Here is a 144,179-nt window from a genome sequence, read left to right as displayed (position 1 = left end):
TTCAATTCAGAAAAGATACTCTGGATAGTTAAATCTTTTTCTTTTTATGAAAGCTGACTTTTTAAAAAATAGGAGCTTTTTATATTTTAGGTTATGTGACATAACCTAAAGAATACTTAGAAAATCCTGTGATCAAATTTTAAAGTGAAGTGTTTTGAGAGGTAAAAAAGAATATGATGTGAGAAATCTTTTGACAGAAAGATGACAGGCAGGTAGACAGAACTTCTGCATGCGAGTTGAAGAAAAAAAAAAAAACTACCCCCAAAATGATACATCACATAACAATGGACTGAAATGAGTCATTTTCTTTTTATTTCTTAGGTAAAATATACTTAATGATTTTAACATTTATCCATTATTTTTTTCTGTTTAAAGTGTAATTCAAAACGTTATATCAATTCCCACCAGGTTAAGACAGGTATTTATTTTGAAATGAAAAAGGCTTACAGATTTGCAGCCATATAAGCCATAATACAGACGAGATGTACAGTTGGAGACTTTCTGGGAAATGTTTTCTGTGCCATTACTCCTCTTGATGAAGGCTTGGAATGATGATAAACCTCTGTTCCTACCAGGGAAGGTGAGCATTTCAGAACAAAGGTAGACATTTTCTTTCAGGTAAAAGCAACCAGTTCTGTAATTTAATTCTATTCTAAGCCAATGTCTGGAATTTCAGGGGCAAGGTGAAAAAAAATCCATGGTGTTCAGAAAATTGGTTTCAGAATTTTTCCTAGGGAGGAGGGGTGAAAGGCGCTTTCCCTTAAGAGGAAAGATTTAAATCTAAACCTTTCTTGCCACCAACTTGCTTGAGTTTGTGACCGTAGAGAATGGCATAAGAAAAATGGTGAGGTGGCGTCAACTGTTCATTGACTGTTATGGTGTCAAGATTGCATATTAGGAAAAATTCTTCATAAAGGAAAAGTGTATTTATCTGTCATGATGTTTTTTTTTATCAAATTATATTACATTATTCAAACATCTATTTTTGCAAAAATACCTAGGCTCTTTCCATGATCGCAGAGGATGTGCAAGTTCAATGGCCATTCAAAATGTTATGTGCTGACAAGGAAATTAGGACTCAGGGACTTTGATTTCACAATATGCACCAGACTATATCACTTTTTTTCTGATTGTAGGATTAGAGCCTTACAATGGGTATGAATAACGGAGTTTGTAATTAAAATATGCACTGAGGTCTCAATATTAGGGGGATTAAATGTCCCATTTATTATGTGGTAATAGTTTGGTATCTTGAGAGCTAAAAGTTATTCCAAAACTGCCTGGCCTGCATGCCTCAGTCAGTGGTTGAATATTGACCTATGAACCAGGAGGTCACAGTTGGATTCCCAGTCAGGGCACAAGCACGGGTTTCCAGCTTGATCCCCAGCGTGGGAAATGCAGGAAGCAGCCGATCAATGATTCTCTCTCATCATTGATGTTTCTCTCTCTCTCTCCCTTTTCCTACCTCTCTGAAATCAATAAAGAAAATATAAAAATAAATAAAAGTTATTCCAAAACAATAAAACTGATTGGACTCAGTTTCTTTCAGAATGATCACCCTGTTATACTAGTCAGTTACCAATTACTAGGCATTCTGATAGGCTCAATTTCCTTGTGGTATCTAGAAATGCGAAAACAGATTTTTAGGAATTTGCCCAAAATCATGCCGTTGAGTCAGGATTAAACCCAGGTCTAGAGTTTTTCAAAATCTCATGATGTTTCACTGCATCACACTGCCTTCTAAAGTCAGAAAAAAGCTAATAGTTGTTTAGCTCTTCCCATATAGTACAAATATTAGTAATTAAAGATAATTTTACTGTTTTTGTCAGAGTCCAGATTTACATGCCAAGATCTGTATGGCAGCTCCATGGTTTTGGGTACTCATGCTCTTCTTATCAAGTTGCTCTGCCATCACTAGGGTATCTTGTCCTTGTCCCTGTGATTCAAGAGGACTTATGACCTTGTCTATCTTTAGCTCATGAAAAGGAGGCAGGGGAATGTAGGATGGAAGAGAGGACATGGTGTTTCCCTTAAGAGCATAATCACTATTACTCATATGTCACTGACTTGAACTTACTCATATGGTCATGCCTAGTTGCAAAAGAAGATGGAATAACCATGAGACTAGATAAAACTAGGAGGTTCTATTATTATGGGAGAGGGAAGAACAGTTATTGGAAAAAAATTAGGGACCATCATAGGGACTTTTCATATGTTGGAGTTGACCTGTTTTATCTTAGTGACGATTCTAAGTTCTGGAGAGACTATGTAAATTAACTGAGATTATACACAAGTTGGTGGCATAACAAGTCTAGAAACCAGTTTTCTTGACCTTCAGACCTGTGCATTTTCTACCACATCAGATTAGCTCTACATCTTTACTGCTGCTGCTTAAAAAAAACAACAACCCTGACCAAATTGGACCATTGGTGTATGAGTTATGTTCATTAATACATAAAACATTTCCAAAGAATTGAAAGATGCTTTTCCTCTTCCATGAGTTAATTTGAAAATACACAAATATTTGTATATGTTTATATTTCTTTGAAGATTTTTTAAAAAGTTTTTTGTTTGTTGTTGTTAATCCTCACCTGAAGATACTTTTTCCATTGATTTTTAGGGAGAGTTGAAAGGAGGGGTGAGATAGAGAGAAACAGGGATGTGAGAAAGACACATCAATTGGTTGCCTCCTGCATGTGCACCACCCAGGGATTGAGCCTGCAACTGAGGTACAAACCCTTGACCTAATTGAACCCAAGACCTTCAGTCTGCGGGTGGCTGACGCTCTAACCACTTAGCAATCAGCTAATGCTAAAAAGGTTTTTTATTTTTATTTTTTGAAAATTCTTTATTCTTTAAAGTATTACATGAGTCTCCTTACCTCCCCCGCCACTGACCACTCCCCAGCCATTCCCACCCCTCAGCACATGCCCTCACCCCCCTACTGTCTGTGTCCATGGGTTATGCTTATATGCATGCATGTAAGTCCTTTGGTTGATCTCTTACCCACCTCCCCTCCCCTAATTTTAAAAAGCATTTCTGCATAGCTATAGAAATGTAGTATGAAGTAATTTAGTGCCATTTCCTAATGGGTAGAGAAAGTGATTAAGTTCTGAAATTTATTATACTGAGCATTCCACTTAGATTGCCTGACAGATCATTGGAATTTAATTTTAATTAAAAAATACGGTACATCATAGTCTAATAATCTATAGCAGCTATTTTCAACCTTTTTCATATCATAAACTAATTACTAAAATTCCGTGGCACACCAAAAAATATATTTTTTGCTGAACTGACAAAAAAGTAGGTATAATTCTGAGTCATTCACAACAGACAGCTTTGTTGTGTTGGCTGTTGTCATTTTCTAATTTGACAATCTAAGGGAAAAGAGGTCAGTGCCCCTGACTAAGTAATCAGGTATTGCATGTTTTAAAAATTCTTGTGGCATGCTGGTTGCAAATCACTGATCTATAGTCTCACACTGCTGTGCATTTTTTTAAAAAAGCATTTTGGAAAGCAAAGTCGGAAGAATTTTTTAGTATTAAAATAATTATGTGTTCATCCCATAGACCAATTTACAATTTAATTCTGATGCTTTGTGAGCACATTGGTTAAGAAAAAATTGAATTTATTGTGACATAACAGCAGCTAAGTGCAAAGCTGCCTCCCACCCCTAAAGGAGCGGTTGAATAGAGAACAGATTGTGCAGACATAGTGAGCAAAAACAACAGCCAAAGTGGGACAGAGGACTGAACGTTCCAGCCACTGCAATCAGCTCTCCACTCTCAGATGCTTTTATGCACCGAAGCATCCCTTGTTTGATCTTGCCTGAATGTCTTGTGTAAAGGTTCATCAATACCAATAGCAATATTTCCTGTGTATACTGTGTTTTATGCTTAAAGTGCTTTCCTTTCTGAGATGGCATTTCATCTAAAAAAACAATCCAGTGATATAGATGAAGGCAAAGTAATGTCTCCTATTTGTACAGATAAGGAAATCTGTCCTAAGAGAAGTCATTATGAGATATGTTGCTTGTCGCAAAAGCAACAAAAGGGAGAGTTATGCTTGATTTTGAGTTTAATGTTTGTCTTTGAGACAGGGTGGTTTGTGTATATAAATGTGTTTCTGGGATGGAGGGCAGGTAGCAAAGTTGGAGCCATCCTGTGACTATGTCTATGGAAATGAAAACAGGATCCATTCTCGTAGTTGAATGTTTCATGTAGATAGACTTTTGGTTCTGATTGTGAGTTCTATTTTTTTAACATATGAGAATTTTTGACAGTTTTCATCCTAGGAGGTTGAAGTATCCATGTTATGTTTTACTTTTTTACACTTTCTTTCTGTCAGCATCTTTTACCATGCCCAGAGCTCTTGCTGTCCTGTTGTTTCTTGTAGTACTTTATCTCTGCACTCTTCACCACTGCTCCATTTTCTGTTCAGCTTAAGAACCCTACATTGTCATCCTGTCTGCTCTTTGAAAGATTGCCCATGATCAGGATATATAGATGTAACTATAGATATAGACAGATGTAGACACAGACAAATATTTGGAGACTTTTCATTGGAAGGTCACAGTCTGTGTGGTAGTGTGTCCAATACAAGATTTTCCCTTTATGATATGGTAAAGAAAGAGGAAATTTTCCATTTTCTTTATACCCATCTTTTTTTGACCTCTCAAGAGGTCAAACTTAACCATATCAATGGCACTGACTAAATTCTATTTCAAACACTCTGAGAATGAATTTGCTAGTACTTTGGCTACTCAGTGACCAGTACTGACCCTATTCTAACTTTTTTGTCCCCAACATTTTTGTAAGCTGAATGCTTACATAGATTATGCCTTCACTTTGGATCATCTAAGTCCTCTTTGGCATGATATCTCAAGACTCTCTAAGTTTGGTTTGATACCAGACTCTAAGGCTAAAGAAGTAAGACTGTTTATTAAATTTTAGTTGTAGCCTTGGACAAAATTACTAGCTTTCTATCCACCATTTTCTCCATGCTCATTGCAGTTCAAAGATTAGAGGACAAAAATCATTGTTTCATCTCTGTATGCCAAAATCTTCCATGGTACAGTATACACTAGGTCCTACCCTCACTTTGGAGTTGTTTGCTGGCTGGAATTCAGCCTTCATAAGCGTCTTCAGTGTCCTCAAACTCTCAGGATCTAAGTGGTCATGCCTCTACTTCCCCAGTTAAGATCTTAGTGCCCTGAAACTACCATTGATTTGCTGGTGATTTTACTCACTAATCTTTGGGGAGAGTGGTCTGTGTCCCACTCTGCTTTTTGAGAGGAGGTACTTGAGGACCTGAGCTTGGCTCATAAAGGAAGCTTTCCAGGTCACAGCTGAGCTTTGAAATTGGCATTCTGGTAAGACTTTCATGCCGGAAGGATTAAAATCCATTGTATAAACATAGAAGAAAGTCTCAGGGTGGTTGAAAACTTTTGCTGTCTTCTTCAAGTGACCCAGTGAGACTGGCATGGGCTTAAGTCATAGACTAGGAAAGAGAGTAGTATTTTAGAGTTATACTGTTTATTTTTTGTATGTGTAATAAACTACATCTGGATATTTTAGACATTTTTTGGGGGGGTGAGTATTCAATTTGCTGGTTTTGTTCTGAATCTTCCAGAGAAGGAGCATCTCTGTTACTCCAGTAAAAGTAATTTGTTGATAATCTATAATAATAAAAGCGTAATATGCAAATCGACCCAACGACCAAACAGCAGGAGGACCATCAGGAAGACCTTCCTGACAACCACACTATGACACACACTGGCACCGGGCCGGCCAAGGCGGGTGCGATGGGATTGGTTGGGGGCCCCGCCATTGTCCCATGATCGCCCTGCAGAGGGAGGCCCAGGCCACCCTGTGCTGCAATCAATCACGGAGCCCCAGCCGGGGTGGGGGTGGGGGCAGTGGGGCCTCCCTCTGCTGGATGATCAATCACGAAGCCTTGTGATCAAAGAGGGAGGCCCAGGATACCTGGCTGGTGGCACTGCAGCGGGTTGGGGGGCCTCCCTCTGTGCAGCAATCGATGGTGGAGCCCCACGATTGATCGCCCCGCAGAGGGAGGCCCAGGCTAGCCAAGCGATTGTACCCCACGCCTGTCACCCACAGCGGGAGGCAACCGATGTCAGGGAGGGGGGCAGCGCTGCACAGATGGCAAGCAGTGGTAGTGGCAGGGGCCAGGCCGACTGCCGGCAGCAGGGGGAAGGAAAGCCCCAATAGGCCCTGATCGCCAGCCAGGCCTAAGGACTCTACCTGAGGGGTCCCAGATTGCAAGAGGGTGCAGGCTTGGCTGCACCCGCCCCCCCCCCCCCCCCCGCCGTGCACAATATTCGTGCACCGGGCCTCTAGTTTATAAAATAAGAAGAGATTATTATTTGGAAGTTTCTTTTCCCCCCATATATTGCATTTCATATATTTATATGAAATATTCAGAGTAAATCCATAAAGACTGAATGAAGATTGGGGGCTGGGGAAAGGGAGAATGGAAGTTTCTTTCTTAATAGTCAATTATTTTAAATATTTCTTTCTATACTGTGAAGGATTTTAATAAATTTAGAAAGGTAAAAGCTAATGTTTCATCATTAATGGCGAGTCTGAGTAAAAAGTATAACCTGAACAATGGCACACTTTAAGGATTACTTGTAGTGGGCTCTTCCTTAAGAATAAAAATCAAAAACTGTAACAAATATAAGCAAGAATTTTTATGCACTGTTATTAGAGCAAAGAAAACCCTGAAATAACTTGTGTTGTCTCCATATTGCACCATAAAAATCATAAATATAGGGCTTTGTAATAAAAGGCGACATATTTCTATCTTTCATTGTCTTAGTAAATTTATGGGTAGAGAGTGAAAACTCTTATAGAATTATTGCACATCTTTTGAAATTTAGTTCAATGATTTTTTTCCTCTTTATTTCTGAGGACGTGTCCTATATGATCAGCTGCTCTATTGCACATCTCTCCAGACACTTTGTAAAGTGCAATCTAACAGTGGTGTGCTATTTACATCTAATGATTCTAATTAAGCTTGACAAAAAGCCAAGATTGAGAACTAGGAAACTTGCCTTCAAATCTGATTATGAGAAATCAATTTATCTCAGCTTTTGTTTCCTCACTTATAAAATCAGGGGCTTGAATATCAATGCAGTAAGCCAATTCTTTCCCTATAAGTGTGGACAGGGAAAGCGGCATTGGAAATGTGATGCATGCCTTACCACCTGCACTAAAAGGAACAGGGTGTATAGAGAAACCATGGCTTTGAGGCCCTGGAACAATAGTTCTGACACTTTAGTGTGCCCATGAATCTATTCTTGGGGAACATATTAAAAATGACATACTCCTGGCACCCACTACAGAGATTTTGATTTGTGAGGTCTGGAGAGGTTTAGGAATCTACATATTCAGCAAATATCCAGGTGGGTCTGATACAGAATATCAGGCACTGTCCTTTGGGAGTCACTGACTTAAAGACTATATGGCTATGGCGGGAACAGGTAAGCACTCACAAGCTATCAGTCGATAAGATGCTTTCCCACAAGTTCTGGAGCTCAGCAGATTTTGAGCTTAGTCATTGGTTACATTTCTGCTGGGTGTGCTTTTGGATGAAGTTTAGCTCCCGGTGGAGAATACAGCTCCAGGGGCTATGTTGTATCATCTAGTTCTCCTTAAGGGCAAGTGCTCTTGTGATTTCCTTCGAGGGGAAGGTTGGCTGTCACTTCTTAGGATGTGATTCTTCCCATGAAAATCCTTTTCATATCTGTAAAATGGGGGTAGTATAATACATTTTCCATAGTGACATTACATAAGAACACATAAGAAATGCATAGAAAGCAATGAGCAGCGTGCCTGGGATGTAGTAATGCTGAATAAATATTACTATTGTTAAAGGCAACAGATCACTTTGGCTTAGTAATCAATGTTTAGTACAATTTACCCTTAAATTTGTAATTCATTGTTCAAGTATCTATTACTTATTGACTTGCCATGAACATAGCACTCTGATGCAGTGGGGTTGTGTTATATGTAAAGAGGAGGCAAATAGGAAGGTGACCTCAAACGGATGTGCAGACTAGCTTTGGTATGCTGACCTCAACTAGGCTAAGGGCCTGGGAATTCCGGGAAGAGGAGGGAGGAATTCAGCTTGGCTTGAATCTAGAAGTGTCTGGCCTCAGTTCCAAACTTACGCTGACGATGAATCTCAGGTCTGAATCAGCCCTAGTCCAGGTTATAAGGAGGGGCTGCCAGGGAGCTTTCAGGAGTTCACTCATAAATTTCCAAGTAGTAATACGTATCATAATGCTATGATTTTCCCTGTCAAACGCCGGTGGTTAATCAACAAAATGTTTTTAAAATAAAATAAAATTGAAGAATGATCTTTCTCTTTCCATTTATTTAAGACATTTATTAACCCAATTTTGAATAATCAGTGGGAATAAAGAAGCAACACAACCCTCCTCCTCCTCCTCCTCCTCCTCCTCCTCCTCCTCCTCCTCCTCCTCCTCCTCCTCCTCCTCCTCCTCCTCCTCCTCCTCCTCCTCCTCCTCCTCCTTCTTCTTCTTCTTCTTCTTCTTCTTCTTCTTCTTCTTCTTCTTCTTCTTCTTCTTCTTCTTCTTCTTCTTCTTCTTCTTCTTCTTCTCATTCTTAGCAAGGGTAGGCAGTATTATCTATTTTCCTGACTGGGATTAAGGATTTCTTTGAATTTACTAGTACGATGCTTTCTGAGCTCTTGCTGGCAGGTCTTCCTAATGAAAGAACACTTCCTCTGACAGACTGCTTGATACCTTTGCAAAACATACAGGAATTACTACCTGGGTTAATGACATAGACCACATAGAAAATTCTTCCTGAAAAAATAATCTTTTCTCTATGTCTTTCAGAAGTCGCTGGTGGAAGGGGAAAGACATTAAAATAAGGTTAACTATATCTGAGTTTTATGATACCTGCAAAAATCTGCAACCCAGAGATAAGGCATTCACATTTTGTTGTAAAAAGACACAACATTGGCTAAAGAGTAGACACAATTACTTCAGTTAGAAACAGGTGTCCTCAGAGAGAAAGAAAGGGAATCAGAATAGTCACTATTTCCTGGCCACAGCTTCGGCCTGCTTCATTAGCAATGGGCAGCATACCACTTCTAATTAAGAAGTCATTTAAAATAATTTGCAAAGAGCAGGGACATGTCAAGTGTGAAAAGTTCCTCATAGAGGAGCACTTCAGGGCTGCTGCTGCTGAGACTGACAGCAGTTTGGGACTGCGGAATCTTACTCTGGCAGCTTGAAAAGGCACCCAATGAGCACCTGTGGTTCTCTTAAAAGTCAAATAAAGGAACCAATAGATGGTCATAGACCAGGTAATTATGTGTGGCAAAAAGCCTTCACATGTTCCAGGAATCCTGCCATTCTAAGTAAACTAATCAATAACAAGGGCGAGTTCTGTTTACAGAGAAATGAATAACTCAATTGAAATTGCAAAGAGAAATAGCTCTAAAAGCAAAGGAAGTGGCCAGATTTTCATATAGTCGTGTAAGCCAATAGCAGGGATACTCCAAGATCAATGTGGATTTCTCTATTTTGGCTTGCTAAAGAATTTACACTGGTGCATATATTGTACTGTTTATTATGGCTAAGCAAGGTCACAGTGGCCAAGCACTTCAGTGTAGTCTCATTGGAAGGACTTGTGAGTCAGAGTGAACATTTTTAATTTGCCACTCACTAAGTGAATGGTATTGACTCTTTTTGAAAACTTATCTAAGCCTCATATTCCTCATCTGTTTGATGAAAATATTAATGCTAATTTCACATAGCTACTGGGAACATTGGTTATGATATATGGTAGGTACTAAAAATTGTAGCCATTATTATTTATGTTTTCTAACCTTGGGGACTCATTCACTCAACAAATATTTCTTGAGTGCTTATTATATGCTAGTCTCTGGGTAGGTTCTGGATGGTTTTGTCATAAATATCTGTATTATAGTGCTTTATCCTCTAGGTGAGCGGTTCTCAACCTGTGGGCCACGACCCCTTTGGGGGGTCGAATGATCCTTTCACAGGGGTCGCCTAAGACCATCGGAAAACGCTTATATAATTACATATAGTTTTTGTGATTAATCACTATGCTTTAATTATGTTCAATTTGTAACAATGAAAATACATCCTGCATATTAGATATTTACATTACGATTCATAACAGTAGCAGAATTACAGTTATAAAGTAGTAACGAAAATAATATTATGGTTGGGGGTCACCACAACATGAAGAACTGTATTAAAGGGCCGCTGCATTAGGAAGGTTGAGAACCACTGCTCTAGGTGATAATCAATGAACAAATGTGTAAATGAGGATGGCTGCTAAGTTTAATAGTCCAAGAAGATATAGTTTTATGGAACCTGTGGAATTGGTGAAATTTTTCAAAATATGGCAAATATCACCATATTTGGATGTTCCTAGCACTCATGATCCCAAATGAGTCTTGGAAGAGTAGAAAATGATTTTCATCATCAAAGAATAAACCGTTATTAACCCCAAGGATATTGACATGCATGTGCCATGTATTATGAAGGAGTTCTCCAAAATGAGTTCTCAAATTAGGCCAGCCATGATCCTCTCATTGAAATATAGTCTTCTGCTTGTTATTTTGAGCAAACAGTTTTTATAACCTGTGTTAGATTTCCATATTCTGCGTTTGTTTACTTAAAACTCAGACTCAAAACGCACCTCACACTATCAGTGTAATTATGGGCAGAGACTCTACTCTGATTTTTATCTAAGTAGGAGGACTTGAGAAGCAGATGACTGCGTACTAAATACGAACATGATGATTGATAGCTCATTAGGACTTTTGCTAATTTTCCTGGCAAGCAAGACTTGGTTATGTTCTGCTTTAATTTCTTCATTGACAATTGGGAAATGATTATCTTGTACATACTAGGATTCCTGTTACCTTTGTTTTAATCGTACAAAAATAATACTCAGCGGTGGTTCTCAAACTTTAGCTGCATGAGAATCCCCAGAGGACTTATTCACACACCAATTTGGGGGCCCCACCCTCAAGAGTTTTTGACTCACTAAGTCTGGGTGGGGCCCGAGAATGTGCATTTTAACCAGGCAATGCTGCTGGTTTGAGACCACACTGTGGGGACCACTGGATAAGAGTAATCTAGTCTAGTTTTGTCAGGTGCTACAATTACACTGGGCCAGCTGGTACTTGGATAATACCTGACAGCAACATGCTTTCCCTCTCATTTTATCCTCCGAGTAACCCTGGGATGAGGCATTGTTAGATCTGATTTATAGATGAGAACTGTACTGTAACCATTTCCTAATAGGCTGTGAGTTCTTTGAGGCCAGATTTCATATCATATTCAGTTTTGTATCCTCAACAGATAGCAGGGGTCTGGCAATAAATGTTTGTAGAATGAATAGAGTGATTGGCTTTGAGTCCACAGGGAGTTTGTGGAAGAGCCCAGTTTTGAACTTGGACTCCTTAAATTTCAGTCTAGTGCTTTTATACTCTTAGGTATAACAATCAAAAAGCAAATTTGCTCTGATACTTGAGAAAAGGTAGTAGTTTTTCTGTTTTATCCTAAAATCCTGGGCTTAAAAACTAGCTAGCCAAGGTTATTACATCTGTTTTGAACTCTACTGTTAACCACTGAAATACAATAGACTAGTCATGTCTTACACATTTATTCTCTTTTCTTTTATCATGACTTCTTTACCAAATACAGGCTGTCTTACTCTGTACAGTAGTTCAGAACAGCACAAGTATTTATGCAAGCTAAACCCATAAAAGGTGATTTTAATAATCTATGGGGAAAGTTACATGTATTTTTTTTGGTTATAATATTAAAGATTCTCTTACTGTTGGTTATAAATGTATAGGAAAATGGAAAAAAAAGACTAGTATTCATTGAATACATTGCAACTTAGAACATTAGAAGTATTGATAATTAGTTAATTGCGAATTGTTTTATTTCTTTGTAATTGTTTATCAAGCAAAGTTTGAATGGTACTTGCTTTCTTATCATATAACTTATGATATGAAATGAGCATCTTTTCTAATGCCTTGGAAAACCATCAGATCATAATTCTTTCTCAGTTTGGGTCAGTTTCCAACATTTTATCCTTTGCAACACTGTAAAATATCTCTGAGATTTCTTTTAATGTGAAGTCTTTTGCTGATGTCACTTCCTCTGGGACATTGTCATTCTTTTCATCTTAACTTTCCTCATTTATATTGACACACTAGAGGTCCGGTGCACAAAATTGTGCAAGGGGGTCCCTCAGCCTGGCCTGTGCCCTCTTGCAATCCAGGACCCCTCGGGGATGCCTGACTGCCTGTTTAGGCCTGATCCCTGAAGTTGGACATCCCTCTCGTAATCCGGGTCCCCTCGGGGGATGTCTGACTTCTGGTTTAGGCCCGATCACTATAGTTGGACATCCCTCTTGCAATCTGGGACCCCTCAGGGGCCTAAACCAGCAATCGGACACACCTCTCACAATCTGCGTCCACTCGCTCCTAACCACTCGCTGCCTGCCTGCTTGCCCCTAACCACTCACTTGCCTGCCTGCTCAGCCCTAACTGCTCACCTGCCTGCCTGCTTGCTCACCCCTAACTGCTCACCTGCCTGCCTAACCACTCACCTGCCTGCCTGCTCAGTGCATGTCATAGCAACTGGTCATTCTGGTCATTCTGCCATAACAGTCACTTAGGCTTTTATATATAGAGATAGATTCTCCTTCATTAAGTTTCTCTGGCTGCATAGCCAGAGTCTCTTGAATGGTGACAGTGTCAACATTTTGGAGTCAGCTATTTATACTATCTCACCTTTGAACCTGGGTGTAAATTTCACAAAGGCATCTTTATTTGAGCTAAAGCTTCACCAGATATCTTAACACTAATCAATTCATGCCAGCTTATGAAGCAATGAAACCAGTCTTTATTGACAGTTAAAGATTCTTCAGTCTCCTAGTAATCATAGTTTTCATTCAATGTGGCAACTAATTTCATTGCTTTGGTAGTCAAACTGACTGAGATTTGTTTTTTATTACAGTCTTCAAGGAGAAGTAGAAGTAAGCACGTCATTTCAAGTATAAGTAGCGTTCGTTTTTTATATTTATTGATTTTTTCAATATGGGTTATACTGCACCTTCTTATAGGCCTAGATCTTGCTCTATCTTTATCAATATTTTCTAATAACATACAATTTTGCTTTTCTTTTTTTTGCTGCACTTTTATCTTTGTCAGCCAATCCTTTCTTTTGATTATCCATTTTTATATCATGTGGGTTTATTACTTGTCAACAAGGAGGCAACAAAACCACATGCTTTACTGACTATTTGTGAGCTGAATAATGAATGTGATGACAAATAACTGACAGACTCTGAAAGAAGTGATGTAGTCAGTTATTGATTGTGTTACTCATTGGATTCCATGCAGTGGTCTGTGGATTAAACAGCCAGCAGAGAAGTTTGTACTTTCTGCTATAACTATACTCAGAGTTAATATTCTGTGTTTAAGATGTAAATGGGAGATTAATATTATTTAACTAAACCATGGTAAACAAATTTTGTGCATTTTGGAACTATGCAATGTGAGAACTGCCTAAAATAAAATATTTTTTCTGTATATTAGATAAAAATATTTGTATAATTTCAGAGCCATCACTGTAAAATAGTTCTACCCCCAAATATTTCTAACTTGTTTAAAGAAACAACTTTCTTTTGTCTCTGGATGGACTGATTAAGAAATGCATGCATATTTCTAATATAGTTTAAGTATATCATGTATTTAAGTGGGAGTAAAAAAGAGAGATCTATAAACTGTTTTTTGACAATTCAACATAACAATAGAAATTCAATGCATTCGTAGAGGTAATTTAAAATGTGGATGGAATATAGGAAGACTATGTTAAGATTTGATATTTATGTTTTGTGCTACTCTAACCTTCTTCCCATGATGTTTCTTCCCTATGATTATTTCAGTGGTATGAATAAAATGGACAGAGTTCTCAGCCAGACTAGGTGGGCTAGGCTCTTTGAAGGACGAGGAATTTGGACTCTAAAAGATCATTTGTCTAAATCACTGAGTTTCCTTTTTTTTTTTTTTTCTGTGCAAGGATTTTATTTACTGGGCTGTGCTCTTTTGTGATGGAAGAGCTGGAAAGGATTTTAGGCATTCATTCATTCACTGCCTACAACAGCACTTGGCACATAGTTGTTATTCTATAAACACATATTTTAGTGAGCCCATACTGGGCCCTGGGAATGCAAAGGTAATTCAGACATTATCCTTGTGGGCACAGAATAGAGCTCTCTGTACCACGATTTTCTGCTGAATCACCAGTATTGTGTGATGATAATACTAATGGAATTTCTAATTTATGCAATGTCTGCAGTGTACTGGCAACTCTATTAGACCTTTGCTGACATCCTTGCTGTAGTTATCTGAAGCCAAAATTGGAGATGGAGAGTCTACTTTCAAGGTGGTTCACTACATGTCTGGCAAGTTTTGCTAGCTATTAGATAAGGGCCTCTGTTTCAATATGTGGGGTGCCTCTCCATGGGGTTACTTGAGTGGCCTTACAATGTGGCCACTCAATCACCCCCAGAAAGGGTGATCCAAGAGGTCAAGACAGAAGCTGCAATATTTGTTATGCCTAGCACTAAAAATCATACATTGTCACTCCCTCAGTATCCCATTGGTCACACAGGGCACTACACAAGGGTATCCATACCAGGAGGGATTTATATCTATAATATATAAATTATTATCATCCTACTTTACAGATGGATAGACTGTGACACAACTAGTAAATGGGAGAATGAAGATTTGAATGCAGTTTTTTTTTTTTGTTCCAAAGTTCATATTCTTAACCATCAAGCTGTCTTATAAATTATACTTTTATATTGGCTATCATTATTAGAGACTAGAGGCCCAGTGCACAAAAATTTGTGCACTCAGAGGGAAGGAGGAGTCCCTCAGCCCGGCCTGTGCCCTCTCGCAGTCTGGGACCCCTCGGGAGATAACGACCTGCTGGCTTAGGCCTGCTCCCGGGTGGCAGAGGGCAGGCCCAATCCCTAGGTGCAACCCCTGGTCAGGCTCAGAGCAGGGCCGATTGGGGGAGTTGGGGCACCGCCCCCTGTCATGCACAGAGCAGGGCGGATCTGGAGGTTTCAATGACACCCCTAGTCACGCTCAGGGTAGGGCCGATTGGGGGGTTGGGGCACCGCCCCCTGTCACACTCAAGGCAGGGTCGATAGGGAAGTTGCAGCGCCACCTCCTGTCATACACAGAGCAGGGCGGATCAGGGGGTTGGGGCGCTGCCCCCTGTCATGCACAGAGCAGGGCCCATCAGGGGGGTTGGGTCTCCGTACCCTGTCAGACATAGAGCAGGGTTGATCAGGGGGTTGGGGAGCTTCCCCTGTCACGCACAGAGCAGGACCGATCAGGGGGTTGAGGAGCTCCCCCCTGTCACGCACAGAGTAGGGCCAATAGGGGAGTTGGGGCACCACCCTCTGTCACACACAGAGCAGGGCGGATCAGGGGGTTGAGGCGCTGCCCCCTGTCATGCACAGAGCAGGGCCCATCAGGGGAGTTGGGGCACCGCCTCCCGTCACACACAGAGCAGGGCGGATCAGGGGGTTGGGGCGCCACCCTCTATCACCCACAGAGCAGGGCCGATCAGGGGGTTGGGGTGCTGCACCCTGTCACACACAGAGCAGGGCCGATCAGGGGTAAGGGCGCTGCACCCTGTCACACACAGAGCAGGGCCGATCAGGGGTTAGGGCGCTGCCCCCTGTCACACACAGAGCAGGGCCGATCAGGGGTTAGGGCGCTGCACCCTGTCACACACAGAGCAGGGCCGATCAGGGGTTAGGGCGCTGCCCCCTGTCACACACAGAGCAGGGCCGATCAGGGGTTAGGGCGCTGCACCCTGTCACACACAGAGCAGGGCCGATCAGGGGGTTTGGGCACTGCCCCCTGTCACACACAGAGCAGGGCCGATCAGGGGTTAGGGCGCTGCACCCTGTCACACACAGAGCAGGGCCGATCAGGGGGTTTGGGCGCTGCCCCCTGTCATGCTCATCCCCGTGCCGGGAGGCATATTACCCTTTTACTATATAGAATAGAGGCCTGGTGCATGGGTGGGGGCTGGCTGGTTTGCCCTGAAGGGTGTCCTGGATCAGGTTGGGAGTCCCCACTGGTGTGCCTAGCCAGCCTGGGTGAGGGGATGATGGCTGTTTGCAGCTGGTCACACCCCCTTCAGGGTGGGGGTCCCCACTGGGGTGCCTGGCCAGTCTGGCTGAGGGGCTGAGGGCCGTTTTCAGGCTGACGGGTGACTGAAGCTCCCAACCACTCCTTTTTTTCTTTCTTTTTTTTTTTTTTTTTATTCTGGGCCAGCTTTAGCTCTGAGGCCTCGGCTGCTGAAAACAGGTTTCTGGCCTTTGTTTACCGTCTGTATTTGATACAATGTTGCGGTCCGGCTGGCTGAAGCCTGGCTGACTAAAGCAGGTTTCTGGGCTTTTTTTAGCTTCTATATTTGCAACATAGTTGCTTAGAGTTGCAGCTGAGAGGCCGGCAAGTCAGGCTGGGAACGCAAGTCAGGTGGGGAACGTTGGAGTCCTCCGTCACTGAAGCAAGCAAGCCTCATGTTAGTTTCAAGTTGCCTGGCTGCCGGCCGCCATCTTGGCTGGCAGTTAATTTGCATATCTCCCTGATTAGTCAATGGGAAGGGTAGCGGTCGTACGCTAATTACCATCTTTCTCTTTTATTAGATAGGATTGTTGCCATATTTGCTGGGTATTTTTGAGCTCTTTATTCTCTTTTTTTGTTCTATGTTTCATCCCCAATGCAGCAGTACCACATTGTTTTTATTACTGTAGCTTTATAACTTTATATCTGGGCTGATTCCTTCACTTTACCCATCTTTATGAGACCTATAGCTATTCTGGATCACTGTACTTCTATATACATTTTAGAATGGTCTGGAATATTCCATGAAGAAGTGTGTTGGTGCTTTGATTGGATTGCAGTGAATCTATAGATCAATTAGGAAGAAATGATGTCTTTAAGATACTTTGTCTTCCTGTCCTCAAACACTAGATTCTTTTTTTCCCCCAAATATATTTTATTGATTTTTTTTTACAGAGAGGAGGGGAGAGGGATAGAGAGCCAGAAACATTGATGAGAACATTGATCAGCTGCCTCCTGCACACCTCCCACTGGGGATGTGCCCACAACCAAGGTACATGCCCTTGACTGGAATCGAACCCGGGACCTTCCAGTCCTCAGGCCAACGCTCCATCCACTGAGCCAAACCAGTCAGGGCTCAAACACTGGATTCTTGAATATGGTATACTAGTATATGTCCATTGCCTACCCTATCTTTCCACAGATGTGGTGTCTTATTTTCTGTGAATTCCTCCAGGACAGTATGTGGCTAGTTTAGTTTTGTTATTGCAGCAGTCACTTCATCTTGGAAGAAATTTTTGCCACTTTATACTTTTGCTTGTCCTAGTTTCCCAAGTTAGAAAGAAGTGTTGCCCCATTTGTATTTTGCTTCATGGTAGCCTGTGGTTCTTGGAAAATTCCCGTCATCCTTACTTTTCTATTTTTTACAGCCTTTTGCATACTGAAAATACTCTGAGATCACTTCAATTTTTTGCTTATTATATCTCCCAAGCCTAAGGCTCCTTCTTACCTTTCCAGATTATTGGGTGTTTTAAATATGTTTTGTCAGATTTGCCTAGAGGTAGAGTGAGTAGAGAGTAGGGGAAGGAAGAGGGATGTTGAGAAGGTTCAGATATGATGAGGGAAGAGGTAACAAAAGCTGTTTGGTTGAAGGGCTCTAAGCCAGTGACTTCTGCCAGGAAGGTTCATTTGGGTGTACAGCCTGAGTGTCTTTTATCCTTGGAATTCATACTTATCAGACACCCCACTCATCTCACATCTTTCAGTCTCCTAGTGTGCATGGAAAAACAAGGACAATGACCATATATGCATTTTGCAATATGTGTTTCGGTTTCACTTTATGTAAATGACCTAACATTTTTCCTTAATTTGTTGACAAAATATGATAGGTACAATTTCTTTTTTTGGGGGGGTACAATTTCTTATGTATTATAAGATTTAATAAATAAGAAACCCAGCTTTGGAGGAGGGTTGCTAACTCCTTAAGTGACATTAATGCTGTAAACTCTTAGGGATCATATTGGTTTCAGTAGGGGGTTAATTAGTATGCTAGAGACCTGGTGCATGAAATTTGTGCATGGGGTGTATGTCCCTCAGTCCAGCTTGCACCCTCTTCAATCTGGGACCCCTCAAGGAATGTCTGACTGCCCGTTTAGGACATTCCTCTCACAATTCAGGACTGCTGGCTCCCAACTGCTCACCTGCCAGCCTGATCGCCCCCTAACCACTCCCCTGCCAGCCTGATCGATGCCTAACTGCTCCCATGTCAGCCCGATTGCCCCTAACTGCCCTTCCCTGCCTGCCTGATCCCCCCCAACTGCCCTCCCCTGCAGGCCTGGGTCCCCCCCAACTGTCCTCTTCTGCTGGCCCAGTCAACCCTAACTGCCCTCCCTAGCAGGCCTGATCACCCCCAACTGCCCTCCCTTGCAGGCCTGGTCACCCCTACTGCCCTCCCTTGCTGGCTTGACCACCCACAACTGCCTTCCCCTGCTGGCCATCTTGTGTCCACATGGGGGCGGCCACCTTATGTGTTGGAATGATGGTCAATTTGCATATTACCTCTTTATTAGATAGGATAACACCTCACTGGACTGAAAGAAGCTATTTAGATTAAGCTTTCTGAACTCTTAAATCTTTCTCATTTATCATATATAAGAAGTCCCCAATGAAAGGAGTCTCTATACACACAAGGCTAGGGTATTTTAATCTTAATTTTGCAAGGGCTCTAATATTAACAAGGGTATTTAAAACTACATATTGGTAATGAAATCCAAATAACTTAGGGAGAGTCCTATGGAGTTCTAGCAGCGTAGTCATTGTGGGCAAATCTTCTGCTGAAACTTATACCTGGAAAGGCACTGAACACTGTGCCAACTGAAGTGGAAAGTTCTCACTATGTAAATTTACCCATCGCTGTTCAATATTTAGAAGCACTTGGGAACAAATATTTTCTTGTATGTGTTAAGCCTCATTTAGGGCCAAACCATTCTTCAAATACCCCATTCATAATCAAATGGTAGGTGTAAATGTAGCAATTCCTTAAAAGGGCAAATTCTGTGGATATTTAGGAGTATTTGCTGAGTTTCAATGTGTTTTTTTTTTTTTCCAAGAGCATTTTTTTTTTTTTACTTCCTCAGTCCCCCTTTCCCTGTTTAGTTTGTATCCTTAGGTATATCTCTGAGACAGAAAAGAGAGCTAACCGATCCCAATTTCATACTTTTGGTTGAATAATTAGCATAAAAAAGAACTGAAATGTTCATGTAGTGTTTTAAGCATGGCTTTCATAAATTTGTGTGATTGGGATCAGAGCTGAAAGTTCATTCAATGCAAATTGTATCTCTTCTGCTTTTCACTTTTGGGACATGGCCATTGGGTAGATAGTGTGCTGGGGATTACCTTCAGTTTCAAAATGTTTACTTGCATTTTACTTGAAACTCTTTTCAAGTAAACTCTTTTCCCCTCATTGTATCTAGAGATTTTTCTTTTGAGAATCCTAGTGAGATGAGTGAGGTACCCCATGCTTCAAAACTATAGCCCCTAAATGTTTTGCAGACAGAAATGGGGCCTAGCTCTGCCTACTCGTTCATGCATATGCACCAGGGACCACCCTGGGAAACAAATAACTGATCACTTTAAGTGAACCCCTTTGTGGGACATTAAGAACGGGGAGGTGGTTAGCTTCTGTTCACTCCAGAAACTCATTCTCATTTTTTCTTGTGTCCTTTAGGTAAGAGATTCCATGATTCAGACCTAGGATGTATTTCATGGGCCACAGTCAGCTTCTTCCCTCCCTTCCTTACTTCCAAAGGAAGCAGAAAGAGAGACAGAAAAAGAAACCCAAGGGTAAAAGGGCCAAGTGTGTGATAGCCAGACTGGTGGAAAGAATGTGGGGGAAGGCAGGCAACAGATTTTGTGGGCAGTGAAAGATATGCTTTCGGGTAATGCTGGACAAGTCAGCTAACCCTTGGCCTCACTGTCCTCATAAACAGATTTAGGGTTTTAAATTCTGGTCCTTCCTAGTCTAAAAGTGTATGACATCTGCCTAGGCCTCTCTCAATTGTCTTTTACAGCCTTACCACGTCCAATGTCATGTGTGGACCTGCAGAATGGGCAGCGCCCTGGAGCTGGTCAGAAAGCGAGATAGAACTGCTCCATGTGTGCAGAAGCCGAATCTCCATCTCACCAAGTTTGTGGCTGATCCCTGTGCTTATTGCAGTTTCAGAAGTTGCTCTGTAGAAAGTCGGTGGTTCCCTTGTTGTAGGTTAAAAACAAAGCAACAAACACCAACTAATCAATCAAACAAAAGACCTTAGAGATTCACCTTTCTGAGATTTCCTTTGTATCGTGGGATCTTCAGACAGTGGGAAAATATGTTTGAGTGCTTATAAATATTCAGTATGCCCCAGTACTGTTTGTGTTGGGTTTAATATTTATCTGCCACCTTAGTGAAAGCATGTGAAGACTGGTCTCTGATTACTTGGTTCCTTTGACCTCCTCAAAACAGCACCAAGTACATAGTGTCTCATCATGTCTTCCTTTTATGGCACGTCACATTAATGAAGCTTTTATGGCTTCTGTTTTTCACTGGAGCCCAGAGCAGGAGACAGGCAGGTACTGCTACTCCTAGGCCTAGAGCTAAGATCAAGGTCTCTGAAGGTCAGGGCAGCTGAATCAATGACTAGAGGTCCTATTCTCCACCTCCAAGTCCTGGACTCCTCCCACCTCGAGGTTGCTGTAGCATTTACTGAGACCTCAGACTCCATGAGGGCTTCATTTTCCTTTCAAGGGCTTGTAAAACCCTTTTCCTTAAGAGACAAGCAGGCTTCATGCCTACTGTATAAGATCTGAGACACAGAGACTATGAAGACAAGCATTAAAACATAGGCTCCTGAAAACCCCAGGTCCCTGGGTAGCTGGGCTGGACCACAAGATCATTCTGTCTTGTTAATAAGCACCAGATTATTTTTTTTGGGGGGGTGTGGGTGGAGGGTAGACCACTCAGCTTATGCTCCCTGGGGCTCCCCACCCAGCTCAGCTAACCTGCCAGCCTTGGAACTGGTGGTGAGGAAGTTGCTGTTTTTTCCCCCCTCAACTTGTTTTTCTTTTATCCTCTTTCATATTATGAGATATAATTCCGTCTCACATATGGTTCTTTCCCAGCTCCACATATTTTACTTGTTTTAAGAAGCTAGAATCAGTATTTTGCTTCCCACTTGTCAGGCTGTGAACACATTTTTATTTCCAGTTCTTCCTTTTAGGATTCTTTAGGGGGAGGGCTCTAAATATATATACATTTTTTATTTTTTGCACCAAGAGGAGGAGCAATCGGCAGTGACCTATGTCTGCAGAACTGTGGCTGCGATTCAGTCCTGCTCCTCAGGATGGAGGGGTTTGCTGGGCAGAGCAGCTGGAAACTGGCCAATTAAAGTGTCATGTTGGCTAGATGGTGAACCGTGAATCATCAGCAGGTTTGCTGATCTTTTGACCCACATCCCCTCTAAATGCTGATTAGAGAGCTATTTTTGGTCTGCTTTGCCTTTGTTAAGGCATACCTTTCATGCCTCCTAAATTATGACAATTTGGCATGTGCAGCTAATGTATCTGTCAACATGTTGAAGCAGAGTTGAAGTAGGAAGGTTATGCCAAATTTTTGTGGATGTAAAAAGCAATAGCAAGCTTCCCTTTGAGCCAGTGCGAGAGCCAGTAGAGGCTATGAGGGGTCTTCTCAAAGGAAATCTCATGAAATTCCTGCCACATCTGAAGGTCTACTGCAATCAGACCCACCAAACGGTCCCAGTGACTTGATTTTGTGGTGAGATATTTGTTGTGCTTATTAACAAGACAGAATGATCTTGTGGATAAGGAATGGACACTCTATGGCAATTCAGTCTGATTTCCCCTTAAGACAGGTACAGGCAAAGGCAGGAAAATTCTGTTGGTACTCCCTTTGCATGTGTGGCCTTGAGTTTTAGCAATCTGTGGGTAATATTGTTTACTTACTTGCCTTGAAAAGATAAATTGAGTGATCTGTACACAGTGGGAATTCTGGAAATGTTGCCTAATGATGTAGTTTGTTTCTAGGGCCAACTTTGGAGAGGACTTTTGTTAGCAGGGATATGCTATCTAAAAATTATTGCAGGTGTTAATAAAAATGCCAGGAAGCTAAGCCACTTTGGGACATTATATGAAGAAGTTGGTAGAAAAAAGTTGTCTTTCAGAGAATCCATAGATGGACTAGTTTTAAATAGGTACTAGCAGGATGTTGGTATAGAATGAACCAGTAAAACAGTGGGGTCTCCCTATCTATTCCCAAGGTCAAGAACTGGTATATAGGGTGAGGGGAAGCATATTCTTTGGCAGTATTTTCTTTCAGAGTTTTTAATCCTCCCCCCAACCCCCTTTGTCTCCTTTGCAATTCAGGTAAATCCAAATTCTGTAATGTAGCCCGGTATGATCTGGTGTCTTCTTACTTTGCAACCTCCTTTTATACATCCTTGTCTGCTCACTTACTCCTTTCAGTATTGGCCTTATTTTCACTCCTTGAATGGCCGCAGAGTCATTGAACCTGCTTTATTTGTCTTACTTTGGGATGAGTTACAAAGACATGTGTGCTTGTGGTGATATTGCTCACAGGGAAATCACTCTTGGGAAGTGTGGGAATGCATATTAGGGCACTGGGGCACAAGAGGGCAGTAGGCAAGTGGTACTGCTTGCTACATTGACTTGCTTTCCTAATTCAACTCATAGCCAGCCTGGTGTAAAATAGGGCCAGTGTTAACTATCTCACAGGTTATTGTAGGAATATAATTAGATTAGATGCATCAAGCATGGTACTTAGTTGGTATCCAACCAAGTCACAATTTCCTTCAGTGGGTTGGTATGGCAAATTCCTTCAAAAAGCCATTTCTTGAAAGAGTAAGGCAATAAAATACTTCCATTTAGGTGTAAATGTGAACCTTGTGGGTGAAAATGTTACATCGCACTGCTTTTATGGATAGCAATTTGGTAATATACCCTAGGATGCTCAAAAAGTTTCATACCATTAGTTCCTGTGATTGTAACTCTGAGGATCCATTTTAATTTAAGATGTAGGAAATTTTTATATTTGATTATATTATCACATTTTACAGTTATAAATTTAAAAAAATTAAATGTCCATCAGTAAAGAAATTATAAAATGTGAAGTGTGTTTGCAGAGAGGAATATTATTCAGCCTTCACACATAATACTTTCAAGGAATATTTATATATATTAATTAGTAACATAGGAAAATGATAATGTTAAAAAGAGAAAATTATAAAATTATGAATGACCCCCATTTTATACTAAAAATGAAAGGTATCATGCTAACTATGAATAAGAATCTCTAGGCGTTTGTGAAAGACTTACTATTTGCTGTACTGTGCTAAGAGATTTTACACACACAGCCCCCAAACAGGTACTATCACCATTCACCCATACATGTGAGGAACTCATAGTTTAGCTTTATTAGTGATTTTCCCATAGATTCTTAATAACTAGAATTGGAGCTGGAATATGGACTACTAATTGATCTTTCTACATTCAAACATAACACCTCCTTGCCCATCCATTCACTCTCTGTCCATACCACAGCAGAAAAATCACGTTGAAATATAAATCTGGTTAATTTGATTTCCCTGTGCTTTTAGGATAAAGACCAAAATTATTGTCTAACTATAAAGCCTAAGCTCTTAACTATAACTGCTCATTGTTTCTCCAGATAATATGTTGTTTTCTTTGTTTCCCTAGTGGGGAATTTACAGATGGTTTTTATTTTCTTCTTTGTATTTATCAAATCAATGAATGTATATTGTGTTTGTAATGGGAGACAGGATGTGTATAAAGATAATGGTGGTGATGGTTTCTAATAAATTATTTTTATTTTTTGAAGACAGAAAACTCTGAGTAACACTACTGTGACTTAGAGGGCCTGGGAAGGTGGTGTTGAATCATCTATCAAGGGGTGGGTGTAGAAGGGGTCCTCTGGGTACTACAGCTAATAGAAGCTACAAATATTTCACTATAGCTATAGCTATAGCTTCACCTGTAAGTAAAAACAAACAAACAAACAAACAAATAACATCTAAGAATTGGGCCATTCCCATTGCTGACAAGACCAGCAGCTTCAGGGAGGCCTCTGCAAGAATACCCTCTAGAAACCATGTATGGAAAGCATCCTGAAGAGAGCAAAAATGGTGTCAGGTTAAGGATACTGCATTGTTGAACACTTTCTCTCTCTCTCTCTCTCTCTCTCTCTCTCTCTCTCTCTCTCTCTCTCTCTCTCTCTCTCTCTCTCTCTCTCTCTCTGCCTCTCTCCCTGAAAGGGTATCCAGATCCATCAAAGCTTAACTAACACCTGATAGTGTTGTATGGCCCCGATATGTGGAAATTTTAGAAATCATCCTAAAGTGCTCTTTCTTTTGCAACCCTTTACTCATTCAACAAATACTTATTGAGTGAGTTCAAACCTGTCACCAATGTCTAGATATTTACTTTTTAAATGTCTCTTGCATTAGTCTATTACTCTCCATTTCATGGTAGCCATTCCAGCCCAAATCACCATCTACTGGATACTTCAGTATTCTCCTAATTGACCTCCCCATATCCAAGTATGCCACCTCTTTGCCCATCTATTCCTTCTCTGTCCCTGCAGTAGCAGAGAGATCATCTTGAAGCATAAATTTGATTATTTGATTATAGTTTTCCAATGCTCCTGGGATCAGGAATAACATTCTTGGTTCTACAAGACCTCTTTCAGGATCTGGTCTCTGCCATCTCTCTGTCCTCTGCTCATCACGTGCTCCTGCTTGCTTTCTCTGCTCTGTTTGCGCTGGCCTCATTCTCAGAACATGTGTGCTATCATCTTGCCCACCCCACGGACATTTGCCTGCAGTTTTCTGCCTGGAACACACTTCCTCATTCTTCAGAACTTAGCTCAATGGCTATTTCATTAGGAAACGCTGCTTGCTCTCCCCCACCTTTCTCCTAAAATATTTTCTCTTTATTCTATTTCATTGTCCTCTATTGTATACCCTGAACACTCCTCATCATAGTAGTCATGATTGTCGATTTTTTTAAGTTTTTTTTTTAAATTTCTATTGATTAAGTTATTACATATGTGTCCTTATCCCCCCATTATTCTCCATCCCCCCCACTCATGATCTCACCCCTCTGTTGTCTGTGTCCATTGGTTAGGCCTATACGCTTGCATATAAGTCCTTTGGTTAATCTCTCCCCCTTACCCTCACCCTCCTCTACCTTCCCTCTGAGGTTTGATGGTCTGATCGATGCTTCTCTGTCTCTGGATCTGTTTTTGTTCATCAGTTTATGTTCTTCATTATATTCCATAAATGAGTGAGATCATATGATATTTATCTTTCTCTGATTGGCTTATTTCACTTAGCATAATGCTCTCCAGTTCCATTCATGCTGTTGCAAATGGTAAGAACTCCCTTTTTACAGCAGCATAGTATTCTACTGTGTAGATGTACCACAGTTTTTTAATCCACTCATTAACTGATGGGCACTTAGGCTGTTTCCAAATTTTAGCTATGGTGAATTGTGCTGCTATGAACATAGGGGTGCATATATCCTTTCTAACCACTGTTGAATTTTGACATTGGCTCATTTTGCTGTGATTATTTGTTTGAGTATGAAGCATGAAAAGGTATTCCCACAAGGGTGACAAGCCCAGCACAGGCTGTGAGGACTCTTTATCTCGTGGTGAGGAAATATTTCAGGCCCACTCAAGGGCCATTGTCTTGTGATGCATGGAGGTTATATGACCGCACAGAAAAGACCGCTTTCCCCAACAGAATGATGTCACCATCCCACACTGATCTATTAAATCATTATTTTTAAGCATGTTGTTATTGATTTTAGAGAGAGAAGAAGGGAGAGGGATAGAGAGACAGACATATTGATAAAAGAGATATCAATTGACTGCCTCCTGCAGGTCCCCTACTGGGGATAGAGCCCCAAACCCCAGCATGTACCCTAACCAGAAATTGAATCCTGTGACCTCTTGGTTGATGGGTGGCTGCTCAACCACTGAGCTACACTGGCCAGGCTATTAAGTCATTCTTGAGAAGAATTCACTATCTTTCCAGGAAAACCATTTTTTCAAAGACCAAAAATATCTGAGAAGAACTTGAACTTTAATTTAGCTGATTTCTGATTATTAGAAAAGGGTCTTTAGGTATTTAATCTGTATAATTGAAGTTTAATTTTTATTCAAAAGTACATGTTGGATGCCCTGACCGGTTTGGCTCAGTGGATAGAGCGTCGGCCTGCAGACTGAAAGGTCCTAGGTTCGATTCCAGTCAAGGGCATGTACCTTGGTTGCGGGCACATCCCCAATAGGGGGTGTGCAGGAGGCAGCTGATCGATGTTGCTCTCTCATCGATGTTTCTAACTCTCTATCCCTCTCCCTTCCTCTCTGTAAAAAAAATCAATAAAATATATAAAAAAAAGTACATGTTGGTATCCAAATAAACAAACATATCACTCTCATAATTAATTACCCTCTCAAAATTGCAAGTAATTGGAAAATGAATCAATCTCTATACATTAAGTTTGGTCTGGGTATAACTGCAGCAAGCTGTATCTACCATCTGCAGTCTTTAATGATATCAGCTTTGATGTCATGTACAATTTCAAATAAACCAGTTTTTCCTGTATTGGTATCAGAATATCAGAGAACTTGACTCCTCCAACTGTGCAGTGATTAAAAGCATAGACTCTAAAGCCCTAGCTCCAAGATTCAAAGCCTGGCTCCCCTATTTAAAGGCAACACGAGCTTAGGCAAGTTATTTAACCTCTTTGTACCTCAGTTTTCATTACAGCGGGAATAGTAATATCACCATTTAAGGCTGTTATGAAGTAAGCTAATATATGTAGGTTTCTTACCACAAACAGTGCTCCAAATAAGCTTTATAAACATTTAAGTAAACAAAAACTTTTGTCAAATGTTAAAGGTCGTGGGCATTCCCACAATCACAAGTTAAAGGCTAGAATAAGTGTCAGTTATATTTGTAATATTTGCATGGATTTCAGGTTAGCCAGTCCGCTAAAAAGAATGATTGAGAAAACTCATAAGATTGAATTCCAGTGTCTCAAGGTTAATGGATTGGGTGGAGACTGGGTGAGTGCTGGCAGAATAGCAACTCTTCTTGGAAAAGGCTGAAGAAGCATGGAGATACATGAACTGGTCTCATGTACGGATTGGTCAGAATTGCAGTTCCAAAGCATGTGCTGCCTGCCTTTGCATCCCAGCATAATCTGTGCATGCTGTGTACCAACAGTGTGCCCATCGCTGGACACTTGAGATGATTAAGGAGTGGTACCTTTATTTTGTGGGGGGAACTTTAACTTTTCCACAAATAAAAATTCTAAACCACATGCATACATTGAAAATATGTTTTTATTGATTTGAGAAAGAAGGGTGGGGAGAGAGAGAGAGAGAGAGAGAGAGAGAGAGAGAGAGAGAGAGAGAGAGAAACATCCATTAGCTGCTTCCCACATACACTGAGGGGGCAGGGAATTGAACCCACAACCTGGGTACAGTTATGTGTCCTGACTGGGAATCAAACCTGCCACCACTTGATGTACTAGACGACGTTCTAACCAACTGAGCCACAACAGCCTGGGCATAGATTGTGTTACATTGTGCTAAGCTATAGTTAAAAGCAATTTGCTAATGAGATTAATTCTAAGGTGCAGGATGTGAGAAAGCTCTTTGAAAACCCATCACTTGGGCTCACTTTGACTTGGGTGAAGGAAGAAGATTTCAGTAGGTACTGTCATGACAGGGGGACATTATTAATAGAGGGAACAGCTGAGACGAAGGCCTGGTTGGTGTCAGGGACTTGAACAAATCAGGGAACACAGGGTAGATCAAGCAACAAAACTGTAGGGGTGAATAAAGTTACAATCGTTTGTAGATGAGGAGAGTCAGGGATCTTGGTGTATGGCTATTTATTCCTGGCACAGGAGTGCAAATCTCACTTGCATAATGAAATCTTGACTCATATATCTCTTTCTTCTTATCAACCACCCCATTCTGTTTGTCCTTTCTCTCCCTTCAAGTTTATGCTTCCCTGGCATACAAATGGATTGTAATTCTTTCCTAATAGGAGACAACTGGGAACTGGCAAGGAGGGGCTAAATGATTGTGAAATCAAAGCAATAAAAAGGTTCATTTGAATGGGTGTGTAGCTCAGAATTCCCAAAGTGTGCTCTTCCCAAATACAGAATGATGCGTGGCTCCTCTGATGTGTGGGGCGACGTCCATTATCCTGTCTGACTTCTATCACTCAAGTTTACTCCATAGGTAACTAGTATTTTTAATCCATCTTTCTTTACTAGGACCCTTTTCTTTCTAACAGGGACAAAGGAATCTAAGCTTTCTTTACTGGGGACAAAGGCATCTAGGCTTTTAGCTTCCTGTGAACAGCATGAAAAGCTTTTAAGTTACACAGCCTTGATGGATTTTCACCCCCTCCTCTAAATACAATGCATATGCTATCCCTGGGGTTCACTTAAGGCTTCCTGACTGATGATAAAACTGCTGCTTGGCACAGACGAGGGCCCAGCTCCCTGCGTCACTGCTCTCTTGTTCACACTGCAGTCTAACCAGTGAAGCCGAAATGGACATTTTAAGCCCCCGATGCTGGTGGCACACAGCATATTAAGTGCTGTTCTCGTTAATATTTCTCCTCTTGAATGGCAAGTACATTGCTGCTGCCTCCAGATCCCAGTGTCCTAAGTGCTTGGGTGACTCTGAATTGTGTACCACAGACAAGCTGCAGAGGGCTCAGGGGAGAGGCTTTGAAAGAAAGAAAGAAAAAGATGCGAATGCTGCAATGTTCCACCTATGGGAGAGTCCTTAACAAGAGAGCCTGGCCTCCTTGAGCTAGAAGGCATTCTTTGGCCTGCCCATTTATGAAAATTATCCTAGCAGCCAGTCTGCGGTTCATGTGCTGGTTGCCTGTAAAACTGTATGTATGAGAAATTGGACAGGAAATGCTATTAAATGAACATAAGGACCTTGAGCTGGATTGCGGAGAGCTGAGAAAAGAAAACAAAACAGACGGAGAAAAGTAAAATGTATTGTGCCACAGGCTATTCTGGTACCTGCCTGGACCCCTTCCAGTGGTGTTTTTCACATCCCACAGGACTGTGATTTACAATTTGGAAAACGCTTTCACCCACTTTACCTTGTAGAAATCTTGCAAACAGGTCAAGGAGAGAAGCCAGGCAGAAATATCATTTTCATGGGACTAGTGGGGAAACTGAGGCACAGAAACACATGCGTGGTCTAAAATTACATAAAGAGGCAACATTATACCTAAAACTTAGACCTTCTTCTTTAAGTCCTAGATCCATTGATCACACTCCCTCCCAGTTAAAACAATATGCCCCATAGGAACATTGTGGAGATAAAAAACCCTTCCCAAGTCTTCTGAGAAATCCTCCCTGCCCACAGTAAGCTCCATGTCTGGCCCCCATATTCATATGTGAACCACCAAACTTGGCAAATGCTGTAAATTCACGTATTTCCTATTTTAAAATAATTTTTGGTGTTGACTTATTTGAAAACTAGAGGCCCAATGCATGAAATTTGTGCAAGGGGCTCATCCCTCACATCCCTGGCGTCATCCGGAAGGTCATCTGGAAGGTCATTTGGCTGTCCCGTCTAATTAGCATATTATGCTTTTATTATTATAAACTAGAGGCCCAATGCACTAATTTGTGCATGGGTGGGGTCCCTCTGGGTGGCCTGCAGGGATCCGGCCGAAACCCGCAGTCTAGCACGGCCTGCAGCTCCTACTTGCCACTCCCGCTCATCCCAGCCCCACTGTACCTGCAGTGGGCTCACGCCCAATCAGTCCTGATCAGGAGAAGCTCACGCTACTGCAGCAGCACTTGCCAGCCATGAGCCCTGCATCTGGCACCCTCCCAAGGGGAGTAGCCTGCAGGATTGGGCTGAAACTGGCTCTCTGACACCCCCCTAAGGCAGCGGTTCTCAACCTGTGGGTCGCGACCCCTTTGGGGGTCAAACGACCCTTTCACAGGGGTTGCCTAAGACCATTGAAACACACATATATAATTACATATTGTTTTTGTGATTAATCACTATGCTTTAATTATGTTCAATTTGTAACAATGAAATTGGGGGTCACCACAACATGAGGAACTGTATTAAAGTGTTGCGGCATTAGGAAGGTTGAGAACCACTGCCCTAAGGGATTCCAGATTGCGGGAGGGCTCAGGCCAGGCTGAGGGATTCCACCACTGCATGATTGGAACTGGGAGGGACTGTGGGAGGGCTCCAGGGCATGTCCGGCCCATCTAACTCAGTCCCAATCAGCCAGACCCCAGCAGTAAGCTAACCTACCGGTCAGAGCATCTGCTCCCTGGTGGTCAGTGCACGTCATAGCAACTGGTCAACCAATTGACTGTCTGTCCCCTGATGGTCAGTGAACATCATAGCGAGTGGTTGAGCAGCCTTAGCATATCATTAGCATATTACACTTTGATTGGTTGTTCAGTTGTTCTGCCGTTTGGTCTATTTGCATATTACCCTTTTATTATACAGGAGAAGCTTCCCAAGAGCAGGTATGACATTGTTGGACACATAGCAAGCATCTAATGGACACTTATGAACTTCTTATATGTTTTTGTCATTATAGTGAAAACTGTGTTTGCGTACATAAAGAATGTAACTTTACATTGAGTAAAGTCATGTATTAAAGTGAATTTTTTTTACACATCCTCCCATCTCTTTCATTCTCTTTACTATCTTCAACATAATGGAATACATGTCCTCATACATCCAAAGTAAAAAGAGAAATACAATTTGGATAGTTGCTTGTGCTCTTTTTTGGGCTTTGAGCAACTCTGAACATCTAGTGAAAATTGTTTTTGTGTGCCAGGATGGAGACAAAAAGAGATCAGTGGAAGCCCTTTATGGACCATAACTAGGAACTCCTATATGAGAAAAGAATCATATTGCTATGTAGCCTGACAGTGGTCACTTCAAAGCATAACCCAACTGCAACAACATGAAATACAAACACCTCACCTTCCCTGAGATTCCCTTTGCAGTTCAGGCAGATAGACATTCTACCGCTGCTTTCCTTTATATAACTTGCCCAGTCCCCTCTACCCTGTTTTTGGTAAGAGATAATAACATTCACCTAAAAATTCTTCGTTGGACAGTGCTTTATTATGTATCTTCCTTATGCCAAACACTGTGGTGGCCACAAAAAGAGACACAAGTCTCTTGAGACAGGTGCCTTGTCTTCAAGAGGTCTAGTCTAGAATGTGCATAAAGAAACTGTAAATTCTGCTTAGGGGAAAAGGATGAGACTTCCTGGTAATCTTAGACTTGGGGGATAAAGTAAGTGGCATCCTCCAGGTGGAGAAGGGAACCACTTGCTGCCACAGGGAAGTGAGGTGTTTCTATTTTTTGTTGTTGCAGTTGGGTTATGCTTGGAAGTGACCACTGTCAGGCAACATAGCAATATGATTCTTTTCTCATATAGGAGTCCCTAGTTATGGCCCAAAAAGGGCTTCCACTGATCTCTTTTTGTCTCCATCCTGGATTGGCACACAAACACAATTTTCACTAGATGTTCAGAGCTGTTCAAAAGGAATTATTGGCTCTAGTCATAACCCAGAGGCTGCAAACACAGCCACCTGAACAAAAAGACCTGCCTGTCCATTGCTGGATAGATGAGCTATAAAAGCTCTTCAGTGCAATAAGAACATTTTCTTAGATTCTGAGGATGTTAGCACAGCTGTTTATAAACACTGTCACTCCGCAAGTAGCAGAGGGGGGAAGCCACCGAGTAATTTATCTGGCTGCCTGAGCATTTTGAGAAACAAAAACTGGTGACATGGTAGATGGACACTCCTGCTGATAATTTACATGGCATCCAGAATGTCCTTGCAGCTGAATGGGCATATAGACTCTGTCTCTGATTACTTATGATTGTATGGCTGTGCTGAAACCTTGCCATTGCCTGTTTAATTCAGTGAATGTGGTGGAACTATATTCTTTCCATTCACTTATTTATTCTCCAACATTGGTGGCAGGTCCAAAAGCCAATGCCTGCATATCAAAGTATGGTGGGTAAATGGGCCTCACTTCCCCCGAATCATGTCACCAGTGCTTCTCTCTATAACTAGCTCCAGCATCAAGTTGCTACACATATTCAGGGAATGAGTTTTGTTCCCTCACCAATTAACTGCCTTAGAATTTGGGGCATGTGAGCTACCACTGTAGCTTCTTAGATTTGAGGACACAAGATTATTAAATTGATTTACAATATCTTTCTGGAGACTATCAAACATGTCCTGGGAACCTCGCCTCTCTACCAGCTGATTCTGGGGTTAATAGAGTTCTTTCTGGTGAGAAAAAAATATGGTGATATGAGATTAGTGATTTGGCTTCTTTAGGAAAGATTAAGAGGAAATCTCAAGTGCTCTGTGTGGTGGATCCCAAACTCAGAGGTCATAATAAGTAGAGAGCTGCTCTACATTATGTGTGGGGTGAGTCTCTGCAGCCAAGATGTCACAGATGGCAGAGTAGGCAGTGGCCATAACCCAGGCCAAAATGCCAGATGCTTGTTCTATTTAAATTAGCCCTACATTTAGTCTACAGGTGTCAGGGCTGGATTCAGTATCAGGGTGCAGTATCAGGAGGCATTTTGTCCCAGATATCATTCCTTTTTTAAATTTAAGTTTTTTATTATTTAAAGTATCTCAGATATCCCTTCTTGATCTGTTTGTCAAACTTGTGCAATATCATAAGACTTAGAGAAACCTCAAAAATATTGTCTATTTTTTATCCTATCACCTCTTTTTAAAAATCATATTGAAGCCATATTAAATAAATTGGATGCTATTCTCTTCTGTAACTCAACAGAAAAGGGTCTACCTTGGCAACTCATTCTAAATCTCCCCAGCCCATGAAATTTATGTTTCCTCAGATAGTTTGTGAAAGCCCCACTTGATGTACCCCCTCACCAATATGTTGTTAAAGTTGTCCAAAGCCAAATTACTTTTAATTTTCCTCTCTGGTTTTGTTTTCATTTTTGGATTTATTAGAATTTAGCATTTACTAAGTATTTATTAAATACTCTGCCTGTGGTAAATACTTTAATATGCGTGATCTTTTCTACTCTATCAATAAGTAGATACTCCTTTCCCCTCCTCCTCCCCCCTCCCATTTTCAGTATGAAGTCACTGAGGCTTAAAGAAGTTGAATAACTTGTTCAGAGTAACATAACCAATGATTGGTGGAGCCTAAACTTAAATTCAGATCTGTTGCATTGCAGACCCTGAATTCTAATCCTTACTCTCTATTACCCTTCAGCCATGTGGTTATTCACCAAGTATTATTGTACATGTTTTGCTAATACTTTGCAAATTTTTTAAAAGTAGTTTTTTTTCAAATCATGATTTCTAGCTCATTAGTGATTATGACCAGTATTTTTAAGGGAAATAGCCCAGAACAGAATATTAAAAAAATAGAAGATACCAGAAAACATTGAGGGTAGTGATGATAGATATATTTTTGTGAACCATTTGCTTTAGGCATGCATAAAAGTATATAGGTTTATATGTGTAATTGAATTGCAATGTAAAATGTACATATTTTTGTGAGTCATGATAAATTTAGAGACATAAGGCTATGCCAGATATAAAAGCAGTCTGAGTTCTTTGCTGTCAAAATACCTATATCTCACAGGAAAGGAAAACTGTGTATGTAGTAATGTCAGCAAAATACACAGAAGTAGATTATTAAAAGCTAAAGCATACATCTATAGATAATATTAAAGTCATAATCCTCTTCTGATACCATCTGCTGAGTTACTATTTTTAAGAATGTGTGTAAGAAGGACCTGCCTTATTGTTTCCATTGCTCAGTGCCTTGAGCAGAGAGGGTATTTCATGAGTGATTATCAAGTGGATGAAAGGAGAAATAAGAACAACTAGCCTCCTGTGTAAAGAGCATGATTTAAAAATAGCACTTCCTCACCTTGGCTTGGTAGCTCAGTTGGTTATAGTGTCATCCCAATATGCCAAGATGGGGGTTTGACTCCCAGTCAGGGTACATACAAGAATCAATGGGTGCATGAATAAGTGGAACAACAAATTGATCTCTCTCTCATAAATTTTAAAAGTCTATATAAAAATACCACATCTGGAGTTTGTGAAACTTATAAGCAGCTCTCTTGCTTCATGCCTGTTTCTTCCTTTTACAAATGAATCACTTTCTATTATATGTGAAAGAAGCTGAATAAGCCACAAAAAATTTCCTGAGGAAGCACATAAGATAGGAATTGTCATAGTGGCTCTTTGTCTGTCTTGACTCAGTTGGAGGCCTCTTTCATTACCTTCTCCAAGAATACGATAAAAATGTGATTATAAATAAATTGGGTCAAATTTACCAAAAAGAAAACATGCTGGACAGATGCCCTGAAGTGCCTTAATTATTTAACCCTACAGCTTTGTGTCAACCAAATCACTGGTATTAAATAAAAGCAAAGCTAACACTTTTTGAGTCACAAGACTTTGCAAAAAATGTCTGCTTCTGTCCTCTTTAACAGAGTGAAATTCAGTTCCTTTAAAGTTCTCATGATCTTCCCAGAAATGATCTCATACAGTTTTTGCCTTAATATTTGCTATTTATATTTGTGTCAAGGGAATGATTCAATCAAAGCTGCATAAATAAATCTTAAATTTTAGTCTTCTTTTTGGGCCAAAGGTTGCCTTTTAAAAACTAGTATAAAAATAAGCAGGAAGGAGAAGTGAGGTATGACTCAGGGGCCACAGTACCTGGAAATACTGAAGAATAACATTTTGAAATTTGATTTTAGATTATTTAATTTATATCTTGCTATCTAAAAAATTATCTTAAGTGACTTTATTTTTTCAAATTGAACATATTTTCTGAACAAATTCTTCTTATTTGCCTGATGTATACCATACATCAGGCTATGGTAGATGCTGATGGGTAAATGCTAAACAAGATGCCCACTCGCCCTCGTGGTGCTGGGAGGAAGCGGACAGGTGAAGTGCAGGTCAGGTCTAGTACAGTGGGTGTCATATCAGCAGTGAGACAGCTTCAGGAGTGGAGTGCTCATGGGGACACTCCCTCTGACAGCAGTGTGTGTTGCTGCCTCTCAGAGGACGTGAGATTTAGGTTGAGAATTACAGAAGGAGTAGGGGAGTTCACTGAGACCAAAAAGGGGCAACTTAAGCTGCAAGGATGAGAGAGGGAGGGATTAAGAAGAGAGAGAAAGAGAATGTGAGGTGAGAGAGTGGAAAGATGTGGCTAGAAGAGAAGGGTGGGGATAATGCATTTTCTAAACCATGTTCTGGGGTTTTTACTAAATATGAGGTGAATGAGGAAGCTTTGAAGGGTTTTCATTAGAGGAGTGAGATGGCAATTAATTCAGGTAGAAAGTGACAGTGCTTTGCCCCAGACCTGGAACCACCTCCCCTCTTCCACTCTGTGGGAGAGGACAGAGCAGCAGAGCCTTTCCCTCGACCTCCTTCTGCAGCTGCTTCCCCCTGAAAGGCTGCAGGAAAGGATCAGGCATCACACCTGCTAGACCTGGAGACTCTGCTGCTGTAGGCAGAACAACCACGCTTCCAGTTAAATCTCTTAGCATTCTGTCGAACTCTCTGACTTCCTAGAGAAAATTGTTTTTCTTTCTCACTCTTACAGAACATGAAAAATGATAAGCGAGCAAGAATATGTACAGTCCTGCATGACAGATGGGGAGCAGTAAGCCCAATGGCCTTTCCTTAAAAACTCGTTCTGTGATTATCAAATATTATCTCCACCTTCACTGAAGGTAGGATAAAAAACAGTGAGCTTATATGGCAAGCTCGCTCTTTGTTCTACACACCTGCCTAGTGTTTCTGCTTATTTCTGCTTTTAGGTTCTGTGTTAGTCACCATAGACTTTTGCCCCAAGGAGAAACATAAAATTAGACTCAGGTACAAGCTTTTTCAACTCCTGGCATCTCTGATGTGGCCTCCTGTTTTCTTTATTCTGCTTCATCTGCTGCTTTGGATCATGTCTTCTTTATTTTCATAGGCCTTTGCATTCCTGCCTTTATCCATCATTCTTTAAGCATCTTAGAACCTTTCAAAAATTATGTTCAGGTGTATTTTGAGGATGCTTAAAAATCATTAGAAGCTAACAGTCTTTAAAATGCTTTTTGCTACCCAGCCCGTGTGGCTCAGTGGGTTGAGCATTGACCTATGAACCAGAGGTCATGGGTCAATTCCCAGTCCGGGCGTGTGCTGGGTTGCAGGCTTAAACCCCCATAGGAGGTGTGCAGGAGGCAGCTGATCAATGATTCTCTCTTATCATTGATGTTTCTATTCTCTCTCCCTTTCCCGTCCTCTCTGAAATAGTAATAAAAAAAAAGCCCTTTCCCTTCTCCTATCTCCGTGCACATGTTTTTCTGAATCTGTTTGAAATCTCAGACACATACAGATCACTATGTGTAGGTCAATGAATGTTACTTGAATAACAAGACAAAGACACAGTTCTCAACACTTGTTAAGGCAAAACTACAGCAATACATTATCACTCTGGGGAACAAGAAAAGGTCTAGGTACATCGTTCTGGCAGAGATTATCACATACACACAAATATAGTATCTTCCTTAAGAAAAAAAGCTTATGTTAAGTGACTAATTTCTAAAAATTTCTGGCTTATATGATCACTCAATATCTGACCAGCTACTTGTCATGTATCCTGCTACTTCTGCTTGTCCTAACATCAGCTGTCCACTCGCTTTAGACCTTTTGACTTATAGAGAAGAAGCTACCTATTACCCATAGAAGACCCTGAGATTATCAGATTCTGGTCCTTGTCTTAGGTCTGCTCTGTGCTTGGGCTACGTGGATGGTCTTCACCTTCAACTCTCCATGATTTCACTCCTAGCCCTCTGTCAAAGGTTTACCAGTACCCATGGTTCTGGTGTTAATGTAGTAGCTGAGTCTTACTAAGGGCCTGAAGAGGGATTTTCTAGGCTCTTTCTGGCATGCTATTAATGCGCTTTCTTTTTCATTCCCACATATTCATAAGGCTAACTCCTTCCCCTCATTCAGACCTCATGTCCTAAATGTCCTCAATGCCATCTCCTGTGATCTCCTTGTTGTTTCTGTCTCGAGCCTTCATCACTTAGTTTGGGGAAGCTAAGCTGCTATTTAAAAACGGACCCATGATGATGTTTACTTATATTTCGCATAACAAAACTGATATATTTGCTCCAGGTTATGGGAAACTCCATGAGGTTGTTCATGTGTCCAGGATCCTCCCATCATATTCTGTTATGCCCATAGTATTGCCATCATCTGAATAATAAAAGCTAGGCTGTTGCTATATTCAGTTTCTAGCCAATGGGAAAGGGAGAGAGAGCATGGAGGAGTCATGCTCGGTATCTTTTTTTTTTTTTTTTTTTTTTTTTTTTTTTTTTAATTCATGCTCGGTATCTTAAGGCCCAGAACCAAAAGTGGCACACACCATTTTCTTTCTTATTTCACTGATGAGGTCATGGTCACATGGCCATGCTTGCTGCAAGGGAGGCTGAGAAATAAAGTTAGCTACTTGGATTTAACAGTTGTTAATATTTTGCCATATTTTGTTCATCTATGTACCTATCTCTATCCTGTACCTACATCTATGTTTATATCTATGTCTATCTACATATACATCTGCAAACGACTTCAAAATAGGCTGTAGATATTATGACACTTGCCTCTAAATATTTTAGAAGGCAGCTCTGAAAATAGACAGTATTCTGCATCACCATAATACCATTCTTGTATATGAGAAAATGGCAATAATTCACTAATGTAATACCTAATTTGTATTCAAATTTACTCAATGTTCCCCAAAATATCATTTATGCATTTAAGATTGCCAACATGTAATGGCCAGGTAGACTAGCAGGATTTATGAGAAGGGATAGAGAAGTAAGGGTCTCAATAAAAGGTAAGGCAGGAAAGCCTGGTTGCAGGGAGGCCCAAAGAGAAGTGGTTTCAAGAATGCAAAATCTGTAAATACTAATGGCCCTCTGCAGCTGGCTCTTCGCCTTAGAAAAGCAGGGTCTAGGGCTCTTTGAAAGAGGTTCAACAGCAGGATGTATTGATATCCCTTCAGACTAATGATTTATGATAAAGTATGGGTGCTCATATTCCAACTGGTTTGGTAAAGAATTAAAGATGAGATGAGATAAAATTCAATGTTATCTGGAGAAGGATTGTAAGTTGAATCTTGCCTATTGACTTATATTTTATCATTCCATTTGGTATTTTTATAACGCTTTTCTTCTGGGAACTGACTCAATTTCAGTGATTTCTCTCCTCTTTAAAATTTTTACTCCCTGCATGTCTAAGTAAAGATGCCATTAATTTAATGTTATTTATAATCCCCGTTTTTTACTACTCTCACCAATTAGAAAACGATTTAATTTATCTTTCATGCTTTATCTATGCTTTTTAAAGTAAAAGGGGCATCATTAACAGTGACACAGAGCTACAGGATAAAGTGGACTGTTTCAGGCAAACCAGTTTGCATGATCGCCCTACCTGTGAGTAAATCCCTTTTCCCCATTATTTTTCCTTTCTCTCTCACTCCTTCCTTTATAATGGGGGCCTCTTAGCATATCAAGAATGGAAACCCTCCAGGATACCATTTATGAGAAAGCAGACTAGTGTTCAAGAAGTCATAGAATAAAATGCACATAACCACAACCTTTCACAATTTTAAGCACTTTTAAGTGGTTTCTAGTAACCCCATACTTTTTCTAATATTCTGATTTCCAAGGGTTTCCTCCCTTATACATTTTTATTTAGCACCTCATTTATCGAATTGCTTTATAATTGTTTTACTTTACGAGAGTCTCTACTAAGCCCTTCACTAAAGAGTATAAAATTAATGCATATTTTAAATATCTATTACCTGATTTCATATAACTGAAGAGATTATACCCTTTTAGTAAAAGAGGAAGTTGATGTAATGGATGCACGACTGTCAAATGTATTTGAAAATACCTTGCATCTGGTAAGCTACTGCTAGCTATTTATTTAATGAACAAATAAATGAGTGAGCCAAATTATAGTGTTTTAGTTTGTTCTTAAATTGTTAGAATAGTAGGCTCAAGTCTTTCCTTTTATTATAAGTATGAAAAGGTAAAGTTGAACACAAAGGAAATTTAATTTTTCCTTAATCCTTTCTGCCATGATCACTCTTTAATTTGAATCAAAATAAGTATATGGTAAGTATGTACTATGAATGTCTAAAGCAGTGGATTTTTATTTTGGTTTTCCCTAAAACAGGATTTAAATGAATTATAATATTACATTCTATTTTGAAACATGATTTTGGTAGGTCAATGTAACTTGATTTTTTTATTTTGTAGCTTTTAGTTTCTTTTTTTTCCTTTCTCTCTCTTTCAAAGACTTTATTTTTTTAAGAGCAGTTTTAGTTTTACAAGAAAATTGAGAGGAAGGTACAGAGATTTCCCATATACCCCCTGCCTGTACACATGCATAGCCTCCCCCATTACCAACCTCACTTAACAGAATGGTCTTTCTTTCTTACGGAAGTCTCAGAGACTAACATGCTTCTGAGTTTCTCCAAAAGGGGCATAAGCTCCACAGATTCTCTCAGGTATTTGGAGAACTCCCTTTTTCACAATTTTGTGAAATTACATTCTGCAAGACTTGTTTTAGAATTGGTATAGACCAAAAGATTGAGATGGAAGAAGTGACTTTTGGGTTGATTTTTTTTTTTTGTTTGGATTGATTTTCTTTTGTTAAGGGTATCTTTTCCATTGCTTTGCTGAGAGAGAGTAGAAGGGAAGGACGGAAGAGAGAGAGAGAGAGAGAGAGAGAGAGAGAGAGAGAGAGAGAGAGAGAGAAAGAAAGAGAGAGAGAAACATTGATGTGAGAAGGAGAGAGATACATTGATTGGTTGCCTCCCACACGCAACTGAGGTCAGGGAGCAAACCTACAACTCAGGTAGGTGCCCTTGACTGGGAAATGAACCTGTGACCCTTCAGTGCAGTGCACAGGCCCACACTCTAACCATTGAACAACACCAGCCAGGACTGGGTTGATTTTTTAAAACATTGCAAAATAATAGAGATAAACTAATATGCTTCTCATCTCCTTTTTACCATTTGAATGATAAGATGTGATAACTCATACACATTCCTCACAAGTAGCTATGGCAAACAGCGCACCTCTCTGAGCCTCACTAGTTTCTAAATCAAATTCCCAGTGACTTCTTGCTCCCTTCATTTCTTAGTAGAGTCAGTGTGGGGAAGAAACCAATCTGTCACAACATTGGACTTGGTTAACATCAGGAGAGCCTTTTTTTCTGGTCTACCAATCAGGAGGTGGAATATAGAATACAGGGGTCTTTAGGGAATGAAGACTTCCCTAAACAAACCGTACACTAATTAAGCATCTATAAGTGTATAGTGCAATGTAAGTGTTGTGTGAAGTGGGTAAAAGTGTGGATGGCAAGCTCTCTTTGTTTAAATCACCTTCTTTAGATGAGCCCTAGTGTTCTCTAAGGACATTCTGATTACATTTTCAATTACTAGGATAATTTCCCTAACCATAAATCTCAATTCCTCACTAGTATTCTCTTTGTGTTAGTTAGTTAATTAATTAATTATAAACTAATTCAATAAATATGTATTACATGCCTGAGAGGTGTTGTTTACTGTGATGGGAAATGCTGAAAAAGAAGCAGGCATAGGGATGCAGAAGAACAAAAACTTCTGTTCTAAACAGATCAAGCATGAGATTCTTTATTAGATATTTAAGTGGCGATGTTAAGTAGGCATTGGGCATAAAAGTCTAGAGTTGAGGTACAATTTGGGTCTGGTTATATACATTTGAGAACCATCAGCATAAAGATAATGTTTAAAGCATGGGGTGGAGGACATAATCTAGATATGTAGTATGGATAGAAAAGAGAAGAGGTTCAAGGACCAACCTCACAGAGCAAACCTGCATTCAGAGATCAGAATGAGAAAGAGGTTGCAGCAAAAGAGGCAAAGAGAAGTGGCCAGGATCTTGGGAGGAAGAATTAAGTGTATGCTGTGTTCTGTCAGGTAAATTGAGATGGTATTTCAGGAAGGAGAGGAAAGTCATGTCAAATGCTCTGGAGTTGAGTAAGATGAGGCCTAAGAATTTTCCATTGGATTTGGCAATGTTGGGGTTTATTGGGGATTCTGAGGAAAGTAGTTCCTATCTATAAAGGAGGCGTCCTCTGTATATTGCAGCAGTGGATGATATTATATAAATTGCTTTTCAAAGGGTGGTAGCCATACTGGCTTCAGCCAAAGTTTGGCCCCTTGTTCATATAATTGCCTTTGGATCAAAGCTACTCATGTAGTTCATATAAACAATTTGTTCTTTCCTTGGTGACTGCATGTAGATGGACTAGAGATGAAATGAGTTTGTTTTTGTGGCTAGGATTATTTTTCTTTAATCTTTTGATTTAAATTTGGTCCATGGACCCAGAGGCTATGGTGCATATATCATGAAAATCTGTAAACATTTGAAATGAAACATGATACTGAGCTTTTTAAAACTGTTTTTTTTTCTTCATTTTAATGTGGCTTTTCTTTGGCACAACAGTACCAGTATTTCTTGGTGGCTATTTGCTAGTTAACATTGTGCTCACACAGTAGACTTAATTTTATATGATTGTTGTGTATCAAGATGGCTTTATATTTTTCCCATTTTTTATTCTGGAATTTGATTTAAAAAGTCACAAGAAGACTAGGGTAATATGGATATTATCATGCCCATTCCTTAGTCTCTAGACAGACCATAATTAAGGAATTAGAGTGAGTTAATTATACATCCTAATATTAAATATCTCCAGGAAAGCAGATTAGAAATGTTCTAGAGAATTGTAATAGCTTTTCCTGAAACATTCAAGCTTTTTCTAATAAATATTGTAATTTCAATTTGAAATGAACTGAGGTCACACTGAGCAGTCAAAAATAGTTATTACCATTTGTGTATTTTACATTTTTCTAGTTCCTATTTTAGTCTGTGTGTCAAAATGGAGAAAATGAGTAAGGTTGTTTCTCCCTTTCTCCTTTCTCTCTCTCATTATTTTTCTTTGAAAATAAACAGCCTGACAATGAAGTAAGCTTTTCAACATCAGCATGCTAGGTGCCTGTTTCTTTATTTGCAAAACACACTAAGAGTTTCCTCTTTGCTATGTCACCTGGATGTTAGGCAGTCTGATTAGATTACTAGACACGTTAAGTAAATTCCATATCAGTTGTCTTCTTGTACTAGGAGAAATACTTTTTTCCTATTTGATATTTGAAACCTATTAAAAACTATTTGCTGTATTTGTTATTTGAATTCTGTGAGGAAATTTACGTAAATACCTTGGCTAACTTCAAGAGAATTTGGTATTAGGTGCAAAGCTTGATCCTTAATGTAACCAGCTAAAAACCTCACACTGATATTTGCTTTTTTTTTTTTCAGCTCCTTAACACTAATCATGGTACAACTTTTGAGTAAACCCCTAACGCAGTTACCAAAGATAAAAGAAGCTGTGACAAAGTTGACCTAATGCATTCTTTTAAATTATTTATTTATTTTTTGTGAACTGTGAGATTATGAGATAAATTTGCAAAATAGCAGTGCCTGGTAGTATAATCAAAAAGGACTGATTTTAGACACACACATTTTCAACCTCCTTGATTTCTAGTGTTGATTGCAGACATATTTTTAAAGGAGTGGTGGAACTTTTTCACTTCACATCCTGTAGATGGCAATGTTGCACTTGAAAAATAAACAGATACGTGTCTAAAGAAAGTCTATGCTTCCCAGATGCAGCTTCCCTTAAAAACCAGTGAATAGCAGCAGCTTTAATGCCAATTCAAGGCATACTCAGAACATATATTTCAAATGTAGAGTATGGATGGAGTAGGTAGATATCTATAAGTGTCAGCATTTACATTTAAAACCAAGGGTGGTTTTAAAGAATTTTTTGTTTAACTGTCCTCTTTCCTCTGAGTGGTCTCATTTTTCCTTTAAAGAATGTCTTATTTTAGGTCTCATACTTAGAGTTGCTTTCACCTTGCTTAAAATAAAGAAAAATTGTCCTTGCTGAAACCTACGGATTTTAAAAATTTGCACCACTCAGTGATTACCCTCGAATCAGGAAGACAAAGAACCCGGGGATGGACACCGTGGCCTTCTCCTTGCTGTTCAAGGGCATTACTGCTCTCTCCGACAACAGGGCTTGAGGCCGGAGGGCAGTACTTCTGTAAGCACCAACCTCTGTTGTTCTTATTCAGTGAATGTGATTTCAAAAGCAGCCGAGAGAGCCACATGAGGAAGTTTGAAAATATAAACCCTCAAGAAGGCAGATATCCGAAATCACTTGCTTTTAAATTGAGATGAAAAATTCAAATGTATGTAAAGGCATACTGCAAACTTTCTGCATAAAAATGTAAACCGAGAATCAACTTTATCATGCCATTTTAGGCCTAAAGGCATCATTTTCCATGAACTGAAACTCAAGGCACATGAAGAAATGGAATCGTGGTCTTGTTCTGGCCCATTTTCCTCCTTAACCATGAAATCCCTGACAATATTATTATTGCTCGGAAGGAAAAAAAAAGCTCTTGCTCTTTGGAAAGCATGGGAGAACAAAAATGGATGGAAATCGTGGGAAGAATTTTAAAAAGCAATGTAAAAATATTGGTACAGTTTCAGATAAAAAAGAAAGAACTCTTACCATTTGCAACAGCATAGATGGACCTGGAGAGCATTATGCTGAGTGAAATAAGCCACTCAGAGAAAGATAAGTATCACATGATCTTACTCATATGTGAAATCTAATGAACCAAATAAACAGATGCTCAAAAACAGACCCAGAGTCATAGAAGCACGAACAGACTGTTGAACCTCAGAGGGAAGGTTGGGGAGGGTGGGTGGGAAGAGAGCAACCAATGAACTTGTATGCATATATGCATAACCCGTGGACACAGACAATGGGGTGGTGTGGTCCTGGGGGTGGGGATGGGAGTGGGCTGGAAGAGGTTAATGAGGGAAAAAGGAGGACCTATGTAACATTTTCAACAATAAAGACTTTAAAAAGAGAATAGTCCTACTTAGGGATAGGACATAAGCTAGTTTTATTTTTCTCCCTAAAACATGCCTTAGTTTCTGAATATTATTTTGAGCTGTTAGAAACCTCCAGTCATATTCCACATTATTGTGTATTTATGTTCTGGGTTCCCTTGTTTTATAAGTTCATTGACAGCCCCAGAGGAGGCACCCTGTTGAGCACAGTGTCAAGGGTGGACAGCCCTGCAGTAACATGTGGCTGTGCCCACCTCAGCCTGGTAACTTGGTGAAAGTCACTTGATTGTAATGGACTCCAGTTTTACTTGCTACAACAGTAGGAATATCTGTACCCATCTTTTATGTATTTTGGCTCATAGTAAGTATTCAATAAAGGATGGCTTTTATAGCTTTTTTTCCCTCTGAGAAATGAGCTTTTCTCTAATCATTTTTCTCCTCTTGGCAAAAGAAAAATTACATAGTAACTATTCAATAAATATTTGTTAAAGTGAATAGCTGAAAGTGAATTAATATATTATTGAAGAAAGTTTGTTCAGTGACACATATCAGAAAATTTTCTTCCACGTCTCTCTCTAGACTTAAGCCTAAGAAAGAGAGTAACCATGTCTCCAAGGTCTGTGATTAAAAAGAGAGAAAGGAAAGCAAAAAGAAAGTCAATATATTTAAAATTTTATTATGGCATGTCAGGCAGAATCATAGAATTTTTTCCATTGAAGAGAATTTCTAGTGAAGTTCATATTGGACTTTGCACTCTTTGTTTCATGAGTGGGAGCCAATTCTAGCTTTTGCATTATGACTAGGAAAATAAACAAGACCTCAAGGTCAATGTCAAAAGAAAGGTTAATAATCTGCTTGTTTGCTTATTGTATGTATGTGTATGTTTTCACTTTAAAGCAAATAAACTGCTGGGGTTCTGTTTTCTGTTTTATATAGTAACTTTGCAGAGCTTTACAGGACACAGAGAAAATACTACTAAAGTATCCCAAAGCTAAATGTGTAATAAGATTTCAGAGGATGCAAATCTTTGTAAATTAGTTTTTTACTATGAAGTGAATGTTTCAGCTAATGATCACAAGTAAATCTAATTCTATAAAACTTGTGGCCCAGCTGAGAAGTGTGTGATTAAAAATTCGATTCCAGATATAAACTCCTCTTCTTTTCCTTGGTTGAATGTATTTTATGAAACCGTCTGCCAATAAAATATAATGCATTTGGATCACTTGCTTTTAAGGCAAAAACTGAAGGCAGACCTGCTAACTTATTTTTTTAGGCCTGTTAACTTAAAAAAAAAATCTTTATTGTTGAAAGCATTACATATGTGCCTTTTTTTCTCTCACTGACCTCTTCTTACCCTCCCCCACCCCCACAGCCCAGTCCTTCACCACCCTATTGACTGTGTCCATGGGTTATGCATACTAGTATATGCATACAAGTTTTTTGGTTGTTCTCTTCCCAACCTCCCACCCCCATCTTCCCTCATGCTTCTATGTCTATTTTGTTCATTAGATTCCACATATGAGTGAGATCTTGTGATACTTTTCTTTCTCTGACTGGTTTATTTTGTTTAGCATAATACTCTCCAGGTGCTTTCATGCTATCTCAAAGGTTAAGAGATCCTTCTTTTGTTAACTTTTGATACAAAACACTTTCTCGTGTACATGCCTAATGTTTATAATTCATTAATTCCTATCAACAAAAAGCATCGAAGGTTTCTAGCATTGAGAAAACACTTACCAGATATCTGATATTATGTTAAACAACTTGCATCATTGATCTTTCAATGGTTATCTTACTATTATTATTAGCCTTGTTTTAAAGAGGAATATAGTGCTGGAGAGATTAAATAACTAGCCTACTCTTCCCCGCCAGGAAGTGATAAGCTTGGGTGGTAAACCGAGGCTGACCACAGTCATAGTAGAGACTGGACTCTTAAACACTAGTCATCTGTAGCTACCTTTCTAGAAAACACCTTTCTGTGGAACTCATGTCAAAACTCTAGCTGAGAGAGACTCTCCAACAGAAGTAGCATGAATCTATGTTTCTTAGTTTGGGGTATGTTTGTTTCTCTGATTATGTTTCTTGTATCTCTCTGGTTCCATGTTCTCTAGTCTGAGACATATCATGCATCTCCAGAGGTTAGGTTATGACATAAAAATAAATATGACATGCCTCCTGAATGAGTCATTTTACTTTTACTAGTAATATGAAACATTATTATTATTGCATGTTTGTAATATGAAATTATTTCCAATGAAAGCAGTTGAAAAACACTTATAATTAGAAAAGTTCTCATCCCCTATTTTAATATAGTTTGAAGACTAAAAAGTAACATAGATTTACTATATTCCTCTGGTACTCTTTTGAATTTTATTATTGAACTCTATTTAAATATGGTATTCTCATACCTCATAGATGGTCTGATATACTAGGAGACATTTCTGTGCCATTAAAGAAAAAACAACTGCTATTGAGGTTTTCATTATCTTGTTCAAAGCTTCTTGTAAAAAAATCCTTGTGAAGGAGTCCTCCAAGAACTTAAAACTTTACTATTGGGTTCATATTCTACTTGATAATGAGAGATAGGTCATTCCTTGTATTGTCCTTTGATATACATTGCTAGAACCTAGAGCGAAGGGTTGAAATCACTTGTAATGGTTTTCCCCAGTCAAGATTTCATATATTTTTTCTCTTTAGTTTTACTCCTACTATTTTAAAAAAGTATTTTATTATGAGTTAATAGTCTTGAGTTTACTTATGTGCTTTTATTCTAAATTGGCCCAAATCCTTTATGGAAATGAAAGGGTACAAAAGGGATAGCAAGAAATATACATAGGAAGAAACATTGTAAGGTATATATTTATTTTCTCAATACACATAGGTAGAATTTTCTTCAATAGAGTGAAGGATGTACTAAAATTTCAATGTTTGCTTGGCACCTTCTTGTTTGCTATATTTATTTTTGGTGCATGACTATTATGGCTATGAAATGACCTTCCACAAACCAGATTTTAAAATAAAAACATTTTTAAGGTATATTAAGATTTTGAAAGCTGTTTGTAGGTGATATTGAATAGTGGGACAGAATCAGCATGAACTAGACATATTAATTCTAAAAATATTCTAAAATTATGAAAAAAGGGAAGAGAGATTATTTTGTATTCTTTATTGATCGTGAAAACCATATCTCATTCTAGTAAGTGCTTTTTTTAAAGAAAGTATCCATAACTTAAGGGTGTGACCTAGTTTCTACACCATTTCCTAAAGTAAAATCTGATTTTTTTTTCACTCAAGTTATGGAAGATATGACATTTTTATAATGTTGAGCAGATTCTTGCTTTCACAACTATCAATGAGATAAAACTTTTGCCTTTTAAACCAACTTGCATTCTGAACTCCTCATGATTCAGTTATTTCCCAATTATTATTTATATGCATATTTATTTAATTATAATTAAATTCTACTTTTTTCCAAAGTCTTAAAGATAGTGATTTTCCACTTGTTACTCAAATTGCATAAGTGTACATTCTTTAGAAAAAGTTGTAAAAATGCAAAATAAGGTAATTTCAAAATGTGCAACAGATAACAGTTCTAAAAGTATCATGACATTGGGGATGTTTGAGATAAGTTGGTATTTATCTGTGTCATCAATGCTTCCTGAAACTAGTAGAAATATCTATCCAGAAAGTCAATAAAGAGTGCTGAGAGCATTTGTGAAATGCCATTGACTTTTTCAATTGCAAAAAATCCATCTCCCTAAACATGAATTGCACTATGCCTGCATGTCTTCCAATAAACATCTCCCCGTCAAATAATTTCAATGTCAGTAAATAGAATGAAATTTAAAAATCCCTTCTATCTCTTCTTTCTTTCAGAACAAGAACTCTGACCTTGCTACAACTATTAAAAAGTTAATATACATGAAAAAAATCAATACAGCTCTTTTGGTGAGAACTGTAGCTTTCGTTTACACTTTGGAAACTATTGCAAAGGTAATTTGACATCTGATTTAAAAATCACATTATATTAATAATTTTGGAGACACGTGAATGAAGTAATCCTTTCCAATCAAATCCTTGTGCTTTCATGGAATGCTTCTTTTTTCTTATTTTGTCTTTAATGAATTGTAACCACTTATCTCTTCCTGGAGAGGATATTATGCTTTTGTTAGATTGTGATTTGCTGGGGTACAACCCCAGCAGGTCCAGGGGTCCCCAAAGGTGTGGACGGAGTTGGCGAAGAAGGAATGACACGGAGATAGCGTTCAGTTGATCAGCAGCCTAGCCAGGATCTCTAGCCAGGATCTCCAGCCAAGTTCTGGTCTGGATCTCCAGCAAAGTTCTGTTTCAGATCTCCAGCCAGGTTCTGTATCCATGTTCTCTTGCTAGGTTCTCCAGGTTCTCCAGCCAGGTTCTGTAGCCATGTTCCCTCGCTAGGTTCTCCAGCCAGGTTCTGTCCAGGTTCTCCAGCCAGGTTCAGTCACCAGGTTCTAGTCAGGTTCTCTTGCCAATTTCTGTAGTCAGGTTCAGTCCAGGATCTTTTGCCATGTTCTCTTGCTAGGTTCTGTCTCTAGGTTCTGAGGCCAGTTTCTGTCCAGGATCTTTTGCCATGTTCTGTCTCTAGGTTCTGTGTAGGTTCTGGTCTAGGTTCTGTGCCTCTTGGTTCTGTCTTCTAAGTTCTGTGTTGTTACATCTGTATTTATACCAGTTGATTCCAATCCTATCAATCTCTATTCCAAAGGTTAGGGCGTTTCTTATCTCCATTCCAGGGAGTAAAGATTATGTAGCTTAAGCATGATTGTTCGTAGTTAAAGTGATTAATTACCCACCTGGCACTTAGTTAAGAGGTTTTATTCCCTCCCTAACTTCAGGGGAAAATCCCTACCTGGGGAAACAACCTTTCTCAGAGAGGAGACCTTGGTTAAAACACATAGTGCCAAGAAGGTGAGCAAACATATTAAGAATAGTATGCCATATATGCCATGTCCCTTGAAACAGCAAGGATGGACCGGCTCCCGGCAGTGATTTTGCCCCCTTGGTTGTTTCTTCCTTTTCTAAGGGACAGAAATGTCGTAAAAAGAGAAAACAGAACACATTGATTCCTTTTTCTCAGACTATATTGTCTAGAGCAGTGGTTCTCAACCTTTCTAATGCCGTGACCCTTTAATACAGTTCCTCATGTTGTGGTGACCCCCAACCATAAAATTATTTTCGTTGCTACTTCATAACTGTAATTTTTCTACTGTTATAAATCATAATGTAAATATCTGATATGCAGGATGTATTTAGGTGACCCCTGTGAAAGGGTCGTTCGACCCCCGAAGGGGTCACGACCCACTGGTTGAGAACCGCTGGTCTAGAGCATCTTTGTCATATGATTTTTGTTATTATCTTTACTTAGGATATTATTCTTTTATCTTTATTATGTGTTTATTCCTCTCAGTACCTTTGGAAATTGGGAATGTTCGTTTCTTTATTTTGTGGGGAGAGGACATGAAGTTACAGAAAAAAGTATTTAGAATTGTCTCCTATTACCTTAAAGTATAATTGCAGAAAATATGGGTGAAAGGGTCATTGTAAAAGAGATTTTGGACTTGGTTATCTTGGAATTTTCAGGTCCTGGGAGAATGTAGTAAAGAGAATTCAAGTATCAGATTGGAGGTATTGAATATTCTACTCATATGTCTAGAAGACCCCTTCACTAATTCATGATCCTTCACAGATCAGCTTGAATTTCACCCACATTAGTTTACATGGACGTTTACTTGGACTGTCTCCTCCCCCTCCCATCTCTGTGCTCCAATGGAACCATGTATTCCTCTGTATCAAAACACATGCTACTTTCTATTGATTGTTGGACTCATATTTGTGACTAGTCTTTAGTGACTTGAATGTAGGGATCATGATTTATTTGATTTTCTATCTCTAATATCCAGCACACTTTCTAACAATAGTAAAGTTGAATGAATTAATGAAAAATTTTGGACTCAAATATGTGATTTGAAAGGATATTTGAAGAAAATCTATCTGTAGTGTTTTAGAATCTCTGGTTTCATTTTTTTATATTTTTAATTTTGTTTTATTGCTTAAAGTATTACAAAGAGTAGTACATATGTCTCCTTTTTTCCCCCTTGACCTTCCCCCGGCCTCCCCTACCCCCAGTGTCTTGTGTCCATTGGTTATGCTTATATGCATGCATAAAAGTCCTTCAGTTGATCTCTTACCCACCCCACAACTCTCCCTGGCCTTCCCACTGTAGTTTGACAGTCTGTTTGATGCTTCTCTGCCTCTGTATCTATTTTTGTTCATCAGTTTATAATGGTCTTTATTATCCATAAATGAGTGGGATCATGTGGTATTTTTCTTTCATTAACTGGCTTATTTCACTTAGCATAATGCTCTCCAGTTCCGTCCATGCCATGGCAAATGGTAAGAATTTCTTCTTTTTTACAGCAACATAGTATTCCACTGTGTAGATGTACCACAGTTTTTTAATCCACTCATTAACTGATGGGCACTTAAGCTGTTTCCAAATCTTAATTATGGTGAATTGTGCTGCTATGAACTTAGGGGTGCATATATCTTTTCTGATTGGTGTTTCTGGTTTCTTAGGATATATTCCTAGAAGTGGGATCACTGGGGGTTCCATTTTTAACTTTTTGAGGAAACTCCATACTGTCTTCCATAATAACTGCACCAATCTTCATTCCCACCAGCAGTGCAGGAGGGTTCCTTTTTCTCCACATCCTCTCCACACTTGTCATTTTGATTTGTTGGTGATAGCCATTCTGACAGGTGTGAGATGGTACCTCATTGTTGTTCTGGTTTCATTTTTATACCTCTACAAATCATACACAGCATCCTGTGACACAGAGTAACATATGTGTACAGTTAGTCTAAAAGCCAATTTATTTGATAATCCCTTAATTGATTATGGATGTATCTCTTAGGATCGCAGAAAAGGTACTTTGCAAGTTTATTGTTGTTATTATTGAAATTTATTTGATGTCCATTTTTATGTCCATTTTATTTCTTATAGTGCCAAATATTTGAGTGGTAGTAATATATTTTTTTGCTTCACTGTTTCCATTGAGGTTTTAGATAAGATCTTGACAATTCATTGAGGTAAACTGAAAAAGACAGAAAATGCCAAGTGTTATTGAGGATGTGGAATAAATGAAACACGCAGGCACTGTTGGTAGAAGTATAAATTGCTATAAGATATTTTGGAAACCTGTTTACTAGTATCTCTAAAGCTAAATATATGCATGGCCTATGACCTAGCAATGCTACTGTTAGGTGTATGACACATTGGAAAAATTCATCAAAATATATAGATAAGAATGTTTATAGCAGTCCTATTTGTCATAGCTCTAAATTGGAAATAAGTGAAACATCCTCAACAGTAGGAGAGATGATTATTGTGTATAAATTAGTGCAATGCCTATACAACAATTAAAATAAATGAAGTGCAGCTACATGCAATGTCATGGATGAATTCCCCCAACAACAATAATATTGAATGAAAGTATTCAGAACAGAGAGAGTAAATATTGTATTTTCCACTTATATAAATTTCAAACACCGAAAAAACAAATCTATGGTGGTAGAAGCTAGGAAAACTTAGGGATTGGAAAATGATAATATAGGAAGGGGGACATGAAAGAGAATGTTGCCAATGTTTTATTTCATAACCTGGGTGGTGGCTATCTAGTTGTGTTAAAATACATTTTGAATTACGTAATTATGATCTGTGCAATTTTTCTGTACGTTTATTAAAACTCACTAAAAGTTTAAAAATAAAGTTAGAATAAAAAATCAAAATTATGATTTAGCAATTGGTAGGTACTTCCCAGTGGATATTTTCTGTTTTGAATACAACTTTCATGATTATACCATTCTTTTAATAAAAGTGTAGAATTTGGCTATTGCCGGGGTCCAGCCCCAGCGGGTCCAGGGGTCCCCAAAGGTGTGGACGGAGTCGGCGAAGAAGGAAGGACACGGAGGCAGCGTTCAGTCGATCAGCATGGTTGGGTTCTCTTGCCTGGTTCTATTGCCAGGTTCTGTAGGTTCTCCAGCCAGGTTCTGTCCAGGCTCTCCAGTCAGGTTCAATGTCCAGGTTCCAGTCAGGTTCTCCTGCCAATCTCTGTAGTCAGGTTCAGTCCAGGATCCCTGCCATGCTCTCTCGCCAGGCTCCGCCTCCAGGCTCCAAGGCCAGTCCCTGTCCAGGATCCTCCTGCATGCTCTCGCCAGCGAAGTTCTTCTGTCTCTAGAGAACGTTCTGTGTAGGTTCTGTGCCTAGGCTCTGTCTCTCTTGGTCCTGTCTTCCAAGCCCTGTGTCCTTAGTTCTGTGTTCTGAGTTCTGAGTGTTTCTGTCTTGTTACAACTGTATTTATACCAGTTGATTCAATCCTATCAATCTCTATTACAAAGGTTAGGGCATTTCTTATCTCCATTCCAGGGAGAAAAGATTATGTAGTTTAAGCATGATTGTTCATAGTTAAAGGGATTAATTACCCGCCTGGCACTTAGTTGAGGGGTTTTATTCCCTCCCTAACTTCAGGGGAAAATCCCTACCTGGGGATTCAACCTTTCTCGGAGAGGTGACCTTGGTTAAAACACAGCGCCAAGAAGGTGAGCAAACATATTAAGAACCGTATGCCATATATGCCAGGTCCCTTGAAACAGCAAGGATGGACCGGCTCCCGGCAGGCTATGTTAATGTAGTCAAGGTTTCCTGAACCTTTAGACTTTGGGTGTTGCCATTCCACTTACTGACAAACATGAACGTGTGAACCCCTTGGATAGTAGTGTTAAGTACAAGACAACAGGCCCAAACTGTAGTTGCTTATGCTAAGCTTCATGTCACCAAACTGAGACTTTACTTACTTAAAGTTTTGGCTGTCCCAGAAGGGAAATTTTAAACCCATCAATCAGGAATCGCCTAATCAGCAATAGTGAGGTAATCTGCCTGTAGACCCCTTACATTCCATAAAGGAAAGTGACCTGGCGATAATCACCTGCTTTTCTGCCTGGTATAACTTCCCATTGCCCACCCCCTTCTCCCTACAAAAGTCTTTCAGTTTATACAGCTCCTTGGAGCTCCTTTCTGCTAGATTGGATACTGCTTGATTCATGAATCATTGAAAGAAGCCAATAAGATCTTTAAAATATACTCAGTTGAATTTAGTTTTTTAACAGTAGTGCTAAATTTCCCCCTCCTTGCCACCAAAAAATAATAAATAAAAAAGGGTAGACAAGTATCTTACGGAGTATCAAGTAATTTCTGATCTTTTGGACTTATCACTTCTTCAAAAAGTCTTCAACCTGTTACACAAGTGACCTACTGTTCATGTTATGTTATTAATATGGTCTAATTAGTGATGCACTTTAACATAAAAAAACCATTGAACTTTGTGTACATTGTAAATTGATTTGTGGGTTTTTTTTGAGAATGTGCATATTACTTATAGGTTTCCCTTTTTTTGTTGTTAATCCTCACCTGAGGATATTTTTTTCCATTGAATTTTTTTTTTTTAAGAGAGAGTGGAAGGGATGGGGAGAGACACAGAGAGAGAAGCATTGAGGTGAGAGAGATACATGATTGGTTGTCTCCCGCATGTGCCCCCACCCACTGGAGATCGAGCCTGCAACTGAGGTATCTGACCTCGATCAGAATGGAACCCATGACCCTTCAGTCCACAGGCTGACACTCTAACCTCTGAGAAAAACCAGCTAGGGATATTGGATTCCTTTTAAAAAAGTAAGAACTTATTCCTAGTTAAATAGAGCACACACATGCTATTTTCCCCCAAAGTCAAATTTCTGTGTTTATATTTTATGGACAGGTAGCAACTAAGAAAACAAAGTTGTAAAGACTGATCACCAATAAAGAAATTTATAACATTTGTCCTTTTAACTACAAGAAGAGGAAAGGGTAATAAATCTGTTACTTCCTTGTTTATCAGGGTCCAAGGAAGGAAGGGTTTTCATTAGCTTATGTGTCAGGCAGATGGTAAATGAGGTGGAAAATACAGAGAACAACAGGAACAATCGGGACGATCAAGTTTAGACAGAGCTTAGCTGGCTTCAGTGTGAAGGTTAGAACTGCAACTTCTGACAAAGGAAAAGTTAGGGGAAATTATGAAAGTGGTAATGTGAAAAATAACGATACAATCTTTGCAATTTAGCGCGGCCTTTGAGATGTGCCATATTGCATGATTTAGTTTTGAAAGGTCATTTAAGCAGAGTTAATTGCTTCTATTTAATTAGATAGTCAACAAGGTTTGTGCAAATGCTTGGTGCACTTTGGGCCTCAGAAGTAAAACAAAGAATTTAGTCCTTCTTAGAACTGTCCTGATAGGCAGGAGTCATAAATGCTTTCAAGTGTTACAACACCACACTGTTAAGAATAAACATTTAACAACATAACCTGGTAAAATTAGCAAGGGATGTGAGTTAAAAAATAACTAGCATTATGGTAGTTTTGTAAAGAAAGAAAGAGAAAAAAATACAATTATGGATTCAAACTTCTACACAAAATACTATGTTAGATGCACATTGTATGATGTTTGTATTTCCTAAGGAAATTCTCTGTTCAATTTAAGTTAAAATGTTGGGACAATTATGTTGAGGACCATATTTTCAACTACATGACCCTTGACTGCAAGGCATATGCTCAATTCTGTTATTGGTTAGCAACACAACAATTTATATGTTTGCCTATATCAGGAACAATTAGTATGCCTAATATATATTAAATACATTAAATGTATTCATAAAAGTCCTGAGTGATGGCAATTTAAAAAATTAGTTTTAGGAAAATGTGTGTCGAATAGAGACTACTTTCTATTATCTGTAATAATGAGGATTTGGTATCATATAAAAATAAAATCCATGTTTTAGCCTATGGTTTCAGCCTCTTTACTAATAAATTTTTACTATAGGCACAGACAAGTGACAGATTGTGTTTGACTCATCTCCTTCCTCTTTTCACTCTAATGAGCAATTAAATAACCTGAAGCAGAACAATCAAAAGGTTTAAAAAATCCACACACCAGGTAATCTGTTTTTGAATAATTGAAAGTTAGTGGTACTTGGTTCCATTGTTTTTGAAGAATTTCCCAAGTGTCTTTCTCACTTGGAACACCCCATAATAGCATAGTTTTCAATAGAGGTACCATAAACCCAGTCTCTAATTTACCAGTATCTTTTGAAAAATGTTTTAAATGAAAGTATGTTAAGGCACGCAGTCATAAATGCTGTGCTATTTGAGAAGACCCGGTGAAATTCTGATATTCTAAACCAGCTTTCCTATTCAAGCATTATGGCCCTTCAGTATTAGTGGATTCTTTCTTTGGGTAGTAATTCTCTTTAGCATTTTCTTCCTTCCTCTCACTTGTCCTTCCCTCCTTTCCCTCTTCCCATTTTCCTTTTACTCCCCCCCTTCTTCTCCACACATTTATTGAGTGCTTGTTATGTGTCATACACTGCTGGCCATAGAGATATGATAAATTAAGACAAACATTTGATATAATACTCAGTTGGAAATTAAAATATGAGAGGATAAAAAAGCTGTGGTACATTTACACAATGGGATACTCCTTGGCTGTAAATAGGAAGGAAATCTTACTCTTTACAACAGCATAGATGGACCTGGAGAGCATTATGATAAGCAAAATAAGCCAGTCAGTGAAAGACAAGTACCCTATGATTTTATCATATGTGGAATCTAATGAGAAAACTGACATAACAAGCAAATTAGAGACAGATTCATAGAGAACAGACTGCCAGCTGCCAGAGGGGAGGGGTATTGCAAGGTTGGGTGGAAAAAGTAAAGGGACTAAGAAAAGCAACCACTGCCCCCCCGCCCCCCCAAAAAAAAAACCTCAGACACAGACAACAGCATGCTAATTACCACAGGGAAAGGAGGGTGGGGGGAGGCAGAAGAGTATTGAGGGGGGATAAATGGTGATGGAAGGGGACTTGACTTGGGGTGATGAACACACAATACAATATACAGATGATGCATTATAGAGTTGTACACCTAAAATCTATGTAATTTTATTAACCCCTAGTAGCCCTGCACACGAATCCGTACGTGAGTAGCTCGCTGTCCCGCCCTCCTGTAGCTCTCTGCCGCTTGTAGATTGGTCGTGACATTATGGCATCATGGATAATTTGCATATTCCTCTATTATTATATTAGATTGTCACCCCAATAAATTCAATTTAAAAAAAGCAAAAAATATTGAATAAGAAAAAAATAGTATAGTTACAAAGTATCATGGCTAATTGAGAGATAGATGCCTGGTACTTGGAGGGGCGTACAGGAATGGCAGGTGATGGAAGATCCTTCCAGGCAAAGAAGATGGCAAGAGCAAGAACAGTCACCTGAGAAATAGCAGAGTCTACAAGTGAACAATAGAGGGCCCAATATTTTTGTAGTGTTGAGTGCAGGTAAGGGTGTGGCGAGGAATAAGTCGGGAAAGAAGGCAAGAGACTTATAATTCATACCAGAGGCCCAGTGCATGAGATTCATGCACTCTGGGGAGGGTCCCTCAGCCCTGGCCTGTGCCCTCTCTCAGTACAGGAGCCCTTGAGGAGCAGGTTTAAGCTGTCAATAAGACATCCTTAGTGCTGCTGAGGAGGCGGGAGAGGCTCCTGCCATTGCTGCTGCTCTCACCAGCCATAGCCCAGCTTCTGGCTGAGTGGTGCTCCCCATGTGGGAGCATACTGACCGCCAGGAGGCAGCTCCTGCATTGAGTGTCTGCCCCCTGGTGGTCAGTGTGCATCATAACGACAGGTCGTTCTGCTGTTTGGTTGATTTGCATATTAGCCTTTCATTATATAGGATTAGTGAAATTAGAATTTTTCTTATAGATTTCAGGAACTCACAGAAGGATTTTAAGTAAGGGGCTGGAGAGTGGGAATAGAATCACCTGTGCATTTCAGATTGGCATTGTGGCCATATTGGTAGAGACCACGACCAGGACAAGAATGATGGCTGGACTGTGATTAAGAAGCTGATACTGTAGTGTAGGTTCTGACATAAGACTGACCCAAGAACTTGAGCATCTGTGGATTTTGGTATCTTCAGTTATTCCTGGAACCAATCCCTGGATACCAAGGGATGACTGTATACATTATTTGGAATTCTTCTGCACAGTAGTTGACTAATTAGTTTATTTATTAATTATAATTGACTTGCATCAGTGTGAATTCATAGATATAGTTTTGTATTTTGGGTTATAATTCAATACCACTTTATTGCTCTAATTGTTTCAGGTTTGGCCATTAGAGCTCCCTCAGTTGGTGCCTGTGTTCCTTTGACATATTCTATCATTGTGCTTTTGTTTCTTTGAGCATTTTCTTACTTTCTGGTAATGCAAGATGCTTTAGGCTTATCTTGTATATTTCCTGCTCTAATCTTAGACTGAACCATATCTCTAAGGAGCCCTAGTTCCCTTTATTTAAGAATGGTATTATAAATCAAGATTTAGGTGTTAGTTTTACCCTTTGCTACTGGGTGTCATTGTTTCTGGGCCCTTTCATCTAACAGAACAAGAACTGTGCATGTATACTAATGCCTGTGTATCTTTAAACATTTCTATATGTACCCATCTTTATGTTAAACTAATCATTAGTTCATACTGGTGTCTCTAATTCATTACCATAAGGATCATTCCAGCCTCCTCCCGTTGCTTACCTGTAACCTCCCATTCCATCATCCACCTGGCTCCCCACCATCCTGAATCCATCTACAGAATTCTTCAATCCCAGTTTACTTGTACTAGAGAACAGGTCTAACCAAAGTTCCTTTTGCCTTTATTATTTCTAAAGTTAGAACAGCATTTATTTCTCCACCCTCTTCAGTGAGGTTGATTCCATCTTGTGATCCTTGACTACCTAAATGATTTTTAAAAAGCAGGAGCAGACAGGGGGCCGGAGGCTACAGTGGGAGGGGCTGGACAGGGTCACCGAGGATGGGTCGAGACCTGCCCCTGTGCCCACCACAGCCTTGCAACCCACAGTCCTTTTCAAGGTGCATGAATTTGTGCACTGGACACCTAGATTTAATTATATAAGAAATTACAAAACTGTCTTCCAAAGCAGTTGCAAAATTTTAAATTGCTACCAGCAATGAATGAGAGTTTCTACTGCACCACAACCTCACCAGCAAATGGCATTGCGAGTTGTTCAGATTTTAGTCATTCTAACAGGTATATAGTAATATCTCATTTTTTTTGTTTTAATTTACCATTACTTAATGAAAAATTATCTTTTCTTAAGCTTATTTGCTATCTGTATATGTTATTTGGTGAGGTTTTTGTTTAGATCTTATGCCCATTTTTAATTGAGTAGTTTGCTTTCTTATTATTAAGAGTGCTTTGTATGTTTTGAATACAAGTCATATCAGACATGAGTTTTGCAAATTATTTCTCCAAGTCAGTAGCTTCTATTTTCATTGGCTTGACAGTGCCTTTCACAGAGAAATTTTTTAATTTTAATAAACTCCACAATTTACCAATTTTTCCTTTCATGGATTATGCTAGTTGTGTTTTTATTTAACATCTCAACACCAACTTCAAGGTCATATAGAGTTTTCTGCTATTTTTTTTTTTTCAAAGAAATTTTATATTTTATAGCTTTGACTTTCACATTTAAGTTCATGGTCCACTTTGAGTTAATTTTTGTGAGAGGTTTGAGGTCTGTGCCTGTATTCATTTTCTGGCATGTGAATGTTCAGTTGTTCCAGCTCCATTTTTTATTTTTTAAAAAAGCAAATCCTTATTTGTTAAATTGTCTTTACTCCTTTTTTTAAAAAAATCAGTTGAATTATATTTGTGTGAGTCTATTTCTAGGCTCCCTATTCTGCTTCATTGAACTATCTGTCTATTCCTTTGCCAATACCACACTGTCTTTATTACTGTAGCCTTATGGAAGTCTTAAAACTTGATAGTGTGAGTACTCTAGGTTTATTCTTTTTTTTTCAGTATTATATTGGCTATTCTAGGTCTTTTGCTTTTCAATATAAACTTTAGGATCTGTTTGTTGGTTTCCATAAAAAATTTTTGATTGGGATTGTATTGTACCTACAGATCACGTTGAAATGGATTGACATCTTTCTAATATTGGATCTTCTAATCCATAAACAGGGAATATCTTTTCAAAGGGTAAAAGGAGGTTAAATATATGTGACAGAAGAAGATTTGACTTTGGCAGGTGGGCACACAATGCAATAGACAGATGATGTATCATAAAATTATACACTTGAAACCTATATAATTTTATTAACGAATCTCGCTCCAATAAATTTAATTAGAAAGAAAGGAAACTGGATTGTCTGGATGGGTCCAATGTAATCATTAAGATCCTTTGACTCATTTGTTATTTAAAAATATGCTGTTTAATTTCCATGTATTTTGAAATTTCCATCTATTTGTTACTGATTTATAGTTTAATTCTATTGTGGTCCAAGAGTAGACATCGTATGATTTATTTTCTTTTAAATTTGTTAAGGTGTACTTTATGGCCCAGAAGGTAGTTTGTCTTGGTCAATGTTTTATGTGAGCTTGAGAAAAATGTGTATTCTGCTGTTGGGTAAGTAGTCTATAGATGTCCATTCTATCCAGTTGATTGATGGTATTGTTGAGTTTAACTATGTCCTTACTGATTTACTGTCTGCTGGATTTACTTCTGATAGAGGGGTGTTGAACTCTCCAACTATAATAGTAGGTTCATTTATTTCTCCTTTCAGTTCTATCAGCAGTTCTCTGTTGTTAAGTGTATACCAGCTAAGGACTGTAATGTCTTCTTATAGAATTAACCATTTTACCATTATGTAATGCCCTTCTTTATACCTAATAACTTTCCTTGTTTGAAGTTTGCTCTGTCTGAAATTAATATAGTTATATTTGCTTTTCTTTAATTAATGTTAGCATGGTATATTTTTCTCCATCTATTTATTTTTAATCTATATGTCTTAATATTTAAGTGAGTTTCTTATAGACAATATGTGGTTGAGCTTTGTTTTTTGATCCACTCTGACAATTTCTGTCTTTTTATTGATCCATCTAGAAATCTCTGCCCTTGAAGTTTGAACTGAAGTATACTGGAGAGGAAAAAAATGGTCAAATCAAAATTTTAGTATACATGTACTAGAAATTCAAGTGTTAAGATCCAGGGGTTATGTGGATTTGAGGATATATATATATAAAATATTTACAGTTTTGCCAGTAATTACAATATTGTTTATGCTCAAAACTTTGAACACTACACTCATTAGTAGACTTACCACTTGATCTTATTATTTCTTGTATTAATGAAAAAACACATATGTAATCATATCACACACTTGTTTGAATTTTTTTGCTAACTATATTTAGATATAATTGGTTTCTTTTTTAACTCAATTTTTATCTTATAAAACAAAAATTATTCTGAGGTGATATGGTAAGCAGAATAATGGCACCAAAACAACCTAACTCCTTATACTTGTGAATTTGTTACCTTACATGGCAAAAGGGTCTTTGGAGATATGATTAAGGTAAGGACCTTGAGATGGGGAGACTATTCCAGGTTATCCAGATAGACTCAATCTAATCATAAAACTCCTTAAAAGTGGAAGAAAAAGGAAGAATATTGGGTGAGAGAGATGTTGACATGAGAAGGACTAGACCTATTGTTGCTGGCATTGAAAATGGAGGAAGGCAACCATGAATCAAAGAAGGTAGTGGGGAAACTATAGACAGCAAGAAAATGGGGATCTGATTTTACAACTTCAACGAACTAAAATCTTCCAATAAGCCAAAATGAGTAGAAAACAGATGATCTCCAGAAATGGGTGCAGCCTGCCCACATCTTGATTTGAGTTTGGTGAGACCTTTACTGGACTTCTGAGCTACAAAACTATAATTAAATATATGTGTTTTTTTTAAACCACTCAGTTTGTGATAATTTGTTACAGACACACTGGGGGATCTCCATGTTTCATTAAAATTCCAGTGGCATCCATGACTCAAAAAAAAAAGGTTAAGAAATATGCTGTTGTTTAACTCAATATTACAGTCCCCAAATCTTTTGAAGGTTAAAATCATGGAATAAAATAACTGATGGTCATGAAGATACTCCAGATTTGGGCACTGAAAATAATAATTCTCTCTCTGCGAATAAAGGCAAAACAATTATACTAATCTTCTCCCTTCCAATTTAGTTCCTTTGTTTCCTAACTCCAGGTCTATGGCTGATTACAACTATTCAACTCCCCCTCCACCCCCGATATTATGTTGTATATGTAAACTTAGGCATCTAACCAAAAGACAGCTTTTAAGAAATTGATTGTCACAAGCAATCAGTTGAATATAAACTTATATCATTGAAAAATGCATGTGGGTGGGAAGATTGTGCCAGCAAAATCTAATGAAGAAATTGATGTATTAGAAAAGTAGAAGAGTAATAACTTGTTCTGAGTATGCTTCTCAGGTTGGAATAAATGATGTCTTGTTATAATCTCAGTATCCGTTGGTAAGAGTGACTACGTAGGGCCAAAGCAGCATCACTGTGTGTTCTTTATGAGAATGGATTTTTTAAAAGCAATAATCAGAGGACCACAAAATGCTTTATATACCCATTAAAATTAAAGCAGTAGAAACTTAATTTATAAGGCTTCTGGAATATTGCAATATTTTTACCAGGTAATAGAGAGTCTATAGGCAGTTATGTGAGGAGACAGTACTTAAAAAAACAGATCTTGGACTTTTTATTGGAATATACTTTTAATTAGTTTTTCTATAGCACCTTTTTTTCTTATAAAGTTTGATAAAATGTACTGTATCTTTTATTCATAGCTTTTAGTCCCTAGGACTGTTCAAGTCAGCTTCTTAAAAACCCCAACAATATTGCCTTTCTAAGTAAGCATTTGCTTCTAGAATTGGCAAGTTTAGGTGAGAAAAGATGCCATGCCATTAAAAGTGACATCTTTTCACCTTTCAGTGTTCATCTCAAGGTACATTTCCACTCGCTCTACCCTATCCAAATAAAGGCTTACTTCTTTAAAATGTCTTGCAGCTTCATCCCTCTGTGGTTTGCTTTATTCTCAGATGTGAAAATCTCAAAATGTTTGGCATCTTGTAAATGTTAACTTGAGTCTCATTCATTCAACTCTATCTCCCCTCCATTCATTCAACCTTATGTGCATACCTGCTGTGTGCTAGGCTCAGAGCTAAATTCTGCAGATACAATGGTAAATGGGATTCTGACCACATCCTCAATCCTATGTAAAAACAGATAATTAAAGTAAGCTATGATAGCATTGTAATACAACCTGTAAGATTCTATAAAACAGATATTCCCACTCTAGCTATTACTTAAGTCCCTAAAGCAACATTGTCACTCAGTATTTACCACACTAATCTGCATCCTGTTTTTTTAAAAATATATTTTATTGATTTTTTACAGAGAGGAAGGGAGAGGGATAGAGAGAAACATCAATGAGAGAGAAACATCGATCAGCTGCCTCCTGCACACTCCCTACTGGGGATGTGCCTGCAACCAAGGTACATGCCTTTGACCAGAATTGAACCTGGGATCCTTGAGTCCGCAGGCTGACGACGCTCTATCCCCTGAGCCAAACCAGTTAGGGCTGCATCCTGTTTTTAGTTAAGTTTTCTTTAAAAAAATATTGTTTCTCTTTTCTGTTCTTTTCTTTTCTTTTCTTTTCTTTTCTTTTCTTTTCTTTTCTTTTCTTTTCTTTTCTTTTCTTTTCTTTTCTTTTCTTTCCTTTCCTTTCCTTTCCTTTCCTTTCCTTTCCTTTCCTTTCCTTCTTTCCTTTCCTTTCTTTTCCTTTCCTTTCCTTTCCTTTCCTTTCTTTCCTTTCCTTTCCTTTCCTTTCCTTTCCTTTCCTTTCCTTTCCTTTCCTTTCCTTTCCTTTCCTTTCCTTTCCTTTCCTTTCCTTTCCTTTCCTTTCCTTTTCTTTTCTTTTCTTTTCTTTTCTTTTCTTTTCTTTTCTTTTCTTTTCTTTTCTTTTCTTTTCTTTTCTTTTCTTTTCTTTTCTTTTCTTTTCTTTTTCGGCTCCTTACTGTGCCAAGGGAAAAGGCATTTATTCTTCATCAGCCTAGTACTATTATTTTGAGTTGGTAGAAGTGGTGGCAAAAAATACAGGCTTTGGAGTCATATTAATTGTATTTGAATTCTGACCTGGACATTGGATAGCCTTTTAAAACTAGATAAGTTATGTAAATTCTCAGTGCCCACATTTTCTCATCCACAGAATGGGGATAATATAGAACCCATCCCAAGAGACAATATATGTATTAGAGGCCTGGTGCACAGATTTGTGCACTGGTGGGGTCCCTTGGACTGGCCTGGGGAGATCAGGCTGAAACTGGCTCTCCAACATCCCCTGAGGGGTCCTGGATTGCAAGAGGGTGCAGACCAGGCCAAGGGACCCCATCAGTGCATGATCGGGGCTGGGGAGGGACCATGGAAGAGTTCCAGGGTATGTCCAGCCTGTCTCGCCCAGTCTCGATCTGTTGGACCCCACCAGCAAGCTAACCTACCAGTTGGAGCGTCTGCCCCCTGGTGGTCAGTGTGCATCATAATGACTGGTCAAACAGTCATTATGCATATTAGGCTTTTATTATATATATAAATATATTAAGCTGATGTATAGTAAGTACTGCATGAATAGTATGTCAGCCACTAATATCCTGCATTACAACAAACAAGCACATAGACACAGACAATTTTATGGTAGTTACCAGAGGAGAAGAGATCAAAGACGGTAAAGGGGATCAAATATATGGTGATGGAAGGAGACTAGACTTTGGGTGGTGAGCACACAATAGAATACACAGATGATGAAATATAAAATTGTACACCTGAAACTTATACAATGTTATTAACCAACTGGAGGCCCGGTGCACGGCTTTATGCATTAGTGGTGTCCCTTGGCCTGGCCTGTGGGATTGGGCTGAAACTTGCTCTCCTACATCTCCCGAGGGGTTCCAGATTGTGAGAGGATGCAGGCCAGGCCCAGGGACCCCACCGGTGCACGATCAGGGCTGGAGAGGGACGTGAGAGGTTGGCTAGCCTGGGAGGGACCTTGGGAGGGCTTCAGGATATGTCCAGCCCATCTCGCTCAATCCTGATCAGCCGGACCCCAACAGCAAGCTAACCTACCAATCAGAGTGTCTTCCCCCTGGTAGTCAGTGCACATCATAGCAACTGGTCGACCGGTCGACTGTCTGCCCCCCAGTGGTCAGTGCACATCATAGTGAGTGGTTGAGCGGCCTTAGCATATCATTAGCATATTACACTTTGATTGGTTGAATGGACGACCAGATGACTGGACACTTAGCATATTACGCTTTTATTATATAGGATGTTACCCTAATAAACTTAAGTTAAAAAAAAGAAAAAAATTGTCAAAAAATTATATCATGCTGATATTCCATATTTATTCTAAAGAAGTATCAAATAGGTTTGATTTTTTCTCTCAGTGTTATTGTACCACATTTTCTGAAATTCAAATATGATATTACAGTTTTTAAAATGCATGCCATTTAGCACTTATATCAATGGAATCCTGTTGATGTTAAGAATCATGCATAGGGATGTCAAGATAAGGCAGAATTCTGCACAGTGGCCTTCTTACACTGGTCTTCACCAAAAGGCTTTGGTTGTTGGCAGGGACTCTTCCCAACAGTCTCACCTTCCTGCATGCCCACAGCCTTGACTTTGAAGGCTGCAGGAGAGTCAGGCTCCCAGGTAGCACAAATTTAGGGAAAATCAGACAACCAGTGATATGGGATATAGTTCTGTATTTAAAGATGTGATCGGGTTTTCTTTTCATTATTTTAATCGCTCAGAGGGATTTGAAAATGAATTGAATGCTGGTTTGTTATTTTTCCCTTATGGTTCTTTGTATGTCTTTTTAATGAGCACAATGGCTTTAGAAATCCTGTTTCCAGTGATGTTTATTCCTTTTCTATTTGGGAAGCATTCTAAGTCTCACAGTGGTACCTGTGGCACCCCATCACCGCTCCCTACACCACATCCTCCCCTCCACCCCGATGTAAAAAGAAAGAAAAGAAAAAGCACCTGTGTGCTCAGAAGCTTTGTCAAGACACTTTAACACAATTTAGTGTCTGCGAATGGTGTTCAGAAGGACACAAAAGGGCATTTGTCAAATCCGGAGAACGCTATTCAACCGAGACTCTCATTTCCAGCTCTCCGCTGTGGAGGTTCCTAGAGAATGATTATGAGTGAGCACTATTTGGATTATATGGGGGCCTGGCCAGAGGAAGAAGATTCTGCGAACAAACAGCAGCTAAGTAGCACAAGAGCCAGCTGTCTGTTTAAATAATGCTTTGTAAATGTCTACAAGTAGCCTGACTAAACTCTGGGATTTTAATTTCTTCATGGCTGCTAACCACCTCTCTGTACCACTGAACTGTGGAGAACAGAAGCCTTGGTTGTTTTGTTTTTTCTTTACACAGCTTCTCCTTCCTCCCCAGCAACAGTTACCACCACAGTGTTTTTTTAAAAAATCATTTTCTCTTTCAACATTTGTTGTGTGATTAGTTTTCTTTCATTATTTGCTAGTACAAATGAATCTGGAACATATTTAATTATTCGAAGTGTGCATACATTTTATAGTTATTCAAAGTGTACATATATTTTTTGGGACAACCTGTATTATAAATCTACTAGAGGCCCCATGCATGAAAATTCATGCATGGATTGGGGGATCTCTCAGCCTGGCCTGCCCCTCTCACAGTCTGGGAGCCCTCAGAGGCAGGAGGTGACCTGGCGATCAGGGGAAGGTGACACCCCCATCACACCTTTGCTGCTGCCATTGCTGGCAGCACAAGCCTTGGCTGGCCCTAGTTACCTGAGCCTCGGGCAGCCCTGGGTGGCTGGGCAGCTACCATTCGAGGCTTGCCTGAACCTCGGGCCGGCCCTGGGCAGCTGGGCAGCCACCATCTGAGACTTGCCTGTGCCTCAGGCTGGTCCTGTGTGGCTGGGGTACTGAGGGGAGTGGGGGACTCTGGAGGCAGGTGCATGGCCTTGCTGTGTGCCTGCCGCCCTGGCGGGGCTGAAGGGACTGGGTGCCACCATCTTTGAGAGCGTGGCAGTCAATTAGCATATTCTCCCCTTATTGGCTGTGGGTGCCGCCATATTTGCAGTGGTGTGAGGGTCAATTAGCATATTCTCACTTTATTAGATAGGATAGCAATACATTAGGTTTGTTTTATTTTGTTTTAATCCTCACCTGAGGATATTTTTTCCACTGCTTTTTTTTTTTTAAAGAGATTGGAAGGAATAGACACACACACACACACACACACACATACACACACACACACACAGAGGGAGAGAAACTTTGATGTGAGAGAGACACATTGATTAGTTACTGGGGATCACCCAGGCACCTGCCTTTGATGGGGAATTGAACCCAAGATCCTTTGGTGCTTGGGCCAATGCTCTAAACTCTGAGTACACTGGCCAGGGCTAGGTTTGTGTTATAGACAAATCTCTTACTTTTAAATCCAAATGACTCTAGCTAGAGTCTCAGTCTTCACGTATCTGGAGACGAAGGAGTTGTAAAGACCACAGTAGAGATGTTTCACTTGGGTTGTGTGCTGTTAAAGGCTAAATGTTGAAAGACGATATAATCATGACTCGCATACAGATACAAAATGAATTCATGTCAAACATTTTATTCAACTCAATAAAGGAACTGGAAAAGATGTTAAAACTAATCAGTACAAAGTAGAATCTAAAGAGTCGCCTAACATATAAACTCATCAGAAAGGCAAATTTAAATGTGCTTAGTAGAAGCAAAATTGGCTTCTTCAACAGTGGCAGCAGGAAAGTTAGTTGAAGCTCCACTGGACAGAATTTATTTACACACCTGTAACCAAGGATTATTTGGATTATTACCAGTTTTCTGCAAGTCAATGCCTATTTGTACAGGATTACAAAATAGCTAAGGAAAATGAAGGGCACAAAGTTCACATGACTGAACCCTGAGTGTGTTCTAAACAATGCGTTGTCTTTCATTAAAGGTGCCCTTTAATCTTTTGGTCCACTTAACTAGCGGTCATAATTTCCCTGCAGAGTGCCTTCTTTTGACTTTAATTCTTTTAATGGTTTTGAAGGAGATAACACTCCTATTTATATTTCAGTATGATTTTTATTATCTCTGCCTAACTCCACCATGATCCTTTTCCCAAAGGAATTTGTCTTTGATGAGAGAATTTCAGGCAAGAAAGCTGATTGACAGGAGAACAGTTTAGGTTAGTCCCAAATCATGCCATATAGGCAAATTTCTCCTTTTGTCAACATGTGGATAATATTATCTCTAGTAAGATCTCCACACACATCATTCTTGACGTTATCAAGATAAGGACATTTGAGGTTGCTGAGATATAAAATACTGGCTTCAGTCACTGCTCTTCAGGATTTCCCAGTGACCTTTTACCATGTTTCTGAGTCTGATCTAAGGCACTTTCTGTATAACAACACCCTGAGAAGAACCACAAAAGCATTGTGTGCCAGGATCTAGGCTAAGTACTTTGTAATTGTCATCTCATTTTATCTTTAAATTAATCAGCAAAATAAATTGAATTGGTTGTTATCTTATTTAATCCTATGGAGTAGGTGAGACAATTATGACTGTAATTATACAGGTAATGGTTAAAGAGTTAAGACAGGAATTGAAGTCTGTCTGAATGCACAGGTTGTATTCTTTGCCACTAAACTGTGTGGCCTTCAAATTTAGAACTAATATGATGAGAATAAGTCGGAGTCAATGAGTGTCTGTGTGTGTGTGTGCATCAAGGTGAGGTTTTCCCTATATCATTGCACAATCAAGACAAAATGCACATTATCTATTTTTGCTGAGCTTTAGACTTCTCACCATCCAGGCTTCTGTTCAATGAAAAATCGCATAGTAACTCTAACAATTGAATCAATACTTCTATTAACTGCAACAAGCAATTTGAAGGTTCAGAAGGTGATTGGATTATGTTTGGTAGATTTATTATCCTCCACTGGTGGATTCTGTGTTGCTGTAGAGGGACCAAGGAGTTTTTGAAATGTGTCCTGACTGCAGGGAGGTCATGAAGTCATCCACACAGTGGCACCTTGGCCCTTTCACCCACCCCAGCCCCAAGAGTGCAGAAACAGGTGCTGTCTGAATGGTCAAGCCTTCAAGCCTTTCTATTAGCAGGACAGCCTGGTATTTTTCTTTTCCTTGATTTCAAAATTTTTAATACCTTAACATTTGATTTGTTCCCCTCAGAATTTTTCCTCCTAAAATGTCTACAGTTCTATTTTCTTTAGTTTTGCTTTGAATTTTGAACTCAGTATGCTCTTTTAAAAATCATTTCCCTCCTTCTAATTAACCTCACTCTATTATACACACAATCCCTGTTCTTAGCTTCATTGTATCATCTACATAAATTACTCAAGTTCTTTCAGCTTTATCTCAGACCCCCTTTAACATCCACTCCTCAGAGTTCTCGGTTTCTTACCATTATCCTTGATTAGTCTAACATCTCTCCTTTTTTTCTAGTAATGTCCTGGCAAGAAAATAATGTAGGTGTTTCTTTCACTTAATTTAATTCTTTTTACAGATGGGCCAGTACCCTTAGATCAGTGTCACTGTGAATTCTTTTGATTATATCTTTTAATATCCCACTAATTGTGAACTAAAAGTTTTTTAAAATTGAATATGTAGGAAACTAGAATAAATGCTAAAAATTTATATATCCTATATAATAAAGAGCTAATATGCAAATGGTTGCCACATCCTCGTGCCCTTGCACCCTCATGCCTGGGCTGGGGGGACCTGAGGCGGGGCCGGAGGACCTGAGGCTGCACCCCTGCCCCAGCACTGGGACCTGAGGCCACAGCCCCTGCCCCAGCACCAGGTCAGGGGACCTGCGGCTGTGTCCCCTGCCTTGCAGGGCTTTACGGGAGTGGGGCCAGCTGGGTCTGGGTCTCATGTGATTTCGAGGCATGCGCGGGTGGGCGAGGACTTGACTCTGGGTCCTGCGGTGTGCCCCAGACTCTGACAGGAGGGAGATTTTCATATACATTTTACTAATTTTCTTTTGTCTCTGACACTTCTATTATAGAGAAAGGGCAAATAGCAATATTAAAATATTTCCTCTAATTAATTCCCTTTTAATGTGCATGGATTTCATGCACTGGGGCACTAGGATTATATACAATTCTATGTAACCTGTAAGATATATATTATTCTAATTATTTACACTTTTTATAGATAAGAAAACGAGATTGATGAGGTTGAGACAGTTTCAATGTCACTCATCTAGTAAGTGGCAGAATAGGAAAATAAACCCAGTTCTACCTTTTCACTATGCTATGCTACTTCACAAGATTAGGAATTGGCTTCTAACTCAAAGCTTTGTAACTGAGTTAATTTTGGCTATGATCATTTAATAATTAGTTACATTTTTTCCCTGATATATTTTTCTAGATCTAGTACACCTCATTTGTTTCCAGTTACCCAATCACACTGCCTGGGGTTTCTTTTCTCCCTGCCAGCTGGACTCAGTCCTGACCTGAGCCACTAGGCTCCCCACCACCTTCATGATCCCTGTACATCTGGCAGGAGCTGTGCTCTATCTTCCTCAGTTGCCTGGCTTGGCTTCAGCATCCCACCTTAAACTTCATTCTGTTAACCCTTTGGCTGACCTAATTACCTCTGTAAATTTGACAAAAGTTTCTTCTTGGCTTTATCCAGAACTATGCCCTCTTGGGGTGGATATTTATTTTTATAGGTAAAATGAAAATACTCTGAGCAGGGAAATTTATATAGAGGGAATTTTTATTTCCTCAGTTTGGCAATTTTTAGTTGGTTTCCATTTCAGTGAGAAGATAGGGAATTGACAGATGGAAGGAAGAAAATAGAAAACAGAATAGACTTCAGTGGGAAAACAATATTTTTATCATTTATCTGTGTTTCCTTACCTCTGTAATTTATAGCTTTATTTTTTATTTATTTACATATTTTATGGAGGAATTGTTTGTAATGAGTAACACTGAATGTAAACTGTAATTGAAAAAATAATAATAGCTAACACATAGGAATTGCTGTGTCGTGTCAGGCACTATTATTACAGCTTTAAATATATTAACTCGTTTAATTTCAATAAATGCTACAAAGGCAATTGATTAATTTTTAAAAAAAGAGCATGAATAAAATAATGTTAGTGAAGAAACAAAAAAAATACAGAGAAAACATAAAACAAAAGTATAAAGTTAAGTCAAGAGGAAAAAAAACATGCATATGCAAGTAATAAGGATTTATCAGGTTGTAAATTCCCTTTAAATTGAACTCTCAGTTTCTTAGAAGTAAATTTGGGAAGATACAGTCAGTGACACAATTCTTGTTATCAGACAAATGTTACGTATCCCTCTCTTAGGGAAAGTCAGGCTTCTCTCAACAATAAGTCAGAAAATATGTTTCTCAATTGGCCAATTGGAGGACAGTGTCCAAAACAATAAAATATTCAACATATTTTAATAAAAATAAGTTAGATGAAATAAAATATTAATCACTTACAAAGATAAATGTTAGCCTCACGAGATTACAAAGTAACCAAATAAAGATGACTTAGTGAATGATTAAGGCAATAAATATGTTAAAATCTGTGGTCATCTCATGTCTATGATTTAAACATAGCAATCAACATATGCCAGAATGACAATACATTTTACCTCTTTTAAAAAATATAACTTTAACCAAATTATCAAGGACATGGATAATTTTGGATTGTTATATTATCCAATGAGGCCTTGGAATGATTATATTTGGAGTTATTTGTTGAGGGTGCACAGATTTTAAGAAGCTGTTGAGTAGCTGCCATCTCTAGATCAAACTGAAGAACTTAACTAGAGTACATTTTCTTTTTTTTCTGGGAAAAGGATGATATGGACACAAGCCCAGTAAACTGCTAACAATGCCTCCACTGATAAGAGACATTGGGGAAGGGGAGGAAAGATTGTAATTTCATTTTATAGTTTTGTCTACTACTTGAATTTTCTTTATGGCTGTCTACATGGTGGGATCATGTTCACTTCTATTTTCTTCTTTGATTTTATATAGTTAAAAACCTAGCAAATGTTAAAATGAATGAATTAATCTAAATAAAATAGGTTAAATCAAATAATGAGGATACTGAAGACACTTATCTGGCTGGAGACACTTCCCATTCGCACAGTAGTCATGTTATCCTAGGCATTACCTGGGTGGGGAAAACAATACTAGAACATAGCATTTATAAAACTGTTTCACCCTAAAAAAGGCATCATCAATGTGCCATATAAACAATTATACTTTGAAAGCATTGTCTCTAAAGAAAGCTCATTTCAGTTTGCCACAGTGAGTGCATGTTTACTAGGCACTGGGACACAAGAGAAAAGATCAGATTCCATATGAAAATTTTTCATAGGACTTGCATCATCAGTCTAACAGAGTAGGAGAAGGCCCGCCATTCATGCCCCAGAGTACACCACCTACAAGATCTCAATGTCCCAAGACCTCACATGGCTTCCTGGGTCTCATCAATCAGCTGTCTTGCGCCCTAACCTAAGCTGAAGGCATCTGCTCCATGGTGTTCTCTCCTATTACAATTTTCCCTCACTGCTGCCTGTGCTCTGCACTGTCCACATGGTCTCTAGAACCTCTGAACATTGCTTTTTACATTTGCCTTAATGAAACCAATTCCCTCAAAGATAAGGTGCTCTCTCATTTGGCCCCTTAATGATTTTTCTTCTCTCTTGGAAAAAAATTATAATATTTCTAGTAATTATTGTTTTTAATAAGCTACAGCAATATTTGTGTGCAGCTTACCCTAAAAGATACGTTTTACATGATTGCAAACGGAATGGAATGTTTTCACTGGTGTGTCATGTTTATTTATTTCAATTCAAATTGAATGTAATGTTTATTGAATGGAATATGTTTTCAAAGTTCCTGCAAGTACTTTCTTTCCCCAAATTGTTCCAGCTGGCTGTTTAATGTGGTACCTGACCAGTAAACCCACGTCAAATGACGTAGGAAATTGTGACTCTACTCACCACCCTCAACAACTTATGCCCTGGGAGATGTAAGGGCATGAGCAGCCCTTAACGCTGGAGGCACCTGTCCTCAGTGCCACTTTCCAAAGGGTATTGGGTGGGGAAAGGTCTGGATCTGCTTATAGTTGAAAAAAAAAGTAGGAAAAAAATCTAACAAGTAGAATGCTAAAATCAACATGAGAAAATAATAAAAGGTGTGCAACTTGTGAATGCAATTAGCTCCAAATCCAAATCCAAGATTTTCTAATATCTACCTAAAAGACCTACATTAGTAGGCATTTATTCTCATAAAAAATATCCAATGTTGGTGAATTTTTCTGCTATCGGTTCGGTCGCTCAATTATCCTCAGAGACCAGGATGCTCTTCCTCTTCTGCTCTGTCATCTGACTGTGTTGATTTTCCTTCTCTGTTTGCTATCTCTTGACCACAAGATAGCTGCTCTGTGCCAAATTTAATGTTCACCTTGACAGAAGCAGAGGAAGAGCAGCCAATCACATTTATCTCTTCTCACCAGGAAAACAGATAGTCACCAATTTCCTCAAGGCAACTTTCATTTCTGCCTCTTTGGCTTGAGCTGTATTCTGCGGGCACCTCTAAATGTAAGAGAAGCTGGGAGATTAGGGAGTTGCAACTGGGCACATGGCCACATGAAACAGGGGTCTAGTAGATGGGGCCAAGTAAGAGGTGCGGGTGCAGACGGAGTTAGAGGTAGGCAATCAGGATTGATGGCAGAATAACTGTCTGGCTGGTCTCTAAGCCTCTTGGAATCTAGAATGTCCCTGCTTGTTTTAAAACCCCCTAAATTAGGCTCAGACTAGAACATGGAGTCACCATTGTGCCTAAGATTACTTGACCATGAGGGTTTTAGAGATGTGTAGAAAGCAAATTCTTTATTCAAACAAATGCTCCTTTGTTAAGCTGTGGGTCTCCTTTTGCCAAGAGCTGTGGAGAAAATTGATTTGAGGTGTTAGAGCTTATTTCTTTCTGATTCTGGCCTGCTCAATCCAAATGCCTTTCTCCTATTGCCATGGGAGGGTGGTGGAAAAAGTAACTCACTCATGTTATCAATGATAACTATAAACTTTGTTTTAATGTATGTGAGTTAAATTTTCTGTTTTTACCTGACATTCTGAAGAAAAATCTGTGACCTTGACGTTCTTTACCTCATGCAAACATAAAGAAAGAAGCTAATTTAGTTAAAAATTGTGTCGATAGAGATCAAACTTAAAAAGAGTTATGTGGAAAAGGCTACTCCTACACAGATAATTTAAAACACTTAATTAATAATATTTAAGATCTAAGATTGAAACATAAAATTCTCTTTTAAAGATTTTGATTGAAAGATGAATGGGTGCTAGCCCCGGAAAAGATGAATAAATCTTTGTGAAAGGTTAGAAAGCTGAGATCTTTATCATTTCCAAGATGCATTCCCACTCAGTGGATTAAAAGGCTATCATGAATCCCATCTTCAGCATCAGAATATGTTTAAGGAAACCTGCCAACACCAGAGGAACTATCCTTTTTTTTTTTTTTTGCCATTATCTAATTAATAAATTGGGTGTTTTGGAAAGCAGCAAGACATACATTCAGGTCTCTAAGAGAAATCAGTTAGAAGAGATAGAGATTTGTTTTTATAATTACTTCCATAAATTAGAACCATTTTGGAAGCTCTAACTCATGGAAGTAATTATATTCTGCCTTAAAATCTAGATGATTGACAGTGAATACATCCATTGATAACTGTTCTTATTTGGAGCAATGAGATTGTGGGAGCTTTTTATGAAATACTTTAAGTAGCAAGCACAAATATTTTTTTCCTGAGATCAAAAATATATAAAACTTTTTCAGAATATTATACAACTTCTGAAGTTGAATAATTAAGTCTTATGATAAAAGAGGGCCTTGTGTAGTTCCAGATGTCAGAAACATCTTTTCAAGGCCAACTGAGCATTTCTAAGTTAGGGAGCTGGTTTGCTAATCTTTATTGAACATTACTGTGCACACCATTACTCCTCCACCCAAGTAAAATACTTTTGCCCTGCAAGGCTCATGCCTCTGGTCATACTCTCTAGTTTCTGTATTATTGTCATCCATGAATACCCAGATGCTATTCAGTAAAGTCTTAAGCACTAGAATCACAGTTAACATCTCCATTCTATGTCCTCTCATCACCCTGGCTCCATCTCACTGGCCAGGCAGTCCTAGAATGTCAATGACTTTTTGTCTCTGCCTTATTTCTGTCAGAATTGGGCCTACACTTAGTCCACATATATTTTACACCTCATTCAGGTTTGTTAGACTTTCTTTATTCTAGAATCTACTCTCACCATATTCATCTCTCTCTTTCTCTTTGGCATCTATGGCACTGTCTGGTTTTCTCCTGTCCTCTGCATGCCTCCCCTTGGTTTCTTTTTAAAGCGCCTAATTTCCCCCACTTCCTTTGAATATTTTTCTTTAGCCCATCATATTCTACATCCTTCCTTGGACCATCACCTGTATGTCTTCAGTAGCATCTAGATACTGTTGAGGACAAAATCTACAGCACTAGTTCATAGCTCTATGAAACTGCATACTACCTTTCTCAATTTGGAAGTCTAAGACAGGTCTCAAACTCAATGTGTTCCTCCTGCACTCATTTCCTCCCACAATGCTGTTTCCAGATTGCCATTTCATCGTCCTGGTGGTACTTGATGTTCTTGTTGATTTTCCTATCTCAGTATTGACATCTGATTGCTCAAGCCATAAACCTGGAATCTACCTGTACTCTTTCCTTTCCTTCTCATTCCTTCTATATAAAAATCAATCAAGCCCTAGCTGGTTTGGCTCAGTAGATAGAGCATTGGCTTGTGGACTGAAGGGTCTCAAGTTCGATTCTGGTCAAGGGCATGTACCTTGGTTGTGGGCACATCCCCAGTAGGGGCTGTGCAGGAGGAAGCTGATGGATGTTTCTCTCTCATCGATGTTTCTAACTCTCTCTATCCCTCTCCCTTCCTCTCTGTAAAAAAATCAATAAAATATATTTTTAAAAAATCAATCAAGTCCTATTGATTCTCGCTCCTAAATATCCCTATTACCTTTCTTCAGTGTGCATATTTTTTCCTGTCTCTTCTACTATTACCCATTTTTAGTCCACTACTATTACTAAACAATGCTAGTGCAATAGGTTTTGCTGTTCCAACCTCCATGTTATCTAAGCCACTCTATCCCTCAAAGCCATTACAATATAATTATGTCACTCTCTTTCAACAGTGTCCCATTTTTCTTAGCCTAAATTCCCAATAACCTAATTCATTTACAGCATCCTTTGTGACCTGACCCTTGCTTACTGGTTTTATTTTCTGCTGTTCCTTTCCTTGGCAATGCTAAGTCTCAGCCCAGGTCATTCTGTCTGCTTAGAAAATTCTTCCATTATTTTCTCCTCCATGCCACTACTAGCTGTGCCTTTAAGTGGTTGACTTCTAGTTACCTTTCACTTATTTATTAGACATTATTTCTTTTAGGAAACATCTCTCACCCACTTTCTGTTTTCATAATATTTGGACCCATGCATTTCATGTAATCCCCAGATTATAGCACTTAGTACTCAGTAACTGCCTGCTCATTTGTTTTTTTCTTATACCCATTACATTATAAGTGCAAGTTCTTTTTCCACTTTGCTCATCATTACTTTCTCACTGCTCATAAAAGTGATTGGAATGTGGTAGGAATTCATTAAAAACAAAGAATTAACTATGTGTTGGAATTCCTTCTCCACTCTAATTAGTTCTGTGACATTTGAAACACTTATTAATTCATTACATGTATATATAGTGCATTTCCTCTTGTCATCAACCACCCTCATGGAATGGCCATGCTAATGGGGAGATAGATCATAAATGAATAAATAAATATACCCAATGATAACATGTTAAGAAAGTGCTATGAAGAAAATGGGATGGAGTGTAACCATGTGGGGCAAGGGCTATGAGTGAAAGTTTTGTGAATAGGTGATGTTTAAACTGAGACTAGAAGAGGAGAAGGAGCCAGCCATGTGAGGACTAGGGAAAGAGTTTCCAGGAGGAAGGCATAGCAAGTGAGAGTTCCTCAGAACTTTGTGATTATCCCCCCTCATCTGTGAATTAGGACAGAAATAGTAACTATCATATGAGATGACTTTAAAGTTGGAATCAGATTGATCATATAAAACATCTATCCCATTGTTTGGCTGATAGTAAGCACTAAAGAAAGGTTTGTTTGCAGTATTATTGAGTATAAAGTTGTCCTTTCCTAAAGGGAGACATAAGTTATGGGTATTTTACTGTACACTGACCCAAATGTACTTATATTATCAAATTAATTCAAACAAATTATTACTGAGCACCTACTATGTGAAAAACAGTTGCTATATGCTATGGGAAGCTAAAGGAATGTTAAGAAACTGAGATTCCACTTTTATATTCTACACTAGAGCCCAGTGCATGAAATTTGTCCCTTAGCTTGGCCTGCACCCTCTCGTAGTCTGGGACCCCTCACTCCTTACTATCTGCCTACTCTCTGCTCCTTACCACTTGGCTCGCTGCTCCTTAGGACTTTCGCGGAGGCAGGAGAGGCTCCCGCCACCACCCTTGCACTGGCCAGCCATGAGCCCAGCTTCTAGCCCGGCAGTACTCTCCCTGTGGGAGTGCACTGACCACCAGGGGGCAGCTCCTGTGTTGAGCGTTTGCACCCTCATGGTCAGTGCACATCATAGTGACCAGTCATTCTGGTTGTTCTGCCATAACGGTAGCTTAGGCTTTTATTATATAGATTTCTCTTCTGTTATTTATTACTGCTTTGTCTCACTATCTATTCTAGAAGCTACGTTTCCAAGTGTCTGTGTGGGAGTGTATGCATACTTGCTCTCTCTCTCTCTCTCTCTCTCTCTCTCTCTCTCTCTCTCTCTCACACACACACACACACACACACACACACACACACACACACACACACAACCACCCCTCGCCTTATATATTTTTTCTGTTTGGCTACTTGGAAATTCAGTATACGTAGTTTTTTTGAGTGATGACCTTATAAATCATTTGAATCACAGTTGGTATTTTGAGCATTTGAAATGCTCATGGCAAGGAAGCCTTCACATTTCTGAAAAAAAGGCTGCCACGAATACTGAACTTTATTGAAAAAGGAGCCAGATGCTAATGGAAAACAAAAATGTTATCCAAAAAAGTTTTGCATTTGTATATTAAGAATATTTTTGTACCTAATAGCTACATGTGGCTGCATTTCTTTTCTTCATGTAGGTGTCCAGTTTCAAGAAAATGATGACTGAAATGTTAGAAATGCAAAATTAATTAACACCTTGTATAGCTCATTTGGCTCCTGCAGATTCAGTAATAGCTTTATTTGTATATAACTGTGTCAGTTGCTTATTTTTGACAAGTTTGGACAAAATATCTGCTCTACACAATTTCTGGGTTTCTGATGCTGCTGAGAGTAAGTGCAAGAATAAGAAGTACTGAGAGGAGAATGAAAGGGTGTCAAATGTTACTGTGAGGGGTTATACTTTTATTTTCATTCATTATGTGCCAATTCTGGTTTTTTATTAAAAGTGAGAGGATATTTTAAGACCAATGGTTTCTTTTACAGCAATAAAGTTAAAGAAAATGACTTACTTTAATTACAGTTTTCCAAAAACATAAAGATTACACTTTTAAAATTGTTTATTCAACTTTATTGTTAAAGATAATGTCCTTCAAACATGAAAAACTGATCTAAATATGACATCTGAACAAAGGGACATAAAAGCTTTCAGTTACTATATCTATTATTAAATTATTCTTTTTATCTCAATTAATTCTTTCTCTTTAGACAAATATCCCAATCGGGAGGAACCTGTTCTTTAAACTTAAGTTTTGCTTGACAAAATGCCTGTATGATATAAAATATAAGAACATTTTTGCTAAGTAGTTGTAGGGCAGATGCAAAACAAATTCATCAAGTTTATAGCTTGGTGATGCCACATTAAGACATTTCTCTGATATGAGAATGACTTCCTTTTATATGTACATATATATGCGTGTGCATAAATATAAGTGTTTGTATATTTGTGTACATAAATATATATGTTAATGTGTTGTATTTATGTGCATTTAAACCTTGAGAAGCCTATTGCTTGTTTGTAGGATTTCTAAATTATTTTTAAGTGGCATTAATATTAGATTTCAAAAGTTGTAAGTTGGAAATATTTGAGAAACAAGTTGGTTGATGACGTATTATAATTTAATGTTCAATTTGAGTGAATTACTGTGGGTAATTGTTTTTAGAAATGCAATGTGTTAATAAATCTGTTGATTGATCCTGAGAGCATTATAAGAACTTGGGGGAACAACTAGTGTTTATCAATTCAATATTTATTTGGCACCTATCAAGTGCCAAATACTGTGCTAAATTGTAGTTGCTCTGGTTTTCAGCTGCCTGTCACAGGATCATACTCCCTCTTTCTCTCAGTATCAGCATGCTCTCTCTTTGCACAATTTCCCTCTCTCATCTTTTGTTCCTGGTGGACCGATGGTCATAAAGCCAATATTCTCTGTGCCCACAGTGATAGGTATCCAACTTAGATTGAGCTAATCATAGTGCTTGGCATAGTGATATATTAATAGATGAGGCTATGACGCATACAAGGATTAATCTGTGGATGTTTGAGAAGAAAGCTTTGATTTACTTTGAAGTCCCTAATCTGAGATCACATAACCTAGGATCCATCAGTGAGTGAAGCACAGTTTCCCAGTAGTTGCTCTATTAGAACTGGATTTCTATCTCTCGTAGTCAAAAGTCTGGATTAATAAAATTGTGGATATAGAGACATATCTATTCCAGCTTTCAGTAATTCCATTCTGATTAGATGAATTTATGAAGCAATAGTTCCAAATAATATGAAGAGAATTGTTTGTGGTATGTACACAGTATAATGAAACCAGAGAGGAGAAAGAAACTTGGCTTAAGAAGGCTGGTGAAGATTTCAGAGAATGATGTCTGGGCCAGATGTAAATTATTACTGGATAGTCACAAAGACCAAATGAAGGAGAAGTGCTTACTAAAATCAAAGAACTATCATGTCAAAGCATAGAAGTCAGAAAATACATAGTATGTTCAGGTATTGTAAGAAGTTCTATATTTCTGCTGTTCATAAACTATGAAAAGTGGAAGGCAGATGAAGTTAAAGTCTAGTGATAGGGTAGGTGGGCTTTAATAGAATTTGAAAGGTAGAAAAATCTGCCCAGTCCCAGATATAACAACAATAATATTGGGAATTAAAAAAATGTTGATGTAATGAAGATTTTTATAATAGCTAATATTTGATTTTTAAAAGTTTCCCACCACTTCTTAACCTTCTGTATATGTCAGCCAGGCTCTCAGACTTTGCTTATACTGATCAGAGTATTGAGTGAAGCAGAAAACTAGTAAAGGCAAAATAGGATGAATTATAAATGATAAAGAGATAACTAAGGAGCAAAGACTATGTCTTAGTCAATTCAAACTGCTGTAACAAAAATACCAGAGATTGTGTGGTTTATAAACAATAGAATATATTTCTCATAGTTCTGAAGGCTGCCAAGTCCAAGATCAAAACACCAACGAATTTGGTGTCTGGTGAGAGATTGCTTTTTGGGTCATGAATGGCTCTCTTCTGGTGTGACACCACATGGTGCAAGAGGAGAACTCTGGTCTCTTCACCTTTTACAACAATATTAATCCCAATTCATGGCTCTCATGGCCTAATTAGCTCCCAAAGACTTCACCTCCTACCACCATCACATTGGAACTGAGGATTTCAACATATGGATTTTGAGTAGACAAAATATGTAGTCCATAACAGATTACCTCTGGAAAGTAAAAGAATGGATAGAAAAAGAAGGGGGAGAGAGAGAGAGACAGAGAGAGAGAGAGAGAGAAGAGAGAGAAGAAAAAAAGTGAAAACTGAGTTTTGAGAGCTTTTAAGGCTTATAAATACATGTGCCTAGAGAAGCTGGAGACCAGAGACTGAGGTTAGCTATGATATTGTTAGTTAGTGAAAAAATATTGGGAGAGTGTATTTAAGCCCAGTAGGTGTTGCTCAGTGTTGAATGTCGACCCATGAACCAGGAGGTCACTGGTTCTAAGGGCACATGCCCAAGGCTGTGGACTTGATTCCTGGTAGGGGACATGCAAGAGGCAGCCAATTGATATTTCTCTCTCATTGGTGTTTCTATCTTTTTATTCCTCTCCTTTCAATAAAAACAAAACAAAAACAAACATTGCTGTGTATTTCAAATGTAGTTTCCATTTACTGCCTCTTCTAGAGATACCTGTATTAATATTTTTAAACTAGAGGCTCAGTGCATGAAAATTCATGCAGTAGAGTGTGGGTCCCTCAGCCTGGCCGGCCCCCTCTCACAGTCTGGGAGCCCTCAGAAGTGGGAGGTAACCCCATCATACCTCTGCTGCTGCCACTGCTGGCAGTGCAAGCCTCAGCCAGCTCTGGGCGGCTGGGAAGCCAACATCCGAGGCTTGCCTGCACCTCAGGCCAGCCCTGGGCAGCTAGGGGGCTGAGGGTGGATCTGGCTACACCGTGCGCCTGCTGCCTACTCAGCTGGGCTTAAAGGACTGGGGGACTCTGCCGGGGCTGAGGGGACTGGGCGCCGTCACCTTGTGACAATGGGTGCTGCCATCTTTGTGAGAGCGTGGTGGTCAATTTGCATACTCCCTCTTTATTAGATAGGATTATTCCTTTCATTGTTATTACATTGTTTCTTTTGGATGGGATACCTAATAGGGCTGTCCAATTTTTACTAGCTTATATAAATATAAGGAACTTTTCTATATATCTTCAGTTTTGAAAAAGTTCAGTTTATATTTTAAGTCTTTAGGTTAGTGGGGCTAATTATATAGAAGTATGTGATGGTTCATTGTATGTGTCAACCTGGATAGGAAATGGTACCTAGATGTGCTGTGAAGGTATGTTTTTAGATGAGATTAACATTAGAAGCAGTGGACTTTGAATAAAGCAGATTGCCACAATGTGGTTGGACTTCATCTAATAAATTTAAGAGAAAAAAAAGACTGAGATCCCCAGAGGACTTTTGAATTTTCTCCAATGCTTATACCCTAAGCTCAGTCCCTTTGATTTTATCACTCTGATAGGAAGAACAATCAAGATGAATATTCTAAGGGAAATCTCTGTAAGGGAACCTGGGAATGTTTTCCCCCAAGGGCCTTAGTAGCTGGTCTAAGCACTTTCTGAAGGGGTAGGACTCTCCTGAGAATAAAGTAGACCCAGGCCCACTTAAACAAACTGAGAAGAGAGAATCAATAAGATGAGCCCAAAATGAGGGTAAACCCCAGGGAATAGGCTATCTAAATTTAAATGATTCAAATACCTTCTCCCCTAACAAGAAAAATGAACCATAGGAAATATAGTAATAATATTATAATAACTATGTATGGTACCAGCTGGGAACTGGAACTCTCTGAAGAAACATTTTGTGAAGTATATGATTGTCTAACCACTGTGCTGTACAATGGAAACTAATGCAAAATAATATAGAATCTAAACTGTAATTTAAAAAAAAGGTAAGGGTAAATCCTTAGTCCAATAAGGTGGGTTCAGGAGTGTGTGAGAAGGAAGGTTTTGTATCCCTTCCAGCTTTCACGGTAAAATTTAGATACTTGGAAACTCAGTGTGTATCATCTGCTTTTCTAAAAATTCCATGCTTTTGTAATGCTCTAACAATTTCTTTTGATCCATAACAAATTTTTCTTTATTGCCTATTATTATAATTCTCCTTAACAACTTGGCAAATAGAATGGGTCAGAAAGAACAAAATTTTGGCACAGAAAGAAGTATTGAGCATACTTCCTGAATTCACAGAACAGTTTAAAGTATTTTTAGGCTATGTCTCAGGTCTTCTAAGAAACTCGAATCAATAAGCTAACATCACCAAATGTCTTTGAGATAGTTGCAGAGGTGCACCTAAGGCTATTTGTAGACATACTAGAGACCCGATGCAAGAGTAGGCCTTCCTTCCCCTGGCTGCTGGCACCGCCTTACCTCTGGCACCCAGGACCCACTTCCCTTGCAGCCCTGGCTTCATCTGGCCTAATTAGCATACTATGCGTTTATTATTATAGACTTAAAGCACAAATATAAAGCAAAATGTAAGCTGTGTGTAATTTGTGACAATCAAGCTGGATCCAGTATTGAACAAGGAGTAGAAACAGACAGGAAAAGAGAGCCAGCCTTCCAGATTTGCATTATTCATCCTTATATCTACCAGTGCACTTAATACAAGCTTATGCCCATATAGGTACTCAGGTATTTTGAATGCAACTTCAAAATAAAATAGTTCATGATTTCAAGATGATGCTGATGGTCATTATACTGATAAGGAGAGCTATCTTCTGATAGCACTGTGTACACACTCAGAATTTTACAGTATGCTTTTAATTGAAGTAAAAGAACATTTTCTGTACTCTTTAATGATGTCGGGAATTGGTGCATAGACCACCCACTCTCTGACAAGCTGGAGTGAGTGGCTTTATTTAGGAAAGTTCCTGAAGCAATGCTGACCCTTTATGACTTCTTTGAAAGTGAGGAACAGCAAATCTCTCTGGTTTTATTATTAGGAAAGATTACTGGTGAGGCAACGGAGCAGACTTTCTTTTCAATGAAAAAATATACTCATAATTGGAAAAATGTTTTGGGTGTTGCTGACCCTACAAAAGATTGAAATTAAATTCTGAGGTAAAAAGGACTCAAATGAGACAATACTTTACAACATTTTGTTTTCCCCATTTGCAATCAATGTTCTCATAGACCTACTATAAATGCTACAATATAATTATGTAAGTGATAATAACTTCACTTAAATATATAACAACCAAAGTAGATATAATAATCTCTGTCATTTATGAGTATAGACTGTGTGTAGGAAAGTGTTAGGTCCTTTAAATATATCATCTAATTTATTTCCCTGAACAGTTATATAAAGTAAATTTTATTATCCACATTAAAATATTAGAAAACTAAGGCATAGTAAGGTTAAGTAACATACGTAGAGCTGTATAGCTAGTAAGTTTATAGGACAGGGAATTTGAACCAGGTCTGTGACTCCAAAGGCTATTCTCTTTAGTCAGTAGACATTTATCATCCCCACCACGCTTGACATGCAAACCAAACAAATGAACAAATTAATAGGTAAAGCAAAACAAAACCTATATTTAACATGATATTCATTTGTGTTTATCTAACAAGAAAGAGTACGCGTTGTTTTTTAAATAAGTTTACTGGAAGTTCCAATGTATAAAACAAAAACATAAAGCTACATAGGTAAACTTAAGTCTTTTACTTTGGGTACACTGCTGGGGACTTCAGTTCTGTGAACTGACACAAAATAAAAGAGATCTGCAAACCTTACTTTTTGAAATCAGAAAACATTGGATACTAGTATTCAGATAACTTTTGGCAACTTCCCTTCCCCCCATTTTTAGTTGATTCGTTTATCTTCTGAGCCAAAAAAGGGAGTGTTTCTCCAGAAATATGGGAGTCTACTGTATTAATCCATGCTTGTCTTCTAAGTGGGATCAGATTTTATATGCTGCTACTGTATTTAAAATTCCTGCTAAAATTCACTTCAAGCTAAGTAGTTGGAACTATGTATAGTTGGGCAAGCTATATGACAACACTAATGGGTATTATATATAGACTTCCCTTCATCAAAGAATATTTTAAATTCCACAGCAAATAGAAGTCATACCATGGCAAGAGGGTGCTGTTGAATATCTCAGGCTTGCAGAGGTTATGGCTCATTAATTTATTCTCATTCATTTAATAAATATTTATTTAGTATCTACTAGGTAGTAGGCATTGTCATAGGCACTAGGTTACAATTATGAACAAAATATACTGAAGTCTCTACTTTGTGAAATGTTCCTTCTGCTAATAAAATGTCTTAAACATGCCAAACTCCTGTTTAACATGTGCCTAGACCAGGGGTCAGAAAATTTTTTTCTTTAAAGGACCAGTAATAAATATTTTAAGCTTTATTTGGCATACAGTTTCTGTTACAACCACTCATTGCAATGTGAAAGGGGCCACAGGCAATATGTAAACAAATGTGGCTATGTTCTAATAAAACTTTATTTACCAAAACAGGCAGTGGACCTAGACTATATATGATCTTGTCTAGGCCTCTGACTATGAAAACTAGGAAAAAGCAGACACACAAAGATATATAATGGGAATAATCACATTAGGCGTTAATTCTGTAAATGCCTTTATTTGATAGATGAGTTAAATGAAATCCTGAGAGGTTGAGTGATTAGCTTAAAGTATCAAAATAAACTAGTGGCAAAACCCATACTCAGACTGGTACTTTCTAATGTACTTTCTTTTTACTTTACTGTAGTGCCTGTACTGTGCTGGAAGTAATAGGACTTATTATAATACTAGAGGCCAAGTGCACAAATTCATGCACAGGTGAGGTCCCTCGGCCTGGCTGGCGATTGGGGCCAATCAGGGGCAATCAGGGACAGGAGTAGTTGGCCGGCGGTGGGGAGGAGCCATGAGAGGTTGGCTGGCTGCGGGGAGAGGCAACAGGAGGTTGGCTGTGGGAGCGCGCTGACCACCAGGGAGTAGCTTCTGCATTGAGCGCCTGCCCCCTGGTGGTCAGTGTGAGTCATAGCGACCAGTCTACTGGTCATTTGGTTGTTCAGTCGCTTTGGCTTTTATATATACAGATTATTGTAACATGTGTAAAAGAACATTTCTCGTTGGTTTCATGGGGTGCAGATACTATTGGAGTTATAACATCCAGCTACACACTACTACCTGTGTCATTGCTACATACACCACAATCTCCACCTCCACCTCCACCATGACCACCAACAAGACCACCACAACCACTATCACCACCACCACCACCACCACCACCACCACCATCACCACCACCACCACCACGTCCACCTCTACCCCCACCATCAACATCATCACCATTACCATCATTATACCCCCAGAAACAAGTAGAGAACCTCAGCAACACATCCACAGTTACAAAGTTGGGTTTCTTTAGGGTAACGTAACAGTGTCTGAGGATCCCTTCAAGTGTAGTCGTGAAAGCACCTCAGTGAGTGTCAGAGGAGTTTCTTACAGAGCTTGCGTTTGTGCTGATGGCTCAGGATGGATTTTATAAAGCAGAAACACATTCTGGATTGGGTGCCATGAGGAACAGACAGCTGGATGACTTGATTCCTTAATCTGTTTTATCTAACAGGTGAGAGGATGAAAACTTCTGGTTGCACTGGTAAAGAAGTTTCAATCACTCAGGTTAGTCAAACTATGGGCAACTAGTCATTCTGGTGGTTGTGAGTGGCCTTGTCATGATCTCATTCCAAGCATTTATTTTTTCACTTTTTTACTTGCATTTTCTTATTTCAATAGCAATACAGGTTCACTATGGAAAAATTATAAAATTCAGATAGGAAAAAAGAATAATATGAAATCCAACATTCAGAGGTAACCATAAAAAACAACAGAGTGTGTATCACTTTTCTTTTTAGAAATGCACAGGCATACATTTGACAGGAAATGCGATTGCATTGTATATTCCAGTTTAAGCAAAAATTTTCACTTAATATATAATGAGCAAGTTTTTCTTAAAAAATCATCATTTTTATGATCTGCAAGATATTTCAATGTGTGGTTATGTCACAATTTATTGAACCATTTACTTTTATTATATATTTGGAAGATGATTTCCAGTGTTTTGCTCTTTAATCACAAATGCAAATCTTTGTGTATATCCCAAATGCTTTTCTTGAGATTAATTCCTAGAAATAAGAATGTGGGATCAAAGTATATGAACATTTTTAAGGCTTTAAAAATTGTATTAAATTGACATCAGGAAATTTGTATAAATTTTTACTCATGCATCATAATAAAGAACTAATATGCAAATGGTCATCACACCCTCGTACCCTAGTGCCCTTGTGTCAGGGAACCTGAGGCCAGGCTGGGGGACCTGAGGCCGTGCCCCCCGCCTCAGTTCTAGGCTGGGGGACCAGAGGCTGAGCTGGGGGACCTGAGGCCATGTCCCCCACCCGGCGCTGGGCCGGGCGACCTGAGGGCATGCCACCTGCCCGGTGGGGCTTGACGGGGGACCTGAGGCTGTGCCCCCTGCCCTACAGGGCTTGATGGGGGTGGGGCTGGCCGGGTCTGGGTCTTGTGTGATTTCGAGGCACACGCTGGTGGGCAGGGACTTGACTCTGGGTCCTGCGGCATGCCCTAGACTCTGACAGGTGGGAGATTTTCATATATATTTTACTAATTTTCTTTCATCTCTGACATTTCTATTATAGAGAAAGGGCAAATAGCAATATTAAAATATTTCATCTAATTTATTCCCTTTTAATGTGCATGAATTTTGTGCACCGGGTCCCTAGTATTTATATAAAAAGATTTCTACCCCCATCCCACCCCATTGTATTTAAAACTGGCTCCAGCATAATGTCCTAAGAGAAAAATTTTGCTTAGTTCTTATTATGTACAATTCATTCACATTTTCAGCCAGTTCAATAAACTTTTATTGAGTATATATGTGGGCCAGTCACTGTGTTAGCCACTGAATTTACAAAGAAGAAAAATCTGTGATTTTCCATAAAGTAGGCATCTTGTCATTCTGGATATTTGGCCATCAGCTGCTTTAAAAAAAAAAAAAAAAAAAAAAGAGAGAGAGAGAGAGAGAAGGTTGGTAGATCCAATAAAATATGAGCTTTTTGGAGGATACAATTGAAGGATAATTTTATGGCACCTATTGCAATTAACCTATTGCAAGTAATTTATCATCATCTTGAGTAGGTTAAAAAAAAAGAATTAAGTTTTCCTCCAATTATTTAAAGACTTTTTTGAGATAAATGTATGTAACTTTTGTCTGTTGTATTTTTACCACAAATATTTTTGGACTCCTAGGAGAGTATTAGTGACTCCCATAAATGCTTTACTGGCTCAGGGGCAAACACTGAACTGATTATTCTGGACAAAATATAAAGTGTTTGTTTTAAGTTATAAATAGGCTCATATGTCAAATTGCTACTAATGTTAATGTGTGAGATAGCAAAGGATATTTTTGAACATACCGTCAAACCTCAGAGGGCCCTAGCTGGTTTGGCTCAGTGGATAGAGTGTCGACCTACAGACTGGGGGGTCCTGGATTCCATTCTGGCCAAGGGCATGTACCTTGGCTGCAGGCACATCCCCAGTGGGGGTGGGGGGTGCAGGAGGCAGCTGATTGATGTTTCTCTCTCATTGATGTTTCTAACTCTATCCCTTTCCCATCCTCTCTGTAAAAAATCAATAAAATATATTAAAATACACACACAAATAAAAACCTCAGAGGGAGGCAGAGGAGGGTATGTGTGTGTGTGTGTGGGGGGAGGGATAAGAGATCAACCAAAGGACTTGTGTGCATGCATATAAGCATAATGAATAGACACAAACAGTAGCGCGATGAGGGCCTGTGCTGGGGGCAGAAGTAGGTGGGGAGAGGTCAATGGAGGAAAAAGGAAACATGTAATACTTTCAACAATAAAGAATTTAAATACAAAAATAACACTTCACTTCTAAGTTTAAAGGCAAAATTAAAGTCAGGGTAAATAATTGCAAAGTAAGATGATTTTTCTAAAAACAATTGTATTTTCTGCTTTACTTTCTGAAATTGGGGAGTGTCTCCATTATTAATCTGATTCTTGCTTCCCACTAAGGGTAAGCTTGGGCAATATGCAACTCTCTTGAAATTGAGTCAAATGTATATGCTCTTAATTTCACTATATCTTATTTTTTTAATTCTGTGCATGTCAATAAATACTAACACACTTTTGTGCTATTTTTAATTGAAATAGGTTCATAAATGTTTATATTTTATAAGAGAATTTTAATTGATATTTTTCTATATTTAGAAATGAAATATGTTCACTGATATCACACTTAGATTGTTTTCTTAATAGTTTCTTGGTTTTTGAATGTAGTTGATATTTTTCACATACAATTTACTTAAGCTATAATAAAATAACCTGTTTTTAAAACAAATCATTATAATGACTATAATTTATATTCTTTATAGGTAGTTTATTTATTTTTCAAAGTAGAATTGAATCATTATACAAATATTTTTCAAAGTAGAATTGAATCATTCTGCAAATAAAATGTAAAATGCACTCAACACATGAAATATTATTTATTTGACATACTTTCATTTTATCACTTTGTTCTAAAGCAGTTCTCAACCTGTGGGTCGCAACTCCTTTGGCGGTCAAAGGACCCTTTCACAGGGATCGCCTAAGACCATCGGAAAACACATGTATAATTACATGTTGTTTTTGTGATTAATTACTATGCTTTAATTATGTTCAATTTGTATCAATGAAAATGCATCCTGCATTTCAGATATTTACATTATGATTCATAACAGTAGCAAAATTACAGTATGAAGTAGCAACAAAAATAATTTTATGGTTGGGGGTCACCACAACATGAGGAACTGTATTAAAGAATTGCAGCATTAGGAAGATTGAGAACCATTGTTCTAAAGTAATGCTCCATATTGTGTGTTCATCAATTATAATAAACTAGAGGCCCGGTGCACAAAAATTTGTGCACTCCAGGGGGAGAGGGGGTCCCTCAGCCCGGCCTGTGCCCTCTCGCAGTCTGGGACCCCTCGGGAGATAACGACCTGCTGGCTTAGGCCTGCTCCCAGGTGGCAGAGGGCAGGCCCAATCCCTAGGTGCAGCCCCTGGTCGGGCTCAGAGCAGGGCCGATTGGGGAATTGGGGCGCCTCCCCCTGTCATGCACAGAGCAGGGCAGATTGGGAGGTTGCGATGCCACCCTCAGTCATGCTCAGGGTAGGGCCTATTGGGGGGTTGGGGCACCGCCCCCTGTCACACTCAAGGCAGGGTCGATGGGGAGGTTGCGGCACCACCCCCTGTCATGCACAGGGCAGGGCCAATCCGGGGGGTTGGGGCTCCTTACTCTGTCACGCACAGAGCAGGGTCGATCAGGGGGTTGGGGAGCTCCCCCCTGTCACGCACAGAGCAGGGCCCATCCGGGGGGTTGGGGCTCCTTACCCTGTCACGCACAGAGCAGGGTCAATCAGGGGGTTGAGGAGCTTCCCCCTGTGACTCACAGAGTATGGCTGATAGGGGAGTTGGGGCACCGCCCCCTGTCACACACAGAGCAGGGCGGATCAGGGGTTGGGGTGCCGCCCTCTATCACCCACAGAGCATGGCCAATCAGGGGTTTGGGGCGCCGCCACTGTCACACTCAGGGCAGGGTCGATGGGGAGGTTGCTGCACCACCCCCCGTCACACACAGAGCATGGCCTGTGGGGGGGGGGGAGGAGGTTGGGGTGCCACACCCTGTCACACACAGAGCCACAGGGCCATCAGGGGGTTAGGGAGCACCCCCCTATGAGGCACAGAGCAGGGCTGATCAGGGGGTTGGGGCGCCTTCCCCTGTCAGGAACAGAGCAGGGCTGATAGGGAGGTTGTGGCCCTGCCCCCTGTCACACACAGAGCCGCAGGGCGGTCAGGGGGTTTGGGCGCTGCCCCGTCACGCTGATCCCGGTGCTGGGAGGCCTCGCGGCTCCGCTGATCCCGGTGCTGGGAAGCATATTACCCTTTTACTATATAGGATAGAGGCCTGGTACATGGGTGGGGCTTGCTGGTTTGCCCTGAAGGGTGTCCTGGATCAGGTTGGGGGTCCCCACTGGGGTGCCTAGCCAGCCTGGGTGAGGGGATGATGGCTGTTTGCAGCTGGTCACACACCCTTCAGGGTGGGGGTCCCCACTGGGGTGCCTGGCCAGTCTGGGTGAGGGGCTGAGGGCTGTTTTCAGGCCAATTGAAGCTCCCAACTGCTCCTTTTTTTCTTTTTTTAAATTCTGGGCCAGCTTTATCTCTGGCTCCAGCTCTGAGGCCTCTGCTACTGAAAGAAGGTATCTGGTTTGTTTCAGTTCTATAATCGAAACTCTGTATCAACTCCAGCTCTGAGATCCCCAGCTCGCTGAAAGCAGGTTTCTGGGGTTTTGTTTAGCTTCTATATTTGTTACAATGTTTCTTAAACTGCAAGCTCAGAGGCCGGCAAGGCAGGCGGGGAACGTTGGAGTCCTCCGTCACTGAAGCAAGCAAGCCTCATGTTAGTTTCAAGCTGCCTGGCTGCCGGCCGCCATCTTGGCTGGCAGTTAATTTGCATATCTCACTGATTAGCCAATGGGAAGGGTAGTGGTCATACACCAATTACCATGTTTCTCTTTTATTAGATAGGATATGAATTTTATTATACCCAGAAAACAATAATCATACCTAATATGAATAATTCTTACTCTTCTTTTTATTGTTATACTTAAATTGCTACTTTATAACTTTAAGTGACAATAGGAATTATCATTGACCATCCTGAATTTTAAATATGCTAATAAATCAATTGAGTTAATTTTGTTACTTTTGTGTAACTTTCCAAATTTGCTGTTTATAGAGTGGTAAAAGTTCAAAGATCTTGATCTGAAGCATTACTGCGACAATTTATGAATGACATTAAATTATTTAATTTTGGTGTTTATATTTTGCAAATGAAGTTAGTTTGAGGTAACTTGTAGACTCTGCTGTTCTTTTACTTGCTCATTTCAACTTAACAAATGCTTATTGAATGCTTGCTCTGCACAAGGCATTCTAGGGGGAAAGGCCCATGCTTTCTATACTTTTATGTAAGATCTATCTTTTGGAAATATCAACCTCTCTCTCCTCCTCTCCTTCTTCCTTCCCCTGCCTTTATACACACATAGGTACACACACACAGAATTTATTGTGTAAAGTAAATATATCTGATCATTTAACATTTTTTTTCATTTAAAAAATTTATCTAATTCATAGTAAACTATTTTGGCGGTTGGTATATTACTATAAGATTTACTAATACATAAAATCTTGTGTCTACCACCACATCAAAATACAGAGTTTCATTACCAAAAGCAAAAACAACAAAAATATTTTTTCTTGGGCTGCCTCTAACCCCTGGCAATTGCTATCTGTTCTCTGACAGATGGTTGCTGCCTTTCTCAGAATGTCACATAAATGAAATCATCCAGTGTGTTCTTTGGGTGTGTCTTCTTCTGCTTAGCATAATGCATTTGGAATTTATTCCTGTCGTTACACACATTGGTAGTTTATCCCTTTTTATTGCTGAATGGCATTACATTGAATGTTGTACAACATTTTTTACCAACCGAGGGACAGTTTGTTTCCATTTTTTAGCAATTATGAATAAAATCTTTCACATTAGCTTAAACTGTTTTTTTGTGAACTTGTTTTCATTTCTTGTATAATATCTATGAGTGAAACTGCTGGGTCTTGTGGCAAGTGTAAGTTTAGCTTTATAAGAAATAAATCAAACTGTCTTCCTTACTGGCTAAAAGAATTTGGGAAGGCTGTGTAATTCAAATACCAATTTCTTTATCTGTAAATTGAAGCTAGTATTTTGTGAATGAGAAGAATATCCTAATGTATTACATATAAGGCCTGGCTCTTTGTAGTCTTTCAGCAAATCTCTGTTGGCGGTAGTGGTTGGTAATGGTGGTTGGTAGTGGTTACTATTTTTATTGAAACCATGACCTGCTTCTTCCACTTTCCTTCAGTCACTGAAATCACATCACTATACAACAGTCTCGGAGCTGACATCCTCTCCAGTGCCTGCTGTTGACCACTGACTCAGATACATCACAGTGCTCTCTACCTGCAGGGATTTCACCCTCCCTATGACCTCTCTGGTGATGCTCTTCACCAGTCCTGTCACCAGACACCATATGCTCTAGACACTAAATTCCACCTGCCCAGTCTCCCACTCTAACCACCCACTTTGCCCTGATGTTCCCTCCAAGATAATGCTCAGACATAATACCCAGGTCCTCACTTCTCTCGAGTCACCTGAACTCCTTACTCCAGTTATGAAATTGTATCCATTCATCTGTTTTGCCTCTTTCAAAGATTTTATTTAAGTTGTCAATTCTTTTTTTAAAAACTTATTAATTAAAAAAGTAATAAACCCAACACATCATAAACTCATCATCAATTTCTACCTGCTCAGAGTAGCAAATCTCCCACTTAGTCTAGGAAGTTCTTAACAGACCATATAGGTAAGCCCATCTCCTCTTTATTTAAATGGTTTCTCTGAAGGAAACTTAGATTGCTTAACGTATGGTACTTTCACCTTTGATTTTCAGTTAAACTAGAGGCCCAGTGCATGAAATTCATGCCCAGAGGCAGGGGGTGTCCCTCAGCCCGGCCTGCACCCTCTCCAATCCAGGACCCCTGTGGGATGGGGCCTAAACCAGATAGACATCCCTCCTGCAATCCGGGACTGCTGGCTCCTAACCACTCGCCTGCCTGCCTGCCTGCCTGATCGCCCCTAACTACCTCTGCTTGCTGGCCTGATTGCCCCCTAACTGGTCCCCTGCCAGCCTGGCCACCCCCTAACTGCTCACATGCCAGCCTGATTGCCCCTAATTGCCTCTGCCTCAGCCCCCATCACTGTGGCTTTGTCCAGAAGGAAGTCGGACGTTCAGAAGATGTCTGGTCAACCCAGTCTAATTAGCATATTACCCTTTTACTAGTATAGATGGGATCAACGAAATTATGGGTTGGCAATAATTTGACCACAATGTGTACTGAAAAGCTTCAAGTACCAGAAACGTGTGTGTTTGAAGGCAAACTTAAACTATCTACTTATATAAAAACCCTGGGTGTAACATCACCGCCAGAAGCGTGACCAACCAGAAGGAAGTCAGTTCTGCAGGGGTCGTCTTGGAAACGGCTGCGCCCTCCCGGAACTGTTTCCTGGAGGGCTAGGTTTCAGGCAGGAATCTGCCCTCAGGGCGAGGTTTCAGGCAGGAACCCACCCTCGGAGCTGAGTGTGGAAGTGAAATGATTTGTAGTGGATCTATTATTGAAGTTACCTTTGGAAATACTATATCTATAGATCAGTGGTTCTCAACCTTGGCTGCACATTAGAATCACCTGGGAATCTTTTTAAAACCCTTATTTCTGGGCCTCATCCTCCAGAAATTCTGTTTCTTTGTTACTAATGTTGTAGCCCCACCCCATAACAAAGAAACAATTTCCAGAGGATGAGACCCAGAAATCAGGATTTTAAAAAGATTCCCAGGTGATTCTGATGTGCAGCCAAGGTTGAGAACCACTGCTATAGATAATATTAAAAGTATATCTAAATGTGCAATTCTTTGTTCAAAAAATAAGCATGCTCAAAAATTAAATGAAGAAAATTTGGATTTACTCAATGGAGATTTTCACACATATTTGAGTGATGATTCCATTGATTCCACAGATGAAGCTGAAAGGAAAATCTTCCCATTGAATTTCTTAAGAGTATTACTCCTTCGGGAATGCCGTGTCATAAATTAAAATTGAAAGTGGGTGCAATCATCATGCTATTTAGAAATCTCAATAGTAAAAGGGGTCTTTGTAATGGTACCAGATTTATTATCAAAAGATTAGGACCTAACATTATTGAAGCTGAAGTATTAACAGGATCTGCAGAGGGAGAGGTTGTTCTGATTCCAAGAATTAATTTGTCCCCATCTGACACTGGCCTCCCATTTAAATTGATTTGATGACGGTTTCCCATGATGCCAGCATTTGTGATGACTATTAATAAATCCCAAGGACAAACTCTAGACAAAGTATGCATATTCCTACCTGAACCCATTTTCGCACATGGTCAGTTATATGTTGCTTTCTCTCTAGTTTGAAGAGCATGTGACATTACAGTTAAAGTTCTAAATACTTCATCACAAGGGAAATTAGTCAAGCACTCTGAAAGTGTTTTCACTCAGTGTGGTGTACAGGGAGATATTAGAATAAATTTAATCACTTTATCAGTCATTGTTTGCATCACTGTTGTTTTAATATCATGTTTTCGTTGTTTTCATATCATGTTTTTGTCGTTTTTATATCATGCCTCTATTGTTATATCCTTTTGTTACTATTTATTTATTAATAAATTTATATATTATTTTCATATACATTTTACTAATTTCCTTTCTTCTCTCATACTTCTATTATAGAGAAAGGGCAAATAGCAATATTAAAATATCTCCACTAATTAATTCCCTTTTTAAAAAATATAATTTATTGATATTTTACAGAGAGGAAGGGAGATGGATAGAGAGTTAGAAACATCAATCAGCTGCCTCCTGCACACTCCCCACTGGGGGTGTGACCACAACCAAGGTACATGCCCTTGACTGGAATTGAACCTGGGACCCTTGAGTCGCAGGCCGATGCTCTATCCAGTGAGCCAAACTGGTTAGAGCAATTATTTCCCTTTTAATGTGCACAAATTTCATGCACCGGGCTACTAGTTTTAGATATAAAACCAACTGTTGAACTGTATAGAGGTTTATTGTTTCAGGTCACAGAAGATTTTGTGAAAGGTCTTTTGTTTGTTTTGAATGACACTGTTTATGCCCTTTGTAAAGATAGGAGTTTTCTGCATGTTTTGAAGTCTGTTTTCATCTTTCATCTCTTCTCACTCTCAAAACTAAGTTAAGGATGTGAGAAATGTGCCATCTCCTTTTGCCTTCCCACCTAAGAGCTGCAACTCTTCAGAGGAAGAGATAGAAGTGTCCTTTGATTATTGTGAAAGGTCAATTGTGACATCTTCCTGGAAAGTTAAAAATAGGGAGAGCTCAAATGCTCTTGTTTGAAGTCCATTGTGTGTGTTCACAGCACATGTAAGAAAAATGTAAAATCAAAGAAAACCACTTGTATAGATCTAAACTAAAATCCAAATGATAATAGAGCTAGAGCAAAATACAATAAACATTTGAGGGAAAAATTACATGCCCTCAACTTTTGGAAGATGGATACCAGTCATTTATCATCAAGTTTGTTGATACTAACAAAAACAAAAACAACAACAAAAAAATACAGCCCTAGCCAATTTGGCTCAGTGGATAGAGGGTCGGCCTGTGGACTGAAGGGTCCAAGGTTTGTTTCCTGTCAAGGGCACATGCCTGGGTTGCAGACTCAATTCCCAGTAGGGAGCATGCAGGAGGCAGCCGATTAGTGGTTCTCTCTCATCATTGATGTTTCTATCTCCCTCTCCCTTCCTCTCTGAAATAAAAAAAAAATATTTAAAAACAAAACAAAACAAAAACCAGCTAGAATCTACTTCTTAAGCTCTTGGACTAACATTTAGTTAGCTCCTGCCTTCAGTTACCCAAAAAGTCTCTCTTTGAACCATCTGCTAAACTGGAGGGTAAAGGCGATGTCAAAGTGAACACCAGCCTCCTTTATTGAGTTAGTGGTAATGGAGTGGCAAGACATCATATTATCAGTCCCACTGCTTACTAAAGTGAGCTTTAAAACAAAATTGTGCCCAATCCATACAAGTCTTTGGTTAGCCCAGCATGGCCTGTGCTGCCTTTCCATTTGTTCTCCTGTGCAAGGCTCTGATCACCCCTCTACATCTTGTGTTCTCTTCCACTTTGCGCTGTTTTTGCGATTATGAGACCATTTGAGCTGTGATTTTTATGATTTATGTTACATTCATATTCATCAAAGCCACATGCTGGGGAGGTAATATCCTGGTGTCTGGATGAGAAGAGCACCTAGCTCTATTTTGGGAATTTCTTCATTGCTAATGACTCAGGAACTACAAAGAGCCCTGAAGGAGGTAGGAACAGAATGAGAACCACCATTCCATTGGATAAACATCTTAAAATTGAAGTAAAGTCACAGGTTCTAGTTCCTGCCTCTTGTGATAATGCCTCAACCCCTTCGGATGGGTTGTCAGTTGTGAAGGATTTGCAGATATCTAACTTCTCCTGAGTACTGTGTGCTAAGTACTATCTAAGTGCCTTATATGCAGAAATTCATGTAATCTTCCTATGAACTCTGTGTGGTTAATACTATGCCCATGAAATATTGTATTATTTAGTTCAAAAGACACACACACAAAAAGATCAGTACAATCTCCTAAGATTTTGCTGGTAACGCTGGCTCTGTTCTCCATACTTTTTAGTTTAATGCTCCAGGGAGATCATGTTTAATGAGATGGGTCGCAGTCCTAATAACACCCTACCCTGGGTTGGCCCTTTACTGAATCTGTCAAGGTAGCAGAGTTTTCAACTATGCTGCTCCATAAACATGTGCTCATAGGAACAGACTGAGGCAGAAGCATCACAGCGGGTATCGAGGCAGCCTTGTATCCCTGGAGAAAGGCATCTCATTTGTCCTATCACAATGATTAAAGAAGGAACTATGTGCTGGAATGCATTAGAATGGTCTATGGCTTATTTGTCTGTTTCCTCTACCCACAACCCACACAATCCACTCTCAAATACCATTATTTTGTTTCACTGTCTGACTCCCAACCTTTCTTTGTTTCTGTTCTTGTCTCTGACCTAAGAGTGATCGCTGACTCCTCTGACCTTTAACTTGGCTTTGACACATGACTTCAGATTTCTGCCTCAACTAGTAATGACTTTAGCCCCTTTTCATCTGATTGCTCTTAGCTAATGCTGCTGCCCTCACATGTAAATGCTCCTGGAATTTAAGCCAAGCCTGGTATACAGCCCTGTGCTTCTAACACTAGTCTGTCATGGATGTTATGTTTTGTATTTTGGCTAAAAACAAACAAAAAAATGTTCACCAGACTTTAACCATTACCATTAAACTGGCTTTAATGTTGTGAGCTCTAGAGGCCATAGTTTGATTCTTGGTTAGGCATATGCCTGGGTTGTGGGCTCCATCCCCAGTATGGGGTGTGCAGGAGGTAGCCAATCAGTGTTTCTCTCTCATCATTGATATTTCTATCTCTCTCTCTCCTCCTCTCTCTTTCTCTCTGAAATAAATAAAAATATATTTAAAAATAAAGTGAGGTCATGAATTTTTAATGGTTAGCAAATCTAAATAGTCATGTAATTTTTCTCTGGGTGTGATCAAATCATCAGTCCAGGTAGGAGGAGCCAACTTTGGGATGAAGCAGGGTTGGAATTTTATCATACAGGTATGATAACAAAATCAGGCAATGAAAGTAATTTTGGGAGGAGGGTGGCTGAATAATGTGTTACAGTAACTTGGCAGGATAGGGGAGAAGTTAAGGAGGGGTGGAGATGTAGGGAACAAATGGGAATTAGATCAAGGACCAAGAAGTCCCAGAAAAATGGAAAAACAGGTATAACAGGGAAATTTAGCAAGCACACAAAAGGGATAAGGCATTGTGGTCAGGCTGGTTATATAATACTTTGGATATACGACAGGTATAGTGATAAATTATTTATAGAGTGCGGCCAGGGGCTTAAAGTTTGAAGTGGAATGGTAGTAAAGGTAACTGGAAATGAGATAGTGAAGAGACTGAGCCTGAGAAATGTGGCTTAGACAGCAAAAGTAAATGAAAATACTAAGGAAACAGTGAAGGATTTCTTACTCAAGAATGAATCAATCATGAGTAGCAATTATGACATATGAAATAACTTCATAGCAACCTGGTACATTTATTTTAAAGGTACTTTTGTGGGTTCCTCCTTTTACTTGTAGCCTAACGGTCACTTCTTCATTGCAGCCTGAACAGTGTCTGGAATTGTTTGCTAAGGAACTACATGGTTGCAAATACTCAATTACTAGGCAAAGTTAAGTGTGATACAAAAAATTCAGATTCATACACGCAGACGGTTTCATGCTCAGAGGAATGAGTTAAAAGGTAGCTAGAAGCTAGAAGCTAGAAGCGGAGTTGGGCTCCCAGAGACAGGAGAGAGTGACATGAAGAAAAAAACATTGTTGAGGAGGAAGATGGCTTTTGGTGAGGCCAGCACAGCACAATGCCCATTGCTTAGTTTGCCTGTACCTGTGATTCTGCCCAGGCCCAGTCCCCCTGAAGATCTATCCCACATAGACAGTGTCCCACACGGACTTTAAGGGCACACATTAATTTCTCTCCCTCCCAACCTCGCACATCTGCCCATCCTAGACCGGAAGGTGAAGGGCCTAGAAAGGTGATGGTCAGATGAAGAGAGAGTCTTACTCTAACTAATTAAATTAGTTTAGTCTAACTAATTAAATTAACTTTGTATTTTTCTTTAATGTTGTGGAGATCTGAAACTCACAAGATCCTTGCAATCAGAATTATTTTAAAGGGTAACTTTAAGAAAGAGTTTGGGACCATACTATAGAAAATCTTACATTTCAAGATAAAGAATTTAAACTTCATTCTAAGCTCTCTAAGGTGCTTTTTCTTTGAGACAGAAAGCTAGCATGTTGGAAGTAGCACTTTTAGAAGATTTATCTGGTGTTGATGTGTGGATGGTTGTGTATTTATATCACCTTACATCAATGGGGAAATCATTCTTTGTCCTTCATAGCTTCACTATCAACAGATCTTGCAACTTCCTTTAAAATGTCTTAAATATGCTTCCATTTTCTTGCAATTTCATATTCAGCCGCTGCCATTTTATGTTTTTCTCTTATTTGCTTTCAGAATCTCAGCTACCCTTCTATTATTTCTAAAATGCCATAGTTATTTTTTCCTCCCAGTAACTTTTGTTGTTAAAGGTCACCCATTGAGCTACTCAAAAGCCTCTCTTGGTGTTCTCATTTTAATTAAATCAAAATCTCCAAATATGAGTTCAAGGTTCTCTTGTCCCTGCCCTATTTTAATTTCTTAGGATTGCCTCTTCTACTGTATATTTTCCAGTAAGAATAAGTTTTTGGCCATTTTCCTTGTTCATGTTTCTGCTTTCCAAATTCTCAAACAAAAAGGAATCTTATGCAGTGACTTTCTCAGCTGGTGAAATCTCAGCTGGTCTCTAGCAGCCCATGATAAAGAAAAAAAAAATCAGCCCAAGACATGCATATACACGGGTCTATGCTAGCAGAATAAGAACTGTCAATCCCTGTGACCAGAAATGACCCTATCTTGCTGTACATTATTAAAAGTCTACTTCCACAGGTATGCTAGAATAAATTGGACTGAAATGAGAGATCCTACTTGTGTTCTCTAACTTTCACACTGTCTGCTGAGGTAAGGTTTGAATATACACGTCTGTGTCTAAGTTTTAGGTGTTTGACTGTTGGAAGTCCACTGAGACGTCTATGAATGGATCTGGGAAGGCCCGTGACTGACCTCTTTAAAATTGAATATAAAACTTTTGTTTATGGGTATTTGTGGCATTATTATTATTTTTTTCACAAAATAATCATCCATGCTTTTTAAAAAGGCATTTTTCTTTTTGATTGTTGTGAACTGACGTAAACTAATTTGGCTATAGACATCTCTTAGGTTCTTTGGGTTGGGAATAATAGTAGACAATGAAGTTTATGTGGCAAGTATTAGCAATGGCCTTCAATCTAACTACCTGGTGATAATGAAAGGAATTTCAGACCAAATTCTTCCACATATAAAAAACTTTATTAAACAATCAACCATATATAAGCAGGCAGTATACAGCCTATATAATTTCTCTGTCAGTTGAATGAAGTCCCAGTTTTCTGTTCTTTAAAGGCTTTGACCTCTACATTAGATGGAAAATTTTTGGAGGTAGGGTTTTGGTACTCTCATAATCACATTGATTTATAATGGCTAGACATAGGGCTGCTTGTTGACAAACTTTGATAACGCCTCTACCAATTCAGGCTAAGCACCGCTGTGTATTCTTATGTATTGTTCCTGCAAGAGATTGGAGGGAGGCGTGTTCTGAAAGCATTTTAGCCAATGCATATTTCTTGACTATCATTAATTTTACCAATGAGAGCTTGATTCTAACATGAGGTATGCCAATTAAAAACCTATTATTACACCAATAAAAATATTTTTCTGGTATTTTTTATGTTCAGGTAATGACCATAAAATTAGAACAGAAGTATCTGAAATGGCCATGTTTGTTTTATGAATATCTGATAAAAATCAATATAACCTTCACTGGAGTATCCTATATAATAAAAGGGTAATATGCAAATTGACCCTAACAGCAGAACGACTGGGAATGACTGGTCACTATGAAACACACTGATCACCAGGGGACAGACACTCAATGCAGGATCTGCCCCCTGGTGGTCAGTGCACTCTCACAGGGGGAGCTCTGCTCAGCCACAGGCCAGGCTGATGCCTGCCAGCACAGAGGTGGTGGCGGGAGCCTCTCCCACCTCCTCAGCAGCACTAAGGATGTCCGACTGCAGCTTAGGCCTTTCCCTGCTGGCAAGTGGACATCCCCTGAGGGCTTCTGGGCTGCCAGAGGGATGTCTGACTGCTAGCATAGGCCCGCTTCCCCGGAGAGCGGGCCTAAGCCAGCAGGTGAACATCCCCTGAGGGGTCCCAGACTGCAAGAGGGCACAGGCCGGGCTGAGGGACGCCCCCCCTCCCCCGAGTGCACAAATTTTTGTGCACCGGGCCTTTAGTCTATGTATAAGTAAGACTGTCACTAGAGTGGAATCATAAACTAATTTGGACCTACATAATGATATATTGTCTGTACCAGGGATGGCGAACCTATGACACATGTGTCAAAGGTGACACGCGAACTCATTTTTTTTCGTTGATTTTTCTTTGTTAAATGGCATTTAAATATATAAAATAAATATTAAAAATATATATCTTTGTTTTACTATGGTTGCAAATATCAAAAAATATCTATATGTGACAGGGCAACAGAGTTAAGTTAGGGTTTTTCAAAATGCTGACACGCCGAGCTCAAAAGGTTCACCATCACTGGTCTATACTAAAGGTTTTAAAGTTAACTACAGAAATTATAACATTTATGCATATAACACACACATATATAATTTTAAATAACTCAGAGATGTCATCATAAATATTCTATTTTTAGTGTAATCTTTTGTTTTTATTTTATTTCTTTGTTATTCTCTTTCACTTTAATTATTTGTTTTGCAAAAAAGGTAAAAAGTAGTATCATGTTTGTTTACTTTTTTCATTTTCTTTTTCCTTTTTAAAAAGAAAAATGATAGCAATTAATCACAAGTGACTATTTAAATTTTTAAAACAAAATTTTAAGACAATATAATTTATACACCATAAAATTTAGCAATATTAAGTCTATAGTTTAGAGATTTTTGTAACTTTACTGAGTTATGCAACCATCACATAATCCAGTTTACAAGATTTTCATCACCTCAATATGATCTGTCCTGCAATTGATAGTTATACCCATTTCTACCCCTGGCCCTAGGTGGTCAACAATCTACTTTCTGTCTTTAGATGGATTTATCTATCTTAGTCTTCTTAATATTGTGCAATAGGAATCCTTCCAAGTAAAGTCATGAGTCTCTAATTCCTTGTTTTGAATTTCTACATATCTTTTCATGTACATAATATACAATCCATACTTTATATAACATACACAGTAATATATTCAGTTTTTCCCTCTATTGATGATAACCATGGAATTTGAGCATGTTTTCTATTTTTTAGGCTTTTGATGTCTTTTCTGTGCATGTTAATTTATATGCTTTACCATTTTTTTCTGTTGGTTTGTCATTTTGATGTAAATATATAAGAGCTCTTTGCATGTTATTGTATTTTGTCTATTGTCTGCTTTATATTTTTCTAGATTTATTAATTTCTAGAAAATCAGTTGTGTTAGATTATACCCAGAGAATGCCACTTGGTCTTTATTTTAAAAGAATTTTGTAAAGATAATGTTTGTGAACAAGATTACCTAGTATTGTAAATATTCCATGAATATACATTTACTGAAATTCTCCTGTTTCTTTTGAGGAATATATAATTCTGTACATATGTTAACTCACATAAAATTAATTATATTACTTACTTTTTACACAACCCAAATTTATGTCCACTAGATCTAATTTTGACAGAAACATATTGAAGATTCCCACAATAATTGCAATTTTTTTATGTGTCCAGGGACTTAAAAAATTTTTGGCTTTATGAGTTAGTAGCTATGTTGGTTGTTACATACAGATTTATGACTGCCACATACCTAAATATTGTTTTCTTTTGTCTTTATCATATAGTAACTGATTATATTTTCTATTTATATTATATAGGTTTTATCTGATTAGTGTATTTAATGTTAAATTCTGCTTTGACCTTTGCCTTTTCCCTTCCTGTCCCCAATTTCCTTCCCATTTGCTTTCTTTTACTTAATATGTCTTTGCCTATTCTTTTATTAAAATCACTTACTTTAAAACATCCTGAAGCTGGACTTTCCTCTTTCAAACCAAAGTTAGAATCTCTTTATTGATTACATTCAATTTTTATTTTCATGTTTTATTTTTTATTGTTTCTGCTTTGTTACAGTTAGATTGGTTTCACGGTTCCTTGTCCTACCTAATTACTTTATTTTTTGGCAAGATAATGTAGAAACAATACAGCTAATAAATAAAATTTACGGATCTTTTCCTTGATTATGACATTTTCTCCAGTGTTTTTCTCAAATGAAGTACATAAATAATATATTTTCTGAAGTCTTGTATATTCTAAAATATTTTTCTTTAACCTCAACCAGTAATCCATAAATTGTTTGGGTTTCGCATTCTTGTGTTATATATAGTCCTTTCTTGTCAGTTATCTGTGGATGTTATTATTCTGCAGATTGAGAATGAGAAGTTTGGTACCAGTCTGACTGTAATTTCTATTTTAGCTAAGCTATTCTTTCTGCTAGAAAGTCTGTAATTTTTTTTTACAAAAATGTCTTAAGAGTGCAAGAAGCTTGCTAGGATGTGTTTAGTTGTGTATCTTTTCACATTAATCCAGCCCTTGGTGAGCCCTTTGAATCTGCAAACTCAGGTCTCTTCCCATCGTGGGGAAATTTTCCTTCTAATATTTACTTATTTGCTTTTCCTCCATCTGTTCCTGTTTCTCCTGTGGAACCAATAATATTCTCATGCAAGCTTTTCTGAATCTATCCTTTAGTTCTTTTATTTTATTTTCCCCTTGTGATTTTCATGTCTGTAGTTTGCTCTGTACTTTAAGATCATTTGAGGTTTCTCACAATTGACTTGCAAGTCACTAATTTGGGTCTCAATAGTGCCTTATCCTTCAACTCATCTGTTAAAATTTTAAATTGGGAAGTATTATCTTTTGACTCCCAGAAATCTTTTGGCTTCACTTGAAAAATTCTTCAGTGCATGTATTTTTACCCAGAGCTCAATTTGTCTCCTCTAGTGGTTGTGTGTCACAGGATATCTGTTCTGCTTGTTTTGACTGACCGTCAAGTCTAGATTTTCAGTCTCTTCAGGTGAGTTGACGTTTTGCGTGGAATTTCTGGGCTCAGGTCTATCAATTATAGTATTTAAATGGCAAGACTCTTCCTGGAGTACCTGCATTATTAGAACATAATTGTGTAGGTTGTCAGGGCTGTTTGATTGCTGATAGAAATCCCCCTGATCTCTGGTCCTCTGCTCTCTTCTCATTTCGGGGGTTACCTTTTATCTCTGGGGCTTCAGAAGTAAGTAACCCAATATACTTGGGTGAGCATATGTAGATCCTTCTTTTTTAGAAGCATATAATTTCTGATAGGCAATCTCTTTCCAAGGCCACAAATTTTTGTCTTTGGTTCTGACCTTTGAAGCTATTTTCAGATGCTTGTCCAGGCATAGGGAATCAAGTGTCTTAGCAACTAGAGGACTGGTGCATGGATATCTGCACTGGTGGGGTCCCTCAGTCTGGCTTGCACCCTCCTGCAATCTGGGATCCCTCAGGGGATGTCGAACAGGTGGTTTTGAGTGAGCAAAGCAGCAGGGGGCCAGGCACCCCGTAGCTTCTGCTCATCCCAGCCCGCTGCACCTGCCTCTGCCGCTGCTGGGTAGCACTGTCACGAAGGCAGGAGAGGCTCATGCTGCTGCAGCTGTGCTTGCCAGCCATGAACCTGGCTTCTGGCTGAGCAGCGCTCCTGCTGTGGGAGCACACTGACCACCAGGGGGGCAGCTCCTGCATTGAGTATCTGCCCCCTGGTGGTCAGTGCACGTCATAGTGACTGGTTGACTGGTTGAGCAGGTGAACGGTTGTAAAGGTCGCTTAGGCTTTTATGTATATAGATTCTTTCTACTTGCAACACAATAGAGTTCAAATATTATTTAAGCAAAATTATCCATATGATTTAACAGGTTTGAGACCAATTTAGAAATGACTTGGATTTTCTTAAAACCAATAATTGTAATATCATCATTAGTGGAACTCAAACTAATTTATCCACATACTGTTAAGACTTTAATGAAAATGAGTATACTGTAAATGCTGTGGAGTTGGAAAGGCATGAGAAATGAACTACTATCATGTGCCTTGTGTTTACAATCCCATGTACATTGCTTTTTTTGATTTTTAAAGAAGTCCATATAGTCCATACAATAACTGCTTCTTCATATAATTAAAACTGATAAAGCCATGGTTCTCCATATATTTAATGCATTTATCTAGGAATGACTTTGTATATAGATGACAATGACAATTTACAATTCATAGTACTGTTATCTTTCCATCTAATCTAACAGACAGTTGGCTGTAATTTCTACTCATTGTAACTGATTTTTTTCCCCCTGTAGTGCAAAACATCATAAATCCAACTTACTCTATGGACTCTGCCAGGTACTTATCCCTTTTTGGGAAAAAAAAAACAAGTACATTTTAAGCTCTCTGTAAGTCTTGATCTTTAACCCTAATGGCGTAGCACTATAAAAATTGATAAAAAACAACAACAACAAAACAAAAACTAGTAGAAAGGCTTTGTATTTGTTAACACCTCTGATTGTTGGAAAGAGACTGTTATTTTAAAAATAAATCTCAGGATTTAAAGAAACTTAAAAAAATTTTAGTCTAATTTTTCATTAATGCCAAGTGGTCTGTTGGATTCTATGTTAACTCTCTGGAGGGTGTAACCCAATACTCTGTGAGAAGCCAATCCATTTATTGGAAAATTCTGATTGTTGAAAAGGTCTTGATATATTGAACTTGGATCTATCTCTTTGTAAACTATGACCATTTATCTCTGTTCTACCTTTATAATGTCTAGTTTGTAGAATAATGCTACCCTTATAAAAACATTTTATATTCTAAAGAAAAGCATATGTGTTTACAAAGTTTTTATGGAGGTATCTGTACTTAAATGCTATGTTAAGTGGAAGCTTAAATGCTATATTGACCTTTCACATAATTTCAACTTTAAATATTCCAAACCAGTTGGCCAAGATAGGCATATATACCGATTCTAGTCTTAGAAATTCTTATTATGAAACCTAGTTTTTAGTGTTAGAAAGAGCTTTGCACATATACCACCTGGCCCATTATTTTTATTTTACATAGGATGAAGTTAAAGTCCAGATAAGTGAAATTTCTTTTAAAAGTTAAGGCCAATGAAATTCAAATCTCCTTGTCTCTCATGTAACAGTTGAAGAGAACAATAAGGAATAACTAGAAATTAAAATGGGACTTGGTAGATGTTAAAAGGTAGATATCAAATGCTAAAATATAATAATTACAACAATATTATTTACAGCAGAAAAACCAGTTACTGCCAAATACTATACTACTTTTAAAACATGTCCATGCTGAATAAATTCTGTCCATAAGAAATTTGCAAACTTCTTACAGAGATAAAACCCAAGTAATTACCTCATATTTGGTGCTATGTGGACTTTGTAAAAGATGAAAAATGATAGAGAAGTAATCTTTTCAAATTCACTGTGGCTTGGAAATCAATAATAGTACTAAAATGACTGAGCTGCTGAGTTACTAATTTTTTGACAAGAAAGAAAATCTAATACAAAGTTAAAAATAACTAATAAAAACTTTCTGTTAAGAAAAAATAGGTAAGAAACCTTTTGAATGTAAATGAATCTTAATTAGTGATTCCAGATGACATGTGCCAGGCCATTAAGGTTATTTGCTTGTTGTATTTTTTTTTAAAATGGGTGAAAAATCAGGAAGTGCCAGAGAAGACCACAAAAGAGACTGGAAAATATGACAAAATAAAATTCTTTTTCCCTTGCTTTTGGAAATGCTAAGGGAAGATAATTCAAAATTCATTTTCCTTGGTAAATATGTTACTCCTTTTAATATGCTTAAGGATTATTTTTCCTGGTGGTGGTTGGATAGGCATCTAATGGAACACTGGGCCCTTCAACAGAATTTTCCTTTTTTGATGGATTGCGAAGTATGTCTGGTCTATCAGCCTATATATGGTGACATGCAATAATACAAACTCAAGGCTATTAAAATAGAAACACACAGCACACTTTGACCAAAGCAATTCTTTGTTTTGATTTTTTTTTTATGCCACTGTTGAAGGATACAACAACCTCTGGATTATAATTCCTAGGGGACTAGACTATGTTTTATTTGTCTTTGTATTTCTACTGAAGCATCAGATGGAGGCCATACTTTCTTTCCAGTCCCCATCTTTCTTAAGAGCATTTGAAGAAGTACTGGCCAAGTCTCAATATTTATTGAAAAAAAAAACACAAACAACTGAAAGTAATAAAAATGAACAAAATACTTGTATAAGGTATTACCCCACATGGCTCATAAACAACATTTCTCCCATAGTGAATGTAATATTTTTACCATGAAGAGGCAACCAATTGCAAAACTATTTCTCAGTTATACTAGTAGGTATAAAAGTACCATGTGATTTTATTTCATCATGCAGGGGACAAAGAAGAATTATTGTTTCTTTTACTTTGAGGCTCTGGTGAGTCCTCAGGAAGTGTAGTTGAAAAATCAATTTTCCAGGCTGAAGTCTTTGCTGGTCACAGTTCAGGGATTAGAGGAATCCAATTTGAGGAAAATATTGGTCTGCTTGAAGGCACCCTTAGAGCTTATCTCTTTGAAGTGCTAAGATGGCTTCCCTTTTGCATGAATATACAAGTCAGGATTTTCTTCTGTCAATATAGAACTTCCCCCTTGCTCCTAATGTTATAGATGATTAAACCTATGGATTTCCCCCTTCATTCGGAAACAAAGGGCATCCATGCTTCACTAGAGGTTTAAAATACGTCCCACATGTTATGCAGGTCCTGCTAAGACCTGCTGATAGATGTTCTATTTGAAAAATCTTTGTCTAATGGACATATACTCCATCCGCTTGTCTAGGAAGACTAGTTGCCATCTTTGTAAAATAACGTAAAATGTAGCCTACTTGATCCTAAATGTCTGTGCAAGACCAGAGTCTGGAAAAGGGGTCAAGGGTAAGATTGACTTATTAGTTTTGAGTATTCTGAGCATCATAGAGAATTCTGTAACTATGCCTGGAGGGAACTGGTTAACCTCAATAGAACTCACATTCCTAATGCAAATTATATGTAGGTTACTGTTCATATAAGCTGTGTTGTCCTTGCCAAGTAACTAATAATTGTCCAATTTCTCTCCCAGATAAAAAGAGCTTCTAGTGTTAAGATGCACAGGGCTGTATCAAGCTAGTACCTAGCATAGTATCTAGACAAAGAAGTTGTTCAATAATTATTCATTGGATAAAGAAATATATCTTAGCATGGACTCTATAAACACTTATCACATAATTGATGAAAGAGTTTTTTATTTTATTTTCATATGCTATACCCCTAAGGATCCACTGGTTCTATTCTGAAATGGGTACTTGAATCTAATGCAAGAATATTAGGCAAAAGCATGTAGGAAATCCAATGACATCTTAGCATAGGTTTTCCCCATAATTATAGGTTTATTTAACTGATCTGCGTGTACAGTATAGCATTTTGAAGAACAATATAGCATTGTTCTCTTAATTTGAAACCTCTAATCCCTCAGGTGAAGGGTTAAAGTTATTAGCAACAAATGATCAGGGTGGTATTACAGCTCCTCTTTTTGCACATTCTGGATTCTACCTGCCTTATCTTGCCTGACCTGCATTATAACTGTTTTGAGGTCTGGAATAGACCAATCACATCCTGATTTTACTCACCCTGCTTCTTTCTTTACTTATCCTGAAATGCTTTCTCAATCATTAAAGGATTTGATATTCCCTTTACAACATTAAAATTTGAACTCCTTTTCCTTTTGATATTGGAAGAATTTGGGTGAAGCAGGAATTCTGCTTTTGCTGTGCAGTGACATCAAGTTGGTAGCCCTTGGAGCTGTCCATATGTCTGTATGGACAAACATTTTATAGTTAGCCATGGTTTTAGCAGGGAACATGAATATCTTCGGGGCTAAGTAATTCCTAGGAGGCTTGCTCCCATTGTTCAATACTGACTGAGAAGAAGGGGAGGGTTGTTTTTGGGACTATGGCTTAACCAGATACATGGCAGATTGTTGAACTCTTTTGTACTCACATGTCCAGTTTGCATGTATGTATTATTGTGTGTGTGTGTGTGTGTGTGTGTGTGTGTGTGAAATAAGTGCTCCACTTATAATCTAGAGAACTAAGAGGATGAAATCACATTGATGACAATAATCAGAATTGTAATCTGCTCTCGGGCTGGCCATCCCTCCATGGTCCTCCGTTTCTCAGTGTCCCGTAAGATACACCACAACAGAGCCGTGGTACTCTCTCCAAGATTTTTCCAGATGGGAACCATCTGGGGCTTTGCTTCTGCAGGTTGTATCTACTTATTGCCCACATTTCCTTTGGCTTCTCAGTTAGGGGTTTGCCTTCTCTGCTCCTGCTCTGCTGCCCTCTGCTGGAAAAGGCGTAAAGCCCAATTTTGATCCCACTGGGTGCTACCTTTTTTTGCAGCATTGCCCACAGAAACTCCAGGGCCAGGGAAATTCTGCGGAAGCTCAGCTGCTCTGATTACACAGAACACCTGGGAGCTTCGTAGCCCTTCACCCAGTGGGCTGCTCATCCTCATTAGCTTTAGAAATCCTCCTGACCTGGCCATCTTCTTATTTCTCAAAAGCACGTCGGGGCGTTTCGTCTCCAAGGAGGCATCTATATTCCTCATTCTGACAAGACACACCAACTCTTTCTCATGGATCACTAGATGTTCAGTGACAAGTACTGCTATTTTTTTGAGTTTCAAATAAAGCCGTGTCCATAGGAGCCCATTCAGACTATATGTCTTCAGCCTGCTTATAATTTCTTTGCAATAATACTTGCTCCACAGTAGACTACCCAAGGACGCACAACTGGGGATCAGCAGGATAAAAACTAGAACCCAGCTCTCTATTAATTTATAGCCCTTTTCATAGCAAATAAGGCCTTGGCTGCTGGCAACAACATTTATTTAATATATGGACATAAATTACACTCTCAGGATATATGAGTCATAAACCGGAAAATGACAGAAAGCATCTGGTTTATTATGTTTCTGTATTGTTCGGTTTCACTGAGGATTTTCAGTTTTTGAAAGAGAGACGTGTTGTTGAGAATCCACAATGAAGAGATAATTTCGCTTTGTGTTTTGATTGAGCTGAAACATTCATCTACCTTGATTTTAAGCTCAAAAGGCCCTAAAGTGATCAGCAGCTGTTTATTCACGAGGGTACCTCCTCTCTGAATACGGAACAAAATATAGTTGTCTTTACAATTTCACAAAGGTAATAGGAGAAACAGTGGTTCTTTGTGATAAAACAACACATCCCAGCATGAGAAATCCGATTAGCACAGCTTTGCTGAGTTGTCTTAATAATCAATATGCCTCATTTCATAAATGATATGGCTCCTGAATTCCATTTTGTAAATTGTTCTCAATTCACCTTCTGATCCATTTTATCATAATGTTTTGTAGATACTGATATTGACCATCAGCTTGTCTTTAAAATATAGTATAATATATGTAGTATAAGAAAGAGAAAACATAACTGGTTTCTTTTTCTCCCTTATCTAGGATAGTACCAAGAATATTTGCTAAAAGGAAAAATTAATTTATCTTAAATATCTGATGAATCATATAGGCAGGAATTGCCAAATTGCAGCCACTGGGCCAAGTTTGGAGCAATGCTTTTTTTAACATTAAAAAAACTTAAATTGATTTTAGAGAAAGAGATGAAGGAGAGAGAGAGAGAGAGAGAGAGAGAGAGAGAGACAGAGAGAGAGAGAGAGAGAGAGAGAGAGAGATTTTTTGTTCCACTTATTTATGCATTCATTGGTTACATTCATTGTTTGTGCCCCGACCTGGGATCGAACCCGCAACGTTGGCATATCTGGACAATGCTCTAACCAACTGAGCTGCTGGACCAGGGCTCTAATGCTTCTTTATTTATTTTATAAATAAAGTGTCATTGAAACACAGCCGTATTCATTTGTTTATTGTCTATGGTTGTTATGCTACAGTGACAGAGTGGAGCAGTTGTAAATAGCTGTATGGTGCACAAAGTTAACCTTTTTATTATCTGACGCTACAGGAAAAGTTTGCTGATCTCTGGTATAGAACAGTGATTCTTATAAAGTATTGTGATTTCATTGACATTAATATCAGTCTGCTGTCATTTACTTAAACATCATCTCTTTTTTAAACTGTTAAATTACTGCCTCAATAGAAATGACTTCAAACTGTAAATAATGCCTATTAACTATAAGTTAAACATTCCAAGCTGTAAATAATTCCTATTAACTTATTTTTGTATTCTTTTGACCAAAAATATATGGCTACATCATCACAAATAAGGCACATTCTGTGTGTTTTGCTACCAACTACATGAAAAAAAAAAAAAAAAGCACACTTAAGAACTGATTTTCCTAGATTGTGTACAAAATATTATAACTGATTAAAAATATACCTTGTGGTATACTTTGTGTTTATCCAGGTCCAATGAGGTTAGTGATTAGCCTCAAGTCACACAGAGGAAAAGGCCAATACAAGTGCACCATCTTTCTAGTTCATTTATGGGCTGAGTCACCAGGCATTTGTGATTTCCTTCAGTTTGTTCTCTTGGGAGATAGACGTGGCATCTTCTTTTATGGCTGTGAGGATGCTGTAAGAAACTCATGTCAGAAATCTGGGCATGTTTATTTAGAATGTTACTGCAGGACTTGGGAACAGGCCCAGTGTTCACTCCGCAGCACCCTGTGCTCTGCCAGCAGGACTCAGTGGGCACTGTTGGAACAGTTGTGTTCCAAGGATGTTTACACGAGTCATTGAATATTTATGATACCTATTGAATATCTATTCACTTTCTCTTTGCCAATAAATTTAGAGTGTAGCTAATGTATTAGATCTGCAGGTGTGATATTTCTCAGAGAGCATTTAGATATGTGTGGAAATAAAATCACAAATAACAATATTGTCCCAACTTGAATGTGATTTCCTGTGAAAAATATTTAATGTAATGTATATTAGCATATTAAAAATGTAAGATTCTGTGTATTTATGCACTGTCTATAAATAGGAAATACAGTGTAACATTTGGAAGCAAGTTTAATGTTTTTGATACCTAAACTTCATATTTCAGATATTCAGTGTTGTAATTTGAGATGAAGATTAAATAATTTAACTCCCTAAAAATGATTTTATACATTTAATGTTTACTAAAAGCAGCAGTGATTTTTTTAAAAAAGACTGCATATAAGATATAAGAAAAACATCGATTTAGGTATGGTTTTTAAACTCCCAAAACAAAACAAAACCGTCAAAACCGGTTTGGCTCAGTGGAGAGAATGTCGGCCTGCGGACTGAAAGGTCCCAGGTTTGATTCCGGTCAAGGGCATGTACCTGGTTTGCAGGCACATCCCCAGTAGGAGATGTGCAGGAGGCAGCTGATCGATGTTTCTAACTCTCTATCTCTCTCCCTTCCTCTCTGTAAAAAAATCAATAAAATATATTTCAAAAAACAAAAACAAACAAACAAAAAACAAAACAAAACAAAACCACAAAAAGCTCCACCTCCACATAATTATTACTGCTGGTCTTTATGGATATCAACTCTTGAACAGTCCTTAACCTAGTAGACATACAAGACACAAGTAGACATACATAGAAACAAACATATGTGTGTTTGGTTATACGTACATTTTAAGGACAAAGTTAAATACTCTCAGGTCCATGCTTCATTTTTCCTCCACAGGGTAATCTTATATTTGGATTTTACATTGAACCTACTTTTTAAGAACTGTGGAGGATTGTCAAATGGAGGTTGATTCTATCTTCTGGATGAAATATTTAAAATATAGGTGATGAGACAATGTGGAGAAATTCGTTCTAATGAAAATGGAGGCAGAAGACAGCAACATATGGAACAAGAGGTTTATGACACAATTAGTTTAGGCTTGGATTCTAATAATATGTTTTAATGAATATAATGAAATAGGTGATATGCTAGAAATTATTAACCAAGCTTATGAGATTCTGATTTCTTCAAGGTTATAGTAAAATTATTATTGCTCTGGGTCCAAGATGAGGGTCTTTCTGTCACTGATATACTAACTCTAATCCCTGGCATTGACTTTTCATTCAGTTAATAATCTTCTTGTTAGGTGGTAAGAATGACCATTTCTATAAGAAATGTGGCCTACAGAAATTTGATCTTGGTTTAAAAAGATAAATATTATAACTAGCTTATCTGGTATCAAAACTTTGAAGTTTCATTACTAAACTTAGATAGTAATTTTGGATGAGGGCAGGCAGGAAGGAAGACTACATTGGGTGAGAGTGTTGTCTTCATGAAGATAAGGATCCTTGCACGTTTTATTCAGTTATGTGTTCCAGTCACACAGGGTAGTGCCCAGTGCATTGTCAATAATATTTTTATTTTTATTTTATTTTTTACCAGAAACCAGGATGGCATTCTTTAGCTTGGATTTACATGTGTGGATTCTAATTATGATAGCATTGATTCAACATATAGAGTCATAGAATTTCAAGACTACATAGTACATGATAGGAAATTATCACACAATCAAATATCTTTATCTAGTGTTTGAGAAGAATAAGTGGTTATAACTTGATACAGATAACTTATAAAGTTAGTGATAGAACAAGGAGTAGGACCCAAGACAACTAACTCCCTATCCAGTATCTGTTCCCACATGTTGTGTTGTCATTTTTATTATTTCTTCAGATGATAACTTGTTTATTTGTTTGTTTAGAGATAGAATTTACACAAAATTTATTCTCTTATAGTATATGATTCAGTAGTTTTTAGCATATTCAAAATGCTGTGCAACCATCTTTACTATTTAATTCCAGATTATTTTCATCACCCCAAAATAAAATCCCATGTCAATTAGCAATCACTTTCAACTCCTCACAATTGCCAATCCCTGACTACCATTGATCTACTTTCCATCTCTATGTCTTTGCCTATGCTGAATATTTTGTATAAATGAAATAATATAATATGTGATATTTTGGGTCTGTCTTCTATTATTTTAACATGATATTTTCAAGGTTCATTCACATTGTAGTATATATCAGTACTTCATTCCTTTTTAAGACTGAATAATATTCCATGGTATAGATATACCACATTTTATCTGTTCATTAGCTGATGAGGACTTGTGTTGCTTTCACTTTTTGACTATTAAGAATAATGTTGCTACATCATAGAAAAAAGTTTGGACGTTCCTAAAAAAATAAAAAATGGAATTTCTATATGATCTAGCAATTCTACTTCTGGGTATATATCAGGAGAAAGTCAAAACACTAATTTAAAAGAATAAAAGCAATGTTTATTGCAGCATTATTTACAGTAGCCAAGATATGGAAGCAGTCTAAGTGCCTATCAATAGATGAGTGGATAAAAAAAAGTGGTGGTACAGATATACAATCAAATATTACTTGGCCACAAAAAGAATAAAGTCTTATCATTTGCAACAACATGAGTGGACCTAGAAGGTATCATGATAAGTGAAATAAGCCAGAGAAAGACAAATACCATATTATATCACTTATATGTGGAATCTAAAGAAAAACATAAACAAAAAATATTGAAACAGACTTATAGATACAGAAAACAAACTAAAAGAGACAAGAGAAGAGAGGTGTTGGGGGGATGAGTGAAAAAGATGAAGGGATTAAAAAGTACTAATTGGTACTTACAAAACAAGCATGGTATGTAAGGTAAAGCACAGGGAATATAGTTAAAAATATTGTAATAACTATCTATGGGGCCAAGTGGGCACTTGAATTATTGGAGGGAATACTTTATAACCTATAAGAATGTCTATTTGCTATGCTATACACTTGAAACTAATACAGGATAGTGGTGAATGTAAACTGTAATTGAAAAAAAAGAATAATGTTGCTATGAACATTCATAAACAAGTTTTTGTGTGGACATACGTTGTCAACTCTTTTTAGTTTATATAGGACTGGAATTTCAGGTCAGATGGCAATTTTATGTTTAACCATTTGCAGAACTCCCAGATTGTTTTTCACAGTACCAGTTTTATACTCCCATTATCAATTATGGTTTCAATTTCTTCACATTCTTGCTAGGTTCTTCTCCAGAGTTTTTATTTTAATTTAATTTTATTAAATTGATGTTTGCCTCAACTGTTGCTATCATCTCAGCAACTATGATTTTAAACAATGCTGCTGATTGTTTTTGACAAACATGCCCAGAAAAGGATGTTTTCACTGGGTACCTGGTAAGCTAAGTGAGGTGACATGAAGACACACCTTGTGAGTAGGGTTTCCCAAAGAACTGCCAAACAGGTCAAATAATTACAGTTTTCTGAGATTAGGCTTTGAAAGCACTCCAGCCCTATTCTGACTCTTCTAGTGGCTGCTAAGCTGCTGGTGTACGTTGTAGTTGTGGGCAATTGATTTTTGAGGCCACCACAGTGCTAAGAAGAAGATAATGGGAATAGGACTAGATAAAATGTCACAAAGTGAATTGCTGTTACCAAGATTCAGCAGTTCTTCTTCAATACAAGTTCCCTAGATGGTTGTAAGACTTTAGTTAATTTCCAGAAATCTGCGAGGTTTTGATTTTGACAATTTTTTTTGCTAGTGTTTTAGTTGCTTTTATAAGAGACATAAATGTTAGAGGTCCTCACTCCTACCATTCTCACTGACATCATCCCCTAACTTGTATTTTAATTGCTAAGAAGTTAAGTCCTCAACGCAGGAAAACAAAGAAGGGGATTAAATAAGAAAAGCAGGGAGAAGGAAAAGGACTTATTTGGGAAATCTGAAAGAAGCAAAAATGTATGCATATTTTGTTTACAGAAGATACCAAGTACACCCTCTTTTATGGATCTATGCCTGAAGGAATGCTAAAATATACGAATGGCATATTTATGAATCTTTTGCAGATTCATACTCGCAGGGCAAATCTTTCTATAACAGCATGTGTTGAATGTGTGAAAAGTAAATTCAGCCAAATTTTTTCTGTCTCTTCCCCTTGCCCCCCCCCCCCCACAGTTATATTTTTAAGGAAGAATAAGCACTCCAAATAAAAATACTGACCAAGTTAAACTGTACTTTATATATTAAAATCTAAGCAAATGAAACAAACTGAATTCAAAACTAGGATTTAAGGAGAGTTATTTTAGGAGAACAAAATACTTTCAAAGGCTGGGCTTTACCAGAAAGCATTATTTCTACCTTCTTTCTATACTTAGAATCAAAAGGTCTAGGTTTCCCTAATTTACAACTCAAATATCATTTTAGAGCTCAGCTTACTGCCACCTTAGAAAGTGATCTAATAGACTAATTCCTACTGGGTTTTTAATTACCTTTAATTGTCTGATGAAAAACCATTAAAGGCATACCCCTTACGGCAGTATATTCTTCTGTGAATCACACAGGAAATTAATTTCAAAGAATATTGTCTTTGATGGCATGCATACCCTCTACCTACCCTGTCCTCCTATGAGTATTTAAAATATGGGAAAAGCACTGCTGATACTTGTTAGCATTTTAATCACAAGGTTAGTGGAGGAAAACAATTAACAGGACATAGAACAGCAAAAGTAGCATAGCTAATAGAAAGAGATGGCTTTAAATTCACATAATTCAGATTTAACTCTCACCAACTATATTCTTTTAGGAAATTTCTTAACTTCTCTTAACCTGTTTCCTTGCCTTTGAACTGGAAATAATACCTACTGCATATGGTTCTGGGGGAGGACTAAATGACATCTCTTGTACAAAATTACAAGAAACTGAAGAAAGCATTTGTTATTAGGACTGTTAGTGAGTATGGCCATAGTCATGGTCATGGTCATCATTCAATGGCACACAGAGCCTGACATTCCACATGGGCCAGATGGCATTAGAATGTCATTTACTTCATGTGAACAGGTAAGGAGGCCATTTTCAGAATTCCTCTGTCTTGGTGGCCTTGGTTGTAGGGATGTGTGCCCCCCCTTGCATGGTGCTCTCTAGCAATCACCAGACATGCCAGTGAGGGAAACTCCCATTCTTCTAAGTGTCTTCAGTTAATCCAGAAACACTGGGGCATCTTCAGTTGAGGTCTTAGAAACCTGAATCACATTAAAATCCACCATCATTACTCATTTCAGTTTTAATTATGGGCACATGGAAGAGATATATATATACATATTTGTAGCCCGGTGCATGAAATTTGTGCACTGGGGTAGCAGGGGGAGGGGAAGGGCCCCTCAGTCTGGCCTTCACCCTCTCCAATCTGAGACCCCTCAGGGAATGTCCAACTGCCTGTTTGTGCCCACACTTTTAACAGATAACAGCTCCATTGTTGTTTCTTTCTTATGCTTAAAACCATTGGAATTAGTAGGTATTCAAAGTGTGTATACATTTTGGGGGGACACCCTGTATATCTCTAGTCAGTGGTGCAAGAAACCAACAGCAGATTTGGAACCCCCAGACTGGGAACCTTGCTCACTTCCCACATGTCTCCCCACTTCACTTTCCACCTTCGTGGGCAGCAGGAGAATCAACGTTTTCTCTCATTAATTCGGAAAAGCACGTCCTGTCACCCGCTGCCCAGCAGGACTGCGCTAGGCCCCAAGCAAGCAAGGCTCAGTCAGGGCAGCCTTCGCTCATGGGTGCTGGCACCCAAAGTGCACCTTCCTCCTCTACAGTCGCCCCGACTATCCCACTGTTTCACTGAGAGGACGGAATTCCTCCCCACCTCTGGGTTCTTGATCTTGAACGCTGACTGAAGGCACCTCAGTGAGGGCCACCCGCGCCCACCATTTGTGTCTGTCTGCATCTCCTCCCGCCTCAGCACCTGCATTAACCCCCTAGAGGTGATCTCATAGCTGCACTGGCCTCCATGGGAACAGGGCATCACCACTCCGCCCTCTCACTGTCATCTCACAGGCGCCCACCCTCAGCACCCAGAACACCCAGACACTCTCCAAAGGACGTGAGGGCATCAGAGGGGATGTGTGCACATCCTGTGGGGGTGTTAGGCATGCTGGGTTGATGGAAGTGCGGTAGAGAGGCGGGGGGAACTTGTGCATGCCTTGGTTTGCAACTGTTGCAGGCGCGGGAGGGTGACAGTGTGCTGGGGGATGTTCGCACGCCAGGGGGTGATGTGCACACTGGAGGCCTCTGGCTTTGCAGATCCGCAAACCTCCATGGTGCGGACAGGAGGACGTCAGTCTGGCCCGCCACGGTGGCTGTCCTTGCGATCCTGCACCTTCTGGGCCAGGAGGCGGATCTTGCGCAGCCACTCCTGGGCGCTGATGGCCTGCAGGCGCTACTTCAGCTCAGCCTGCAGGCTCCGCTTGGCGCGCTCACAGCTGTTACCACCGCCATGTGGGGAGTACAGGCTGCCCTCCGCTGGCCTGCCTCCCCTGCCCAGAGGCTCTCTGCGCTGCTCACCTGCCCACAGTGACTGGGGCTGGGTGGATGCCAGGCGTCCTGGCCTGCCCAACCCCGGCCGATCCGCCCCTGTGTGAGCTGCCACCCCACCGGGAAGGGTCATGGATCCAGTTCCCAGGACTGCAGACAGCCTCAAGCACTGCACCCAACCCGGCAGGGTCACAGATCCGGGTCCCGGGACAGTGGACAGCCTCCCGTGCTGCCCCCCCATCCGGCAGGGTCACAGATCCGGTCCCAGACCGCTGTTGCCTGTCTTCAGTATGCAAATTAGCCGCCATCTTGTTGCTTCAGGGTGCCGGTCCCGCTTGGGTGCCTGGCCAGCCTGGATGAGGGGATGATGGCTGTTTGCAGCTGGTCACACCCCCTTCAGGGTGGGGGTTCCCACTGGGGTGCCTGGCCAGTCTGGGTGAGGGGCTGAGGGCCATTTTCAGGCTGGCGGGTGACTGAAACTCCCAACCTCTCCTCTTTTTCTTTTATTATTTTATTCTGGGATTTTTTTACCTTCTATGGCTGTCACTCCAGCTGAGAGCCGACTTTAGCTCTGAGGCCCGGCTGCAGCTCTGAGACCTCGGCTGTTGAAAGCAGGTATCAGTGTTTGTTCTATAATCAAACAATGTTGCGGTACTGCTGGCTGAAGCCCGGCTGGCTGAAAGCAGGTTTCTGGGGATTGTTTAGCTTCTATACTTGCAACATTGTTTCTTAGACTGCAGCTCAGTGGCCGGCAGCAGCAGGCGGGAAACCTTGGCTTTCTCCTTCACTGGAGCAATCAAGCCTCCTGTTCGCTTCAGCTGCCTGGCTGCCGGCCGCCATCTTGGTTGGCAGTTAATTTGCATATCGCCCTGATTAGCCAATGGGAAGCATGTCGGAGGTATGGTTAATTACCATGTTTCTCTATTATTAGATAGGAAACACACACACACACACACACACACACACACACACACACACACACACTAGGGGCCCAGTGCATGAATTCGTGCACCTTGAAAGGATCTGTTGACCGTGAGGCTGCTGGTGAGGCTGCTGTAGGCACAGGGGCAGAGCTCAACCCACCCTCCATGGCCCTGCCAGGCCCCTCCCACCACAAGCTGGTTCCTTGTCTGCCAGCAGCCCTGCTCTCACTGCTGCTGCTCCCATGTGCTGATGGCACTGGTCTCACTCGCACCCGCTGATGGCATGGAGCAATTGGGGCCAGTGCCTGCAGCGTGTGTGAGTGGAGCCAGAGCTGTCAGTGGGTGTGAGTGGTGGCTGCTGCCCAGATCACCCCTCACGAGCAGAGGGAGGTGGAGAAGCCTTTAGGGGCAATCAATGCCGGCAGCTGCTGCTCACACCTGCTGATGGTGCCAAGTAATTGGGACCAGCACTTGGCACCGGCAGCAGGTGCGAGCAGCAGCTCTAGCACTGACTGCGGGTGTGAGCAGGGCTGGCGCTGGCAGTGGGTACAAGCAGCGGCTCCAGTGCCAGCAATGGGTGCAATTGGGGCCAGCACCAGCAGCAAGTGCAAGCACCGGGTGGGACTATGGCATTCAGGAGCAAAGCATTTTCAGTAACCACCAGAGCCTCACCCCATTGACTGTGACTGGCCCTCCACCTTGGTCTGGCACCCCACTCACCTGCTCCACCATCCCACCATGGCCAACACCTGCCATGTTCTGCACACACCCTCTGGTGGTCAGTGCACATCATAGTGACCAGTTGTTTGGTTGTTGGGTTGTTACACCATTTGGTCTATTTGCATATTAGCCTTTTATTATATAGGATGAATGTAAATATGTTTTATATATGTATGTAGGTATACATGTTTATACATACACATAACTGTTCATATATGTGTAATTTCTATATATTGTATAGTATGTATATGTGTGCTTGTATACACATGCATTTTTCTATCTCTTTGCAAATCACTATCCTATATAAAAAGGGAGAGTTAGCCCTGACATACTAATTAGCTCTGATATACTAATTTGTCACGACCAGTATGCAAATTGACTATCACTCCTACACAATAATAAGAGGGGGGTATGCTAATTAGCCCTGATATGCTAATTAGTCACGACCAGTATGCAAATTAACCATCACTCCAACACATAAGATGGCCACCCCCATGTGGACACAAGATGGCCACCACAAGATGGCCTGCAGGGGAGGGCAGTTACTGGCAATCAGGCTGGCAGGGGAGTGGCTAGATGGTGATCAGGATGGCAGGCAGAAGTGGTTAGGGACAATCAGGCAGGCAGGCAGGCGAACATTTTGGAGCCAGCAGTTCTGGATTGTAAGAGGGATGTCCGACTGCCTGTTTAGGCCTCATCCCAGTGGGGGGATCCCTCTAGGGGTCCCCGGTTGGAGAGAGTGCAGGCTTGGCTGAGGGACACACACACACACACACACACACACACACACACACACACACCCATGCACAAATTTCGTGCACCGGGCCTCTAGTTTTGATATATAAAGGCAAAGGAAGAAACTGGCCTGAAATAGTCATTTCCAATTGCCTTTAGTATTTCCCTGCCATCATTGTGGTTGTTATGAGGTCAAATCATGTGCTGCTAGTGACAAGTTGAGGACACTCTGCCAGTGCACTAATTCTAACAGTGCAATTTGAATTCTGTAATAGAAAGGTATTTACATTCTGGCAAATTATACAGATGAAAACCTTAAATCAAAGACTTTAATAGGAACATTTCACACTCAATTACTTTTAATTAGGGGATTCCCCCCATGTTTCTCTGTCATGCATGTAATACTTGGCCTATCTTTGGTTGGGGAAGAGATAGGGATCTTCTCAGGATTTGGAGTCTGAACCAAAGATATAAGGATGGAGATATAGATGATGGCAAGGATTGAAGAGATAATTGTTGAAGATAGAGCCAAAAGCAAACTGTGTCAGGGTGGGGGTAACATTAGGGGTAGGGAAAATCGGAAGTGAGACACTCACATTTCTGGCTTGGAGTAGCAGGTAGATTTTTCTATCCCTCTCTATGTGAGATAGGTACTAAATAAAGAGAAGTAGGTATAAAGACAGGGAATATCATGCATTCTGGACACATCCATAAAATATTAGGTAGATCATCTTATTAGGTCATTAGAAACAGAAATCTGCTGTTCTGAGATGTAAATTTATGGGACAACAATGTATATGTAGTATTTGAAGCTAAGAGGGTGGATAAGATATTAAGAAGATTCTACTCGAGAAATGGACAGTTGATGGAATCTGAAGGAACATTACTGATAAAAGAGGTGCCAGAAAAAGAGGACAAGCAGGAAAGATTCAGATGGGCACATGGGGATATGGCAGGACAATCAAGAGAGAATCATGCTGTGATGCCAGGGAGGAGGAAGATTTCAGAAGAGAGAGGTTGAGGGTGACAGCTACAATACCTTCCTAAATGGTCTCTCTGTCTCTAGTCTCTTCTCCATGCTCCCCAGCCTCATTCTTCTGCCCAGATGCTTCCTCCTATACACAAGCTGGCAGTTATTAGATACCGATAGCATTCAACATTTCATACATAAAAGTGTCACCTAAGTCTAACTCATAACCTAAGCCAAATTGGCTATTGAAAGACCAGTTCTGGCCGAAACCGGTTTGGCTCAGTGGATAGAGCGTCGGCCTGCGGACTGAAAAGTCCCAGGTTCGATTCCGGTCAAGGGCATGTACCTGGGTTGCGGGCACATCCCCAATAGGAGATGTGCAGGAGGCAGCTGATCGATGTTTCTTTCTCATCGATGTTTCTAACTCTCTCTATCTCTCTCCCTTCCTCTCTGTAAAAAATCAATAAAATATATTAAAAAAAAAAAGAAAGACCAGTTCTGGTTCTCATACCCAGAGATGCTAATTTAGGATGTCTGTACCCAAGAATATGCCTTTTACAAAAGGCCCCCAGATGGTTCAGATGCAGATGGTCTATTGATACCTTATAAAACAGTGGCCTAGGGGATAAGTTTAAATTCCCTTGTATAAGATTCATGTTTTTTTTTGCCTTCTGGCTCCATTCACCATTTTTTCTCCTCACTACTCCCTTCACTTTCCACCTAAGATCCATCATGAACTCTATATTCTAGCCTTGCTAGAATTTTAAAGATGGGTTGGGATGGGGAGAAAAGTCCTTTTTGGAAAGGAGACGGGCCTATCAAAAGGGACTAAGGTGAGTCAACAGAGTTATGTGAGAAAATAGGAGAACAATCACAGTAGCTTACTGTGAGAAAATAGGGAACAGTCCAGTTTGAATGATCATAATATAAAGACAGAAATACATCTGGAAAGACAGGTCTGGCTAGAGTGTGGAGAGAGCCTTGAATTTCAGACTGGGGAATTTAACATTATTCTACAGTAAACTGGGGTGCTTAGCTCTTTCACACTTTGTCTTGTTCATCTTTTTCTTTTCTATCCTGGATATAGGTATCAGCTCCCTCTTATTATTGTTGAAGCTGTGTCTTTACAGTTATTTTTTTCCCCATGAGTCTGTACTTTTAGGAGAAATAAAAAAATAAAGAACTGAGTTTTAGATGAGCAAATTTAAAATTTCTGGAATGACAAGAGGGTTTTGAATAATCCAGACACATTTAGTCATAAATTACAAGACAATTAATCAACTTTCAATTTTCCTAAATTGCGTAAGAGGCAGGTAAGCCACTGTGATTGTTCTCTTACTCTTTGTCAAAGGAAAAAAAAAGCAAGACATACTGATAGTTCAAGTAGCTGGAGTTTGGACTCATCACCATAAAACTGAACACCATGTATTTTTCTCCAAAGGAAGATTTCAGCCCAATTGGGTCCAAGAGAACATACGAGCACCTTATGCTGAACACAAACTTAGAGAACTGGATGGGTTTTGCCATCTGCTAAGCCTCACATAGCCTCCAGTTAAAAGTTGAAGTGATGTCAGAAACTGATTTAAGCAGCTTACATATGTTGCACTGCAGGAAAAACATTGGACATTGGGGACTTGGAAAAACAATACTAGGCATTTGGGGTCCATAAATGTTTAGTGTTTGTGACAAATATGCCCAGTAGCCATAGGGCAATGCTTTTTCCCCCTTAGATTTAAGTGTAGGTTTTCCTTCTTTGCTTAGTAAAAGAATTTTCACATTATCTTGTGTATTTGCTGGAACTGCAATCATCACTCATTCCAGCAGGTAAGATTATTTTACTTAATCACAACCTTCTTTTGTTGATTAAAGTTTGACAGAAAATGCCAGTACTATGGCATACTTTAGAGAAATATTCTATGGTCTTTCCATTATTGATAATGTTTTTGAAAAATCTAGATGCATAAAAAGTGGATAAATTTATAGTAGCTGACCTTTAAAATTCTTAAGGGTTCTACAACATGCTCACTGAGCATTTGAAAAATTACTCAACTGGTCCTCAAAGGCCTTCTAGCCTTATTTTCCCCTCTTTCTGTACAATTACAATTCTTCAAATACATTTGATTTTTTTTATCCCTAACTGCATCTACTAATGCTGTTTTTGTCATCTAGATTTTCCTTGCCTTCCTTTTTTGCTTTTCCCCATCATCTCTCCCTGTTGATAACTTATCTATTAGTAAGGACCAATTCAAGTCTCCTTCTTCCATGAAATATTTTGTGATCACTTATAATTTTCTCATAGCACTTAGCACGATCTACATTGTTTCATAGTTATAATATGAATATATTAAAGATCTGCCTTTAATGGGACATCCTTTCCTTTATTATATAAATAGAAATCCGTATCCCCATTATGTGAATTTAATATCCCCTCTTGTGTGTCTTAGGAAATCCAGAAAAAATTTCAAGGCATGAGAATCAGCAGTTGCAATAAGAAAGGATATTAATTTTTTCCATTATTTTGTAGCTTTTAAGAAATGAGTTCTTTCTCATTTAAACTCAATTTTGGGATTTCCCTAGATAATTTGTAGATCTATACACTTTTTAAAGTAATATATATATGTATATATATATTTGATTTTAGAGAGAGAGAAAGGAGGAGGAATAAAGAGATAGAAATATCAATGATGAGAAAGAATCATTGATAGGCTGTCTCCTGCATAATCCCCCCCCCCCCGCCACACACACACACACACTGGGGATTGAGCCTACAACTTGGGCATATACCCTTAACAGAAATCATACTGTGATCTTTTGGTTCATGGGATGACGCTCAACCACTGAGCCACATTGGCCCAGTGATTTAGACAATTTTGTATAAAGAAAACAACTGGCTAGTGACATGTATTGGCCCAAGTTTAGAAAGAAATAAACATTCCAGGTTCAATGTTCAATGGAATCCCTTATCATTTCTATTTTCTGCCCCAGTCCCTCTAGGCATATAGTGTATAGTTGTGATTCTCAGGATTACATATTTTCCATACACATTCTTTTGTTCCTGGACACATTTCACTCCAAATTTCTCTGAATTTCTCTGCTAGTAACTTTTTACCACCACATAATTTCAACCCCATGCTTCTGAACATATTTATTCAACTCTTTCATTCTCTTATGGACAGTGTTCTGATAAAGCTTTCTCCAAGTACGAAGTAGGAAACTTTAAAACCAGATATCTGACATTTTAGTTCTGGGATCTGTTATCTATGCTCTTTGCCAGAAATTTACCTAGACCGGCCAGCAGCTTATCAACCCTCTACTGGGGAAACTTCTTATTCTCTTCTCTGCTTATATCTCTTCTCGAAGAGTGGTAACAAAACAACAACAACAAACAGTTCACAGAATATCTCTGTAGAATTGTACACTTCTCTCAATGAAGTTAGTTTTACATTATGAAATGGAATCCTTCAACATTTCTTCCTTATTTGAAGGATTGAACAAGAATAATGGGTAAATATTTGCATTACTAATGATTAAGCTACTAATCAAAGTGATGAACAAGGACCTAAGACAAGGCTCTCCAAGGTCAGATTTCTATCTTTGAAATACAGTAGTTTCTTAGAATAAGGTAGGTTCATTCCAATGAGTGAGGTTGACTATTTTATTACTGAAATTTTTTAGAATGACTAGTGCATGGTGATAATAAAAAGAATATTGACTTTTTAAAATTTTATTATTGTTTTTAAATATGTCTACAGACAATACACCCTCTTACTGCCTGCAGATGGGGAAGAGAGGAGATCATGAGGGAGGCTGCTCCCATTACTTCCCCACTCCCATGCTCCTACTTGAAATTTCCCACAATGTCAACTGTCTTTGATTTAATAGCTTTAGGAACAAGGTTCCATCTGCAGAAACAGTGGAGAAGGTCCTGAAGCACATTTGGAATAAAAGAGAATGACTAAATATTTGTTTTCATACTTTCCTAATTTATAGGATTATATGTTTCATTTCTTCAAGACAAAAATTGATGTTCAACTAAATTTCTGTACAGTCTTGCAGCTAGAAAGCACTTGGGCAAATGTGTGCTCATAAAGTGAGTTGTTGAGTTGAATTATTTATCCTCTGTTTAATTTTTTTGCCTAGCAAAGAATCATGAAGTGTTTCTTTTAGGATTTCCTGGGCAAACATCCCCTGCATATCTAGTGCACCCTTTTTTTTTCTGTTAGGAAAGCACAGAATTAGAATAGAGGTTGTGGGTCAGAACACTGTGAATCAAGCTACATTTCCCATCCAAGGCTAACCTGGGCAAAGGTTTTACACCAAAGATAAGAATGAAAAGAGAGCTTTGGAAACAGACTATCTGGGTTTGACCCTGTCTCTACCACTACCAGCTATAAAATTGGGAAGTCACTTAGTTCTCTGTGTCCTACTTTCCTAATTTGCATGTTGGAGAGAGAAATACTCTGCATTTCATTAGAGTTGTGCAGGTAAATAAGATAAGTCAACTAAAACTCAACAGGATGTAGGGACTAGAAATACTTGTACACTGTTTGTAGTGAAGAGTCTGGTACAAACCAGCATGTAGAGTACACTGGCAGGACTTAACCAGATGAAGTATTTAAAATCACGCACATTTACCTGGTGAGTCCATTCATAGGAATGGATCACAGAGAAATTTTCACAAGACACTGTAAGAAGGTAAGTCAAGTTTCTCCAGTTGTTAAGTGAGGATAGAAACTAAAACTTATGGAGTTCCTATCATATGCCTAAGATGCTACATAGGTTGCCTCTTTTAATCCCCAAGACATACTTATGAGATTATTATAATATCTGTTTAATAATTGAGATAAATGATTCTTAGTGAGGTTCTATAACTGAACAAGGACACCGCTAATATTAGCAAAAGTTGGGTTTCAAACTCAGGTGTGTTTTTTATTTCATTCAAATATTGCATAGAGTATCTGAAAAGAGTAATTATCTCTCTTGTGTTTTCCTCACAGACTGTTGTGTTGATACGTTCATGTATTATATCACATGATTGTTCTACTTTGTCTTTCTGCCATCTTCTCTTTTTCTAATTGTACATATTGCCTTTCTTTCATGATATCCCTTTTTGCCCTTTTATGCTTTTTTCCCCACTTCAATGAAGATATTTAAAGTTACTTTGCATATATATATATATATATATATACATATATATATATATATATGCAATATATATATATGTAGTTAGCATAGTGAAGCTAAGAAAAAATCAGTTATACTAACAGTTACAAATAAAGAGATTGGAATGTTACCTATTATTTAAAACAAAACAAACCAACTGCCTTTTCAGATGTTAGCCAGGTCAAACTATTAATTTCCTTTTATTTTAAGTTTAGTCTTCTGTTTTTTTAATAAGAGGGCTTTAAGAACAAGGTCCAAGTTTGTTGACTTATGTTCTATCCACCTATTTTCTCACTTACTTAAAAAAATAAACTGTATTTTTTAACTTTTAAATGGAATTTAAATTTTCACCAATTGAATAATTTCCACCCTTAGTTAAGGAACATTTGTCATGTTTACTAAAGGATTTGTCAGTCTGTATTGAGTTCCCTGGTGGCCTTAACTTTCCAAACATATATGAGCTGAAGATGACTTAGTGTTGCCACAGCCCCGTGGACTGCTTGCAAACAAACAAACACCCCATCTTTAGGCATGGTTAGTTGCATATATTAGACATTTAATGACTTGCAGGTAATGGCACAGAGGAGCACACAAACTGGTTCACAATGAGTTTCATTATGGAAGAATAATGCTCTGGACAAAAAAAGGAACAATGGATTAATCACCAATGCTATTCATTTGTATTTGGTGCTGGACTCTGTGGATTATTTATGTTTCTGGGCATGGCCTGGGAAGTATTTCAACGAAGCCTAATTTGTCAAGGTTACTTATACTTTACCATATTTTTTTCTAACTATATCTTTCTGGATGGTCCCACACATAAATATTTTCATTGTACTGTGCGTTTATTTGCAATATTGATGGCACTGTAAAAAGTGGGATATTAGCACCTCTTTAAGCAACGTCAACTGAGGAATTAAGATCGGAAATACCAAGGCCTTCCTTTTAGAAATATGGAAGTTAACTTTGATTATTATTCAGCTTTTGTGACTGATGAGCCAGCTATAAGTCATACTGTGGAAAATTTAGTGTCTAGAAATCATGCTACTGAATATTTTATCTTACTGGAAATGTGCTATAAAGGGGCTGCAACTTTAATCAAATACATGATGATGTTGCAAGCCCTTGGTTGGACTGTCATGTTGAAAAGTCGAGGATAAGCAAAACTAAAGGCATAGCTTTGGAGGAGAGCAGTGATTGTCAATGTGTATGTAGTTATTATTTCTCTGAGAAGTGGTTTTATTTTAAACCCTTATGCTACAAAGGAAAACTTTGGCTCGTTGTAATGTTCGGATCCCAGTTACACCAGGTAGAGAAGCATGAGTGACAAGACAGGGAGGAAATAAAGAGGAGAATAATGGTTGTTCAAGTGTTTGCAGTTTCTATCTCTGATATATGTTCCAGATCTCAGAATCTGAGGAAATTTCCTGTTTGTAGGAAAACAACTGCTTTAAGGGCAGAGAGAAAATGTCCAGTTGGTACGCGGTGGTGCCTTAAGGGTGTACTTACTTTAACTGCCTGGCTGGTGTGGTTCCACAACCCCGCCCCCACTACCACCCCATGCCTGGATGCTTGCTGCTTTATTTTGTTTAGACACTGGGGAGAGGAAATGATTGTTCATTGTTGGATCTGATTTTCAGTTCAAGCCTCTTCTGACACTGTCCGGATGCTTTTTTTTTTTCTGAAGGAGATATGTCAGCTAGTCGGAAAAGACTAGCTGAGGAAAGATCTACAGGAAATTTGAAAACACTACTGAAATATTATCAAACTAGCATTAAGCTTGTCTAGATCTTGTTTAGCTTCTTTTAGTGTCAATCTTACTGTTCTTTTTATAGTTTTCTCCCCATAGCCAATTTCCCTTTAAATATCTGTTTCCCTATAGCCCCCACAACCTGGAGGAGGCTGCTTGTGTATTTCACAAGATTTAAAAGTACTTTATTGAGACTTATAGTTGCTAGATCATTCTAAATAATTGATATATAAACCAGTACTGTTCAAAGGGGCATTTTTGATGATGAAAATAATCTGAACTGTGCTGTATGACACAGTAGCCACTAGCCACATGTCACAATTAAGCATTTGAAAAGTGGTTAGTGTGCCTATGAAACGAAATTGTTATTTAAATTTAAATAGCCACATCTGACTATTGCCTACCACATGGAAACTGCATAGCTTATATACATATATTCAGGATACTGTTGGCACTTGCTTTCTGAGCAAGTTCAATGATAGTCATTAAATTTTTAAAAAAGTGAGATGATTTATTATTGCATTAAAAATTAATCTACATAAACTCATCTTTGTGTGTTTATTAGTGTTGGGAGAAGTGAGTAGTATGTAATATAGAGACTACCATATTTCTAGTTTATATATAATTAAAAGAATCCTACATGGCAAGCACTTTTGAGGACATATATTTTACCATTCAGAACTTAGGAAGGGCTCTGTTTGGTCCAACTTTGGGTCAGCCCATCCCTAGATCATTCAGCTATAGCCAGGATGGCAGGGTCATGTCTGATAATATGCTATCTTCACAATAGGCTTGTTTTGGGGGGTGGGGCAGGGACATAATTCCCAAAATATCAGTGTTGCTAGGTGGATAAAATGAATATCCTTTTTATCTCAATTTTTTTTCTCTCCCTTCTTTTCCAAATCCAATGTATTCCAAGTCCAGTGCAAATGCCACCATAACCACAATATTACCCCTCTATAAAGCTCTCTAGGTATGTCGGAGGAACATAGTTTAGACTGATTTAAGTTCAAGTCCTGGACAAAATATTTACTGCTACTTACTACTTTGTGACTTTGGCCTTATTTTTTTTCCCCACCAATGAGAATAAAGGGATGAAATGTTAATCAGGATAGGATTGCACAACTTTAAAGGTCATCTAGCAAAAGATGGTTAATATAATTTTTTGAACAAGAAATTGTAAGTGGTATTTCAAGAATTGTAATGTGGCAGCTGGTGTAGATTGGGAACTTTATCGCCAAATTTAGTGGTTGTAAAAACCATCAGGATAATGTTTAACATGAAATCTAATCAGATAAGAAACTCCTAGGAGACACAGGATGTCATTTAATCTTGACAATAAGCTAATGGTTAGGTGGTTGCCTTTTTGCTTCATATCTTAGCTCTCCCATCATCTTTTCCCCTTCATGCACTATACTTAATTTCTGCCTTTTGCTGACCAAACCAGGCATTTTTTACTCTTAACTTCAGAGCTTGGTAGTTGCTTTTCTTTTTATCAAATCACTGCAGTTTATTTTTTTAACTCTTAGCTATGCTAGGATTTTTAGAGAGAAGATGAAGTGAATGAGACAAAGCTGAGAAAATTATGAATAATTATTGAAAATATCTAATAGATTATTGGAAATAAATTCAATTCAATAAATATATTTTTTATTATCTACTACTATCAAGATAATTTTAGTCCAAAGGACTACAGGATTACTAGATTTGAAAACTGAAATCAAGAAGGGGTACAGATTAAGGAATTACTAGTAGGTTAGTGATTCTCACTTTGTTTAGGTAGTAATACACCAGAAATTCATGAAGCTTATTGGATAACTAGAGGCCCAGTGCACAAAATTCATGCACTCGGGGGTCCCTCAGCCTGGCCTGTGCCCTCTCACAGTCTGCGAGCCCTTGGGGGATGTCCGACTGATGGTTTAGTCCCGTTCCCCATAGGGATCGGGACTAAGCCATGAGTCGGACATCCTTAGCCCTCCCACCACCACGGCCGCTGCATTTGTCAGCTGTGAGTCCAGCTTCTGGCCCAGTCGTGAGCCCAGCTCCTGTGTTAAGCGTCTGCCCCCTGGTGGTCAGTGTAAATCATAATGACCAGTTGTTCCACAGTTCGATCGATTTGCATATTAGCCTTTTATTATATAGGATAAGCAAAACTTATAAAATATTACTATAAAAAACTTAAAGAGAATATATATACAATTGTGTACTTAATCAGATATTATCTTTTGACAGATTTTAGCAGAGGTGATCTTTAATATCTGTCAAAGACTTAGAAATAATTCTAGGAGTAAATCTTTAAATCCAGAACATGCCATCCTATTGGCTTAATATTGTCTTCTGAATTTGATGTTAGTGGTGACATATTTAGATAGTGCTCAGTGAGAACATGATCTGAGAACCAGTAAATTAGAGCTCAGGCTTTGAGTAAGCTCTCCAAGGGACACTAGGGCAGACTTCATCTCAATGTGTATTCTTTCCTTCCTGCTTCCTGCCTCCAGTTCCATGGAGTTTAAGGTAAATGGCCTAGCACTGCATACAACAAAGGGCCAGAGGATCTTAACTCTGGTTATAGTTTAGAATCACTTGGTGAGCTTTCAAACAAGTGTAGATGACAGAACCCACCCTAGACCAATTCAATTAGAATCTCTAGGGTGACACTTGGGTATGACTTAAAAAAATGCTGCTGTAAAAAGGAAGGAATTCTTACCATTTGCAACAGCATGGATGGAACTGGAGAGCATTATGCTAAGTGAAATAAGCCAGTCAATGAAGGAAAAATACCACACGATCTCACTCATTCATGGATAATAGAGACCATTATAAACTTTTGAACAATAATAGATACAGAGGCAGAGCTGCCTCAGATTGTCAAACTGCAGCGGGAAGGCCGGGGAGGGTTGGGGGGCAGGAGGGAGGGGGGGTAAGAGATCAACCGAAGGACTTGTATGCATGCATATAAGCATAACCAATGGACATAAGACACTGGGGGGGAGGAGAGGCTAGGGGACTGTCAAGGGCGGGGGGAAAAAAAGACACATATGTAATACCCTTTGTAATACTTTAAGCAATACAAAAAAAAATGCTCCCCAGTTGATTCTAATATGCAAATAGTGTTGAGAATCACTGATGGAAGAGATGAAAGAGGATCATGAATGTTCTAGTCTAGCAGTCAAGAATTTTAAATTATTATTCACGCTTTGGGTAGTGAAATGCAACTATTTTATATCTCAATTTCCTGGCTAGGAATGAAAGTATGAGACTAAAAAACCTTATGTATTTTTTCTAACTCTATTACTCTTTAGATGTACTCCTGGATATTTGTATACAAATAAAATTTTATGGAAATAGGGCCAATATAGTTAAATAAATTCTACAACAAATTCTTTAGTCATGAAAACAATATGTGTATAATGCATATGATGTTTTTGTATATAATTTAATGAGATCAAATTCAGAAATTAAATCATTTATTATTTCCCTGCCACAGATACTTCAACAAATTAAAAAAAAAATTTTAATACGAAGACTAGACTCTTCCTTATCAACATCATTTAGAGAAAAATTTTATCAGTTCTAACAACTCTCTACTATTCAGTGTTTCCCAGTCATTCTCTATTAATTTCTCAGTGTCTTTTTGAGAATGTCAAAGATATCATTACACCAGCTTGCTGGGACATCTAAACAATGTTTTACTTGTCAAAGGCCAAGAGACCTGTAGAATCATTTACCCATTTTTTCCCCCGGGGGTTTAACAAGTGTATGTCAAGGGGTTTAGCATGGATGGGCGTAACTTCAGAGTCAAATAGTGGATAGAATTACTGCTTCACTTGAACTGTTATTTCTCTCTGATTCTCACACTTTCTCTCTCATAGCTAATTTCTGACTTAATGTAACTGCATTTTATTGTTCTCATTTCTGGATAAAGAAAGTGAGAGCTGGAAAGCTGTGTGCTTTTCCTAAGCTTCCCAGCAAATACAACAGGGAATTGGTATCAGGATCTTTTAATTAATTAATTAATTAATTAATTAATTAATTAATTAATTTACTTCAAACTGAGCAGCTTTGTGTAAGCTCCCACATGTTAAATAAAGTGTTCATTTAATAAACATTTAAGGAAAATAATTTGTGTTCATGGAGTTGAGGGTGATGGAAAGGTCATGAGATTAAGTCTCATCGGGATTCCTCTTAAGAAAAGAGAATGTAAGAGATTTTGGTAACATGATTTGATTATTGCTCAGGATGGAAGCTGAGGTATGAGGTCTGGATAGAGCTGTAGGGCTGGGTAAGAGAGAAATTCTGCTTGTTGTTCCTGAGGAGGAGGGAGAGATTAGAGATGATGAGAAAGAGAGACCAGGTAGAACTGGGAGATGATAGGAGAACATGCCCTACCTCAACCCTAGTAAGTCTAGCTAGTCTTGAGTTAATTTTACATGGAAACTAGTAAAAAAGTCTTGGTTTTTCATCCAGAATGTCCCAGTATAATTAGAGATGTATGGGGAGGCTATGTCCAGAGATATATAAAGAAGAAGATGGCCCAGCACTTATAGCTCAAATCATGAAATTGGATTCAGGACAAGTTTAAAAAGATGTCTGCAAGGCAGCAAGTGAGTATGGGGGAAGGGAGAGTTATTAGCTGACACGTGTTATCCCCAAATGAATAGACTATGACCCATTATCTTTGGCCAAAAATATGAGACTGAATAATTTTAGAGACAACAGTGATGTGAAAATGATGTACTTATACTTTACTAAAAAGTAATTGCCAATGGCAGAGTAGCCCCTAACTTTTAAAGATATGTAAAGGATTATCAAAATCTAAAAGTATAGAAGTATCACAAATAATGGTGGCATCTTACATTATTTCCTTAGCTGAGGAACGCATTGTGCAGAGGTAAGAATGCTGATGAAGACCAACATTTGCATGATTATAAAAGACTTAGAATTCAAGGATTTAGTTACATTATTTTGTTTTCCCCTTAGACACAGTATTTTATCATGTTAGGCTTATGAGTGTGTGTGTGTGTGTGTGTGTGTGTGTGTATCTATGTGTATTTTTAATGGAATCCACCTAATTTTTTAACCTGCAGTTAGTTTTCTCAGTGTAAAATTGCTATAATGGGCTTTATTACATTCACTGTATTTTAAATCACTACTGTAGCCTGCTTTATTATTGTTGGTGATGAAATATTGCGAAGCTTATCATAATGTACCAACACAATGAGTTGGACAAGTGAGTCACATATTTACATGATGTTCTTTTGTTTAAATGTAAAAGGAAATCTTAAATTATTTTAACAGAGCATATGCCTCTGTAATAAGTCAATCTTGAAAATTGTTTGTAATGAATATGCCCGTTTCTTTAGAAGACAGATGATTCTACTGGTTAAAAATATTAAGCAATTTCCAAAGCACTTAAATTCAATTTGGTTTGACTAGTTCATTACAGTTTTTCATTTAAGCACAGACAAGAGTCCTCAGAATAATGAATCCAGCCTCCAAACTTTCATTCTAAATTTAGGTCAGGTAATTAGTGTGTGTTTCCCACAAGAAACAGGTAATTAAAATGGTAAATGCCCATCTACCTGGAAGAGTAGATATCTTATTTGTGTGTTTTAATGACACTGGATAATTTAAAACCAAGCCTGAACCAAACTTTTAAAATCTGACTTTTGCTGTTTGTGTAAATTTGTCATACCTCTTTCACACCTTCCTACAGAAATGGCACTTGAGCTAAATGCTGCCTGTGTTCACCTTGGAAGAAAATCAAATGGTATATAATTCGGTATGAACATACAATACCGTACTAAATTATATTTTCTGGCTAACGGAGACCAGCAAAGATATTTTAGGCATCAGTAAATGAGAACCCCGCTTAAGGAATTTGTGTTCTGCTGTGTCTGCAGTTGCATAATCACTGGGGATCTGATTAGTTCCAAGGGTGTCTTTTCTCATTTATCATCTAACTTAGATTCATATCCAAATGAGAGTTAATAGGGCCATGATGTGGAAGTTGTCATAATTCCTTAGAGATATTACTTCCCCACACAAAAGTATAGTAATTAATTTTTTTCATGATAAGAGAAACACTTTTTCCATTTAGGTTTCTGGGTACTTTTAAAAATAATTAAAACATATATGATCTTCTTATATGAGTCATTGAAAATGAATGTATTCAGTACAGTGATCATTTTAAGCAATACAGACAAAAAACAACAACTGGTCTTCTGGTTTGACTCATAAGTATTGGAGAACTTTCTTGTACAGTAAGCATATCTGAGCTTCTAAATTTCAGTGTGGTGAGCCAGAGCCTGGACTTTGGGGATTTCCTGGGGTAAATGCTTCCCAATAAGTAACTTTTTGAAGATAACTTTTTGTCTGTGCTGGTGGCTTTTCTGCTTCTTCACACATAGCTGCACTTTTTTTTTTTTTTAGAAAATCTCTCCATCATGCATTCCTCCCACCTTTGTCTGAAGTATTCATATGTGAGCAAGTATGAATTATATTCAACTATTGTCATTGATCCTCAACATTATTTCCCTCTTGCATAGAATGATTACATTGCATTTTCTCATTCAGCTCATTTGGTTTGTCATAAGAATGTTCTATGTTGATTACTACTTAGATCCAAGGCAGAAAACAAATGTACCTTAAAGAATGAATGAATGAATTATTTTAAATGTTTCTATTCCCATTTTTACCCTGAAATATAATTGAAAATAAATTTCTCCTGCCAAATCCAGAAGTAGAAAGTTCTCAAAAAAAGGATAGCATTGGATGGAGTTTGTTCAAGAGAAATTCTATAAAATCCAAGTTATTGATTTAGTTAGGGATTTCCCTCAAAGATCATGTATAAAATGACCCGGTTTCTTTTCTTTACATCTAAACTATTTTCAGAAGATGTTCTACCCATGATAGATCTTTGATGAGGCACATAAAGAACTGATGTAGGTAGACTGATAAGACAGATGCCATCAATAAATGCCTTCACAAAAATACTTGCCTGTCACAAGTTAATTTGATGCAGTATTTTCTGTCATGAGGGTGGATTAATTTTGTCCGTTTTCTCCTCTTGTCGTAATTCTTGTCATGCGAATAAGAATGTATTACAAAGGAGAACATACTAGACATTATAGTTCTGTGATAACTCATTTTTGTGACAAAAAATATAATGAGACCAGACAATAGTGCAAATTCATCATATTCTTACAGTGAACTTAATATTGACTTCCTGGCTTCTGCTCATGATTTTGAGGGCATGTCACTTATGGTTTTATACCAACCAAATGATTAAAGAAACCACCATCAGAAGACTTGTGCTGATTACATAAGCCTTTCTACAGGGAAATAATAGAACCATTTTGATTTTCTTTCTTTTCCCGCTTAAACACATATTTAATGTATACTTGCGATTTCATTTTGATGAAGACTCATTGATTTGATAAAGTTACTCAGAAAATGTTATAAGCTTGAAGATTAGACTGCATTTATCATTGAGGAAGGAGTGGATTTTCTCAATAAATCACTATTATAAGTCATAAAGGAAAAACAAGGTTTTATAATAAAGAGCCTTTCAGAAATGTTCCTCATATTTTGTCCCAGTAGCTGAAGCAGCAGAGCAATGATTTTTAGTGTGGTCTGTAGCTCCAACCAGAAAACCCTGATTCAGGAAATACCTCCTCATTAAACAAACTAGTAGTTTTTAATTGCCTTTCATTTCTACTACCCCTCTTCTAACTCCATGTATTCTCTCATTTCTTATTTTCATGTTGGAACAAAGCAAAAAGCAATTATCCACAATCAACCATTCCTTTTGTACAACTTCAGGAAAATATTTAAACAGAAAGAAATATAGGTGATAGAATCTATAAAGAATATTAGAGCTAGAACAATAGTCCTACAATAGGAATGTCATCTAAGTAACACATTTACTACCATTCTTACGTTCCTTGTGATCAGTGAAAATAGTACACAAGTACTCTTTCATTCTGTGTTTAGCTCACTCTTCAGAATCCTTCTTTTATTAAAAACAATGTTTTTTTTTTTATTGGTTTTAGAGAGAGGGGAAGGGAGAGGAAGAGAGAGAGAGAAACATTGATGAGAAAGAGAAACATCAATCAGCTGCCTCCTGTACACCCTCTACTAGGGATCGAGCCCGCAACCCAGGCATGTGTTCTGACTGGAATTGAACCTGTGACCTCCTGGTACATGGGATGATGCTGAACCAACTGAGCTACACTGGCTAGGCACAGTGATGGTGAACCTTTTGAGCTCGGCGTGTCAGCATTTTGAAAAACCCTAACTTAGCTCTGGTGCCATGTCACATATAGAAATTTTTTGATATTTGCAACCATACTAAAACAAAGATTTATATTTTTGATATTTATTTTATATATTTAAATGCCATTTAACAAAGAAAAATCAACCAAAAAAATGAGTTCGCGTGTCACCTCTGACACGTGTGTCATAGGTTCACCATCACTGGGCTAAGGCCTTCAGAATCCTGCTTACCACAGCACTAGAAATGAGCTGCTGATAATTGCCTTTGTCTCAGGAGTTGAAGTCTACTAATACTTTTCTTTCATAAAATTCACTGTCTACATGCCTGGCATACGGATAATGTTAAATAAGTGCTCACTGAATGGATGATTAAATGTTACAAATTTGTAAAGAGAAAAAAACACCCTACATCTACATAGCTGGGGTTTCATTTCTCTTGTGACACAAAATAAATGTGCTCCTGTTAACAAAATTCTTTGTGATTTGACTCTCCTAATTAGAGAAGGTGAGGGTCATACATAAAAATGCATGTGAGGAGTTATTTAGGTATCTATGTTCATGCACCTGAAATCTATACATTTTTGAGTACAAACATAAACATAAATTCACTCAGAGTAATGTGTTGTGGAAAGTCTGTCACAATTTGCCTTGCTTTCCCCTTTCTATGACCTTGGGTCTCAATTTCCTCAGCTATAACATTCAAGCAGTGAATTTTTTTCTTTTAATTCTAGCCTTCTACATGTAGATACACGTGTGCAAAATCAATCATAAAATAAAAGAATAAATTTCACTTGACCTGATTTTAAGGACTTATTTATATCTTAGAAAATAAATTAGGCATTTTTCTTTAATTTTCCCCAAGGGCCTTTGATGAAGCTGTCAAAACCCAATGGCTGGTTTTCCTTTTCCTAATTACAATTACCTGTAGGAAAAATAGGAGGTAGTATTATTTTCTTGTTAGAAACCAGGTATTCTATTCCGGTGTTGAAATAATATCTCCAGCCTCTTTGAAGTGAAGCACAAAGAATAGTCTCTGACTGAGGCTGAATTGATCCAGAGAGAGACCCACTCTTTTTTAAAAAAATTTTTATTGATTAAGTTATTACATATGTGTCCTTATCCCTATGTTACCCTCTTCCTCCCCCCGCCCCGACTCATGCCCTCACCCCTCTGTTGTCTGTGCCCATTAGTTAGGCCTATATGCTTGCATATAAGTCCTTTGGTTGATCTCTTTCCCTTACCCCCACCCTCCCCTACCTGCCCTCTGAGGTTTGACAGTCTGATTGATGCTTCTCTGTCTCTGGATCTGTTTTTGTTCATCAGTTTATGTTGTTCATTATATTTCACAAATGAGTGAGAGCATGTGATATTTATCTTTCTCTGACGGGCTTATTTCACTTAGCATGCTCTCCAGTTCCATCCATGCTGTTGCAAATGGTAAGAACTCCTTCTTTTTTACTGCAGCGTAGTATTCCATTGTGTAGATGTACCACAGTTTTCTAATCCACTCATCTGCTGATGGGCACTTAGGCTGATTCCAAATCTTAGCTATGATGAATTGTGGTGCAATGAACATAGGGGTGCATATATCCTTTCTAATTAGTGTTTCTAGTTTCTTGGGATATATTCCTAGAAGTGGGATCACTGGTTCAAATGGGAGTTCCATTTTTAGTTTTTTGAGGAAACTCCATACTGTTCTCCACAGTGGCTGCACCAGTCTGCATTCCCACCAGCAGTGCATGAGGGTTCCTTTTTCTCCACATCCTCACCAGCACTTGTTGTTTGTTGGTTTGTTGATGATAGCCATTCTGACAGGTGTGAGATGGTACCTCATTGTTGTTTTGATTTGCATCTCTCAGATGATTAGTGACTTTGAACATGTTTTCATAAGTCTTTTGGCCTTCTTCTGTCTTCTTTCGAAAAACATCTATTTAGGTCCGTTGCCTATTTTTTGATTGGGTTGTTTATCTCCCTTTTGTTAAGTTGTATGAGTTCCCTATAAATGTTGGAAATTAAACCCTTATCAGTGATAACATTTGCAAATATGTTCTCCCATGCAGTGGGCTTTCTTGTTGTTTTGTTGATGGTTTCTTTTGCTGTGCAAAAGCTTTTTATTTTGATGTAGTCCCATTTGTTTATTTTCTCTTTAGTTTCAATTGCCCTAGGAGCAGTATCAGTGAAGAAATTGCTTTGGCATATGTCTGAGATTTTGTTGCCTGTGGATTCCTCTAGTATTTTTATAGTTTCCCATCTTACGTTTAAGTCCTTTTTCCATTTTGAATTTATTTTTGTGTATGGTGTAAGTTGGTGGTCTACTTTCATTTTTTTTTGCATGTATCTGTCCAATTTTCCCAACACCATTTATTGAAAAGGCTGTCTTGACTCCATTGTATGTTCATGCCTCCTTTGTCGAATATTAATTGAGCATAGTGGTTCGGGTTGATTTCTGGGTTCTCTATTCTATTCCATTGATCTATATGTCTATTCTTGTGCCAGTACCAGGCTGTTTTGGAGATACCCACTCTTGAGTCTTCTGGAAGATCTGCTTCCTTCTGAGAACAAAAGGCCAAATCTGATTGGATTCTTGCAAAAGGTACTCACATAGGAAACCTCAGTTGACCAATGGGGAAGCAGCTATTTGGCCAGGCAGTCTTGGAATGAATTTAGCTGCTGGTTGGCAGGGGGGGGGGGTACATGTAAAACACCACATCTAGGCTACACAGTAATTTGTTTTTAATTACTGTATTTGCTTGCGAAAGGCTGTGAGGTCCACTCACTGCTCATGTTGGTGTGCTAATTGACTGTTTGGAGATTTACTAACTGGGTTTTACACAGTGTTTTTCCATAGCCTGTGGTGATCCAAACAGCATGTCATTTATTTAGTTCTTCTAAAACTTTGTCTTAATATCTCAAATAAAGATAAAAGAGAAAACGTATCTCTTATTAAATCCCTCAACTTTAAATAGTCAAGACTAAGAATGTATTACCCTTTAAACATGTCTTTGATTTCATTTTGTTTCTTGGCTTACAAAATGGAATATTTTTGTGTGAAATGTTTATGAGTGTCAACAAGTAAATGCTGATTTATGTGCATGCTCTTACAGCCAGGGAGTTGGGACATGGGAGAGGATGGTGAGGTGGATGTGAAGAGAACAGCCAGGGCACAAGAGAAGCCAAGCAAATGGCGAGCCAGGTGTCTGCCCAGCAGGTAGCATGCCCAGGGGCAGAGCCTGGCAGCCCACGGTGGGTCGGATGGAGTTCAGAGGAACACAGGTGCTGGGCAAGTCCACGCCCACAACTGGGAATAGTCATGGCTCAAGCTGGGCTGGATGAGAATAGGCAGAGAGATGACCTACATGAATGAAGAAGAAGCAGTCAGAACTGGGTCAGGGACACACTGGAGTTAGTGAGTGAGAAGGTGAGTATACATGTAGAAGGGCTGTGTGAAATTCTACTGGCCAGAGAGGTAGTTCTCTTCAGATGCTGAACTAAGAGCAGAGATTGTATTATTATAATTATGTTTCCAGGGCCTCAAAGCTGTTGGGGTGAGGATAAGAGAATAATATAAATTATTAGTGATCTAAGAAGGGTCCGATTGTCAATGCTTGTTGCATTTGTATTGATATAAAATTCTTGATACAAGTTTAAAATGTAAAAATCCCATGTTGCATATTTAGCCTGTCTTTGATTCCTGAGGTTGGGGGTGCAGTTTTTGTTTTTGTTTTTTAACAGGTTGTACTCTAGTCCAGCCCTTCAGGGTCTAAAATAGTTCCTGATGGATAATTGTTGCTTAATAAGTTTCATGTAATATTTATCAGATAAAAGATAATTTTTCTTTATGTAATGTTTTAGGCCCAGGTCATAAAAATAAAAATCATGGCTCTGTGTCCACAAGAATTCAACATAAGCAGAATGAAGTTTAGAACCTTTACCTAAATAAACCTAGGTACCAATTCATTTTGACTTGTTAATCTAAATATTTTTACTTTGTTCTTTTTGGGAGATGGGTATAGGTTATGCTTTCTGCATAATTGCCTGAATTTTAAAATATATTTAGTTATTGTCAATACTGTAGAAGTCATTATTGTATTGGAGTGCTATTAATATGATATTTTATGGTCAGGGATTCAGGAATTCTGAATCCTGGACACAAAGTACCCACTAAAAATAGAAAGATGAATGTCTACGCCCATGTACTCAATAATATTTATTGTTGTATACTTAATTGTTGTATACTTAATATTTATCATCTAGCTTATCTTTTTAAAAATATTACACTCCTAAAATCATGGTTAAATGACCACTTCTCCAACTGGAACCACACCCTCTTCCTTGGCAATGATGGGGTGGTGGGATGAAATGGATATTACGTAGGGTTTAGAGCAGCAAGTCAGATTTCTTTGGGTTTAGTTCATTGGATTTAATTCAGGTTCTCTACCACATAGTGTTATGATGTGGTTCAAGTCATCTCATCTATAAATGGGAGCAATAACAGTACTTACTTAAATGTGACGATCGTATATGCTCATATATATATTGCATTTAGGACACTGTCAGAACCACACAGTAAGCACTATATGTGTTGGCTATCATCAATACAATTCTGACTACAATAATTATTAATTTTGATTCATATTTTAGAGGAGGGATATGACTAGAAGTTAGAGAGAAGAACTTTGACCTCTCTTAAAGGCCAAAAAATATGGTGGTAGGTAGTATGAAAATAGAAACATTCATTAGAAAATTGGAGCAATTTTCTCTCAACCTATACATTTAAAAATATTTTATTTTCTGTCCAGATGTTTGATAACATAGTGGGTATGAGGTATACATTTTTTTATGAATAAAGATGATAACGTCATAGATCACACTAGAAAAGAATTACTTATATACAGATTAATTCTTTGTGCTTTTTAAAGCTGTGCTTTCATGACAAGTGTAATTGTGAGATAATATTGATAGAGAATTCAAGGCGTGCAATTAACACAAAATGGTAATAACCAAGCATACTGTAATCTACTGATAAGGATAAAGAAAATTTATTTTATTAAAACAAGAAAAGAGTTCTGACATGAAAATATACATGGAGGAACCTGAAAGGTAAAGCAAAATTTGGATAGCCAAGTGATTAAAGTTGATCATCCTAGGATAATCATGACTCTTATAAAAGTTGTTACCAGAACTTTGCTGAGCGATGTTAACGCAACGCCCAATTGTGACATCAAAATCAACACACTCACCTAGATAATTTTTTTCCTGAGATTGCCTTCTATTGTTTGAAATCACATTTAATCCTTCCACAATAGGAGGCTGATATACAATTGTGAATACCTGAATCACACTGATTTACTCCCTAATTTCACTTGAGAAAACCACTTTATAAACTAATATTCTGATTCTAAGCAGAAAAGGAATAGAATACAAAATAAAATGTCCACAGGGGGTTTTACCATTTCATTTGGGGTGTCTTATTGAACATTAAAATGCAATGTAATAAAAAAATGTTTAGAAGAGATGAGATGATGGTGTGCTTTCGAATAACTCAAAGAAAAAAAAAACCCACTGCCTCAGATTTGAGTGCTACATTTTATTTATAGCTTCAACTGATATCTTGATTTCAATCATGGAACCTCTAGTTAAATGCAGAGATGGTTTTATAAGCCTCCTGGGTGAAGGGAAATAGCCCGACCTGATTGGCCCACCACTAGGAGGCTAGCTGCAGAGGAGGAAAGATGAAGAGAACTAGTCAGCAGCGTGAAAGGTGGAACAGAAGTTTCCCAGAGGAAATGTGCAGGAGTGGAAGATTAGTTTCAAAACCTAAGAACTTGGAGGACAATGGAAGGGCAAGATAATAAGAGAAGAAAAATAGAAAGGGAGGGAACTCTGCTATACTGTGAGCAAATAGCTGGTTTAAAGGAGAAAAATTCAAACTGGATACTTAAAAAATATTTGTAGACCAAAGAGGTGAACATGGCAATACAAAATATTGTTAATAGCTATGCTTTTTAATAGCAATTTTATAGAGCTTTCCTGAATACCATGTTTTTAAACAAAACAAAATAAAACTGAATTTCCTTAAGTAAATTTGAGAGTATACTCATCTAACTTATAATATACAGAGGCCCTGTGCACGAAATTTTGTGCACTGGAATGGAGGGGGGGGGGGTTCTTCAGCCCAGCCCGCATCCTCTCACAGTCCAGGACTCCCTCACAATCTGGGATCCCTGCTCCTTACTGCCTGCCTGCTCGCTCCTTAACACTCGGCTTGCTGCTCCTTAGTGCTGCCTTCGAGGTGGGAGAGGCTCCCGCCACTGCCACTGCACTCACCAGCCGTGAACCTGGCTTCTGGTTGAGTGGCCGCGCCCTCTCTGGGAGTGCACTGACCACCAGGGGGCAGCTCCTGCATTGAGTGTCTGCCCCTGGTGGTCAGTGCACATCATAGCGACCAGTTGTTCTGGTCGTTCTGCCCTAATGGTTGCTTAGGTTTTTATTATATAGATTTGCACTTAGAACGTGTGTAGACTATATACTTTTGCATTTGGGAATAGATTATATTTATTTTTGTATTTATATATTGTTTTATTATATTATTTTACATGACACATATATTGGACTATGTTAATGTAATATATATTTAGTTTGCTCTAGCCTCCACTTTTCTTTAAGGTGAATATTATTTCCCTGAAAGATAAATGTTGTTTAAAAGAGTTGTTAAATATTATTTTGTAGAGCAGAGTCATTTCCAAATGGACAATGCTCAGTTAAGGGGACTTTGAGGATCAAATCTGTCAGTTCTACCTTTCAAATATATGCGGAAGCCCATTGCTTCTCATCCTCTCCCCTGCTGCTCCCCACTATCTTTTACTAGATTATGGAAATAGCCTTCTCACCAGTCTCCCGGCTTCTGCCTTAGTCCCAAGATCACAGCCAGAGATGTGCTGTGAAAATGAAAGGCACACCAGGCTACTCCTCTGCTCACACTGAAGGCTCCCGGTCTCACTCGCAGTCCAAGTCCCTGCGCGTGGCCTGCAGAAAGGCCCAGAAGCTCCGCAGAGCCAAGCACGTGGGGTTCAGCCTTTGTATTACATTCAAAGCACTCCTTTCCACTGGGTGATTCACTTCAAACAGGCTGGAAGTCACCCATTTTGCTTCCAAGTTCCACAGACCTGGACCTAATTTCTGGCACTGTGTTCGCTATAACCCAGTTCTATTAGAATATAACCATCTGGCAGTTGTATGGAGTTTGTCATAATCCAGGTTCACCTGTTATACTTATTATAACTCACACTATGCTTTAATGATTTCTATCTGGGCCTGTTGCTCAATGCCCAAGGTTGAGAGTTACAAACTTACTTTTGAGGAAGTTGGAATAAATATTAAAATTATCATTTCGAGAGTAGAAAGTTAGAGATGGAGATGTGTGGCCGTAGAAATTTGAAGGTCGTTTATT

The sequence above is a fragment of the Myotis daubentonii genome, chromosome 3 (assembly GCF_963259705.1).
Source record: "Myotis daubentonii chromosome 3, mMyoDau2.1, whole genome shotgun sequence".
In the NCBI taxonomy this organism is placed as follows: domain Eukaryota; kingdom Metazoa; phylum Chordata; class Mammalia; order Chiroptera; family Vespertilionidae; genus Myotis; species Myotis daubentonii.
The sequence above is the reverse complement of the archived record's forward strand: the minus strand, read 5'-3'. Positions refer to the sequence as shown.